The following is a 144,179-nucleotide window of genomic DNA, read 5'->3' as shown; positions in this document are numbered from 1 at the left end:
TTTTAAAGGAAGATAAAACTACTATCAAAAGGTAGTCATCAGAAATGTACTCAGAGATTGCCCAGATCTTGGGACTTCTCGGAGAATTAACATAACTACAATTAATATGCTAAATGATCCAGTGGAAAAGGTGGAAACCTACAAGAACAGATGGGGGGATTTCAGCAGAGATATGAAACTATAAAATAGTCAAATGGATGGAAATGCTAGAAATAAGAGACACCATGTCAGAAATGAAGAAGTGCTTTGACAGGCTCAGATCAAACGATGCATAGCTGATAAAAGCATTATTGTACTCAACAGGTCAGTAAGAATAGGCTGAAACACAAAGAAAAATGAGAATGGGGAAAAAAATAATACCCAGAAAAGAATAGTCAAAAGTTGTGGGACAATATCAGTCTAGCATAATTGAAGCTGCAAAACGAAAAGAACATTAGAATTATCTGAACTAATGGTCAACAGTTTTCTAAAATTAATGGCAGCAAACCATACACCCAAGAAATCCAGACAATTCAGAACACAACTGAGCAGTGTCTTTAGAGTAGAAAGGGGGAAAAAAAAAATCCTCTGTTAACACATCATTTAATGTACAGGCCTCTATCTCAAAAAACTTCTGTAACTGTGCCTTGACTTCTAACGCGCAGAACAGTTCTCAGAGTCAGAGCCTTTCTGAGATGCTCTTCCCATCTTATAATCCTCAATTTGGCTCAAATAAAATTTTGCATTTCTTTAAAAAAAAAATAAATGTGTGAGGTACATCAAAAAGTTAAACACAGAATTATCATCTGACCAGAAACTTCTCTCTTAGATATATACCCAACAGAATGGAAAGCAGGTATTCACACAAATATCTGTAAAAGAATGTTCATGGCAGGCACACTATTCATAATAGCCAAAAAGTGGAAACAACCCAAATGTCTATCAATGGATGAATGAAAAAATCAAATGCAGTATATCCACAAAATAGAATATTATCCAGCCATAGAAGGAATGAAGTATGATAGATGTTTCAGTGTGAATGAACCTCAGAAAAATTATGCTAAATGAAAGAAATCGGAAATGCCATGTGGGGACTTCTTGGGCAGTCCAATGGCTAGGCCTCCACGCTCCTAATGTTGGGGATCAGGGTTCAATCCCTGGTCACAAAGGTAGATGCAACGTGCCACGGTGAAGGCTGGAGACCCAGTGTGATGCAACTAAGATGCAATGCAGTCAAATAAATTATTACAAAAACACCATGTGTTGTTATGACTCCATTTACATGAAATATCCAGAATAGGTAAATTCATAGAGATAGAAAGCAGATTACTGGTTCCTAGGGGCTGGAGGGGAGAATAGGATGTGATTGCCTGGGAACGATGAAAATGTTTTGAAACTAGACAGATGGCTGTATACACTGTGAGCATAGTAAATGCCACCGAATTGTACTTTAAAACTGTAAATTTTATGTGAACGTCATCCCAATTTTTTAAAAGACACGGATAATCACAGACAAATTATAATCCCTTGCTTTAAAATAACTGTGTACAGGTAATTAAGCTTTATGGTATGGAATATTGTGAAAAGACATAGATCTGCCACACACAGATACATTATCCTCAGAGGTAGCTTCACAAACATGACAATAAAATTCACTTAATTTTTTTTTAGATGACTTTCTCATACAACCAAAAACTGAGAAGTCATTGTCATCAGCCCAAAAACTGAGAAGTCGTTGTCATCAGCCCTACAGGAATATTACAAGAAATTCTCCAGGCAGAAGGAGTATGACACCAGACGGAAATTTGGATCTACACAAAGACACAAGAAGTGTCAGAAATGGTGAAAAGAAATTCCTACAAGTCAATTTATTGAAGTCAGTTGCAAGCTTATTTACAATTTACTCATCAAGACTCACTTCAAGACTCTCTCCTCATTGCTTCTAATTCTAAACCATTGTCCCATGAAGCTGTGCCTGGGTCTCCAGTCTGCCTTAAACCGCTTGAACCTACAGCCAACACTTTACAACTACCCAGCTTCTGACTTTCCCTTTCTGAGATACTGCTAAGACTGTCAAAGTGATGATCTCTCTTACTGCAGTGAGTTCACATAAATTTAGTTTGCTTTATTTCTTTTTTTTTTTAAGAGAAAGCAACTAATACAGTAAAGTATGATTCCACATATGTGGAGTACCCACCAACCTCTTCCAGCAGTCACAGTGGGAGAGGACTATTCTGGAAGGTTCTGGGAAAAAAAGGAGGATTTGCTTCTTCACACTATATTCTTTTGTGTTATTTGAATGCTTCATAATGAGCATGTATTGTCTCTTTGATTTAAAAAAATCCAATTTCAAAAAGAATTAGGAACTGCAGCTTGCTCAGGCCATAGAGTTATGAGTTTAGATGGATATGTTTAACTCAAAATGTATCACGCGTCAGAAATAATTTTTGCTGGTCAGTACAATAACTTGGGCGGCGAAGTACTTTTATTTTTATAAAATTGTACCTAAGATGTTAAGAAGTATGGGAGTCATGATCAGACTCTCATTTGGCCCACTGGGTCCTAGGAGGTAAATAAAATTAGTCAGTGAAGTGGAAGGCTGGCCCCTACTGCAGTAAGTCCTTGGGGCAGGAGGCAGTGGAGCCAGCCCTGCTCTAAAACTTGGGAGAAAAGTACAAGGGGACATAGGAGGGAGGCTCAGCCCAAATCAGAGGGCAGCTGTTGCAGGCAGACCTTACTCTGAGATTCAGGTCAACCCCACGCAACTTCCCTATGACCGCCCCCCCCAACTCAATCCATCCCAGTCCAGGCCCAGAGTCCATACCACATCACACAGCCAGCCACCCTACCCAAAGGGTGAGCAGGCCCCTCACCTGGTGGGCAATTGGCATCAGTTTGGCCGTGAGGTCTTCCCCAGATTCCACATGGTCAAGGACTCCTTGCAAGGCCAACTGCTGACCTGGGGGGTGGCGGGTGCCTTCCATGTTCCCTTTGCCCCAAAGCCTATTTTTACAAATGGGAAAACCAAGACCCAAAGAGCTAGGGTGACTTTATCAGGGTCATAGTAATTCAGAAGCTGAAACCTTTATAACACCAACTCCCTTGACTTGAAAGAAAGAAAAAATTCTGGCATCTGGAAGGGGTTTTTGTATTCAGCAATATTTCCATGCTTCATACAAAAAAGAAAATTCAAATGGTTTATTCAATACACACATGCTAAGCTAGGTCAGAATTCCCACTAATTTCATACACATAGTTTAGTCAGGTTTATTAAGGAAGCCAGGACAGCAGGTATCAGTCATTCTGAGTCTCTCTCTAGAAGGAAGCCTCAGATGGAAACACACCAATGATTTTTTTGCTGCTGTTTCTCCTCTTTTTGTGTAGTGTCGTGAAGGCTTTATTAAGAAGTCATTTGTAAGAAGTAGGCACTAACTGGTCATCCCAGGCTGTGTTCTCAGCCTGCTCCCAACAGGGCTCATCCTCAGGGACCCAAATGTGCACTCTCGAGAGTCAGGGCAGGGGAGAAGCTGACATCTGCCTCGTCCTGGTTCCTTCTGATAGAAGATGCCCAGCTCTGGGGACTGGGAAGCCCAGAGAGCAGACAAAAGGGTCCCATGTCATCTCGGACATGGGATCCTTCCATCTGAAAGGAGCCTTGGAGGAATGGGGAATGCGATCTTGAGCTGTTGTGATTTCCCAGACGCGTTCTGTGCGTAGGTTGGGAGCAGCACCCTGAAAACAGAGCCAGGAACATGCCCAGGGTGAGTCAGACAGTACTGGGGACCCGCGGCCTAGCCAACTCTCGGGTCAGCCAGCACCCGGCCAGGGGTCTCAGCGTTGTGCTGCACTGCGAAACAGATACGGTGGTCAGGAAGCTCTTCCCCACACTGAGAAGGAGTCTCCTTTGGGGAACTTCTCTGTTGGGCCAGGTTCTGGTGGTCCTCATAAGCCCAGCATCATTCTCCCCTAAAAAGTCTCTGGATTCATCATCAGGATTTGCTGTAGGGCTGAACTGCGCAAAATCGTCAGACTCAGCAAACCTCCATCTATCTCCTTGTCTATCTCCTGCCTGTGTGGAGCATCTGGCCTGCTCTGTGAGGTCAGGGTGGCAGTGCATTCATTTTATTGTGGCATTTTTACGTAGACCTATTCTGCTTTCCAGATTAGTAGGCCGGCCCCGGATCTCTCCCAACTATCAGCCTAAAGTTGCCCAAGAATCTCCAGAGATTGCTCAGCCTGTTTTCTCCCACCTCCTGGGGTGAGAATCAGAAGTCGGCTGCAGTTTTTAGCTTCCGTAGCTTCCGTGATTTCTGCTGCTTCTATACAGTGTTGCTTCTGACCACTGACCCTATATAGTAAGATGCACTCTTGCTCACAAATAGGATGGTGTTCTTGATGGTTCAGATCCCCAACGAGGTCGCAAGTGGGAAACCCAAGAGCCCACATACCCTTGTTTGCTCTGTCCTGTCCTCAGCTTGCCCACAGGGCCGGCCAGAGCCCTCACCATGACACCATCTCTTTGGAGACCCTTTTTTCACAGTGGCTTTCTGCTGCAGAGGCTTAAGACTAAGGGCAAATCCAAGTACCTTGTCTCTCCAGAGGAATGCACATTGAAGCTCATGGTCTCTGAAGCTTGGGGGTTTGTTCGAGACCTTAAACACACACACAGGCAGAAGCCACTCATCTCACATGGATATAGCTAAGATGGGCTTCTTGGGAGGTTCCTCCCAAACAAAGATCCTGATCTGGGTCCCTACTGTGCATGGCAGTAACAGGACACCCGGAAGTAGCAGCTTTGTTGATGAAACATTTGAAAAACACATCTATTCCACTAGGCAACTGACGACATATTTCTAACAGTCACTTGTAGCTAAATTCTAAAAAAAAAAAAATTCTTGACTAATTTCTTAAAAGGATTTTGAGAGACCACCTCTCTCACAGTCAGTGGTATCCACTCTGGAAATGGACTGCCTCCACTTCCTAATTATCCACAAGTGGGTGAAGGAGCAAGGGCCAGAGGAGCGGGAGGGAAGAGTCTGCCTTCTAAATGCTGAGAGCCTCCTGTGAGATGGCATTGTAAGCACCGGTGTCACTGTTCTAACTGAACAGACACTTCTGCCTGCAGATTGGGCCACACTGACCAGGGCACAGGGTCACAGCTTTTCTGGCCCTTCCCTAATGATGGATGTCAATCCTGTCTCCCTGTTGGAAGTGGACATTGCCCAGGCTGGATATCTGGGGCCTCCAGCCATGGCACTGGCCAGTCAGCACAGAGCAGGCCTGAGGGCTCATGTGCCCCATGGCTAAGCGTGACTTCAGAGTCCGCAGTCCTCAGCAGGGCCGCTGAGTGTGAGCCCAGCTTGCGTGTGACCAGAGCTCCTGCTTGGTCCCGTCTCTGCCTCCCCCACATCTCTTGGCCAAGCTTTGTCCTCTGCTGAATTAGCACAACTGCCTTCTTCTCCAGACCTCCCCCCGGGCCTGGCCCAGTCACCCAGGCCTGGGTTAAGGATCACCTTCTCCACTGCCTGGCAGGTGTTCAAAGAGAGGATTTGAGAGCCCAGACTCTGGCATTGCCATTGATTAGCTGCATGTCCTTAACCAAGTTTCTTGGCTTCTCTGTGCCTCAGTTTCCTAATCTGTAAATGGGGATAATAGCACCTACCAAATAGGGTTGCAAGTGAACACATAGGAACTACTTAGGGAAGTACCTGGCACACGATGAGGCCCAATTAACTGCCACCATTACTATGATCACTGCTTGCTCAGGACGTCTCGGCCCTTCGTCCCTCTAGCTGCCCATGGCTGTCAGCTAGGAGAACCTCTGACTGGATACCTAGAGACCAGAGAGACTCAGTGGGCCTTACCAAGGACTTCACTTCGCTTACATTTCTCTCTGTCTTGGTGTGGGGCCTTAACCAAGGGGTAGGGAGCCCGCTCCTGGCCTCAAACAGAGCAGAGCCAACCCTCCGACCCCTGCAGTCACGCTGAACCCAGGGATGCCGGGAGGCCACAGCCCCCAGAGAGCAGCAGCGGCCCCTGGAGGGCAGTGAGGCCTCAGATGGGTCCACAAGGTTGCTTCCTTACTCCTAATTTGTGAGGTCGGGATCAGACAATCTCCAGTATCCTTTCCTTTAGTATGACCTGTTAGGATCTGGCTTATTCTAAAGGGTCCCTCAGTTACCTATGGATCTTCTTAATAATCCACAGAACCTAAACTCAGGGATCGTGGGATCTGCCTGAAAGAAGAAGAAATAAGGGTTTGAAATTAGTGTAAAACTCAGAATCAGAAAATGAAGTTCTCCAAACAAATGGTCTGGTTTTCCAGATGACAGATACTCACTTTTCTAAAAAGCGCCAAGATGTAGAGCTCAAAGCTACAGAATTGCAGCAAACTCCTCACTCTCTTTTAAGGCAAATTTTCAGAAAAGCCATATTACATGCTGAATTTTAAAAAGTAGTGTGTCGAGGAAAAGCTATGAAGGAAAGCAGAAAAAGCCCTGCTCCACCTCCCAGGGGCACATCCTTGTGCCCCACAGCAGGGGATCACCTGGACTCCGGGGACGGTTGGGGCTGGCAACGCTCTGCCCTCCACCGGACGCTGGCTACCCAGGGGTGCCAGGGGGTTGTTGTCGTCACACTTGTAATCTTTGTACACTGGGTACAGGCATGGTATTTCCCAGCAATAAGGGGTTCAAGAGAGTAGCTAAGGGGTTACTCAAGCAGTTTTCATAACCTTTGCTTGATGCTTCTCGTGTACAAAGCACAGCTCAAAAGTCATCCTCATTTTATCAATATGTCATGGTGGCCAGGGACGTGTGCCTCTCAGCCTCCTTCAAGAGAGCCTGCTATGGGCACAGAGCCCCCAGACTAACAGCTCCCAGCTCCAGCCCGTGACCCCGGGGCCCCACCTCCTCCAGGCTGCCCGCGGGCAGTGACCGAGCGCAGCAGACGTGGTAGTGCTGGCCCACTCCCGCCAAACGCGGGGCGCTCCCAGAGAGACACTTCTGCTCAGGGCCTTTGGCCTGGCTGAGATTTTCTCAGAACTGCTCTGCGGTTTGAGGCTCTTCCTACTCAGCCCTTGCCTCCCTCTTTCCTTTCACAGGAGGCAGACCTACCTCCGGTTTGAAGGCTTTTTTCTGCGCGTCTCTCTCCCCCTTGTTCTTCACAGCCATGCCCCACACAAACCTCCTTGTGTGTCTAATCCCACAGTGGCACCTGCTTCTCAGGGGGCCCAAATAGGCATCTGTGTTACAAGGCTTTTCCCCACACATTCTTTTAAAAATTGAGACCATCCTCAGTGTATGGTTTTGCATAGCTTTTCATAAGACACTTTGAGTGTTCTCCTATGCTGTTGAGTGTGCTTCAGAATCAGTGTATAAAAGGGCTGCATGACATTACATGTTAGGGATGCACCTTATCTATTTAAAGACATTTATGGATTCACGGTATCTATTTATTATGGTTGAAACTGCTAAAATTTTTGAATACCCTTCCTCCATTTGGGAAACTCTTGACATTAGTGGGACCTGTCTTCCCAGCTAGACACCCAAATTTGCTTTCTCAGGCTCCCTTGCAGCCAGGGTGCAGACAGACAGATGGCTCTGCCAGCCACAGCTACAGGAACCCTGAATCAGAATGAGAGCAGTACCTCGTGTGGGACAAGGTTTCTACCAGGGGCAGTGAGTGGTCTCTGCTTGTTCTTCGTTCTATAGAGACATTACCTTATGGGCTGCAAGGAAGTACCAGCTTCATTTACAGAAAAGGAAACTAAAAACCAGAGATAATTGTTCAAAGTAACTCATCCACCATTAGGCCCCTTACCCTGGCTTGAGGTATTTGGACTCTTCACTGCCCCCAAATTATACGCCAGGTGACAGATCAGTCTCTTGGAGCCCAAAGATAAATCATTTCCCAAAGGAGTGTGTGATAGAGGAAAGCCCTGGTTTTAGGAGCCCCGTTTCTAGGTCTTTGGAGACATGAACTTGGCTTCAGAGCCTTGTTCTTTCTTGCTTGGCTGTGTGTCTTTGCTCAAGTAACTGGCCTGTTTCCATTGACACTTCCTTGACAGTTTCTCTGCGAGTAGAACTAGATAATGTTCTTAACAGAAAAACTATGCAAAGAAATGAAAGTTAAGTCTGTTTAAAAAAAAAAAAAAAGTTTACTCATTCAAATAAATACAGTGTGTTGTCATACAGACAGATCCACATGCTCTGATACGGGAAACACCCCACGGCATTGGGTAGGGGAAAACCCACGTAGTTAGGTTCTGATTTTGTCTAGGTGAAAATTTGAAAGGAAACACAAGTCTATTTTTTGCTTGTGTAGGCATAAATTGTAATGGTGGTTACATGAAGTAAGTAGAACTGAGGTTAGTTCAAAACAGACTCCTTTCTAAGCATTATTACAAGTTTGAACTTGCTTTCCTGTGATGAAAACCCATGTACTCACCATCTAGATTTAAAACTACAACTTTTTGCCATGTCAAGCATCTACATTTCCCTGAACCATTTCAAGGGAAATTAGACACTGTTCCTCCAAAGGAGTTAAGCTTGCATTGCCACGCACAGCCCCTGCACAATACCACTGGCATTCCAATTTCAGAAATAATCCCCTCATGTCTTTTAATTCTGAACCCATATTCAAACCTCAGTTGTTTCCCAAATGTCTTACAATTTTTTCCCCTCATATTTGGTTACAAAAATCTCTTGATTCTTTTAATCCAAAACAGCCTCCACCCATCTATCCCAACACACACTTTTCTTTTCATACATAGCATTGAAGAGATGTGGTCATTGTCAAAGAATATTCCTCATTGTAGATTTGCCTGGTGTTTCTTTGTTCCTTAAACTCCCTCAGACCAGCAGCTGGACTGAATGGTTAGTTCAAGAAGCTAAACAGCCCCTCTAACACTTGGCCCCAAACGGCCAAGACTCGATCAACACCTGTCAGCTTCCCTAATTTTTGCCCCAGCTTTTCCAGCTTCGTAGGACCAACCAGAAAAAGCCAAATATGCACTCCTAATCAATCACATAGGAGGCCCGATTGCTAGTCAGCCTGCCTACAGCTTCCCCAGGCTAACAGACTCTGATCAGGGCATACCTGCATACTTCTCCTTTTCCACTACAAAGCCTTCTCACTCCACTGCTTACCTTTGAGTGTCTGACCAAGGCAAGTGATGGTAGCTGATTCCCTTGCTATAGCAAGCTGGAAATAGTCTTTGCTTATTCTCACTTGACAGCGGTCTCTATTTCCACGATTGTTACTGATGGCTAAGTGTGATCACACTTAAGATGGTAATAGCCACCTTATTTAACCACTTAACATTGTCAGAATGGAATCTGACTTTTCAATTCATGCCCTGCTACAAATTTGCCTATTTTGCCATGTGCCTTTATTCATATCTGCAAGGAAAAGATGGTTGAATTTCGCACACAGAATTTATTTTCACCTTAAGCAAATGCTTTCCAAGAATGTAATTTTTAGTCAAGCTTTACGTTTCTGGCCTAATGCATCAATATAATGTTTTGCTGTTTTGAAACGACAGGGTTTGGCCAGCAACTGAACAACAACAACTTAACAACTTAACTGTAGGCCCAGTATCTTAGCCTACAGGCCCCTCATTTATTTATTGCTTATTATTTATTTACATTAAACATGTAGTCAATTAAATTGATCTCATAAAAATGAGTTTAATCTTAATATAATTTGAATAAAAGAAGGCTATAATCAAATAGAAATCATTAAAGATAATAGAGTTTTCACCCTGGGAAAATGTATAGAGCATATGAAAGTCAGTTAGTATAATACATGGCATCAGGAGGGTGTTCTGCAAACATCAGGGCGCAAGACCACTAGGGGGCAGCACTTCCACTTTCAGGTTATGGTCAATCATGACCTGCAGCCCGTCCCAGCAACAGCCCTGCCACCTCTAGACACAGAGGCATCAGCAAAAGACCAAGGACTCCTCGCAGTGCTCAGAGAAAACTGCACCAGCATTTCCTGTGTGGGCGGCCACGACACACTCTTTCCCTTACTTTCCAAGGCTTTTGAAGAAGAACACCTGGTGTCCCTTTCTCCAAGCTCCTCCCTTCCTGCCTTACAGTTTTAGACAAAATACTAGGCTCAGGAAATTATATGGGGATCAACGGGGTGAGGCAAGATGGACACACACACTTTCTCCTTAAATCCCAGCAGAACTCTCCACCTCCAGCCACCTTGCTGCTGCTGCTAAGTCGCTTCAGTCGTGTCCGACTCTGTGCAACCCCCATAGACAGCAGCCCACCAGGCTCCCCTGTCCCTGGGACTCTCCAGGCAAGAACACTGGAGTGGGTTGCCATTTCCTTCTCCAATGCATGAAAGTGGAACGTGAAAGTGAGGTCGCTCAGTTGCTTACATTTCGGTGTTGGCCCATCGCGTGGTTCTCTGGATTTTTTTACCCTCTATTTGCAGCAGTGACTGCAATACAGGACAAAAGGCTACACTAAGCAGTTTGGGTTATATAAAGAAAAGTACCAAACAGCTCTGCGTACTCTCACTCCTGGGTGAGAAAGGAGAGAATCTATACTAGATTTAGCTGGTATTCTGCATCAAGAAGCAGTGGAGAAAAACTGATAAAAATGTGTTGTCTTTCCTGGATAAGGCATTGAATGAGACATCTCAGTGTCTACGTTTTTATCTCTCTTCTACTGCTGAAGCAGAAGGAGAGAAAGAAAACCTCCAGGAAGATCTGATCAGCAAACCCTTCCAGAGCGAGGTCTTCTAAGCCAAGGAGGCACTTTCAGTCCCACACTGGAATCCTGAAATCCTTTATTCATCCATACCCCCACCCCATCACTGGTGTGTTTCACGCCATGCCCTTTCATGCCATAAGGAAGTCAGGCCTCCACCTGGTCCTGTGGGGTCATCTGAGGCCTGCAGGGGGCAAACCACAACAAACAACCCAAGAACCCTGGGATGAAGGGTGCGTGGGACAAGGGGACACGCAACATCCCCCACTGGGACCCTCTGGCTTGTTTTCACCCTTTTCGTTTTATTTACCTAAAGATTGGTTTGGTTGTCATACCCTGCTATCTCAGCTGGCTTGAGGGCACAGACTGCCTCCTGGGGGCGTCTTGCCTTTGGGGCCCATGCACTCGACCCTGCCAGCAGAGGCAGTGACAAGCCTGGGTGTTTTGACCGTAGCTCGTGGTGTCCCTTCCGGGGCTCTGAACCCAGCACGTGACGGTGAGTGCTTCTTGTCTCACTAGTCGGCTGCTGTGGAGAGATCAGGAGACCTTTGCAGTGAGTTTAATCCCTACAGGGGACCTGATAGGTGCCTGCTTATGGGCCTTGACCCCATCTTCTGTGGCCAAGATTGGCTGAGTCTCTGCTATCACTTGGGGAGCTGCAACTGTCCCACCACTTTAGTGGTTTCAGTACCCCCTAACTGTGTCAACTGCTGCTGCTGGATGACGCACCCATATCTTGTCGGGCTAGTAACTTCCCAGGGGACTGGACTGATTCCATGATGGTGGCCACTACGAGGCTGACTCAGGGCTGCATACTGACCCAATCTGTATTTGGAGCAGACCTCTAAGTGATCAGACCGCTGACTCAATCATTCTGCTTGTGGATAGATACCGTAAAGGCCTTCAACCTCTCGGAGTGATCAGTACTGGAATGACCTTCTCTGCTGACCCCATGACAATGCTGAAGAGTGTAGCAGGGACACAAGTAACATATCAAAGCCGCTTCAACTGTGTTACCCTGAGCTCCCATCCTGGGCAGACTGGCTGTCACACTGGCTGCTGACTGGGTCACTAGATGAAGCAGTAATGCCTGACTTCTTGGGAATGCCATCAGCGTTGAGAGCATTTTAGAACCCGCCTGTGGCACAGCGTAGGATACTCATCAAGTCTGCTCTTACAAGACTGAAGGAAGCATTGAAGGCCAAGTCTTCAGCTCCCCAACACTGGGCTCTTGACCTTGGACTGTCGGGGAAATGAGTGTGCAGCCTGCAAAGGACCCACAGAAGTTCTTCTAATGGGCTTCCATCCAGTGTTCTTCTGCATCTGCAGACATTTTTGACTGGTCCTATCACTGCATTTTTAAGGACCAATTACCTTTGACCTGAAACAAGGAACTTACCTTCTAAGCTTTCATGATTTGTGCAGACATATACCTCTCAGACTCAACTCTGAGATTTTTGGTTTTAAACAATTGTACTTCCCCATAAATGAAGATGCTGTCGAGCAGCAGTATCCTTGAAGATCACCTGCTTAGTCTAGACCCTTAAGGTGTAACAAGAGACAAACCAGGATGTCACGAAAGCTAACTTTAAAAAACACACTGGTTTTTAAGAAGGAGGGAATTGTTTAGAAATTATAAATATTAACAGAAATATTTATTTCAAACACCAGAGTGTAAATACAAGTTTCTGTACTTCAAGGAAAATGTAAACTTGTAAAATGCAAAAATTAAACATGTATCTTTCCTCTAATTACTAGCAGAAAATCTTAATAAAAATAAGCTGTTAGTCAAAAAACAGCCACTGTCATTTTTAGCAAAATATCTTGCAGCTTTAGACTTATAATTTTATTTCCATGGAGAACCAACATCAGTACACACCATTGCTGGACTCAAGGCAGGTTTTGTTTGATTCTACTATCATTGCGTGTTCTGAGATGTGCACCAGGTGCCAGCCACACCCCACAATGTGCTCAGGCGCAGTGTGGCCCCACAGAAGCCTGTAGTGCAGTCTGCAAGAGGGCACCTGGGCCTGCCAGTCCCTCCTCTTAGCCCCCATAGTCACCCGGTCCTCAGGGCATCTCTGTCCATCTCTGAAGCAAGCAGGCATAAAGCAGCTTAGATGGTGACCTTTCTCAGAACAGGTAGCATCTGTGAGGAGCTAAGATCATCTCCAAACTAAGCACAAGTCTGCTCTTGTCCTCAGGGCAACATGGCAATAAGAAAGGTCTGAGACAAGTTCCTGTAACTGCCCCAAGCCAGAAACCCCACAGAGAAGCTTCTACCAAGTTGGATACATCTATATATAAACACAAATCACAATAAAATTAATTCAGACACCCATTTGGGGGGAACCAGTTAGGTAAGTTATTGGTAAACCCACCGTGACAAAGTTTTTCTGATGTGTCAATTTGACCAGGCCATGGTTCCATTATTAAGCACTGAGCTGGGTGTTACCGTGAAGGCATTCTGCAGATGTGATTAAAGCCCATCATCAGTCAATAGCAAAGAGTAAGGAAGCACCCTGGATAATCTGGGTAGGCCTGATTCATTTAAAAGCCCTGAAAATCTGAAACCTCCCTATAAAGAGCAGAAATCCCACTCACGGCAGCAGCTTCAGCTACATCTGTGGTGCTCACCCTGCATCCTTTGCTTCCTGCCTGAGCCCGTGAGTCCCACCTGCCCACCAGGTTCTTCCTGCTGCCCTGCCAGCCCAGCCCAGTGGATTTCAGACTGGCTTAGCCAGTATCCACAGTCACGAAAGCCAAATCCTTGTAACTAATGGACACATACATTTACATATACATCATACTCTTCCTAATGGTTCTGCCTCTCAGGGCTCCCCCTGTGGATCAGCTGGTGAAGAATCCGCCTGCAATGCAGGAGACCTGGGTTTGATCCCTGGGTTTCGGAAGATGCCCTGGAGAAGGGAAAGTCTACCCACTCCAGTATTCTGGCCTGGAGAATTCCGTGGACTGTATATAAGCCCATGGGGTCACAAAGAGTCAGACACAACTGGGCAACTTCCACCTGCTCAGGCTGAAGCCCAACTGACACAGGAGAACCGGAAGGGGATGCTGCTGTTAAAAGCAACCAAGTACCTAATTCAGGTCCTCTCAAGACCTCAGTGAAAGTAAGATAATAGTAAAGGAACACGAAAAGGTATAAACCTTAATCTCTGTGTTATAAGCAAGCACCTTAGCTTGATACATAAGTTAGATTTTTTCCATTATTAAAGCCTCATTAAAACAAAGGAAATACAGTAAAAAGATTCCTTTTTTTAAAAAAAATCCAAAAATATGGGGGAGAGCACAGAGGCATATAACCACAAAATCATTTTAGAAGCTGAGAAGCAAATGGACCAGTGGTAAACTATTTAGTAGACCTGAGCCAAATCCTAAAACAATGGAGGAAAAAGCAACTGTGGCATTACTTCAGAACTTGGGGTGGAGATGACGGCTTAAAGATGGAATTCAGGAAAGCCCAGGAGAAACAGATTCCTGGAGTCCAAGCTACGGGGTTAATGCATTTCCCTGAACTCAGCAGAAGCCAGGAGGCTTTCCTGCCTGGAGAATATTGAGAGAGGATTCCTGGATTAGGCTTCACCAGGCACAGATCAGAGAACTGGTGCCATACTGAAGAGAGACGGACTAAGGGACTGCATGCAGATATACTGATACTGAGTCACCTTCCTCTGCAGAAAGAATTCAGATCAGGGGTTAACCCTCTCTCCTCACAGGCAGCACAAGAAGCAGGAGATCCATCAAAAGAGAGAAGAGTCAGAGAAATCAAAAAAACTCCCACAAAACTCTCAGGAAAGCGGAGGAAGTCCCAGGATGAGGGCTCACACCAGACAGAGTAAAAAGTCTGGTCTGGAGTGGGGATTCAAGACAGAAATGTCAAGAGCTATCAGCACCAGGGCCTCTGGCTCTTTTCTTAATGAAGAGAACATTAAGGTGATCCTGGCCCCATTCTCATTTGCAATGAGATCAAACCAGTCAATCCTATAGGAAATCAATTCTGAATATTCATTAGGACTGATGCTGAAGCTCCAATATCTTGGCCACCAGATGCAGGGACTGACTCATTGGAAAAGACCCTGATGCTGGGTAAGATTGAAGGCAGGAGGAGAAGGGACGACCGAGGATGAGATGGTTGGATGGCATCACCGACTCAAGGGACATGAGTCTGAGCAAGCTTCGGGAGTTGGTGATGGACAGGGAAGCCTGGAGTGCTGCAGTCCACGGGGGTCACAAAGAGTCGGACATGACTGAGCAACTGAACTGAACTGGCCCCATTCTCACCTCTCCTAGGCTTGATCGACATGAGCTGACGTCCTTCTCACTCCTCAGATCAGCAGAAGAAGTCAGCATTTCCTCCCCCGGAGGGCTCAGCTTTGGCTCACTGCTGAAATCTAGAGGATGATTGCAGCGAGCATGGAACTGCAGTCAGCAGCTCCAGCCCTCTGACCGTATTCCTGCCAGACCACGAGGACTTGGTTTGCGCACAGTAGGGACACACATCCCGAGTGTGGTGGCCCCAGTGTCCCCAGGACCCTTTCAAGTCCCTGCTTACTGATTTCCCCAAGAGGAATGGCACTTCAAAATCCCAAGGGAAGCTGAGACTCCCCCGACCCAGAGGTCACACTGCTTTTCCAGCTAACGTCGTCCAAGAGCAGCAGCGCTGCCCTCTGCTCTCAGAGCTCAGTGAGTGCTTGAAGCCTGGTGTCTTCAAAACCACATACAATATTGTTTCAAAACACCTCCACTGGAGGGTGAAAACAGAAAAAGCCAGGGAATCATTAAACCACAAGTCAGCCCAGCACTCCCTAGGGGAAAGGGAGAATTCAATGCTGGGCATTAAGAGGGCTTTCACAGCAGTGGTGTGGCTCTGTTTCTTAACGACAGACACACTGTCTATTATTCTTTAGACCATATGTTTACATTGTAGATGCTGTTCTGTACGTACGACACATTTCATGGTTGAAAAAAAGACAAAAGATATAAACTCACAATAGCAAGGAGATCTGAAGGCGAAACCATCAAGAGCCTGGAGACTACATTCCAGAAGGCTTGAGCGCACAAGAGAGTCTGCATGATTGAAAATAAGGTCCAGGAAACCCACAGGGAGAAGCGCAGGTGAGGGGGCAGAGGATAAGGCCTGGCTGTGCAAGGCCAGACCTCGGAGTCCCGTCCCCAAAGAGAAGAGTGTCGTCCCATTCCAACTGGTTCCCCACTGTGAGTTCATGCTTGCTCCATGCCCCACCTGGCAACTCCTCGTATTTCTTTCCGTCTTTGGCATTTGTGACCCATGTGGCTCTCTGCACTGTCAGCCCCAGGGAGCAGGGTGCTGGGGTTGGCAGCAGCCTCAGGTTTCCCAGCCCTAAATTCCAGTTGTCCTGGCCCTTTGGTCAGCCTCAGAGCCTCGCTCCCGCTGAAGAGGCCCAGGACTCGGTCCAGATCCCTTCAGCTTCTTCTCCTGCATGTGAGGTATCAAGGACTCCTCCCGCCTCCAAAAGTCACGTGTCTCAAGGTTCCCAGAGTTGGGGTTTTGCTCAGCCTCCCCAGGGCCAGGAAAGAAGTCCTGCTCCCTGCTCGTAACTCAGATGTCAGCACGGGATGGGGCCTCAGAGATTCTCTTGTCTGCCCTGTCTTTGGAGGCCCATGTGAGATGTGTCCAAGGTCTCGAGGCTGCAGCCAAAGTTAGTTCTGCCTTTCCAGAAGGCTCTGAGCCTGTGTTATGCAGACACCACCTGGGGGCAGAGGCTGTGCATCTCCATCCCCTGCCTAGGCTCTGCATGGGTTACAGACAAGCACTGGTCCCTTCTCCTGCCACCGGGAACAGGCTTTTGGGCCCAAACAATCTGCCCAGGAGAGTCGTGGGTGGTTTCACACTGCAGCCCCTGGGCCAGGCTGGGTCTTCTTCACCCCTGGGGTGCAGTCTGGGCCTCGCCCCCTGGTGGACAGGGACCCACCTGAGATCACGAGGGGATCCTGGTGTCCTTCGAGCCCCTTTGCCCTTCACGGCCCAGCCAAAACCTGCAGATCTGAACATGAGCCCCCAGGGCAGGATTGGAATCTTAACATACATGAGCTGCCTGGTTACAGATGCGTTAGGACCAAACTGAAGCCAGGACAGGCTCTAAGGGGCGGGCTAGGCCTGAGAAAAGCTGAGGCTCTGGGAATTCCCGCAGGCAGTGTAGCTCGACCAATCAGAAAAAAATCCCTGTAGCCCCCGACCCATGCCAGACCTGAGCCAATCCGGATAGGGATGCGAGGTTTAAAAGTCCCACGCGCACGCATACGGTTTAACCAATCAGCTATGCTGTTACAGAAACAAAGAACCATCTGTATAAAAGTATATGTGATTCAGAGCTCGGGGCCTTTGTCTGATTCCACTGTGCTGGATGAAACATGGGTCCTGGCTCGAGCTGGTAATAAACCCCTTTATGCTTTTGCATTGCTGTGGACGTCTTATTCTCTCAGTTTTGGGGACTCGGACTCTGGGCATAACATTTGGGGGCTCGTCCGGGATCCTTTTAACTGGGAAGAATAACACTCTCCCGGTAGAAGGGGTTTCCTCACTTGGAGGAAAGCTATCTGAACACTGGTGTTAAGTTTGGTTAGCCGGCGTAAGACCAAGGCCCAGCTTACGCGCTGGAAGGCAGCTGGCTCTGGTGAGAAGAGAGCTCTTGTCAGGTTTAATCAGGGGCGAATTAGTCGTCTTAGCCGGCGTAAGGCCGAGGCCCGGCATCGTGCTGGGAAGGCGGCTGGCTCTGGAGGACCTAGTACTGTGTCCTCGGCCGAGGTCTGTCTCCTCTGTTCGTCGCATCTTTGTGTGTGCCAGCATTGTCACTGCTCTCTGTGTGTTCGTCTTGTCTCCTGTGTTCTATCCTGTAATCATGGGGCAAGAGACTTCCACTCTGTTGTCCCTTATGACTGACCATTTTTCTGATTTTAAGTCTAGAGCACAGAATCTATCGGTGCTGGTGAAGAAGAACAAATTAATAACTTTTTGCAGTGCAGAATGGCTGACCTTCCATGTAGGCTGGCCCTCAGAAGGCACCTTTGACTTGGGAACTGTACACCAAGTCCGAGATATCGTCTTCCGACCGCGGATCGGACACCCTGACCAAGCCCCCTCCTTGGGTAAAAGCTTTTTGCCTCAACAGGGATGTTCTACCCCTCAGGTGTTGGCGACACATATAAGAAAAAAAAAAAAATCTCAAGGAGCCTGAACCAACGGCGCCGCTATATGCCCCATCTTGCAGGGGGAATTGTTAGGGGAAGCACACTGATTGAAACCGTCCCACCCTGGCCAGGCACCATAGTAACCATTTGCATGAGCTGTTTTATGACAGGAGATCCTGATTAGGAATATGGAACTAATAAGCCTCCACCAACCGGAAGAGTTCGGGAAAGGTTTAAAGGAGACTCCGCCTGTACGTTGTGAGCCACGAGGCAGAGCAGTTCTCCTGGGTTTCCTTACCCTGCTGCTCTCCACCCGGGTCCCCTTTCCCAATAAAATCTCTTGCTTTGTCAGCACATATGTCTCCTCGGACAATTCATTTCCGAGTGTTAGGCAAGAGCCCAGTTTTGGGCCCTGGAAGGGGTCCCTCTTCCTGCAACAAATGGTGACCCTGGTGAGATTCTTCTTCGCCGAGACTGACATCCTGACCACTCGGGGTACTCAGGGGCCAGCTTGCCTGCCAATGGACCAGACCCAGCAGCCGCAACTTGGGACCCTTTTGTCCCTGGTCTCCTGACACAGACAACTGGCCAGAGTGCCCCGACCGGTAAGGAACAAGAGACTTTATTGATCTCTCTCCCCTTCCCTCTCTGTCTCCTCTCCTTAACCCTTCCTATCCTTCCCTGTTTTTCTAGTCCCCTGGTCCTAGACGCAGAAATCTGGTCAAAGGGCCCTCAGCCTGAGCTGAGGATTGGAGACTGATCACCTCCTCTTGGCAGAGAACTTGAATTCTGGTTCTGATTTCTGGTAGGGCCGAGTTCCAGTCCTCCCTTCTCTGGAGGCCCAGGGAAAAGTCCCGTAAGGCCTGGGTATCTGTAGGTGGCAGGAGACGTCTGTAAGGCCACCCCGTTTGCCTCCTCTCCCGCCTCCTCCCCCTTCTTCTTTCAACCTGGCTTCCTTTCCTCCCTTAAAATCTTTGATGTTACAGAAAGGCTTGGTGGGCTACAGTCCACAGGTCGCAAACAGTCTGATACGACTGAGGGACTTCACCTTCACTTTGATGAAGACTGCCGGGTTTATATGTGTGTTTTAACTCTGTGATCTGTGTAGTGATTTTTGATGGCCATTTTGCTTTGTCTGGCCACCATGTGGTTTAGACCTGCTGCCATTTGTTAGAACTTGATTTTCTTTCCCTGTGCCTTGAAACCAGGGCTCTTAAGAACACTTATCTAGACTATCTATAACTCCTGACACTGAAAAGAAAAAAAAAAGACTTAAAGCTAAATCTTGCACTGTGTCTGTCTAAATATGTCTTGGTATGTCTCTGTCTCTGGGTAATATTTTTAAAGTTAATTTGTATATGAGATCTATTTATTTGGTTTAAAAAAGATAAGCGCTTACAAATCAAGTAATTCTAAATTAAACAATAAATTCCAGGTTTATGTGAACTGGGAAATATTCAGTGTTAAATACCTGATATTAATGTTTGTTTGTTGACCTATTTAATATAGACATGTCTTTGAGTACTTAACATTAAAAAAAATATTTTCATTGTACCTAGGTTTAATGTTAAATATTATATCTGTTACAAGTTTGTCAACAAGAAAATTACCTCAAGTAAAAAACTTCAAAAAAAAAAGGAAATGAGATATGAGCTTTTAGATAAACTCTATATGCTTTAGGAATGTCTGTCTGAAATAGTCTGTCCAAATTGGGGTAACTTAAATTGGGTTGTGCTATACTAAGTGATAAAAGTTCACTGACTAGCTAGCTCACTTCCAAATAAAATAAAATTTTAAAACATTTATTACTGAACATTAGTTTCCTCTTACAAAGAAGCTAAAGAAATTTGGGACTGTTAGTGACTAAAAATAAGCCGGCGCAAAAACTTGAATTTGGCTTTTCTCTCTGTTAAAAGGACACACTTTCTTCAGATGTTGAACTGCATTTAACAATAGATTTAAGTTCATTTGCCTCTTAAATGGTCTGTTCTGTATTTGCCTCTGAAATCCCATATTGTTACTTTGGCTGAGTGAATAGCTATTGTTTCACAGTGACCTATAGTCCCATCTGACTGAGTGCTCGAAACCTTTCTGGTATTTGTTGACAAAACTTACTCTAAATCATTCTATGAAGCACTTTTGGCTTCTAGCTGACTTTGGGGTGCTTCAGAGGGCCCCTGAAGCATCCCAAAGAGAGATATTAAACTGTTTATTTGGTTGGTTAAATTACATAAAAAAAGATTATCAAATGAGTAATAAATCTGCTCATATTATAATGTAGGGTAAAATTACTAATACAGATATCCTAAAAATTATATGGAGTTTTTAACATCCTGATATGTCCTGGTATTTTAATGGAAAACCTGATGACTTCACAAAAGTTAGCAAAAAGACTAAATGAACCAGTGAATATGCTTATAACTTTTATGGTTTCTATCTGAAAAATTATGGGGTTAAATCTTATGTTTCCAGGGAGTAGGGAAAATCTTCCTCTCAATACTTTGGTAAAATTAAACGTTATAAACAAAACAATTATATTTTCTATCTGACTCCTCCAAAAATTGGAAATTCTTAGGTTCCCAGTAAGTTTATCAAATGAGTTAGGAAGTTTATCTCACAGATACAAAAATCTCAAAAAATTTTTGAGACCTTAAAAGGAAAAAATTCACCTAGATTTGTTAGGCAAAATCTGTGATAAGCCTTTGGTGTGAGTTTCCCAGCCCTGTTTTATTTTAAAAGTTCAGTCTGAGACTCTATAAATGTTTCAGCAAAATAAAAGGCCTATAATCACTTATGGTTATAAAAATCATCAGACCAAAATCAGTGAGAACAGACCTATTTTGCAAACAAACTAGCCTTAATTTGGTTATATTTAATAAAAATAAGGGTAACTTTAAGGAAAAAATGGCTATTTCAAAATGTTAAATACCAGTTTGTTAATGGAAGTCTGCATCTAGTAAGACTCATCTCTTAGATAGTTCTTTGCTGTTATGAAATGTTAATATACAATTTAATTGAATTCTTGAAAAATACCCTAAGTTTGTTTCTAAAGCTTATCTCAGTAATCTATCTTTGGATGAAGATCAGATGCCTCATGACCTGCAACCAGGACTGGAAAAAGACATAATTTAAGGGACTGTCTCCAACATGGATGGAAGGACTTTTTTATCAGGAGAAACTACACTACACCAGGAGGAGAAGACGATGACATCAGAGGTAGACAGCTTCCCCGAGATGTGGGAACTGATTCGTATGATCATTTATGTTTTCTTGGCTTCTTAGACCTTTGCATATAAGTCGAATGCTTTTCTATCATAGGCCTGATCCTATGCTAGTTTCAAAATCAATCCAATTGTTGGGTTTGTGGCCAATAACCTGTGTCTAGTTCTGCGTTATCTTGGTAAATTTCTCTATTACCAGACTTTAACTGGTTGGCCCTGAGAAAATTTACTTAAAAAATTAAATCGTACTAGAGATAATCAGTCTAGTGACACTAAAAAAAACTGGGCTATGTTCCTTATAGATGGCGCCAATATATAATTTCCCTGGAAGATAGAGACTCTACAGGGCAGACTAAGTCAGATGACCTGAAGATACACTGGGCTACATCTAATGGAAGTTCTTAACATAAGTCTTACTTGTGGCTTTACTAATACTGCTGGCCATGTTATCTGTATTTCACCTGTTTTACAAAATTGCTGTTTCTTACACTGTATGTGTGTGAGGCCTCTAATAGAATAATATATATTGATTCTCAATATATCAATATATATTGATCTCATCTCCTGTATGAGATCAATGATGGTAACAGTGTAACTCTAGATATGGCAAGAAGCAACAAGAGGGAATATTCTCCTGGACCAAAAAGCTAGTAAGACAGGTGGTCCAGAGAATTTTAGATACTGTTTCATGGCCTAGTCCAGTAACAGCACATTGAGTGGCCTGTTTACCTGAAAATGGACACTCTCAGCACCCTGGGATAAAATGGTCATGAAGTGCCCCCCTCATAATCATGGTCAAGTTTATGAGCAAAAAGGGGCTCTGCCAACTGAAGACTGACACTCACCATCTGCATCTACAAAGATTAAATCATGGCCGCTGCAACTGCTGACTTTCAACGCCCCTAAAAGGAGTTCAGGGTAAAAATCAGAAATGAGGCACTCTGTGCTCTGGAAAAAAACCTGGTAAAACAGGCCATCAGATAGTTAGATCTTTTCAGGAAAAGATTTTATGAGTCCCAATTCTTGCATCTTCTCATATCTAGAAAAACACTGTCATTAATGGTAAAATCTGCTTTGGCTATTAAAAAATAGTTTACAATTAAAAGTCAAAATAGAGTAGCTACGGTTCAGATATCCTGGAAAATAACTAGGTGATGCTATGGGTGTACTTTCAGATTAGAGCTTGTAGTGTTCCAAGCTGGGGCAGTCCTATGCCCCATTTTGACAGGAAGTTATCATAGTCATTGTTGCCTAGTTCCCTAAAATTAAAACTGAGCGGGACTCTGTGGGGCTCTGGAGTACAGATCTGCTCTGTGTTCTCCATTTCTTATCTGTAAGATATACACTTTGTTCAGCCTCCTTGGCCTTCCCTGAATTCCAAAGCATAGATTCAAACAATTGTTAATCAGGGAAGGGAGGGGATACAAAAACAAAAACTATCAAAGGTTGGTACAGCCTCCAGACAGAGTCCTGGTTCCTACTCAAAGAAATATGCATAGCAATGTCTTTGAGCCCCCACCCAGGTAAAAGATGGTAACTTCAGACTAAACACAAGATTCTTGGAGCACTGCTCTGTTGCCTCACCACCAACCAATCAGAAGGGGTCACAAACCCTGTAACCCTCACCCCAAATGTTGCCTTCTGTTTCCAGGGACCAGAGATGACCATCCTGTTAGGTCTCTGGTTTGGCCCTTGTCTATTTCATCTCTGAGAGGGGCCAACTAAATTGCTGCAACTACAAGGGTAAAAGCTGGTTTCAGATGTGAAAAACCCCAACTTAGATCAGGTAGAGAGACTTCTGCTCTGTTAGGCAGGCCTATGCCCATGCACAGCAGAAGAAATTACAGAGGAAAGAGACCTCCGCCCCAATTCCCAAAAAGTATCGAGTATGAAGTCTCTCAGGGGGCCTATAAAAACATTGTTTTTATGTAAATCACTCAGGGATAATCAGGGAGTCCCTGGCCAAGATAAGGAAAGGGCTAAAAAAAAAAAAGAAAAAGAAAATCTCAAAATTAATTTGAGTCCTGGTTCCAACAGTCCCTCTGGTTAACACCACTAATTTCTACCCTACTCAGACCGCTCATTATACTCCTACTCATTCTAACTTTTGGCCCATGTATTTTAAATAAATTGATAACCTTAGTAAAAAAAAAAAAATCAGTACCGTTCAGGTAATGGTACTGAGGCAACAATATCAGGCAGTGTCTCAGAATGGAGAGGAAGATTCCTCTCAAGGATAAAAAGACAGGGGGGAATGTTAGGACCAAACTGAAGCCAGGACAGGCTCTAAGGGGCGGGCTAGGCCTGAGAAAAGCTGAGGCTCTGGGAATTCCCGCAGGCAGTGTAGCTCGACCAATCAGAAAAAAATCCCTGTAGCCCCCGACCCATGCCAGACCTGAGCCAATCCGGATAGGGATGCGAGGTTTAGAAGTCCCACGCGCACGCATACGGTTTAACCAATCAGCTATGCTGTTACAGAAACAAAGAACCATCTGTATAAAAGTATATGTGAGCTCGGGGCCTTTGTCTGATTCCACTGTGCTGGATGAAACATGGGTCCTGGCTCGAGCTGGTAATAAACCCCTTTATGCTTTTGCATTGCTGTGGACGTCTTATTCTCTCAGTTTTGGGGACTCGGACTCTGGGCATAACAAGATGGACACATGGGAGGAAAGGAGGGAGTCAGAGGGGCTGAAACTGCAGATGAGAGGGGCGCCCAATCATCGCGAGAGTTGGAGGGAACCTCAGGGAGCGGCCAGCTCCAGCCAAAGCCGGGGAGAGGTGGAAAACGCATGAAACACAGGTGTCTTCACAACGAGTTACAGAAATTGACCTTTATTTATTGTACTAAAGTCTGTTTAACTTTTGATACAAAGGAAGGTTTTAGTACAGAAAACCCCAGTCTGTGAGAACAGTACCCGTGCACACTGTACCATCTCTGTGCCAACCCCAGCCACCCAGAGCAGCGGCCCCGCGGGCGCCAGCGAAACCCCGCGCCAGCCTGTGGCTGGTCCTAGCTGTCGCAGCCAGAACGCATGTACCTGTGAAACAAGGGCAGCACGGAGACGGAAATGTGTCTCCTTGCGAACGACTGTGCAAGAAAATATATCCCTTTTTAAAAAAATGTCAGTATGGCTAAACTATAATCTAGTGTCTAGAATTACAAAGAATAAAATGAAATCAGCGATTTCTTGCTAGTAAAATGAAATGTTAGGAACAGTATTAAAATAGAGGTCCTACCCCAGTGACACTTACCCGGAGCCCCGTACAGTACCTATTATTAACAGGACACACAGTTTAAAGAGGAACCACACCAAATCTTCAGCCAGAAACATCTGGCATCAGATGCGTTAAAAAACAAAACAGAACACAGCCATCCTCGTGGAGCTCTGCTCACGTTGTGAGAGCTGAAGCCAAGACTAGACAGATCCCAGCTTCTCTTGAATTTTAACAGTGACCACATTGATCCTTAAGCTTCCGTTAAGAGCTCTCTTTTCAGAGTCTGAAATACGAATTGTTTTTAGATCAAACAGAGCTGATGTCCCTGCCCCATTGTAAAGCATTTGGGAATTCCTCTGCAAAATCTGCACTGGTAAAGGCTGTCACTATTCACAGAACCTAAGGAGGACCCAGTGGCATGCCTCAGCCCCAGCCTGACATCCTGCCCAGAACTGGCTGTGTCACAGTGAACCCATGAAGCTCTGAGGACCAGAGAGAATGCTGGAATCATGAACACAGGTGGATGAGAAGTAAGAGGTGGCAGGAGACGAAGTCTGAGGGACGCGCCTACAAGACGGTGGAAGTCACCTTCCTAGGTGCAGGAGGAGAGCGCGCAGCCCCACGAAGGCACTAGTTCCGCACGCAACGACGGTCTAAACAGCCGCAGTCATAGGGCCTTCCAGGAGAGGGGCCGCTGAGGAGCGGGGCATTCGTCAGAGCTCTGGCCCCACCGCTAAGACCCTCCCAGAGCAAAGTGGCCCCCAGTGAGGTTCCAGAGTCGTTTCGTTGAAAGCAGGCACAAAACCAACACCAAAGCGACAGTGAGGAAAAGGGCAGGGGCTGGGCAGCAACAACATGGAGCCATTCAAGTAAACATAAGCCACTGAATACTTAGAAAAGGCTTGTAAACTTGTGATCTGAAAGGTTCTCTTTGCAGCATCTGTTGAGCTGGCTACAAGGAAGGTTGGTGTCGAGTCCCCCACTCCACAGTCTCTGTCTTAAAGCACACGTGTGGGAGAAGCGCAGTCAGCTGGCCGGGGTCTGGGTCCCGTCCGTCTGCGGCCTTCCGTGTACAGAGGAGGTGCTTCTGGAGCCCCGGTTCATGGATCCCTCCCCTTCGTGTTTACACACAGAGGCATCTATCCGTAGTCACTGCAAAGAGCTGCGCCAGGCGGTCGGGCTGGAGGCCAAGCTACAGTCATCTCCAGCACTGTGTTCTAGAGAGGGCAGGCTGGGATCCACAGGACTTTATTTTGCTCTTGATTGACCACTGCCAAGATCTGAGTACAAATGCTCGACAGGGCTCCTCCCTGGACGACCCCTGCAAGAGAGTCCCCAAACACACACGTCATTGGCTGGGAGGAAGACGCCCAGAAGGAGGCGAGTAAACAGATCTTTCGCTCTTCCTGGTGCTCTGCCTGTTTTCAGCTACTTGGCTCAACTGCTCTACCCCCGCCTCACTTCTCTTTCATCAGCAAGAAATTGGAAAAGAAAAAAAGAGTTGAGTGCAAATCACTTCGGCTTTTTATCTATCCCTCTCAGCAACTGTTCATACGATGTTAAAATCTGGGGCTCACATGAAGGCTGGGGTCTGATTTTGCCAGGTTGCCCTGACCCCTGTAATAGCGGTGACAGGATGTGACTATGCAAATTTGCCAGGCTCCACAGCAGGGATGACCCAGGCTGGTGTGCCTAGTCATGCAACGGGGAGTCCCAGTATATTGGAACGCAGTCTGGGGTATGTTGTAATGGTCCAATTGGCAGCAAGATTCTAGAGGGAACAAGGCTGGGTCTCAAGAGCTGGGCAACCCACGGCCCAGAGAAGATTCTCAACAAAGATGATGGGCCATCCCCAGCTCTGGCTCAGGCCTGTTGCTCGGCAAGGTTTCAGCACCAACGGCCCAGCAGACACTAGACGAGGGCTCTGTGCGTGCTCCATGGAACAGCGGCATGCCCTGGCTTGCCACAGATACTGACAGTGAATGTTTAGAAATTGCTATGACAATGCGACGGAGCAATTTCACATCTGCTAAATCTGATAAGAAGTCAAAGCCTGTATGTCGTAAGTTTTGAAGTTTTAAATTTTCCTTTCTCTAGTAAATTGCTAAAGTATTTAACTGAAATATAGGCCTGTAATGGATCTGAAATTAAAACACAAACACACTTACACGTACACAGAAGAGCCAGGGCTGGGTTCTGAGACCAAATAGTGCATGAAAAGCACCCATTATAACACTCTCTACAAGTTAATTAAAAGCACAGTCTCCACCTCTCTTGACCACAATGCTGTTATGCCCCCTACCAATGACTGATTTCATGGAAGAAGTTGGAAGCCACCAAGTACGATGGCAACTGCTAAATTAAGAGTTTCTTTTAGTTTGCCTTGTTTCAAAGCTAAGAGACAGTAATGGTGCAGTTTGTCTTCAGACACCACTGCAAAACTGGCCTACCCTGGAGGATGCCGGGGATAGACGGTCACAGCCACCACTGCTGTGCCACCTGCCTGGTGAATGCTGGAGCTGTGCCACACGGTGCCTGTGCAGCCATAACTCAAGACCAGATTGTGACCCAAGGCCAGAATCCGTGAACTTTACCTTTGGATCGACAAGTCCCCGATGCGGCCCTGTGCCTGCACTGAGATCATCTGTAATGAAAGTGCTCACTGCGGCGGCATCACCAGGCACCCCGGAAATGCGGGCTGCAACACCTCTAAGAAGGGCATCCTTGGGAAGGCTGTGTCCGTCCTCGCCACCCGCCCCTCTTTGGGCCTGACGCGTACCTACCTGTGAAGTACCTGCTGTACTCCTGTTCAATCTTCTGCGCCGTCTCAAACTGCTCTTTGGAATGCCTCTGGGTCACCTTGTCCTTCAGGTAGATGGGGTCTCTCTGCTCCCTATCGGGACACCCAGGAACCTGGCTGAGCCTTCTCACCTTCCCCATGCCCCCCTCTCAGCTTCTCTGTCCAGAATAACAGGGCTATCCCACACCGCCCATGCGCCCCTGGTGGAGCACAGGGCAGCCTGCTGGCCCCACAGGGAGCTCTGGGCGGAGAAGGGGAAGAGATCAGATGCCCCAGCTGGCCCCCAAGTGCAGGTACCAGAAGACTGGGAGCGCCGAAAGGCAAAGGTTGGCGGGGAGCATACGGGGGCTTGGCAAGTCATTAGCCTAACCACAAAAACTGAAGCTCAGTAAGAGCAAAGGCCCGTCCACATCACAAGTCAGCTCCTGGTAGAGCTGGGCTGCCCAGTTCCTGCGTCGCTGCGAGCACCAAGACGAAAGGCAGGAGAGGGAGAGAGGGCATGGGGGTCAGGAGGGAGGGAAGCAGACAAAATGGCACAGACTCGAGGCGCTGTGGCGGCCCCCAGACAGCACGGAGAGGACTGGGGGACACTGTGCCAGCTTACCATGACTGGCTTAACATGACTGGTGTGAGATGGGCACGTGGGGGAGGGTCACTCCCACACAGGACGCCTGCTCGACGCCAATGCCCCGCCACCTCCCGTGGCTTTGAGCCAGCAGCCCATGCCCAGCACGGCCTGGGCCGAGCCCGCAGGGCCTGGCACCTACTTGATGTGCTTGGCGCTCTTGTAGTGGATGAAGATGACGATCGGGTAGATGTGCATGTGGTGCAGCCGCTCGATGGCGTGGGGGGCGACGTCCAGGAGGCAGTGCCGGTTCTGCGGGGAGGGGGCGGGGGAGCACCAGGCAGGGGCCAGGCTGGGCCTCAGGGACCCAGCCTTCGTCTGCCACGGAGGGGCCCCACTCCTCACCTGACACTGCCCGGCCTCGCCCTACCCGTGAATAAGTCAGGTGCTACTGATGAGCAAGGCAGCTTGTTCATTCTGACACGAAGAGGGCATGTGACACCCAGTGGGGAAACCACATCCAGGGAAATCTCTCCCCACAAGGCTGTCGGCGTTGATGATGGCCAAGGCTGGAACGGGGGCCATGCGGGGTCTGGACAACCCAACTCCAAACCCCTTTCCTGCCTTTACCCAGATATGTTCTAAAGCGCCACCCCACTTGGCCTCAGAAACCTTACCCAGAAAGCCAGTGGGTACCTTTTCTGTGATCTCCTTTATGGAAGCCACAGTGGTCACGTCAAAGTGGCCACTCCTCCGCTTGTAATCGACAAACAGGCAGTCTTTGACGCCCCGCTCGATGGCCTGCTGGGAGGCCTTCATCACCTCTGCAAAGCACAGACACAGGAATCAGCAGGTCGGGGGCCGTGAGCCATCACTGCACGGGCTGGGGAAAGCACTGCACGGAAACCCAGCCCTGCCAGCCTCACTCCCAGAGAAAGAGCCAAAGAGGCTGAACACTGATGCGACCCAAGTCAGAAGGATGAAAAGACTGTGAGATCCATCCCCAGGAAGCAGGTGAACAAACACAGACACAGACACAGGCCTGAGGGCCGCCCTTACCAAGGGGGCATCTGCAGAACTTGCCGGGCGCCTCGTTCACCAGCATCTCCTTCACCACATCCAGGAAGGGCCCCAGGATCAGGACGGGCCTCAGGGAGGTGCAGTCCACCTTTTGGACCCGCTGATAGGCCAGGCTCACTGAATCTGCAGGGAAGTGGGCAGCAGAGGATGGGTATCCACCCGGAGCAGAGGGAGGGCCGCCGGGAGGGGCTGGGGACTCACTGCTCCCCTGACCTTGCTTACCCCAGGCAGACCTATCTCCTTCACTCCACAGATCCAGAGCCAGGGACCCAGCTCACCCTGGTCTGCCTGGGACTCGCCCAATTTTAGCACTGAGAGTCCCACACCCCGGGCACACCAGGGCACGGCCACTCCTGCACTATGTCCCCACTCCTTGGACACCCAAGGCATTGCAGCACTTTATTCTGCTCAAATTCTCTTATGTGTGTTCAGCACACGGTCCCCTCACTACTAGGCATTCTGTTCTCTACACGTGCCACCTCCCCTGAGTGGGGCGGGTCGTGTGACCCAGACCTGCCCCATGCAGTGAGCAAACTATCCCCCTTCCCATGAGCTGAAATGGACAGGGCCAGGGGCAGTGACCCAGCTCTGATCCTGCAGATGACAACCACCCTCAGGAAATGACAGAGCCACGAGACAGAAGGGACTTGGCTCCCTGACGGTCCCCAGAACAGAGCTGCCTCCAAGGGACGACCCACCAATCCAGACTCGTACGTGGCAGAGAAAGAAGCTTCTTATGCTTCACCCATTGTTAATTGGTCTCAGTTACAGCACTCAAACCAATATCCTAGTTGATACATGTAGTTAAGTCTCCTCTTCCACAAAAAGAATAAAAAAACGCTCACAGAAAGAGCCTAAAACCAGCATGCAAATATCTTCCTGACACCTCTCGGGTACCAATCACTGTGCTAGCAACTCAGAAACACTTTTAAAAACTTTTTAAAGAATAGAAAGCACAGACCCAGGGCCAAGAACTTCCTCCAAGAAGAGATAAAAACATCCCCTCTTTTAAAACTCTGAACACGACAGGTAAGCTGGGCATCCTCTCCAACCCCCTTTCTCCAGTCTTTGTCCCTGGCAGCTTCCTCTCAACTAGCATCATAGTTGGTTATGAGGATTCAAAGTATATCCCATGGACAGAGGAGAGTGGTGGGCTACAGTCATAGGGTCACAAAGAGTCGGACACGACTATAAAGTATATCCTTTTACATGCTCAGAAAACCTAGAAAATACGTATGTCCAACATAAATGACACAATAAATACTCTGTAACTCCCTCTTCCACTCAGTCTCAGGTTTCTGTTGACAGCATCCCTGTTGCTTCACACTGATCCCCCTTTATCCTCTGCAGCGTCCTCACACATGAAGGCACTGCACCTCTCCATCTCTCTGGGTATGGACGTTAAGACCATGTCTTCAACTCAACAGAATCGCCTTCTCCCCTAATGACTAGTAACATTCCACACCGAGGAGCACCAATTTAGAAGTCTTCTGATCCTCTCAGAATAATCTGCTTTGTCAGAAGTCCTCATAATAACAATCACAGGGCTCCAGAGCCACTCACAAGCACGATATCCAACCAGAGTCAGAGGCCCAGAGAAAATAAACTCCCTGGGAAGGGTAAATATACAAACATATAATCTGGAAGCAACCTAATGGAGGTATGTAGACTCCTTTTAAAACTGGTACAGATATTAAAATCAAAAGCATTAAAGTAATCATGTACCTAATATTCACATAATATAAAAGGAGGTAATTGGTGTCATCCAAAACATAAAGGAGTGGGGGGAACACAGAGATGTAGCTTTTATATAAGATTGAAATAAAGCTATCATCAGTTTAAAATGAATTGCTATAACCTAAAGATATTTTATGTAACAATAGTAACCAAAAAAAAAAAACTATAAAATATACACAAATGGAAATGAGAAGGAAATTAAAACATGTTACTTAAAAAAAAAAATCAATGAAATACAAAAGAAGGCAGCAAGGAAGGAAAAGATAAGATGAAAAAGCATCAAGACATATAGAAAACAACTAAAAAATAGTCTTTCATGTGAGCAATTAAGTATAAATGGTTTAAATGCCCCAATTAAACGATGCAGATTGGCTGGATGCATAAATAAAAAAGATCCAACTCTATGCTGTCTACAAGAGACTCACTTTAGATCTAAGGACATACATAGGCTAAAAATGAAAGGACAAGAAAAAATAGCTCATGCAAATGGGAATCTAAAGAGAGCAGGAGTGACCATAATTGTATCAGACAAAATAGACTTGAAGACAAAACTGTCACAAGAGACAAAGAACATTATAGTAGGATAAAAAGATCATTTCTCCAAACAGATATATCCAGCATAAATATATGCGCACCCAGCACTAGAATTCCCAAGTAAGTCAAGTGAACGCTGATGGAACTGAAGGGAGAAACAGAAGATACAGTGTCAGGACAGGGCTTCAACATCCCGATTTCAATTACGGACGGTACAACCGGTGCTGTGCTACACTAAGTTGCTTCAGTCGTGCCCGACTCTTTGCGACCCTACGGACTGTAGCCCGCCGGGGTCCTCTGTCTATGGGACTCTCTAGGTAAGAACACTGGGGCAGCTTGCCATGCCCTCCTCCAGGGGGTTCTTCCTGACCCAGAAACTGAAGCCACGCCTCTAATGTCTCTTGCACTGGCAGGAGGGTTCTTTACCACTAGCACCACCGGGGAAACCCAGCACAATCAGACAGAAAACCAATAAGGAAACCGCACTCGAACAACATTATAAACCAATGGACCTAGCAGACTCCCTGCTAGAGCCTCCAAGGAAGCACGGACCTGCCAACACTGTGATTTTAGCCCAACAGTACTAATTTTGGACTTCTGGCTTCCAGATCTGTGAGAGAATAAACCCATACTGTGCTGACCACAAAGCTTGTAACGTATGTTGCAAAAGCCCCAGGAAATGAATACACGGTGAAAGCTAGAGGACAATGAATAATATCTTTAAAATGCATGGATAAAATACCGACCCATCTACAATTCTATATCCAGTGAAAATCTGCAGAATCGTGGGAAAATTGGCAAACAGACACTGAGACTGTCACCAACAAACCTGCATCACAAGAAATGCTAAAGATCATAACAAGGGCACAGTCCATGGGGCCGCAAAGAGTCAGACCTGAGTGAGAAGCTGAGCACGCACACACACACACACACACACACACACATGCAAAGGGCATGTTAACTATAGCTAACCTTACTGTGGTTAATCTTTTGCACCTCATACACATATCAAATTATCGTTTTGTACACCTTAAACTTACACGATAATATATGTCAGTTATATCTCACGTTGGAAAAAAAAAAGAAATGCTGAAGGGAGTGTACATCAGAAAGAAAAAATCAGAGGGAAAGAGGATGACAGGCAGGAATGAATAATGGAAAGGATAAATATAAGTGAATAACTGATGCGTAAATCAATAACACTGCTGGCTTTAAAAATATGCATAAAATGAAAACGATAAGCAAAAGGTAGGAAGGAGGTAAGGAAGTCATGGTGTTCTGATGTTTTAAAATTATTGGGGAAGTGGTCAAAGTCACGATTCATGTTAGTAGTAAGTCAGATACACATTGTGAGGGCTGCTGTAATCACCACCCCCAAAAGAAGAAAAACTAAGAGATTGAGGAGGGGGCAGAATAATAAAAATGCTTGGTTAATCCAAAAAAAGTAAGAAAAGGGAACATCAAATGGGCAGGATAACAGAAAACAAACAGTAAGATGGTAAATGTATCAGTGATGGCATCAGTAATTCAGTACTCTGATTAAAGGATAAAAATTGTCACTGGTGCATTCAAACATGAAACTATCTCAGGCTGTACACTTTTCTATAGATGTATTTGCACTTTTCTATACACATGTCTCAATAAAATGAAAAAAGATGAAGTGTCACGGTGAGTTAAAAAAAAACCCCTACATGCTGCTTACAGAGCCACGTAAATATGAAGCTGTAAAAAAGTATGAAACGATGGAAAAAGATGAACTATGCAAACACTTAACCAATAGAAAACTGGTGTGATAATTATACTTTAACAAGATAGAAATAGTTTTCTGGCCTTTTTTAAGGCCAGAAACATTACTAGAGATAAAAACTGTTTATAATGATAAAAGGATCAATTTAACAGTAAGTATAACTATTTAAAGATAACTTCAAAACATGTGTGTGCACGCTAAGTCGCTTCAGTAATGTCTGACTTTTTGTGACCCTGTGGACTGTAGCCTGCCAGGGTCCTTGGTCCATGGCTTTCTCCAGGCAAGAATACTGGAGTGGGTTGCCATACCCTTCTCCAGGGGATCTTCCCGACCCGGGAACTGAACCACGTTTCTTATGTCCCCTGCAATGGCAGGCGGGTTCCTTACCACCAGAGCCACCTGGGAACACCCCATAACTTGAAAACATATAATGAAAAAAAACACACTGAAGAACTGCAGACTAGACAAGTGGCTATTTTCCAAAGACATCTCCTGGATATACACCACAGACCAGAGATGCTGTCTACAGAAGAAGAGAAAACGGAGGATCAAGCAACTATCATTGTTGAAAAGACAGTCTTTTTTTTTAACATTTTAAATTTAAAAATGTAAAAACCTATTTTCAGCTTGAAGGCCATATAAGAGCAGGCAGTGAAGCAGATCTGGCCCATAGACTCTGGTTTGCCAACTCCTGACCTGACTATCGTGACCGTGGGCCATGAGCAAGGGCAGGACTCACTCAACTCACTGTGCCGAAGACCTGAAATAACACGTGAGGAAGCAGGAGAGGAGGCGGCCAGCTGTCCTGCCTTCTGAGGCCCACTGCACCTCCACCCCCACAGCCTGCCTATCAGGGAGGGCACAGCTTCCAGGAAGGAGTCACACCCAGGGCTCCAGGGACCAGCATTCATCAGAGCCTCCTGCTTTACAGGACAAATATACCGCTCCACAGGGTGGCCTGCCAAAGGATGCCTGACACTCCCTGACATGCAGCCCCAGGACTGGGCAGGTGCCTGGCCCTGGGAGGATCTTGTAAGGATAGACACAGGAGTAAAGCCAGGAAGGTTACCACCAAGCAGCCTGGAATAACCCCACAACAAACTAGAGGCAATGCACCGGGCAAGAACTGCTTTTTGCCCACCCAATACCCATTCTTCCTTTCTTCCTTACTAAAAGAACCTGCTTTACTGAAGCCAGCAGGGCACCAGTGAAAACCTTGCCATTTCAGCCTCCCTTGCAGTTGTAAGCAGTCAATGAGGTGTAAGCGGAAAATGAAGAGTGGGGCTTCCAGGTAAGCTGTTTAAAGAGGCACACTGTTGCCATGCCCTTTTCTTCTCCTTGCTGCCTGAACGTGGATGTGATGGCGGGAGATGGGGAGACCGTAAGGACGGAGGACGCATCCTACAGGTGGTACACTCTGAAGGCTGCAGCACCACCAGCCCAGCCCAGACACGTTCCTTGACCAATTACATCTGAAAAAAGCAAACCTCTGTCTTTCAAGTCACTGCAGTGAGGCTTCTGTGGTGAACAGCAAACCTCAGCCTACAAGCCTGCTGGAGAAGCCAGCTCAGTCACTTGCCTTCGAAGAGTGGAATGGAGTCATTGGAAAAGGTGTCCAAGGCAAGGAGGTCTTTCCCATCTTTGGACCCGCTGCGTTTGTGCTTATGTTTCCTTCGAAAGAAGGATCTGCGTGCAGCCGCCGAGAGCGTCTTTGCGGCGCTGTTTTCATCTTTGACTTCAGACATGCTGAGCCTCCGGGAGAATTCTTGGTCCATTCTGAAGACGAGAGTACAGCAGTGCTGGGAAGGGCCAAGGGACCATCGCCTGTCGCCCTGCCCACCTGCGCCAAGGAGGGTCAACGCCGGGGCTCCAGGCTCCCCCACCACCCCCTGCAGGCTTCCCGGCCACTTCAGCACCCAAGCCCCCGAGGACCCCCTGATGCCAGTACTCTGGAGTGGCACACAGACCAATGCTGGGCAAGTTCTCAGAGCAGGTCAACTCCTATATTCAGGTGAGGGTCAGAGGGCACTGCTAAGACAGCCTTCACTTGTGACACTAAAAGTTATAATTCCAGCCACAAAAAGGAGGAAAGCATAGAAATGTACTGTAACATGGAAGAACCTTGAAAAAAATCATGCCAAGTATAGGAAGTTGGTCACAAAAGACCATGTGCTGTATGTGTGACTCCATTCATGGAAAGTCCAGACAGGGAACCTTGTAGAGACAGGTTCCAAGGAGACCAGGGGTGGCTCAGGGTTGGCAACAGGGGGCAGGCAGACAGAACAAGGCAGGTAGCTGAAGGGTACAGGGCTTCTCTCTGAGATGATGGAAATATTCTCAAATTGACTATGGTCATGGTTGCACATATCTGTGAAAACACTAAAAGCTAAGCAATTGCATACTTTGGATAAATCACCTGGCACATGAATTATATCTCAACAAACATAATTTTAAAAAAGCATGTCTCCTAAGTTGCCGCTACACTTGTGTATAGCACTGACTTGGATACATCACTGACCTAAACTTGGAACAGATTTTTGAACAAGCGACTCTGGCAAAACTTACAGACCAGAAGCTGAGACGACGTCAGAATAAGCCCCCAGCAGCCCAGGCCGTCATCACATGGGACGTCCCCACAGGTGCCGCCCGCCCCAGCCCCAGACTCTAGAACACTCACACGTATTTGCTGGGGATCTGCCCGCGCTGGATTTTCTGGGCATTCTCATCCAGCTGCCAGGCCATCCAGGACCCAAATGAGCCCTGGGGCAAGGTGTCATCCACGTACAGAATGTCATCTTTCTTAAAGCTCAGCTCGGGCTCCACCTCTGCCAGTCGCTCATACAGGGCCCTGGACAGGGAGATGGGGAGGGGAAGAGTCAGGCCACAGGCCACCCCTTACAGCCAAGCTCCCAGGCCCACTCTCCTGCTCTAAAGCTCTCCCCAGACCATGATCAGGACCCATCTCTCCCCATTCTAGCAGCAGTTCCCAAAGGAGGGAGCCCGGGCTCCTGGAGATCAGGGCTCCCTCACGCTCATCAGATAAAAGCCTTTTTGCCAAGAACCAAGGCCATATCTCCACTTCCAAAAGAGTCTTTCCCATTTGTACCCCTCCCACATCAAAGTTGATGCTTCCTACACAGCGGAAACATCTCAGAATGGAAACGTGCCATCCTTGACTGAGGAGGGTGTGCCTAGACATAGGGACCCCGAACCTCATGGAGCACAGTCAATCAGTATTTTCCATTCTTGTGTGGCCTCAGATCTCATGAAGAAAGCTGCATGCCTCCTAGAACATGCCTGATGCCTGTCCCCCACCCCCTACTCCACCCTTTTCCGGTATTACTTCAGGGCACTCTGGATGCTCTGACATACTCAAACACTGCAGAGGGATCTGCCGACCTGAGTCAGGAGAGACCCGGAGAGGGGCACGGGCCACAAGAAAACGAGGCTCAGTGGTCTCAAACTTCCCCAGGCCCAAAACCCTAAAGAGAGACCCTGTCTCACCCTAGGAGCTTCCAAGGGTTTTTCTAAGTCACAAGCATCTCATCATAAGCTTACAATTTGGGGCCCAAGTAATAATGCTCATAGTCCCATCCCTCAAGGGCAAGAAACACAGGGTCATTCACAGGGAACAGCCTCCACCAAAAGCCCCTCCCCAAGTGCCAAGCCCCTGGCAGCCCTGGCCATTGATACCTGATGTAGAAACTGTCGCCAGGCAGGCCCTTGACCTTGGAGAACTCCTCGGGGCGGTACTGCACCTTCAGGCGGACACTGTCCTTGGGCTTTAGCATCTCCACGTAGACCTCCTCCACCGTCTTGCTGCGTACGTCCAGACCGCCGTACTACCCAGAGACGGGAGGCGGGGGTCAGAGGGCAGAAGCAGGGAGGCCTGGGCACCCATGAGGGGCCAGCAGTGGGATAAGGAGGAGATTCAGCATCCCCATCACTGGGCATCCATCTGCCCCACGTCCACAGAGGCTGAGGCCTCCGCCAAGTGCCTGCTCTGCCCTCTACTGCTCCCAGCAAAGACCCTGTTCTAGCCTCCCAGCCAGTAAGGCCCACTGGAAACATGGCACTTCCCCTTGCTAACGCTCCTTGCAGCGTTCAGCACCTACAACCTGCCTCCCCTATCCAACAGGAGACCCAGTGAAAGGGAGATGGCCCTCGACATCAGACTAGAGTCCAGGTCCTACTGCTGCCAGGCGCGGAGCATCTGCCCCTCCGATGCCAGTGCCCAGGCTGGGTCCTAATATGCCTGATATGCCTGCTTCCCTAACACTTACCCAGAGTGGGTCCGGGGAGCATTCAACACCCAAGGGGGATGCCAGCAGAGGCTGTGCTCCCCCGCCTCCCATGTCACCTGAGACGGCAGGAAGCCCGACACGTGGGCAGAGGGCAGCCTGGCTGCGGCTCAGCAGCTCAGAACTTACCTCAAGGATGAGGTCCCCGGGCACAAGGCCGTCGGCGCCCTTGGCAGGACTGTCGTCCTCCACCTCGGCCACAAACACCCCGTGCAGGTTCCCTCCACATAAGTGCACGCCAAGCTCCAATTGCGACTTCTTGATGAAGACGACTCGTGGCTCTGGGGTCTTCTTGGTGGCATCTCCCACCGTCCTTTCAGGAAGGAAAACGAAGCTCTTCAATTGTGCACAGGAAGGGAGGCAGGCGCGAAGAAAGATGAAACAGCGGTGACACCCTAACCATTTTCTGCTCCCCTCTCGGGTCTCATAAGGCCCCAGAACCAGGAGCCAGGAGCGAGGCGGACACAGACTCTGCTGCTAGTGGCTCGGTTCATAGGCAGGGCACTCAGACGAGGCAGAGGTGAGCACAGAGCCATGGCCACACAGCCACTCAGGGACAGAGTGGACCTCACAGCCGCTATTTCCAGCCCAGCTGTCCAGCACACGTCGTGGGTTGCATCTCACCCACCTGGATTGCACTTGTTTTCCTAACTTTGTTCTCCCGAGAAAGTCAGAGCCAGGGTAACCTCCAGGCCGCAACTCATTCGGCAAATGTTTACTGAACAGTGTCTATGGCCCAGAGGGTGCTGAACCAGAAGCCACCAAGGAACTCACAACACAGGGACGCTGAAAGGCTAGCAAATAAACTGAGCAAAGGCAACGGGGCAGCAATGGAGCCTGATGAGCGGGACCTCAGGGGAGGAGCCAGAGAGCGACAAAACTTCTCCTGCAGGCAAGTATAGCCAAGATTGCCGGGAGAAATATCAGTAACCTCAGATATGCAGATGACACCACCCTTATGGCAGAAAGTGAAGAGGAGCTAAAGAGCCTCTTGATGAAAGTGAAAGAGGAGAGTGAAAAGCTGGCTTAAAACTTAACATTCAGAAAACGAAGGTCATGGCATCCGGTCCCATCACCTCATGGCAAATAGATGGGGAAACAATGGAAATGGTGACAGATTATTTTCTTGGGCTCCAAAATCACTGCAGATGGTGACTGCAGCCATGAAATTAAGAGACACTTGCTCCTTGGAAGAAAAGCTATAACAAACTTAGACAGCATATTAAAAAGCAGAGACATCACCCTGCCAGCAAAGGGCCATCTAGTCAAAGCTATGGTTTCTCCAGTGGTCATGTATGGATGTGAGATCTGGACCATAAAGAAAGCTGAGCGCCAAAGAATTGATGCTTTTGAACTGTGGTGTTGGAGAAGACTCGAGAGTCCTCTGGACTGCAAGGAGATCAAACCACTCAATCCTAAAGGAAATCAGTCCTGAATATTCATTGGAGGACTGAGGCTGAAGCGGAAACTCCAATACTTGGGCCACCTGATGTGAAGAACTAACTCATTATAAAAGACCCTGATGCTGGGAAGACTGAAGGTAGGAGAAGGGGACGACAAAGGATCAGATGGTTGAATAGCATCACTGACTTGATAGACATGAGTTTGAGCAAGCTCCAGGAGTTGGTGATGGACAGGGAGGCCTGGCAGGCTGCAGTCCATGGGGTCGCAAAGAGTCAGACATGACTGAGCGACTAAACTGAAGTGCACCCAGTGAAGGGTCACAAGAAGAGCCCTGAAGATGCCCCACTCTCCAGCCTATGACTTCTGTGAAGAGTCCATTAACGCCATGCCAGAGAAAGGGCTCCATCCAGGATTGCAGGGACAGCCTCCCAACCCAGCCTGCATAGCCCTCTCCCCACCTCCCCTCCAGTTCCTGGGAGAACAGGGCCTCCTCCTGCCCACACTACTACTGGTCCCTCCTCCTGACTTCTCTCCATGCCCACCCTTTGCATGGCTAACCCCTGCTCGTCCTGAACACTGTGACTCAGCTCCCAGCCACGCTCCATCATGGCCCCTGGTCCCCCTCCCAGCACTTCAGCTGTGCTGCACACGCCTGTTCACTGATCTGCCACCCTCAAACCAGGAGCTCCTTGGGGGCAACACTGCTGTGGATGGCCAGAGCCCCAGCTTGGAAGGGTGAGGACTGTGGGATTCAGTGTCTGAGAACAAGTGAAGTGAGAAGAGGAGGAGAAAAACAAAAGAAGTGGAGCTAAGAATGAGTCAGTGGGAAAGCTAGAGAAAAAAGAGAGAGCAGGAGAGAGAGGGAAAAAGGACTGGCAGGCTCCCCACGCCAAATCCTGACAAGCTGGTGAGCCATCTGCAGTGTGGGGCAGCGCTGGGACCCACATCCCTCAGAGGATGTACACGGGCTGCAAAAATGACCGTCCTGGCCGCCCCGCTCAACCCAGGTGCACTGATGGAAGGCTCTTGGCAAGCAGTTACGGACCTGGAGCTGGGGGTGCTCTGCTTGGCTGGGGGTGTGCCAGGGCCCTCGTCCTGCTCCATCAGCGGGTCGATGACAGAGGGATGCTCTGGGGTGGTGGCACCGCTGCCCTGGAGAGTGGAGTGAATACCAGCGGGGTCCAGGTGGGAGCTGGGGACAGAGGACAGGAAGAATAAGGAGCGGCAGGCAGCTGCCCAGAGCCATCCCTCTATGGTGGTGCTGGGCTCTGGGATGTGAACAAAGACCAGGTCACACAGCTCTGTGATCTGAGTCCTGAGAAGAGCAAGCGCCTTGGCAGCTTGGACTCAGCTGTCCACCTGCATGATCTGCCTGTCCTCAACTTGAGGACAGACGGTGAGCCCGAGGACACATGAATCAGCTGCCCCCCTTTCCTGTGTCTGAGCATCTCAGCCCCTCCCTCTGCAGGCGCTGCAGCGCGGGGGCACTGGTGAGCCTGAGGACACATGAATTGGCTGCCCCCCTTTCCTGTGTCTGAGCATCTCGGCCCCTCCCTCCGCAGGTGCTGCAGCACGGGGGCACTTCTCTCTCTCTGCTCACTTGTCCTGCAACCTGCAGCACAAAGGCAGGTGTCCGGCGTCTGCCCATGGACAGGGGTCGGACCATTCTACGTGAGAATCCACCAGAGGCCTCAATGCCTGGCTACCACACACATGTGCCGGGGCTTCCTGCTTCACAGGGTGCCTGTCCATCTGTTTCCACACCCTATTTCAGGAGGGGAAGCCCTCCCTTGATATGTCTCTTCTTCAAAGCCCGAGGCTGCTCAATTCTCCCCTCACAGCAGCAGAATCCCCAAAGCTTGCAGCTGCACGTGGTTTCCTCGGAGCAAGCCACACACCTGCGGCCTCCACTTCTCCCGCAGCCCAGATGCCCCTCGGAGGCCCAGGACCTCACCTGGACCGGGAGTGGCTGCTGAGCTGGTGCATGTGCGGGTTGTACTGGGCCAGAATGGTGATAGTGTCACACTGCTGCCCGATGATGAGCCGGGCTTGCTGCTCTGTGGCGCTCCGCAGGTTGATGCCATTGAACTAGGAAACACCAAGAACGGGCTCAGCAAGGAGAGAGGACACGGAGAAAGTCCTGGGACTCAGAAAGGGACGAGGGGAGGGAGAGAAGGGTGGCTTCCCGCTCACCTCAAGTAACTGGTCCCCATACTCAAGGCCAGCCTGGTGAGCAATGCTCCCCCCGGTCACCTTGGAGACGTAGACGCCGCCCTTCTCCCCACTCACGATGGAGATGCCCAGTGGCTCGGAGCCCTTCTGCAGCTTCACATGGCGTGGCTCCTCCACGTAGGGCCTTGGAAGAGAGCCAATGGTTTTGGGGACTCAGACTCAAAGGGAAGGTCTGGGGAGGGTCTGAGGTCAGGCATGCATTCGCTATGCAGAGAGGGCCAGGGAACGCGGATACTCCTATGACGACACAGCTGGATGGGCACACGATGAAGTCCACCTTCACACAGGGTGATGCACAACCTCATGCAATACAAGCACGACCCCCAAGACGGACGCAGAGGCACCAGTCCCAAAGTCACAGAGTGGTCTGTGTGAACTATAAACACTGATATACGCAGGGAAAGGGCACGTAGGTTTCCACGACAGGAGAGGAATGGCCTCACGATGTGCAATTTACAAACCTCCAGTGGGGTCTCAGACGCCCTCGGAGGAAAAGAAGTGCCTTCTGGGATGATGTTTACCCCCAAAGGGACAATATGAAATATCAGTTTTTATATTTACCAGTACACAGGGTGATGTAAATTGATCATGAGATTAAGCTGCTGCACACCCGAGGCATTTAAATGGGACCGGGGAGGCTGGGAGCAAGGTGACACCATGCACTCGCTGGCCCCAGGCTGCCACCCACCGCCCTGTGGGTATGAGGGGCATGGGGCCTGGGGTGGGGCCCTCCTGCCGGGCCAACCTCAGACTCCTCAGCGAGGAGGACCTGGGCCTGGCAGCCGCAGGCAATCTCAGGAGGGATCTGTAGTGGCGGAGGCATCTGGAAGGTGCAAAGGGTTAGAAAGAAGAGAGGGGTGACTGGAGGGGAAGACAAGCACAGACGCCTGGAGCGTGACAGACAGACAGACGGACAGACAGCTGCACGACGCTGAGCCACCAGGACCGCACTGCACGCAGCCTGAACTCCAAGCAGAGCCACCGCCCAGGCCCCCCTCCTCCAGAGCACACGGGTGGGTGTGAATCCAAGTGTAGAAGGCTGGGAGGGCAGCGGGGAGCCCTTTTGGAGGTAATCCTTCTTTTTAACCTCCTGAATGATTTAAACTTTTATAATACGCAGAATTTTGTCAAAACAATAAAGCTTCTTCATAAAAGAGGTTTGTAAAGTATACTTAATATTACAAATAGCTTGAAACATAACGTTAAGGAGGAAATGTTTACATATATAAAATAAGATAAAACGCACTTACACTGTAAATGTAATACTTGTGTGTGTGCGCATGTACACGCACACCCACACACACACCCACCTCAAAAGGTTAAATAACAGCAATTAAATCTCTGGTTGATGATCAGTGGTCCCCAACCTTTTCAGCACCAGGGATCAATTTCATGGAAGACAATTTATCTAGGAACCGGGGTTGGAGAAGATGGTTTTGGAATGATTCAAATGCATTGCATTTATTGTGCACACTATTTCTTATCAACTGCCACCACCGATCTGACAGGAGGTACTGGTCTGAGACCCAGATGTTGGAGACTCCTGAATTATGCAACTTTTTTCCTTTCTAAATCCTCCTGAAACCATCTCCCCCAACCCTGGTCCATGGAAAAACTGTCTTCCATGAAATATATCCCCGGTGCTGAAGAGGCTGGGGACCGCTGATCGTCGGAGATTCAATTGCCGTTACTTCTTTCTACTTTTCCAGTTTACCCAGTTTTCAATAATGACAGTGTATTTTAGACTGAGGAAAAGAGGGACTATTTTTAATGAGTAATCCGCCCGTCAGCCAGGTCGCACACATGTTAAACTTGATGTCGTTTAAGCACCATGAAGGCAGGCGTCACTGACACACACAGGCTCACACACATCGGTTCTCTGTGCCCTGCAGAGGAAGCTGAGGCGATGTCCAACTGCATGTGACAAGGCCCCTTCTGATTCTAAGGAACCCACCTTACTGGGGGGAAGATCTTGTTCCCTCAAAGGCCTGAGCTGGGGTTCAGTAAAACCACACACCCACCCCCTACCCCTTCAGGGCCAGTGTGTGCTCCTGTCAGGTGAGGCTATCACGGACACAGCCGTACCCTCTGTGCCTGACTCCCCTGGGGGCCTCCTGGCAGTTACAGGCACATGCGGCTCCGCAGTTCACACTTGCTAGGCGTGCTGTCTCACAAGTTCAGACTGTCCAGCCAGCAGCATCGTTCCTATGGCTCATAGCCACAGGGGCCCTCGGCTTTTTGGACTGAAGTGGAAGAGAGTAGCTCTAGTCCTTGTAAGTAAAAGTGGTGGTCGTTCAGTTGTGTCTGACTCTTTATGGCCCTATGGACTGTAGCCCACAAGGCTCCTCTGTCCACGGTATTTCCCAGGCAAGAATACTGCAGTGTGTTGCCATTGTCTTCTCCAGGGGATCTTCCCGACCCAGGGATTGAACCTGTGTCTCCTGCACTGAAGGCAGATTCTTTACTATCTGAGCCACCAGGGGAGCTGCAGTCCTTGCAAGGAATTAAATAAAGGTAAGTCTGAGCTTAATCCTATCTCCCACTAGCATCCAGAGAGAACCCTTTAAATGGAAATCTGATCTGGTGAATCCCACTCTGAAGAACAACAGAAGCGGATGAGGAGCCCACAGAGTTTGTGCAGGGAGGGATGGCCATGAGGAGAGGCACGTCTGGAGGGACAGCTGCTTTTCAAAATGAACCAATAAATAGCCAAGCTGTACGTGTATGCCTCATACCTTTTTTTTTTCCTATGTGTGTTTTATCTCATAATAAGCGTGGGGGGCAGAGGTCAAGCAATGCAGCTATGTTCTGGGGTCAAAAAGCAAAGGATAAGAAGGAGCCTGATTCTAATTAGGGTAGGTTGATCACTAACCAAGTGAGCACAAACAGACTACTCCAACTTCCCCAACTTCAGTTTCCTCCCCTTAAATGGGGTCAATGATGACACTGCTGATCACGGGCTTACACGGGGATTTCACAGCTTACTATGTGGACAGTGCTAAAACAAGGGCCTGGGAGGCAGTGAATGGCATCACTCCATCACCATGTCAGGTCGACGCCAGCATCACTTGCTGGAGCCCCCCACCTCTGCCTGCGGGCACTCAGTGGAAGAGCTCACACTGCCTCCCTGGCCAGCCAGGTGCTCCCCTCCTCCTGCATCAGGAGCACCCAGGACTTCCTCATGATGTCCTGCGGCAAGACACCAACGAACGCAAGGCGACCCAAGCTGCAGTGGCCTCGCTGGAGGTCAACTCTGCGGGCCCTCCCCAACCCCCGGCACCCCCGAGGACTCAGCGCTGGCTGACTGCGGGGGTGCCCGTCCCCCGGGGCCTGCTCACCTGTCCTTCCTGCGCTCCCCAGGGGCAGCAGGGTTGACAGCAATCCTGGGCAACGTGGCGGCTGAGGTCTGGGGCTGGCTACAGGAGGACAGGCCTTCGACGCTGAGGGGAGACTGCGGGGGCGTGCTGCACTCCGAGTGCGACAGCGAGCCTGCGGGGTGGGCGGGTGCGGCCCAGACGGCCCAGACACACAGCCGTGAGCGCAGGTGCCTGAGGCCTGCCCTGCCAGCACTCACTGATGGCGGAGGTGGTGGGGGAGCTGTGAGCGGTGCCCAGAGCCCCCAACCTGAGGACAGAGGGGCCAGCAGGGGAGGGAAGCGCTGAGGGAGGCCTCACCTCTGTCAGACCCCACGACAGACCGCGGGTATCTTGGCGTCGATGGGATTTTAATGCGTTCTGCCTTGAACTGCAAATTGCTCGAAGACCCTATGGCTCCACAAGAAGACGAAAGTTTAGGCCTGCGACTGAACAGCGCCCCTCACTCCCTCCCCACCACCCTAGGTGTCAGGAGAGACATGTGGTTACACAGAAGTAAGCGGGCCCGGCCATTTGTCCCTGGGGGCACCTCAGCGTGGGACAGTCAGGGAAAGCAGACGCTCAGTCCCCAGCACGGGAATAATCTGTGCAGGGGGAGGCTGCCGCAGAACAGCATCAAGTCTGGCTCCAGCCCTGAGCAGACGGTAACCCAGGTGACAGAGGTCACTGTGGCCTTGTCTCCACAAGGCTGGAAGCAGGCCCACAAGAGTGTCCTTCTGGGGTGACTGTCAAGCTCGACCCGAGGTGGCATTCTCTGAGTGAACAGCAACACAACATCCCCCAGAATGACCTCAGGGTAGTGAGCAAGGCTGCTGGGCTAGAGATTACCGGAACGACATGGCCACCATGCGGAGCTGCAGGAAGGCCACAGGAAAGGGCTCTGGGGGCAGCATGGAGTCAGCCTCGGCCCCCAGTCAGGAGAGGGGCCACCAAGAGGTCTGAGCATGAGGGTGTGGATGCAAAGGAAGGCTGGTGCCCACTCTGGCGAGAAGGCTCCAGTAGCGCAGTTACCGAGGCGGGCGCTGGAGGGCAGGGAGTTGGACCCATGGGAGGCTCTCATGTCAGAGCAGTCGCTGCAGGCCCTGGGGCTCAGGTCCAGGCTGAGGCGGCCCTGGTGCTGGACACTGCGTGAGAAGCAGACAGGTGAGCAGCTCGGGAGGAAGACCAGGATGGGACCGAGTGACTGGCTTTCTGGAGGCCCTCTGCCAGCTCAGAGGAACCCAGAAGCCGCTCCCGGGCAGTTGAGGACAGCGACCACCCACAGCCTCATGCAGAGGGCCCTGCAAGCCCCGGGCCAGGACCAGGCTCAGTGGGACAGAGGGCTTTCTACAGGGACTGCAGAAGCCCTGAATCCTGCAGAAGGTGGGCAGGGCGAAGCTGGACGGCACTGAGGACAGAGTCCTGCGCCTCCCTCAGGAACGCCCGCCCAGGAGACTGGAGAGCAGAGGGCGGGGAGACGACACAGCCCAGGTCAGGGCTGGCCTGCGGGCAGCCCCAACAGTGACCTCCTCTAGCTGTGAGGCTCCACCTCGTCAGTGCTTGCAGCCTTCCAGTGGTCTTCACTGCACTCAGGATAAAACCCAAACTCTGCATCATGGCCACAGACCCTACAGGGTTTGAGCCTTCCTCCTGACTCACCGTCTCTTTCCCGGGCTCCCCTACTCTGTCCCTCGAGCCCATCACCTCTCTCTCAGACACCTGGGCTGTAGCACCCACGGCCCTCCTTCCCAGAGGCTCCTCCCCAAGTCCTGTGCTACTGGCCTTCTCTTGCCCCTCTGGTCACGGCAGCATCTCCCTGCATGGGGTCCTCCCCATGGCCCAGCTGAACTTCTCACAGCCTAATCTGTTGACATTTTAGGGTCTTCAAGGTCACTCAGCACCATCTGATCTGAGTAGCTCTGTTCTCTCTTTTTTTTTTTTTTACACCCGCCCCCCACCCCGCCTACTTGAACACAAATGGCATAGGAGAGGAAGTTTATCTGCTTAATTCTCCACTAAAACCCTCCAGAACTATTGCAGTCTGTGGCATGTAGTAGATGGTCAATTAAAATCTTAAAATCTGTCAAGTAACTGAAGCAATGCGTGACCTTGCGTCAATCTATTCAGTTTTAAGGCTCCATTCTCATCTATCAACCAAAGACAGTTAAGAGTAAGGTTGCTATAGCAATCAGGTGAGAGGATGCTTATAAACGTCCGAGCATACTGCCTGGCACTCAGTTATCAGCTGCCATTACCACCATCTTCCTATAAATACCTTTTCAAGCTCCATGTTGGTAAATGAAGAGAGCGACCTTAAAGTTTACTTCCCCTGGAGTCCCAGTGCTTCTCTACCAAGTCCCTTCCCCATACAGAGCCCCTCTATGTACATGGCTTTACACCAGGGTAGGCTGGGATGGCTGGGATACAGGGAGGCATGAGCGGCCTCACATACCTGGGGTGCAACCCGTGGGGGCCAACCTCTCTGGGGATGGGTGGAGAGCTGCAAGGGCCGACCCTGTGGCTGCGCACGGTGTAGATGGGGTTCCTCAGGACGGAGCTCACAGTGCTCGGGGCCATACTCCGGGGAACCGTGCCTGGAAACAGGTAGGGTAAGACACCTGCCCCGCAACACCCAGCTAGCCCCGGACCTATGCAAGCATCTGGCCCTTCTCCATCATAAAGCAGGAGAACTCTCTTCAATGCTGCCTATTTCCCAGACTGCCATGGTCAGAAAAGGCTCTGAAAAGCTAAAAGATGTCACTGATACAAAATGAAACACTCCAGGTAGGTCAGCAACTGCTACATCTTTTGGACTGCTCTGTTGAGGACATGCAGCAGCTCCCTGAAACGATCGTCTCCGCTCTCCCTGAGGCTGGGAGGCCTCGTGAGCCCATATCGACCCTCCTCCCCAGCCCTGCCCTGCCAGCTCACCCACAGATGCCCTGCTGGGGTAGAACGGAGGGTTGCTGTGCCGGCTGGAATGTCCAGGAGAGTAAGGGGACCACTCCTGGAGATCTGGGGAGAGCTCTCCACTGGCCGGGGTGCACTTCTGCTCCTGCAGAACCAAAGGCAAGAGGCAGTGGCTGGAAACAGGGAAACCCACGGGCATTGGCAAGCCATTTCTGTCCTCTACGACCTAGCTTCTCCCACTTGGACACATGCAGTGACACCTGGGAGAGTTCACAGTTCGTTACTCATTCATGTTGTCTTAACACATCTGGAAGAGCAGAACTTCCTTCAGAAATACTTGGGAAGAAAACCAGACAAAGAATCTGTTCTTCCAAAGAAACAGATTTTCTGTGTAGAAGGTGGAACACGTGTGTGCCTGGGGCACACGTCTGCAGCAGCTCCACGTGACTTGCCCAGCCACGTGAGGCTGTGTCTGCCGACAGAAGCACATGTTCGTTCTCCTGCTCACAGCCATGTCTCCCTCCAAAAATGGCCACAGCACCTGCAGAGCCTCACCCATCCTCCTGCCAGCTAACAGAGTCACGTGGGCTATACGGTCTCCCTAAGCTCTTCAAGGTAAGTCCCTACCACTGGGTTCCACTGTAAAAGTCAAAAGTTTCTTGCTAGATAAGCAAACCACAGCCCACACCCAATACGGTGCTCCTCTCCTGGCTTCATGTTACCACCACCATGCACGCCTCCGGGGACATTCCAGTCTCCTAAGGGAGTCTGTTTCCTGTTGGCATCTACCCGCTACCCCCACCCCCACCCCCAGGCAGGTGCTGAGAGCTAAAACAGAGGAGCCAGGGCTAAGCCTGAGCTGGGGGACGCCGGTACAAGCAAGCATGGGCCCCTTCATGGAGTGCTCACAGCCCACTGCCCCACCCTCCTCCAGCGGGCCCTAATCCCCCCTGGGTCAAGCACCACCTCCAGGAATTGAGCAGGGATCACGACTGGAGCGAGCTTGGGCCGAAAGATGGGCGCGGACTTGGGCCGGCGGCGCTTCTGCCCCAGCTCGTCCGCCTTCTGGGAGGTGAGGTCCTCGTCACAGGACTTCTTGGCTGGCAGGCAGGAGGGGTCCCTGTCCCCTTCGGGGCAGTAACTGGAAGCGATGCGGACCCTGGCTTTGCGAGGGGGCGAGGCGTGCATGGGGTCCCCAGGGTCCATGTCAGGGGGCAGGGCGCTAGGGGGGCTGGTGGACGGGGAGCTGCCCACCAGCGTGGCCTCTGACTCAGAACTGGTTTCCAGCTTGTGCTGGAACTTAATGGAGTCACCTCTCCTGGGAGGTTTTGGGGGCGTCAGAGGTCCCACCCTCTTGGAGGGCAGAGGGGAATGGGCAGGCCCAGAGCCTGGGAGCAAGTAGTCTATTTTGGGGGGCGTCTGGGGGCGTTTGAAAGTGTTTGGGTCAAAGATAGATTTTCTTTGCTTTGGCTTCCTGTAAACAGAGAGCTTCTCGGGCCCCGCCATGGAGCTGAGCACAGCCTTGGGCCAGGTCCCACCGCTGTGGGTGTTGTCAGGCTCTGCCTTGTCCAGGGGAGCCTCTGCCGCCCCACAGGGGCCCACCTCGGTCTCGAAGGGCAGCAGCGGCCGCCGGCTGCGCACGTCTGCCGGCCCGTAGCCACGCTCCCCCGAGGCATCTGAGCGGAAGGAGCTCAGGCTGCGCTCGGACGCGCTGGGACAAGCCTGGGGGGAGACGGAGAAGGGTCCCCCGGAGAACGGCTTGTGCAGGAAGGAGCTGCTGCCTCCGGGGGGACCCAGCTCCTTCCTGTCCTCCAGCCTGTCTGCGTAGAAGATGTCTGTCTGCGTGGAATTGTTGTGCTGCATCAAATTCCGTTTATTCTGAGCCTGGACCTCTGGGCCGTGGGCTCGGTAGCTCAGCATCTTATCAGAGTCCTTGATGTTTTCAAAGATATTCTGGCCGCTCCACGAGGCGCTCTGAGGGAACACCTAAGTAGGGGTTGCAAAGGAGTGAGGGAGAGAGCGGGTGAGACGGCAGGACCTGGAGCTGTCACCGAAAAACCCCCCTGGAGGTAAAGCCGTGGTAGGGAATGGGCCACACAGCCCAAAGTCGGACAGATGGATAGACGTGCAGGCGCACACCTCGCCCGTGGGTGAGGCCTGTTTACAGCCTGGCCGCTAGGAACCCACAAGAGAGACACAAAGTTCCCCGGCTTTGAGCGTTTTCTGAAATCATGTGCACTGTGTTCTGCCTAATTTTTTAAGCGATTAAACAAAATGTAAAAGCTTCATTATTAAAAGATATTTCTTATAGTATGCCAAGGCAATGGCATATTATTCAGCAATAAAAAGAAACAACCTATCAGGCCACGAGAAGACACTCAGGAGCCTTAAATGCATATTACAAAGTGAAAGAAGCCGATCTGAAAATGCTACAGAGTCCAGCTATATGACGTTTTGGAAAGCACAAAACTACAAAGATAGTAAAAAGATCAGAGGCTGCCAAGAGTTACGGGGAGGAGGGGATGGATAGGTGAAGCCCAGAGGATCTTTAGAGCAGTAAAATTATTCTCTACGGTAGTGTGCTGGTGGATACATGTCCTTATACGCTTGTCCCAACCCACAGAATGTACTCCAAAAGTGAATCCTCATGTCAACTTCAGTCAATACTAATGTATGAATACTGGCTCATCAGTGGCAACAAATGGACCCCCACTGACACAAAATGAACAGGAGAGATAGTGGATAATACGAGAACTCTCTGTACTAACATAACTTTTCTATAAACCCAAAACTGCTCCCCTAAAGGTCTCTTAATTTTTATCTAATACTTTAAAATATCTCCTAATGAAGTAGATGAGCCTATTTCCAACCTTCTTAAGAAAAGTTGACAGGAAAGCACAACGAATGCCCTTAAATCCACTCAGATTCAACAATATTCTGCCAAATTGTCTATACCTATTTACCCTGCAGAACATTTGCCAATAAGTTACAAATATTATGACATTTCACCCCAGCAGCTTCAACATGCCTTTCCCTCAAATAAAGCCATTCTCCCGTATAATCTCAACACCATTATCATACCCAGGAAAAGTAAAAATTTCCTAAGATCATCTAATTATCTAGTCCAGATCCAAACATCCTTCATAGCTGGGTTGTTTGTCCGTTTTGGGTTTTTAAACCAAGATCCAGTCAGGGTTAGTGCACACCCTAGACTAAGAAATCAAGACTGTTACCCCAAGGATCCCAGTGATGTGGAGAAGCAGCTCGGGAACATGGAGCTGAGGCTCTGCCCACCACACAGACGGCGAGAGCAGAGTCAGGGCAGGGTGGGGCACTTACCTTCAGGAGGGACAGGGTCAGGGAGTCCTGGCAGCTCCGCAGCAGAGACTCACACTCATTCAGAGACTTGTTGTCCAGTGCAATGCCATTGATCTAGGGCCAACAAACAGCCCGTCAGGCTCACGCCAGGCCAGGGGTTCTGCCCAGCTGCTGACCCATGCTGGACAGTGGGCCTGGTTATGTAAGGTGCCCATGTCTGGAGCTGGCAAAGGAGAGAAAGCCCCTCGCCAGTAAGGCCTCGAAGTCCAGTCATGGGGCTTCTGAAGCAAATGAGATACACAGCCTTAAGAGCACTCTGGGGACGGGACTTGTCTGGCTGGGACCAGAATACCAGGGATCCCAGGGAGCATCCCACCCCTGCTGCTTCCTGCTGCGTGATGCTGGACCACGGCTCAGAACTCCTTCACACGCAAAGAGGAAGAAAAACGTGTTTGAGCCCCCGGAGTGGGAGGAGACTGAAAATGAGGTCCCGGTGTGGGAGGCCACAGAGGAGCCACGCGACACCAAGCAGCATCACAGAGACTCCCACAGCCCCACGTGCCCGAGTCTCTGCCCACGCCCCCCTCAGACTCGCTCCAGTCCTTTCCAAAGCGTACACGCAGTAGACGACCGGTGATACTGGAGTGGTGCTCTTGATGGAGCACCACTCGGCATCACGGACCACGCCATCAGCACAGCCGACCACGTGACAGAGCTCACAGCATAAAGCCAAGTGAGAAGGGCCATCTCAGATGGGCACACACTCTAAATCTACTTACGCAATATCCTCCAAATGACAGAATGATGGAGCTGGAGAACAAATTAGTTGCCAGAGTTATGACAGGGGGTGGGGGGCGGAACATGCTGAGGACTGTGGAGGTTAATATAAAGGGTAATTCATTGTGAAGTATGACGGAAATCAAACCAATATTGTAAAGCAATCACCAATCAATTAAAAGTAAATAGAATTATTTAAAAAAAAAATAAATGTTAACATGAGGGAGATCTTTGCAGTATTGGACAGTTCTGTATCTTGATTTTTTTTCTTAATCTAAAATGTGATAAAACAACAGAAATCTATACATAGACACTGTGCCCGCACCGACTGTCTGGTTTTGATGCCACAGTTACATAAGATGTAGCCAACTGACATAACCAGACGATGGGTATACAGGACCTTCCTGTATTATCTTTGCAACTTTTTAAATACTACTTAACATCATAACTGAGCTATCTCGGCAATTGTTTGAAAATCAAAACTTAAAAATATATATTCAGAGTGATTATCTTGGAGTGGTAGATTAATTTTTTGGTTTTTATCTTGGAAGGGTAGATTAATTTGGTTGGTTTTGTTTTTCTTTATAACTTTCCTACATCTTAAAATTTTTCACAACGGCCATATTGCTTTTAAACTCTAGCTTGCCCCCATATCTGAAAAACCGCTGGCAAAGACGTGACATAACAAGCCACCCCAAACACTGCAGATGAGACTGGAAAGGCCACAGCTTCCTTGGAGCACACGGAGAAAGGTCGCCACGTCACAGGATAAATGCTTACAGCCTCTGATCCACCAATTCCACACCCCACCCCCGGAACTATACCCCATGGGAATACACAGCAGTGGCCACACAGCACTGCTATAGAAGCAAAAATGTCCTGACCGTGCATCAGGGGACTGGCTCAACAGCCACTACGGAGCATGCAGTTTATTGAAACGACCAGATTTAAAGACGTAAATCTGGAAGAACCTCAAGGCATGCTGTTAAAAATAAAAAGCAAGGTTAGCAGTAGCACAGTATATTAGGACCCCATCTGAAGTTTAAAAAAAAAAAAGTGGGAGCTTAAACTGTAAGATAATAAACATTTGTTGCTTCAAAAAAAATAAAGTGGGAGATACAAGTTTTGGAGAGAAAAACACAAGGAGTTGTTAAAAGTGGTTGCCACCAGGGTGGGAACTGGGAGACAGGGAGTCTAGAACTGGGAAAAAGAGTTCCCAAGACTTACGGCCACGATCCTGTCTCCCACGGCAAGGGACCCCTCCTTGGCAGCTGGGCTTCCAGGCACCACGGCGGCAGCATACACTCCATTCTCGAGACTGATGCCACTGTCTGCAAACCACAGAGGCCCAGAGTCAACCCCCACCAGGGTCAAACAGCCCTCTGGCTATCTCCCCTCATCTTTGCGAGATCAACTTATAAAAGGGATGTTGGCAGACTATGAACTATCCATCTCAGCACCCCACCCAGGTCAGACCATCCAGGGGCCTGATCATGTCTGGTCTAGTGAATCAGTCAGTCACAGCAAGACGCAAGACCCAGATGGTCCCCCGGCGGGAAGCACACACACTGCAATACCTTGTTCTGGGAGTAAGGTACGCTTGAAAACACTCGCACCCTCTCTACACAAGAAAGGGTACCCTATCCATCTCCACGGCCCCTACCTTTATGCCCGCTCAGGTTGATGTGCAGTGGTGTGACCACCTTCCCACCCAGGGACTTCCTCCGACGCACAACCATGTTGATGGCCCCCTCCCCATTGAGAAGTGCCTTGATGGCCTGCTTCTTGTCCTTGTTGATGAGGTCCACGTCGTTGATTCTCAGCAGCCAGTCATTGACCCTGAGGAGGGGCACAGCCAGGTCACTGCCTGAGAAAGCCTTGGGACCAGGGGAATGCCTGTTGCTCCTACTCGGGAGCAGAACACCAGAAAGCAGGTACCCCACAAACACATTCAAAAAGATTTCCTCTTCCGAGAGGGTAGAGTAGTTAACCTTGTAGATGTTGCAGCCTGGGTTCAAATCCACGTGCTGAAACTTACTGGCAGTGTGACATAGCCCCTTTGGGCCTCAGGGTTCTCATTCGTAAAATGGAGGCAACAAGCACCTACCTCATGGAATTGCAAAGGTTAATGAAAAGTGACTGAACTTATAAAAAGTAATTGAACTTGGCAGTTAACAAGCACTATGTAGGTGCTAATTATTATTATTGCTATGTCATGGGATGAGCAAGCAATGCATATTCTAGACTCACACACACACCACTTGAGACCCCTTTAACACACAGAAGTAAAAGGAGAAAGATCAGATTCAGAGGCAATTTGGAGTCGGTGTGTCCTTTAAGAACAGGGTTAACAGTTGAACCTGCAAGCTTCAGGTTGCTTCTAAGAGCCCCTCAGATCCTAGGATGCGTTCATTTAAATGCCAGCTGGTGGTCTCCCTGGTGGCTCAATGGCAAAGAACCCACTTGTCAATGCAGGAGACAAAATGTTTGATCCCTGATCCATGAAGGTCCCACAGGCCGTGCAATTACCAAGCCTGCGAGCCACAGCTATGGAGCCTGTGCTCTAGAGCCTGGAACTACCACTACGGAGCCCGTGTGCCCTACAGCCTGTGCCCTGCAACAAGAGAAGCCGCTGCAGTGAGATGCCTCCACACCACAAGCAGAGAGCACCCCCTGCTCGCTGCAACTAGAAAAAGTCTGTGCGGCGAGGAAGACCCAGCACAGTCAAAATTAATTTTCTTAAAAAAAGAAATATCTTACCAATGTCACCTGGCTCTCCTCCAGGTCCTCTGCATTAGGTCAAAGGGAAACGTCCCCCTCCCCTCCAGAGCCGGGGTCCTGATGCTTACCGTAAGCGGCCATCAGCGATGCTTCCTTTGTCCACCTTAGTGACAAATATGCCACAGTCCCCCGGCAAACAAGGCTCGTTCACACCTTCTGCCATATCGAACCCAAGTGCTTTCAAGTCGATATCCTCCTGCCAAGAACAGCAGCAACAGCTCACTTTAAGCAGGGATGAGAAACACTTGGCACTTACACCTCTGGCCACTCACTCCAATGTGGGGGTTGTCCCTTCACTCTGACAGGGCACTTGGTCCCCAGGATGAAAGCTCTGAGCGGCTGTGATCCACCCCTCTCTGCCACTGCAGACACACAGCCCCCTCATGCTCTGCTCTCCATGCACTGCCAACATCTGCCAGGGGACACAGGAGGCCAAGCTGCGGATGCCACCTGGCTCGGACAAGTGCTGGCAAAGGATGCATCTGCGCCCCGGGAGGGAAAGCTGACCTCCCAACTAGCAGCCATGAAGCTGGAGGGCACTGCGAGAGGGCTGGCCCGCCTCTCACTTCCGTCCCAAGCCTGCGTGTTGAGGAGAGCTGGGGAGAAAAAGACCTGCGGGCAGTTTACCGTCTCCCTTTCAAACTCCACAACTTCTGTTTCCCACTCCATAGAGTCTGTGTCGATGGCCGAGTCGTGCGAGCTGTGGGCCATCAGCTGCCGGAACCGGGCCTCCTTTTCCAACTGGGATTCCATCTGCTCCCTGCAGACGAAGAGAGAGTCATGGCAACGGCCCTCTGGGAGGCAGAGTATCCCAGCCGAGTCCACTGGGAAACGAGGTGGACCATGCCCATCTCCCTCACACTACGCACCAGCTTCCTAATAAATCCGAGGGTCAGGTCAAGGCTTCCTGAATCAGTGGGTTTTCATAGTTTTTAAGTCTCAGAAATTTGCCCCAAATTTATCTAGGTAGGGGTTTAATGCAATTCTGATAGAAATACCATAAGACTTTCTGTAGCCATGAGTATTCTAAAATGTATATGGAAAGGCAAGGAATTAGAATGACTAAACCGATTTTTAAAATGAAGAATAAAATGGGAGGGGTCATTCTACTTGATTTTAAGACTTATACAACTTCAGAAATCAAGGCTGCATGGAATTGCCAGGAAGACAGAGACATGGATCAATGGAACAGAATAGAAGACCCAGAATCAGCTCCACAAAGTACAAAAGATACAGAAGTCGTTCCATAAAGAAAGCACCGTCTTCAACGAATGATGCTGGAGCAAGTGGACATCATGGCAACAGACTCGCAACCTAAAGCCCATACCTTATGTAAAGATTAACTCACGATCTATCATAGATTTAAATGTAAAACTATGAAACTTCTAGAAGGAAAAGTATAGGAGAAAATCTTTGAGATCTAAAATAGATTAAGTGTTTTCCAGACATAACATAACCCATTAAAGTCTTTAAAAAATCAATACATTGGATTTTATCAAAATAAAAAGCTTTAGCTCTCAGAAAGACTCAGAGACCTTGTAATCTTCCCCAGCAACACCCTTCTTCCTAACGCCTGGGCCCAGATGACCTTTCGACTTCATCATCACTGCCCTGACACACTCGTGCTGCACGTTCACCGCACGTGGCTCAGCTCTCGCCCACTGTGCAAGTGTGCTGCTTCTGCAGACGGGGGGCTTCCTGGGCAGCAGCACCAAGTCCCTTGCCTGCACCCCACCAGTTAAGAGAACTTAGCACCGAGAAGGCGCAAATACGAATGTGCTGAACAAACAAACAGATGGAACCTGACATTTCTCAAAAGTTCCAGGCAACTCTGGCTCAATTACTGTACAAAACCTCTTCCCATGCTCAAGCACCCCAGGGCTCCAGGCTTTGCTCTAATTTGATTCTACCGCTTGCTAGATCCAAACTGGGTCCCTGGAGAGCCTGCCTTTTTGCCTCTTAACCTCTGGGATTTTCTTAGAGTGCTTAAGTCCCAGGGCTTCTGGGTTTTCATTGAGCAAATGAAGTTGTTTGTCTCATGTTAAGAGATGCTGTTGAACAGGGAGGAAGGGGAAGCAGTCACCCCCACTTCTGGAAGGCTTCGCTTGAGTGTGCGAGGCTTGCACACTCACTAGCTTCTCACCACCCTATCAGGTTGGGAGGTCTCACGAACAGACAGAGAGCCACTGCTTCTCAACTACAGAGTCTGGTTCCTGTTCTGAACTGCAGTGATGGCTATTGGGATCTGCCAGTTTCTCTTTTTCAGCTTGGATCTTTAATTTTCTATTCACTGGGAGGGGCTACCAAGTCTGAAGTGACGTCCCCGGAGCAGCGCTGCAATCAAGTGTCTGAGGCCCCACACAGCACAGTCAGAGTAGACTGGAGTGGTAGTAACAACCACCTTCAAACGCTGCTTCACAACCTGTCATCTTTCTGGCCCATCGCATACTGGTCTCTCAGATGGCCCTGCCTTGGGTCCACCTCCATGTACTGCGAGCCCCACAGGGACCGATGGCTTGTGCCTCCCCCAGGGCCTGGTCCACAAAGAACAGGTACCTTGCAAATCCTTGCTGAGTTGGCGAATGAACGAGGGAGACGGGGAATGAATGGACAACACGCGCTTGCCTGACCCCCAGCGGACTGCCTGGGGCAGGGGCCTTCCTTCTGATGCCCCTGTGCACACGGTACCTGTCCACCTCCACAGGCTCACCAAAGGGCCGCTGCCACTTCTGTGCTGGTCTGAGGATTTCTAATTAACTCTCAACGTAGAGGCAACACTGGGACACATTTTATGGATTGTCCAAGTAAGGGGACCGGCGGCCAGACCTGCCCATGGGGCTGCTGTGCTCTGGTGGGAGGGGGCCCTGTGCTCCCCGGGTGCCAGCTCATCCCAGGAGCGCCCACCCCGGCATACTTGAGCTCCTTCAGCTCCCGGCTGACATCGTTCTTCTGTTTGCGAGTGTCGTCCAGGCTGCGCAGGGCCTCAGCCAGCTCACTCACTGCCCGGTCCCGCTCCCGCCTCAGGTTGTCACAGAGCGTCCTGACAGAGGGGGCAAAGGGCAAGGTCACTGTGAGGGGCAGGGGTGGAGGACTCATGGCCTGCAGTGACGCTTGCAGCCCATGCTCCTAAACACCCCGGATGCCTGCCTCGGCCCCAAATGCATGAGAGGAGTGCTTGAGAGTCTGGAGACAAGACCTCCCAGGCCAATCCCACACAGGGACAGAGGGGACACCTTGGACCTGGCAGAGGGGACACCCCCATGGTTACCAGGCAACAAGCATCTCATTCTGCAGTCCAGAGTTCATCCCACAATTTCACCCTCAGTATACCTGGGGTCAAACACCATGCTCCCGCGCTCCCAGCCTATCTGGCAAGCCCCAGTGCTCCAGCACCGACCACATGCTTCATGCAGGTTTTTCTAGAGTTGCCCTCCACCCCTCAACTAGATGGAGCCCCCCATTTGGACAGAAATCATGTCTTACGCATCTCTGCAGCCCTGAGCCCTGTGCAGATAGGCTTAAAAAGTCTCTACTAACAAATGTGTGGCCTCTGGGATCCCAGGATCAGCTTGGTCAGTCAGACAGGAGGTGGGGACAGGTGACCCAGCAGCAGGGGAGTCTGCGCTCTGTGCCACCTGCAGAACTGCATCCTGCCACCGGACGGACCCTGAACGGGCAGGTCCCTTCCTCTCAATGGCCCCAAGTCCCCTCCAACCCTGAACCTTCATCTCCCGATCAGCCCAGAGTACATCTGTCTCTCCAAATGGCCACAAGTTACAAAAAGTCTCAGTGACCAGGTTCTCAGCCATCACCAGCAACACCACGCCACTAGGGCCTCTCCTGGCTTTACTCCAGGCCAAGCTCCAAGTCTACACTCAAGGGCTCCCCTCCAGCGGTCCTCACCACCTGCCCTCAGGAGCCCTGTCAGCCGTTTCTCCTACTGACTCTGGAAGTGTACACCCCACTCAGCCCTGAGTTCACCAACCACCTTTATTCATGATGGTCCCTCGGGCTGCAGGACCCATCACCTTCCTCCATTTAGAAAAAATGCCACTCAAGCTTAAGTTCTGGCTCGAATGCCACGCTTCCTGGGGAGACCTCCCTACCTGCCCCCCAGTTCCCTGCACACCCCCACGGGTTTACTGTTCATGCATCTCCCTCCCAGCATTGCCCTGTCCCATGACGTTGCTCGGCCCCCTCACAGGCATCACACATGCCCAGGAGCCTCAAAGGCTATTTCTCTCCCAGGGTCTCCTTAAAGCTCAAGGGACATTGGTTGTCAGCAACCAATGAATACTAGCTGTAAGAATGCAGTTCTGTGATACAAATGAATTTACTTACCAAATAGAAAGAGAGAGAAACTTAGAGTTACAGAATGAACCTCTGGTTGCCGGGTGGGGAGGGGAAGGATGAGCGGAAGGGAAAGCTAGGGAGTTTGGGATGGACACGTACACAGTGCCATATTTAAAGCGGATAACCATCAAGGACCTACTGCATAGCACAGGGAACTGTGCTCAATGAGATGAGCCAGCCTGGATGGGAGGGGAGTTTGGGGGAGAGTGGATACATGTGTATGTGCGGCTGAGTTCCTTTGCTGTTCATCTGAAACTATCACAACATTGTTTGTTAAGCAGCTATACCCAATACAAAATACAAAGTTTTTTTTTTAAAAAAAGAATGCATTTCTGAAATGTCAGTTGCACCAGAAGCCCCCTAAGCCTGGCCTTGTGCCACTTCACGAGGGTCTATGCTCTGGACACAGCATGCACTTGGACATCTAGGGTGAAGGCAAACAGGAAGTTGAGATGCAATGGAAAATTCCAAATTTTCACTATGAGGCGAGACTGGGGCATCACCTAGAGTGAGAAGGACTCGGGTCACTCCCACCAGACCTGGAAGTAAGTGGTAAAGACTCTGACCCTCCCACAGACCCACTGCGTCGTGGGGAGACCCGAGCCCTGTGGGGGCCCCAGCGCCCATACCGGATGCTGTCCCGCTCAGCCACGATCTTGTCCCGCTCCTGGAATGCCCAGTCCCGCCGGCACTTGGCCACATCCGCCTCTTGGAGGGCTTCCTTCAGCTCCTGGCACAGAGCCTTGCACTGCTTTCGAAGGATTTCAGCCTCCTTGTTGGCTCTCCCGGCGTCCATCGTCACTGTGTCTTTGATCTGCAGGGGGACAACGAGCGAGCAGAGGGGGAGGTTACTGGGCCTTCTGGTCCAGAAGTGCCCTCCGACTGGTGCAGGAGCTGGGGCTGCACTCTCAGGAGCTGGATGGAGGGAAGTGCTGGGATCCCAGCCAGAGCCCATTCCGACACACCCCAAACCGTGACGACACGCTCCACAGCCATGCTCAGACCCCTAGCGATGCTGTACTAGTGTTCACTCAAACACTCTCAGCCCCTCAAAGAGCCAGGACTGGAAGCCCGGCCCCTCCTCTGTCCTGGTCTCAGAGGCCCAGGTGAAATGACCCCCAGAGGGCTCCTCCTAAACCCCACCTGTCACTTCCGGGATGTGTGTCTTGCAGAGAGCCCTCTGCATCTCTCTAGACAGTGCTTGTGGCAAATCGTGACACGAGGCCCCACTGCAGTGAAGGGCGCAGCACGGCGCTTCCCCACCCGCTGCGTCTACAGCACAGCTGTAACGCTCTGGCACACAGAGTCATTGCTAAGTCTGGAAATCCACTGACTGCTATGTTTGCTGGGGAAGTCCTAGGTGTCTCAGTTCCTTTAAAAAGCTGAAATCTAAAGGATCTGCTTCTAGACCTGTTTCCAAAGCACGACATGTTCCGTTAAAATTTCAAATCAAACTCTTTGAAGCATTCATACAGAAAGCTCCCTCTGTGCTTCTACAATCCTCAGAAAACAAGAAGAACATAAGAGACGACGAAGTGAGTGCCTACTGCTAGAGTAACTCCTACTCCAGCTCAAACGCTTTCTGAAGAAGTGAAATACACACAAGGCGAGAATGCTCCTCTGGGTCATCGTCCACCTCCCCCAGTGCCTCCCCTCCTATCCCTCTGCTCCTTCCTCACTTCACGCAGTACCTCCCCCCTCATACCATGCTCCCCAACTTTCTACCAAATTCAATCCCCCAAGCAGGACTGGACATCAGAGATGCAGCTGCGTTCAAGGAGCAGGAGAAAGCACCGCCAGTCCAAGTGGCCAAGCCTGCCTCTCAAGGGGACAGTGGCTCTGTCAGAGGGGCCTGTCTTAGGAAGAGACCCAGTCTCCGGAAGGACCTCTGTGAAAGGCAGCAGCGCCCCACGGCTTCCCTGGGGAAGCAACCAGTTTCCACGTCCTCCTGAAGCCGGCAAGCGTTCACGAAACCTGGCAGCCCATGGCCGGAGGTTGGACGCCAGCCCGAGTGAAGGAAGTCCCTGGATGTGCCCTCTCTCGGAGGTGGGAAGCAAGGGAGAGAGGTGGCAGAGCTGACCGGGTGTCCAGAGAGAGGCAAAAACCCTGACAGGCCCCCCACCTGCCCTTTCTTTGCACAACCCACTCTGGAGAAGACAGTAGGGTGGGTGGGAGGCAATGAAAGAGAAAAGAGGGTAAATAAACTGGAGGTACAGAGAGGAGGTGGGGAGCATAGGAAGGCACACGTGTCAGAAGGAAAAAGAACCACCAGCCCTGTTGAGCAGAACAAAAACAGTTCTGAGACCTGGGCCCTGGCCTGGCTCAAGGTCCATCTCAGGTGACCCCGCAAGAAGTGGCTGCTGGAGAGGGGTGGGAGCAATCCTTAGGGGCCTCGTAGGCCATGGGAAGATAAGACCCTCCACGTCCATACCTCAGAGCCAAGACAGCCCAGGCCACAGACTTAGCCTCTTCTGTCCAGACGGGGAGCGGTCTTGTCCCGGAAGCCAGACAGATTCCAGAGGGAGCCGATGGGTTCAGCTGTGGAAGCTACAGGGGTGGGGCCTGGGCTGTCCTCACCTACTGACTGGGATGGGTGCCCAGAAAAGATTCCTGTCTCAGCGGACAGGCAGACCTCATGTGTGGCCAGTGCCCCCTGTGGAGGTTCAGGGCTCCAACTGGAGGCGCACGTGAGCCCTGGCAGAGTGGGCGACACGGGCCACCAGACCGAGCATTGCGGGGCAGCCAGGGGTCTTCCTCCGCCCCTGTGCTTCTGCATTCCTGCCAAGAGCACAACTGACCTCTATCATCTCAGCCAGGTGGCTGCTCGCCTATCACAGCCTCACCTTCAACGGCTTTAACACACTGTCCTTGACGTTGTAGTTCAGGGACTGACTCAGGCATTTCTGATGTTTTCACTCTTCATCATTTTGTTTTCCTTATTTGGTATTAACATTTTCCCCAACAATTAAGCTCTCATACCAGAATATGAAAATGAGGTTGATGTTTTCTCCAGGGCAGTCACCAAGCCCCAACATATTATATTTGCTTAGTAAGAATCTCTTCAATTACCTAGAATAATAGTCCAATTCAGAGTCACACAGTACATTGGTAGATAGATGTCAGGAGCCGTGGGTGGGGGTGGCGGAGGGATGGGGAGTTAGTGTCTAATTGGGACAAAGTTTCAGCTTAGAAAGGTGAAAATTCGAGAGATGGATGATGGTAAGAGCTACATGACAATGTGAATCAACTTAGTACCACTGAACTGTGCAGTCCAATACCATTAAAATAGTTTGTTTTATATTATGTGACTTCTACAGCAATTAAAAAAAAAAGAATCTCTTCATTATGGTCTTTTAAAAATTTCATCAAAGAAAAAATATTCCTTTTCACGACGGCTTTCACCTTGATGATGTGGAGAAGTCTCACTCCCTCTGCATGAAACTATCGTTATTTGGCCCATTTTTGCCTATAAAAACAATTTCATAGGATGCACCCTAATCCTAACAGGGTGGTAAAGTTCAGATGGGCATAAAAATAACCCTGATAATAAAGACTTAAATCATTCCTACTTTACGCAGATACTATTCGAAGTGTGTTTTCAATGTTAATTCAGCTGATGGTTGCAATCACCCTGTGAAGCGGATGCTGTCATCGTTTCCAGTTTGTAGATGAAGCAACTGAGAGGCCCAGAGCTCTGAGAGAGGTAAGAGGTCACGTGGTTGAGGAGGTCTGCCCTCCAAGCACTGCCCCCAGCACTGCCAGGGCCTGAGGCAGCATCACTGTCCAGAGAGAGGCTCCCCACGCCCTGGCCACCCCTCGGGTATCAGCCCTGGCCACCCCTCGGGTATCAGCCCTGCCTCAGGCTCAGTCCAGGGGGCTCTGGCTGCAACAATCCATGCACACACTCTCTCTGCCCAAACTGCCCGACCTTTAACACCTTCTTTTCACTTTTCACAGGCCAGTTTTCAAGCCTTTATTCTAATGGACCTGCAGAGCACAGTAGAATTGAGAAGAATGAATGGAGAACTACTCCAGTGGAAAGACAATCTGCTCTGATCAAGTTCAGCAGCAACAGAACGCAAAGGCAATCTCAAATAGGGAGAGTCCACGGGCCTATGTCCACGGCCCTGTGCTCCGACTCGGCAGAACACACCTGGTCATAGGAGTAAGCAGTGTCAGCAATGAGGCCTGGGTGGCGAGGCAGGAAAGATGCAGAGATGCCACACTGGTCACTCAGCAGTCAAGCTCAGCAGCTCAATTTGGATGCTCCTGAGCCCCACTCCCTGCAGATATGTCCCCCAGGAAGCAAGGCTTGAAAGGGCCCTTGGACTCAGCCTAGTAGACCATCTTCCCATCAGGAGCCCAACCACCCCTCCACAGAGCCGATTCCTCAGATGTCGGGGGAAAGGAACACTGAGTGTGCTCTTCCTGACTCGCAAGGCCAGATGTATCTATGGCTCTGGGACCCTAGCCTTGGGATATCTTCTTAATGAGCAAGTCCTTGAGCTGACTTCCAGCTGGAGACTCATCAACCATCACATCCCCAAGGGCATGGGGGAGCGTCTGCACGTGTCATCCAACCTTCTTCCTACACTGTCAGCTCCAGATACCCGGGACCACAGCTGGACCTCACCTGTGTCCCATGCAGCCTGACCAGAGCCTGGCACCGAGTGTGAGCTCAGCAGCCGCCCAGGCGACATCCGACAGCCCAGCCAGCAGCAGGCCTAAGGCGAGAAGCCATCAGCTCCCCGCTGCTACAAGCAGCCATGCACCACAGCCCTTGCTCCCTCACCACCTTCCTACCTGCCGCAGTGCCTCCATCTCCTCGCTGGCCGCCTTCTTCTCAGACGTGCTGCTCTTGAGCTTGGACTCGGCCAGCTCTACCTCGGTCTGCAGCTTGTCCAGCTCGGAGATGACCTGGTCGCGCTCGCTCATGATGAGCTTGTACTCGCTGTACACTGCGTCCCGCTCCTCCTTGTACTTCTCCGACTCCTTGGCGGTTTTCGCCTGTGTGGTCCTCAGCTCCGTCAGCTCTGACTGCAGTAACTCCATCTCCCACTGCAGGTCCTTGTTCTGGGCCGTGGCTTTGTTCAGCTCATGGTGAATGGCCTCGAACCTGGGGCAGAGGGGCAGCCAGGACGTTGGGGATGGGGACCTGCCCAGCCAGCTCTGCTGTGCTGGACAGTGAAGCATGAAGATTTGAGAGAGGTCATTCTCCACACCCCCAAGAGAGAAAAGTCATGAAGGACCAGTGCCCCTGGACCCAGACTTTTTCTCAACCTTTTACACATATTGGAAGTTCCACGGAAGACTTCACTGCCTCTGCTCTACCAGAAAAAAAAAAAAAAAAAACCACAGAATTCTTTCTTTCTTCCATGGTCAAGCTACATTATTTTTATAAATTAAAAAAAATAATACTAGAATCGCAGCCTATGAAAGATAAAAGTGGCCTGAATGATCACTGAGTCTGGCCACCTCATTTCACAGATATAGATGATAAGGCTTTGAGATACAGGTGACTGGTCCAAGGTCACCAAGTTGGCATCAGGGCACAGCTCAGTCCTTCCAGGCAAGGAAGATCCTTCCATGAAGGTAGCCCTGCAAATTGAAGCCTGCAGCTCCAGAGCAGCATGTCTCAATGTGGGTTCCTTGGCGCACCAACCCTGCATGGTGCTCCACTGAAGAAGGTGTGCCCTTTACGGACCGATGTTTAGGAGACATTGCATCTGCCCCCTCCTGGGAGAATCTAGTGCCCAGTACCAGAGTAAAGGCTCTGAGAAGTCCTGCAGGGCAGACACCTGTTTATGTGCCACCTGGCAATTTCCAAATCCCCTTACAGCCGGAGACTACCTTTCATATAAAGCTAATAGGCAACTCAGAGGACAGCTATGCTGCAGAAATGTACTTAAGAAAAACACTGTTTGAGGGCTGTGGTCAGAGCCCTACAGATTATCTACCTTAATAAAAAGTAGAACTTTTGGAAGAAATACTGCCTAGGACAATTAACTTCCCTGTCTGTTAGGTGAGTGAGAGACAGGGAGGGAGAGGCTTGTGGGGCAACCTCAGAACCAGGAGGGTCAGAACACCCGAGCCACTCAGACGGGAGACGAGCACAGTGCCCACGGCATGCTGAGAGTCAGGAAGATGATTTCTGGAGATGTGGCAGGGAGCCTTGCAGATAACCAAGAGCCCACAGAGGAAAGAGCGGTCCCTGGCAGGGAAGGTAGCACTTGGCCCTTGGGCCGTTCTCTGAGAACGAAAGACAGGCCAGCCGCTGCCTCCCGTAGCGGCCCAGGCTCCTACCTCCTCAGGGAGAGGGCACACTGGTGCTGCAGCTGGATGGCCGTGTCCCTCTGCTGGGTCAGCATCTCTGTCTGCTTCAGCAGGCGCTGGTTCTCCTCCTCCAGCTGCTCCAGGCGGCTCAGGTCCGAGCTGTGGATGGCGACTTTCTCGCTGTACCGCTTCCGCAGGGCGTCATAGTCCTTCTTCACCACCTCCAGCTTGTCCATGGCCGTGTCGTACAGCTTGTTGAGAATTTCTGATGACCCGTTGTGCTTCAGCACCTGGGGGCCAGAGAATCATGCTAACCAAAGGTCGGAGGGCAGGAAGCAGGACAAACTGGCCTCCATCTGTCTGGGGGAAGGACTGTTGACAAGGGAGGAGAGGTTATACCCTGTGGCCTTCAGGAGTCTCACGGTCTGATTCCACAGGCCCTGCAGTCACACTGAGCTGATTCACTCATTCACAAATATTCCTTCAGTAATGTTCAGGAAAGAGTTAGTATAGCAGGCCTGAGACGTCTAGCCTTAGGGAGGCCTGCTTCCAAGCCAACCCTTGGCTGGTGTCTGGCAACATGAAAGGTAAGTAGTCCACTGCACTGATATAAAACTTTTCCCGAGTGACAGGAAGGGTTTTCCATGACTGGAGTGGATGGACAGTGAGTCTTGGGCTTTCTTCTGGGAGTCTTGAATTTCATAACATGCTAAGCAAGGGGCTATGTATATGGCCACTCCCAGTAAAAACTCCCTGGGCAGGGAGAATCTCATGGGCTTCGCTGGTTACGAGTCTCACGTGTTGTCGTGATTCCGTGCTGGGGGAACTAAGCCTGTCCTGTGTGACTCCACAGCAGGATTCTCGGAACCCATCAACCAGTTTCCTCTGGACTTTGCCCCATGCAACCCTTTCCAGGAGAAAGGAGCAGTGACCCCACAAGAGACTGACCCAGACTTGCCCAGGAGTGTCCAGGAGTCTCCAGCAGAGGCGTGGGTCGGTGGTGACCTGCTCCAGGGTTGGGGACAGTGAGTGCAGGAGTGCATGCATGGGACCTTCTGAAGGAGGTCACCATTATCTTCATTACCTCCACCATAGTTTTGGCCCCAGGTAAATAGCAGGGAGGGAACACAGCCCCACCCATCAACAGAAAACTGGATTAAAGATTTACTGAGCATGGCCCCGAAATAAGACCCAGTTTCCTTCTCAGTCAGTCTCTCCCATCAGGAAGCTTCCATGAGCCTCTTATCTTTCTCCAACAGAGGGCAGACAGACTGAAAACCACCATCACAGAAAACTAACCAATCTGATCACATGGACCACAGCCTTGTCTAACTCAGTGAAACTATGAGCCATGCCATGTAAGGCCACCCAAGACGGAGAGATTATGGTGGAGAGTTCTGACAAAATGTGGTCCACTGGAGAAGGGAATGGAAAACCACTTCTGTATTCTTGCCTTGAGAACCCCATGAACAGTATGAAAAGGCAAAAAGATAGGACACTGAAAGATGAACTCCTCAGGTCGGTAGGTGCCTAATATGCTACTGGAGATCAGTGGAGAAATAACTCCAGAAAGAATGAAGAGACGGAGCCAAAGCAAAAACAACACCCAGTTGTGGATGTGACAGGTGACAGAAGCAAAGTCTGACGCTATAAAGAGCAATATTACATAGGAACCTGGAATGTTAAGTCCATGAATCAAGGTAAACTGGAAGAGGTCAAACAGATGGCAAGAGTGAATGTCGACATTTTAGGAATCAGTGAACTAAAATGGACTGGAATGGGTGAATTTAACTCAGATGACCATTATATCTACTACTGTGAGCAAGAATCCCTTAGAAAAAATGGAGTAGCCATTATAGTCAACAAAAGAGTCCAAAATGCAGTTCTTGCATTCAATCTTAAAAACAACAGAATGATCTCTGTTTGTTTCCAAGGCAAACCATTCAATATCACGGTAATCCAAGTCTATGCCCTGACCAGTAATTAACGCTGAAGAAGCTGAAGTTGAACGGTTCTATGAAAACCTATAAGACCTTCTAGAACTAACACCCAAAAAAGAAGTCCTTTTCATTACAGGGGACTGGAATGCAAAAGTAGGAAGTCAAGAAACACCTGAAGTAACAGGCAAATTTGGCCTTGGAATGCGGAATGAAGCAGGGCAGAGACTAATAGAGCTTTTCCAAGAGAACGCACTGGTCATAGCAAACACCCTCTTCCAATGACACAAGAGAAGACTCTACACATGGACATCACCAGATGGTCAACACCGAAATCAGATTAATCACATTCTTTGCAACCAAAAATGGAGAAGCTCTATACAGTCAGCAAAAACAAGACCAGGAGCTGACTGTGGCTAAGATCATGAACTCCTTATTGCCAAATTCAGACTTAAATTGAAGAAAGTAAGGAAAACCACTAGACCATTCAGGTATGACCTAAGTCAAATCCCTTAGGATTATACAGTGGAAGTTACAAACAGATTCAAGGGATTAGATCTGCTAGACAGAGTACCTGATGAACTATGGAAGGAAGTCTGTGACATTATACAGGAGACAGGGATCAAGACCATCCCCAAGAAAAAGAAATGCAAAAAAGCAAAATGGTTGTCTATGGAGGCTTTACAAATAGCTGTGAAAAGAAGAGAAGCAAAAAGCAAAGGAGAAAAGGAAAGATATAGCCATTTGAATGCAGAGTTCCAAAGAATAGCAAGAGATAAGAAAGCCTTCCTCGGTGATCAGTGCAAAGAAATAGAGGAAAACAATAGAATGGGAAAGACTAGAGATAGCTTCAAGAAAATTAGAGATACCAAGGGAATATTTCATGCAAATATGAGCACAATAAAGGACAGAAATGGTATGGATCTAACCGAAAGCAGAAGGTATCAGGAAGAGGTGGCAAGAACACACAAAAGAACTATACAAAAAAAAATCTTCACAATCCAGATAATCACGATCACTCACCTAGAGCCAGACTCCTGGAATGTGAAGTCAAGTGGGCCTTAGGAAGCATTACTACAAACAAAGCTAGTGGAGGTAATGGAATTCCAGTTGAGCTATTTCAAATCCTAAAAGATGATGCCAGCAAATTTGGAAAACTCAGTTGTGGCCACAGGACTGGAAAAGGTCAGTTTTCATTCTAATCCCAAAGAAAAGCAATGCCAAAGAATGTTCAAACTACTGCACAATTACACTCATCTCACATGCTTGCAAAGTAACGCTCAAAATTCTTCAAGACAGGCTTCAACAGTACATGAACCAAGAACTTCCAGATGTTCAAGCTGGATTTAGAAAAGGCAGAGGAACCAGAAATCAATTTGCCAACATCTGTTGGATTATCAAAAAAGCAAGAGAGCTGCAGAAAAACATTTATTGCTGTTTTATTGACTATGCCAAAGCCTTTGACTGTGTGGATCACCACAAACTGTGGAAAATTCAAGAGATGGGAATACCAGACCACCTGACCTGCCTCCTGAGAAACTTGTAAGCAGGTCAGGAAGCAACAGTTAGAACTGGACATGGAGCAACAGACTGATTCCACATAGGAAGAGGAGTACGTCAAGGCTGTATATTGTCACCCTGCTTATTTAACGTTTATGCAGAGTATACCATGAGAAACGCTGGGCTGAAGGAAGCACAAGATTGGAATCAAGATTGGAATCAAGATTGCCGGAGCAACATCAATAACTTCAGATATGCAGATGACATCACCCTTATGGCAGAAAGTGAAGAACTAAAGAGCCTGTGATGAAAGTGAAAGAGGAGAGTGAAATAGTTGGCTTAAAGTTCAACATTCAAAAAACTGAGATCATGGCTTCCGGTTCCATCACTTCATGGCAAATAGATGGGGAAATAGTGGAAATGGTGACAGACTTTTTTTTTGGGGCTCCAAAATCACTGTAGATGGTGACTGCAGCCATGAAATTAAAAGATGCTTACTCCTTGGCAGGAAAGTTATGATCAACCTAGACAGCATATTAAAAAGCAGAGACATTACTTTGCCAAAAAAGGTCCATCTGGTCAAGGCTATGGTTTTTCCAGTAGTCATGTATGGATGTGAGAGTTGGACTATAAAGAAAGCTGAGTTCCAAATTGATGCTTTTGAACTGTGGTGTTGGAGAAGACTCTTGAGAGTCCCTTGGACTGCAAGGAGATCCAACCAGTCCATCCTAAAGGAGGTCAGTCCTGAGTGTTCATTGGAAGAACTGATGCTGAAGCTGAAACTCCAATACTTTCGCCACCTGATGCAAAGAGCTGACTCATTTAAAAGACCCTGATGCTGGGAAAGATTGAAGGCAGGAGAAGGGGATGACCAAGGATGAGATGGTTGGATGGCATCGTCAACTCAATGGACATGGGTTTGGGTAAACTCCAGGAGCTGGAGATGAGCAGGGAGGCCTGGCATGGTGCAGTCTATGGGGTTGCAAAGAGTCAGACATGACTGAGCAACTGAACTGAACTGACCCCTTTCCATGGCTGATTTTGTGTCCTTTAACTGAAATAAATTTTATCTGTGAGTACAATTATATGCTAAGTTGTACAAATCCTTTTAGCAAATCACCAAACCTGGGGGTGATACTGAGTACCCCAACACAAGTACCTAAGATGTTCTAGTCCTCTCTAGATGCTGGTGATGCTGGTCAGACACAGTGACTGTGGTCTCAGGCCCTCTTAACCTGATGGGATGATACAGACACACACACACACAGGGACAGAGATAGGTAGATAGTTAGAAAAACAGACCAAATAAAATAACCTGAGAGTGTAAGAAGAGCTGTCAAGGAAATAAAAAATAAAATAGAATAATAAGCTGGAGAGAGATTTTTGAGCCACAGAGTAGGTCAGGAGAGAAGCTAAAGCCTGAAGAGGAGTCTCTCAAAAGGTGAATTCTGAGCTCGGGTGCAAATGAAGAGCGGCAGCCAGGAGCACACCCGGCAGAGGAGCGAGCAGGTTCACAGGCCCTGAGGCAGGAGCCACCAGCCACACTCCACCCACAAACAGAAGGGCAGGGCGGAGGGACTGGGGCCCAGTGAACCAGCAGGAGTGGACACACACAAAAAAGGCCAGGGAGGCGGACACGGCTGCCAGGCGTACAGCAAGGACTGTATCCCGCGTGACATGGGAACCACAGGAGGGTTTTAAGCAAGAGTGCTCTACTCTGACTTACAAACTACAAGATGAGCTAAGAGATGGTCAGGGCCTGCTGACCTCCGCTAAGCACCTCAGGGGATCTGAGCCCTTGCGTGGGTTTATTTCCTTATTCCTCAAATGATAGCACTGAACCAGAAAAGCCTGTTTAACTGTTCCAGCTCCAGTCCAGGAATCACCTGGCTCCATCCAACATGGATTCTGGGTTATCAGAAGATCTTTGCAGTCAAGAAAAGCAAAACCTGGAAATACTGAATATTCCCTTTGGAGGGAATAATAAATATGATTAACAAGAAAGAGCTCATTCAAATGTCAGAATTTTTCAGAGACAGGGAAAGTTAGTTCACCCCTCTGAGACATTATCTCCTAGGGTTGTGGACTATGGGAAGAAAGGGAATCACAGAAATCAGCTCACTCAGGGCTTTCAGTCTTCTTCCTTTTCTTTTCTCCTTTTTTCTTTTTTTTTAAGGCAAAACCCTTTCCTTCAAAGGAAATTTTACAACACCAAACTAGAAAACTCATTTTAAAAAACAGTACACAGGCTCCTCAGGTGATTAAAATCATCAATAGTTTCATAAAAACGCTTCGCTACTGCAGATCAGGACTGCATGCTGAGAAATGGTCAGAAAACCACTGATGGAGCCTCACTTCATCATTTAAAGTCTTCTTAAAAAACAATGCAGTATCTTCCAAACATACAGTAAAGCACAGCAAATAATGCAATAAAATGATAAGAACCCACTACTGTGCTCTCATCTTAAGGCAGTCAATGAGGGATTGATTCCAAGACCCCTTTCAGATACCAAAATCCATGAATGCTCCGATCTTTTATATCACGTGGTATACGCGTGTCTGACTCTGCGGCCCCGTGGACTGCAGCCTGCCAGGCTCCTCTGTCTATGCGCATGCTCCCTATCCTTTACATCATCTCTAGATTATGCATAATGCCTAACACAATATAAATGCTTCGGAAATAGTCGCCAGCAAGGCAAATACAAGCTTTGCTTTTCCAAGCTTTCTGGTATTTTCTCCCCCAATTTCTGGTTGATTGAATCTTCAGATGTGAAACTCAAGGATATAGAGGGACAACTCTACTTTGTCACATATCTCAAACTGCTTTCCGAAGATATAAATTATTACAGATGCTTAGCCAAAGCCCTCAATATACCCTTCTCTTACTCAGTACCCCTCACATCTCCCTCCAGAATTGCTCCCCTATGTTTGCTATCAACCATCAGAATGCATATTTTACTTCCACTACTTAGTACTCTTGCCTGGAAAATCCCATGGATGGAGGAGCCTGGAAGGCTGCAGTCCATGGGGTCGCTGAGGGTCAGACACAACTGAGCGACTTCACTTTCACTTTTCACTTTCATGCATTGGAGAAGGCAATGGCAACCCACTCCAGTGTTCTTGCCTGGAGAATCCCAGGGACGGGGGAGCCTGGTGGGCTGCCGTCTATGGGGTCGCACAGAGTCGGACACGACTGAAGCAACTTGGCAGCAACTTATGTACTCATGAAAATTCCTAATGGTGTTACATGTGCTTCCTTTTATGCAATTCTGCTTTTGAGGCTTAGGCAGTGGTGCAGGCAGTATTTCACTGTAGAAGTACATCACACATTTTTAGATTTTTAAAAATTCTATTAAATATAACTGATTTGCAATGTTGTATTAATTTCAGGTGTATAGCAAAGTGATTTGGTTATATATATATATATATATGTAGTCTTTTTTAAGATTCTTTCCCGTTACAGGTTATTATAAGATATTAAGTATAGCTCCCTGCGCTGTACAGTAGATCTTTGTTGGCTATCTATTTAAAATATAGTAGTGTATGTTGTGGACAGATTTTTTTAGGTTGAAGTATGGTGGCTCAGACAGTAATCCTCCTGCAATGCGGGAGACCCGGGTTCCATCCCTGGGTTGGAAAGACGCCCTGGAGGGGGGCATGGCAACCCACTCCAGTCTTCCTGCCTGGAGAATCCCCATGGACAGAGGAGCCTGGCGGGCTCGATGGGGAGCGACTCAGCACATACACACAGGTGAGTTACAGTCTGCTATTTTCTGCTATACAACAGAGTGAGTCCGTTATACACAAATACAGAGGTTCTTTTTTACATTCTTTTCCACTGTTTTATCACAGGATGTTGGATGTATTTCCCTGTGCTACTCAGTATGACCTCACTGTTTATCCGTTCTACAAATAACAGTTTGCATCTGCTAATCCCAAACTCCCAGTCATCCATTTCCCACCCCTTTTTCCTCCCTCAACGACCACAAGACTGCTCTGCATCACGCCCTGTCACTGTGATAGACGTTTGCTGCTGCTGCTGCTAAGTCGCTTCAGTCGTGTCTGACTCTGTGCGACCCCATAGACGGCAGCCCACCAGGCTCCTCCGTCCCTGGCCCTTTTCCAGTTATATTCATTACAAGCATCTTTTCCCAACATATAGCGTTTAAATTTTCTTAGTGTCCCTTGTTTCTAAAATTTCACATTTTAATGTGATAAAACTGATCGATCATTTCCTTTACAGTTTGCGCTTTGGCTGCTTTATTTAAGAAATTCTTTTCTTCCAAGGATAAAGAAGATGTGGGACACATATATGATAGAATATTATTCAGATATTATAAATAATGAAATATTGCCATCTGCAGCAACATGGATGGACATGGAGATTGTCACACTGAGTGAAGTAAGTCGGAGAAGGAGAAACATCACATGACATCCCTTATATGTGGAATATAAAAAGTAATGATGCAGATGAACTTATTTATGAAATAAAACGAGACTCACAGACTTAGAGAATGAACTTATGGTTGCCGGGGGGAAGGGATAGTTAGGGAACTTGAGATAGACAGGTACACACTGCTATAATTAAAATACATAACCAACAAGGACCTACTGTGTAGCACAGAGAACTCGGCTCAATGTTATGTGGCAGCCTGGACTGGAGGTGAGTTTGGGGGAGAATGGATACATGTGTATGTATGGCTGAGTCTCTTTGCTGTTCACCACAACCTGGGAAGCCCTGAGACTATCACAACATTATTAATTAGCTATACCCTAATACAAAATGAGAAGTTTAAATTTTAAAATGAGAATACATTTGAATCAGTTCTAATGAGGTGGATGAAACTAGAACCTATTATACAAAGTGAAGTAAGCCAGAAAGAAAAACACCAATACAGTATACTAACACATATATATGGAATTTAGAAAGATGGTAACGATAACCCTGTATGCGAGACAGCAAAAGAGACACAGATGTATAGAACAGTCTTTTGGACTCTGTGGGAGAGGGAGAGGGTGGGATGATTTGGGAGAATGGCACTGAAACATGTATAATGTCATATATGAAACGAGTCGCCAGTCCAGGTTCAATGTAGGATACAGGATGCTCAGGGCTGGTGCACCGGGAAGACCCAGAGGGATGGTACGGGGAGGGAGGTGGGAGGGGGGTTCAGGATGGGGAACACGTGTATACCTGTGGCAGATTCATGCTGATGTATGACAAAACCAATACAATATTGTAAAGTGATTAACCTCCAATGAAAATAAATAAATTTATATTAAAAAAGGAGAAATTCTTTCCTTCCTACCTTGAGATCATGAACATATTCTCTCATTAGTTTTTCTAAAAGGAGTTTTATATTTCACATGTAAACCTCTAAACTATTTATTTAAAATATTAGAATATATTTTTATGTATGTTGCAAGATGGAGATAATAACATTATTTCTTTCCATAAATCACTAGACAAAGGAGAAATGGCCCCCCAAGTGCAGAACGGACCAAGGACCCCTGAATTTGTCCAGGCGCAGACGAGATCTGGAGGACCCCAAGGGTATCAGCTGACACAGAGCCCACCAGTGAGGGGTGAGAAAGGCATCCCACAAGGATGTGCCCACACATGCCCAGAATACACAGAGCCAGTGGAGAGCTCTCCTGACTTCAGGCTCACATCTGGAAACGATCCAGCTTCTGGACCAGATTTCCCTGTCTTCTGGGCAGTACCTCAAACAGTCCAGTTAAAAATCACTCCAAACATTTTATACTCTAAACATCCCCAAGCCAGGTAAGAACCACAGAACAAAGGCATTGCTGCCATTCCCAGAGTTTTCCACGAGGTGGCAGCCCTGCGTAGAACAGCCAAATGCACCCCCATAGCTGTCCAGCCTTCCAAGCTTCATTAAGAAACAAAGCTCATTTAGCTCTCATCACAAGAAAAACTTTTACCTATGTAAGTTGATGAGTGTTAACTAGACTTACAGAGGTGAGCTTGTCACAATGAATACAAGTATCAAATCATTATGTTGTAGACCTGAAACTAATACAACGTTACATGTCAATCATACCTCCATTAAAAAAATAAGGAAACAAAAATGATGTTATCCCAATATTAAAATAAAACCTAATTTTAAAGGCGGCTTTGAAATGATGCAAAGAAAAACCTTGTTGTGAGCATTAGCCCAGCAGAGCCCACCAGCACCAGTCCACACAAAAGCTGGACTACACACTGAGGCTTGGCCTCTCTTCACTGGGAAATAGTCCCCAGATGCCCACCATAAGGAGCTTGGATGGGGTCTGCATGATGGCCCAGGCACAGCTTAGCACCAGTGAATCCGCTGCCAGGATGGGTCACAATTTCCCATTGAGACAGGGTCAATCAGAGAAAACCACAGAACAGACCCAGGGATCTTTTCTGATGCCCAATCCAGCCGGCTAACGCAATAGGCTCTGGGATCAGAAGGAACCCCTGGGGAGATCAGGCTGATAGCTCACACTGTCCCGGCCGAGGCTCTGCCCATTCCACAGCTGAAAGCTCTGCACACGAGGGTTCTGCTTACTGTGTGCTGAAATCTACCTTTCTCGACTCCTAATGTCTTGTCCGAGCCCTTAAGGCACAGAAACAGTCCCTTTCCCACAGGACGGCAGCGAGATACTCAGAGGCTCACGGGGCCCCTAACACTTCTCAGCTTTTCTCTACAAACAGGGCTGAGAATCCTGCCTGTGCTAATGTGCTCAAAAGCCTCTGGAGAAATTTTGGAAAAACCACAGTCACAGTTAACACCAGAGGATTTAAAAGACTATCCTATCAGTCTAGAATTTTTCCTTTTTATGGTTAGAAGATTATGTTCTTAGTAGACAGTTCAGCACAAACACACTAACCATCAAACTAAACGTTTAGCTTCCCAGCTAAGGCTAACAGCAGTCTGAGAGAGAATATTTACATTTGGCCCAGAGTTCTGAAGTGAAAAGGCTGATACACTTCTCAGCTCAGGCAGGCGGCAGTCTTTAGAGATGACTCCCGTCCGGCCTGTGAGGAGGGGGTGGAAGTGGCCCAGGGGAGGCAGAAAGCCAGGGCCTGGTCCCATTCACACAGCAAGACAGCCACAGCCTGAGTTGTTCCCCACAAGGAGGCCAGGAACAGCTGTACTCACATCCTGCTCCACGCTGGTCAAAAACACGCTGGGCTTCTCTGAGAGCCAGGCCCTTTGGAGACTAAGAAACCCAATTCCTGGGTTATCGGGGAAAAGAAGTCAACTTCCATGAATCATCAGGGGAAAAGTATATTTAAAGAACGGTAACAGGGCCAAAAGGAAGAGAGGGAAGTTTCCTGGAGACTCAAGCTTCCCAAATAAATTGGTAGAACCAACTTTTTTTTTTTTTTTTTAAGAAAAGCATTACTTTGAACCTTCCAGGGATACCTCTAAGCACTAAACTTTAGAAAAACATGCACAAAGGAACGCAATGATATATGTAAGAGTGCCCACTAAAAAATTATTTCTAACAGGAAAAAGTGTAGACTACTATGATGCTCAACAAACAGAATGCTGTTCATAAAATACTGACAGCTAGCCTATAAAATATCTTGTTGGATGTTTCAAATTTACAGAAAATATAAGGAGACCTATGATATACTGCAAGTTAAAAAAAAAAGGCAGGTGGCAGAAAATAAAGACAAAACTTTGTGTGTCAAGTATGACACAGAAAATGTCCACATGGAAATATCCCATGGGGTTCAGAGAGGTTGGTCACCTCCAGGGAGTGACACCAGGGCTGAGTGACTTCACTATCACTGAAGGTTTTTTTTCTTCTTTAACCAGAGATCAGGTAGGTACTACTGTCGTCAAGATAGAAGATGCAAAAATATCCCCTACGTTGCCCCTCCCCGCCACCAAGGCTTGGCCATCTCTGCCCCAAATCACTTGGGCATCCAGAGAGCGCATTCTGACTGCAGTCCCTTGGAGACAGAACTGCTACATTATGCCCACCCCCCAAAACACACGTGCAAGCAAACACACGCAGCCACACACAAAAAGCCACCTGTCTGCCACTTCTAGAGAGGGAGAGGTCCTAGGACCCAAGCCCACAGCACCATCCCCACCAGCTGCCTCATTTCCTCTGAGATAAATCACACTGAGGGCTGGGGAGCCCACAAATCCCTCGAGCAAACACGCAAGTCAAATAGCACCATTTACCCCGCAAGGGCCTCTTCAAGTTAACAAGGCGTGGGAGGATCTGGGCAACAAAACCAGCCTTGTCCAGCGAGGTCGGCCTTTGCCCCAGGGAGGAGACCTATGGCCGCCCCCGTGTCCCCGCTTCCTCAGCTGCTGGCCTACCCGAGACCTGAGCTTTTCACAGCCCAGACGCCCACCTCAGACCTGGTAAAGAGGCTAAGGCCCTGGCCTGGAGAGCAGGCGGCCTGGTGGCTCAGATACACCCCTGACACCCCCAACTGGTGCTGGGTTTCCTCTCCTGGCGGGGTCCCGAGGTGGCTCCCAGGCCACTTGCTAAGGGGCACTGGTGTAGCTAAAGAGAACTGGGGACACTCACTGACCACTGTAATCAGCTGCCTCACCCCAAGGGGCAGAGCTATAGGAAAAGAAAGAAGAGGAGTGGGCTGGAAGAGCACCAACTGGACTCCTGCTACCCTGGTCTTTGTTCTTACCTCCCTGCTTCCAGGAACCTTCCTGTTACCATCGCTGGGCCAGGCCCACCCACTCCCACTGCCAGACTTGCCGCTACATAACCAACCCCTCTAATCAGAGGCTCTCTGTCGGTGACTGCAGCCAAGAAATTAAAACACGTTTGCTCCTTCCACTTGGAGGAAAACGTATGACAAACCTGGACAGCATATTAAAAAGCAGAGACATCACTTTGCCAGCAAAGGTCCATCTAATCAAAGCTACGGTTTTTCCAGTAGTCATGTACGGATGCGAGAGCAGGACCATGAGGAAGGCTGAGCACCAAAGAACTGATGCTTTTGAACTGTGGTGTTGGAGAAGGCTTCTGAGAGTCCCTGGGACAGCAAGATCAAACCAGTCAATCCTAAAGGAAATCAACTCTGAATATTCACTGGGAGGAATGATGCTGAAGCTGAAACTCCAATCCTTTGGCCACCTGATAGGAAGAGCCACTGGAAAAGACCCTGAGGCTAGGGAAGATTGAAGGCAAAAGGAGAAGAGGGTAGCAGAGGATGAGATGATTAGATAGCATCACTGACTCAATGGACATGAATCTGAGCAAACTCAGGGAGTTTGTGAAGGACAAGGAAGCCTGGTATGCTCTAGTCTATGGGGTCACAAAGAGTTAGACAGAACTTAGCAGCTGAACAACAACAACAAATCAGAGGGCTCGCAGAAAAGGCTCTAGGTATCTCCAAGTATCACCAGCTTAGGGGCCTGCCCTGAGCCTGCACTGGGTTAATTCCACATAAGGTGTCAACAAATATCAGAGAAAGAAAATAAACCACAGAAACAAATTTTTCAATAGAACATAGCTTGTGACAGGAAAAGACTGAAAATAGTCCAAGGGTCAGTCAATAGGAGACTAGTTAAATCAATTATGCTGCTTTTATGTAACTCAATAATCTGCAGCAGTTAAAAACAAGGAAGTAGAATTTGTACTGAAAAAGAAAGATGCACATGACATATTCAGCCAAAAAAAAGCATGCTAGCAATAAAAGCACTGTGCGATTCCATTTTGTCGAATATGTTAATAAGATATAAAGTATTCCATGTGTACAGATAAAAGTCTCAAACTTTTCATGGTGATATACTCATGGTTAGTTATTTCTGTGGAGTGAGACTACAGGAAGAATTCTTTTATTTTTTAAATGTCTGTGTTGATTTTTTTAATTATTTACAAAATGTATATTAATGTTAACAAATTTTAAAAAGTATAAAAACATGAAGAAAGCACTGCCCCTCCACTTTTTGAACTATTCAATCGAACAGTCATTCGGTAAGGCAGAGCGGGCCAGGAGGCTGCAGCGGGTGAGGGGCACCCTGGAGTGGCCATCAGGGCCTGTACAGACAAGCAGAGGCCCTGCAGAGGCGCATGGGCACCCAGCAAAGGGTGACAAGAGGAATGGTGTGGGGAGGGAGGCAGCAGAGGGAAAAGCAAGCAGGTACACATAGAGCCACTAAGTAAACAGATTAAGAGGAATCAAAACCAGACTTCTCACTGCTGGAAAAGGGAGATGCGAAAATGGAAAGGAAGAAGGCAAGAGTGAACCCTTCATATTGTGGTTCTGCGCCGGAACGAGGAGTGTGAGTGTGAGCTCATGGTTTCCAATATACATATTACATATTGAAGATACAGGTATGTTAGGAAGAGAGACAGAGACGCATGGCAATAGATATGAGCGCAAGTGTGTGTGGCTGGGATGTGCTCAGATATTCTCACTCTGTTCCCTGAAAGGTCCTGGAAACCATTACACCCCAGGAGCTCTGAATACACCAAGTACACCCAGCATTCAGACCTTGCTTCTGTTCTCCACTAAAAAGAACGTGAACTCCTAGGATACACATCTGATTTCCAGGACTATAGCAAGATAATTATAAAACAAGCCTGAAACATCTTGTGCCAGAGAACAAGAACGTGCTCAAAGAATGAGGGGATGTGGAGAAAAGACAGAGAAGGGACTTCCGTGGTGGACCAGTGGCTAAGAATCTGCCTTCCAATGCAGGGGACTTGTCCCGGGTGAGGGAACTACGATCCCACGTGTCACAAGCAGCCAAGCCTGTGAGCCACAATAAGGGAAAAGCCGAACACTGCAACTAAGACTGGACACAGTCTTAGTGGAATGAATGAATAAACAAACAGAGAAGCAAGCCTGAAGTGGTTTCCACTGGCCATAGGGGTAACCCACTAAGCAGAACAGGAAGCCGTGGGAGAGACAGACAGACAGACAGACAGACAGAGAGAGAGAGAGAGAGAGAGAGAGAGAGAGAGTGTGTGTGTGTAAAGGAAAAACAAGTATCACTACAGTGGTGAAGCCTAGAGACACCACCTTAGTCAAATGATCTAAGTGAACATCCTTAGTAATAAGTCATATCAAGCCAAGTCCCAGTCAACAGGATGCAACAAGAAAAGGCAGCTTCAGCCTGTGAAAGTCCTGCCTAAGATGAAAAACTCATCCACCCATGAAAGAACGAAAGAAAGTGAAGTCGCTCAGTCGCGTCTGACTCTTAGCGACCCCATGGACTGCAGCCTACCAGACTCCTCCGTCCATGGGATTTTCCAGGCAAGAGTACTGGAGTGGGTGCCATTTCCTTCTCCAGGGGATCTTCCCAACCCAGGGATGGAACCCGGGTCTCTCACACTGAGGGCAGACGCTTTACTGTCCAAGCCACCTGGGAAGCCCCAACCATGAGAACCAGACAAATCCAGACCGAGAGACTACCTAGAAAATAACTAACCTGTAATCTTCCAAAGCATCAAGGTCACACAGGTTACAGCCTGGGGAACTGTTCCAGGTTGAAGGAGATCAAAGAGAAACAACAAGTAAACACAGCGCTTTGTTCCAAACAAGCTCCTTTTCCTGTTAAAGACACTATTAAGGCAACAACTGGCAGACCTTGACCAGGGTCTGACGGTTGGATGGTGGTACATAGCAACATTAATGCCTGATGGGTTACTGTGATACGGGAGAAGATCCTTGCTGGCAACAAGTACACATTTACGTGCTATGGGGTGATGGGATATCAGGCTGGCAACTTAAGAAAAAAGAGAAAAATTCTTTATACTGTACTCGCAGCTATTCTGTAAGCCCGCAGCAGTTTCACAATTTAAAAAATTTAATTACAAATGGAAGAAACCTAGTGCTAACAAGTGAGTTCAGATAGTTATATATCAGGTTTGTGTCAATCCAACTGTAACAGTCCTCCTTTAACCGGGAATCATAAATGCTTCTGATGGGGAAGGGGCTCTGCTTAAATCAGACCTCTGCTGCAGTGCTAGGAGGACACTCTGCCTCCTCCTGGGACTTTCTTCCAACCCAAAAGGTCCAACCATCTACGGACACAGAGCGTATCAGTCCTTGCCATGGCCTTGCAGCCCAGGCAGCTTCAGACCATAAACTACAAGAGAAGGGGCACTGGCCACACCACCCATAGCAACCGGTGTTCTGAGTGGCCTGCTCCTCACACCTCTGTCAATGTGAAACAAGAGCTGAGCAAAGGGAAGAAACTGACTCCTAATGCAGAGAGCAGCAAGAGAAACAGGACACACTCCCACCCCCAAACCACGATGGAAACGGTGCCACCTCGTACTTGCAAAGAGATTTAATGTTTCCAAGCTTCTCTCCATCTATAATTTCACACAAAATCCATACAAAGAAGCTACAGACCCTCAGGCTCTCAGACTAAGTCAAATTCCTGTTACCCAGCACACATACCACAGAGCACCTCCTTGTTAGCCCTAGCAACACTCATAATGATACAGAGTGTGTGTGATTATTTGATTAACATTTGTATCCTCCATCACACTGCAGAGTCCGGGACCACAAGGGTTCAGTGTTTGCTCACAGATAGCCCAATTCCTCACAAAAAGCAGACACCAGAAATACTTGCTAAGTAATCACACGGATGCGTGGGTGGTGGATAAGCAGGTGGTAAGTGGACAGACACATAGATAGATGGTGGGTGATAGGTGGGCGGGTAGGTAGATGGATGGATGGATGGATGGTGAGTGGGTGGGTGGGTGAGATAGTAGGTGGGTAGATGAGTAGGTGGAGGGGGGCTGGTAATTGGACTGTGAGTGGGTGGATGCCTGACCTTGGTCTGCTCCCGCTGCCCAGCCCGGTGGTACCTGCTGCTGCTGGGCCCGGAGGTCGCCAATTTCCTTCTGGTCCTCCTCGTGGAGCCGCTTCATGTCCTCCCACGACTGCTGGAGCAGGTTGCGTTCCCGTAGCAGCTGTCCATTCTCCCGCCTCAGCATATCCACGTCGTCCTTCAGCTGGGTCTGGTCACTCAGGAGCCGGCTGTGGAGTGTGCTGAAATGCCCCCAACACAGTGAGCCCAGCCAGCCTCCAACTCCCACCAAGGTACCACCTCCTCCTCCACCAGGTCCAACACCCCCAATACACCAGACAGGCCACTCAAACCCTGGTGTCAGCCACATGCCGTTAAGACCCAAACCATTTTTTGGCAACCTGACACTAAAATGGTATATGTGTGGCCAAGGAAAGCAGATGAGTCCCTAGCTGGTAGGGACCCAGCACCTTCAATACTGAGGGCTGGGCCAATGTCAGCAGGTGGGCAGGCAGATGCCCTCGGAGGGGCCCCAGGAGAACAAAGGGGAAGATGCCCCATTGGCCTCTGTGGACCAGAAGCCCAGCAATCTGCCTGGCTCACGCATTCAACCACTTTCCTACCGACCATGCTTCGGAAGCTGACCGTGGATGCGGTATGAAAACTGAGGTCCAAAACCACACACCTACTAGGTGAAGGCCCACTGCTTGCTAGACAGCAAAGACAGAACCAGAAGCCCAGGCTCTGGGTCCAGAAATAAAGACTGGCAAGAGGCAGCAGCTGGGAGCCCCAGGCACTCACTGGTAGAAGTCCGTCTCCTTGGCCACCTCCTCGCACCTCCTCAGGGCGTTGGTGTGCTGGCTCTGCAGACTCTGCAGGTCCGACATGGCCCGCACGCACTGGATCTTCAGCCTCTCGTAGTCTGGGTTCAGCCTGTGGTAGGGCCTGGCCCAGACAGCAAACAGCCCAGTGAACACGGCGCTCGGGATCACCACGACAAGGACGTCTCTCCCTGAAGAGCCATGTCCTAGGTCACTCCAGCCTAGTGGTTCCCAAACACCGGCCACCTCCACACCACCACATCTACCTGGTGCCCTGCTGAGCCCAGAAGTCCTGGCCACACCCAGACAGACGGAATCAGAACCCCCAGGACGGAGGGCCCCTATTGCTTATCTCCCTGGGTGGGCCTGGAGAGCTGGGAGGTGCTCTGGATCTCTGGGAGCCTCCAGGAGGCCACGCGACCAGCCTGCACACTGGTCTACCAAGTCCCTGTGACGAAGCTCCTCCTCTCCTAAGAGCAGGGATTCTCAATCCTGGGTGCATAATGAAAGACCAAGGCCCAGACCAATTACATCAGCATCCCTGAGGGCAGGACTCAGACATGGGGATTTTTTTTTTTTTTTAACCCCCTCAAGGGATTCCAATGTGCAGCCAAGATTGAGAAAAACAGCCAGGAGCAGGAGTTCTCCAAGTGAGGTTCCCAGACCTGCAGCATTGTAATCACTTGGGAATTTGTCAGAAGTGCAAATTCTCAGGCCAGCCCCAGACCTCTGAAATCAGACACTCAGGAGGGAGGAAGGAATGGCCAGCAATCTGTGCTTTACAAGCCCTTGTGGGTGGTCCTGGTGTGAGCTCCAGTCTGGTACCCCCTGCTCTAGGGGGAATCAGCAGCCTCATATAGAAGGGCTAGTCTCTGTGTAGCCACTCCTCTGCCTTGGTGACACACAAGCAGCTAAGGACAGTTCACACTCACACCCAGCCCTCAAGCTGTCTGACCAAGAGACACATCTTCATAAAAGCCACCCAGGAAAACCTTCCTTGGGGTGAGGCACATACCCCTGATGCTTTCAAAGGAAACAGATTAAACCGAGCCTGCTCCCGCCTCCCTCAGAACCCTGCCAGAATCTCCCCAACCCTTCCTTGCTATCTACCTCTTAATCCCAACAAAAGAAGCAGCCAAAGGTGTTCTTCAAAATAACAAAAAGTCAGGTGGGACCAACCCTTTTTAAAGTATGTATGTGGCGGGAAACAACTAACAGGTCGAAAAACCACATAAAGATCTACTCAACAACGAAGCAGGCTAGGGTTCCCAGCAGACAGCAGTGCCCCTGCACAGAGAAACACGGATGCGTGCGGACGCACAGGTCAGTCAAAGGCTCAGCGACGGGGCGACTGGGGCGGGGGATGCCGCGGCATCAAGGCGGTGCCCTCGTCCAGCAGGGGAGGTGCATGGTCCCCACCTCTTGTCAAAGGTGGTCCCGTGGGTGGCAAAGGCCAGGCGCTTCCGCAGCTCGTTCCTCTCCCGGGTCATCAGCCGCAGCTGAATGGAGAGGTTCTCCACCTTCTCATTCACCTGCCGGTCGCTGAGCACAGGCGGTGGGGATGGCGCCTTCCCGGTGGTGCCTGCAGGAGGAAGGTGACAAAGTGAACTTGCTTTTGCCCAGCCCCCACCAGCAGCCAGGTGCCATGCTGGGCTCTCAGCTGGCCTTCACTCCTCACATCCACCTTCCCAGGTGGGTCCGGTTACAACCCTCTTTCCCAGATGACACCCCCAAGTCAGAGAGCAAGAGGCAAGGCAGGGACCAGAGCCCAGGCAGACTGGCTCCAGCATCCGCTCCCGGGGCCCTGGCTGAGGATGCCCGGGTCCCCCTCTCTCTCCCCAGCCTGGCTTTGGCACCTCCAGGATGGCCCAGCCTCATCTCTGCGTCTTTGCCTGCTCTGCTACCACCAGCTGTCATCTTCCTCTGGGCAAAGAGGCTGGCCTAAGCCCTGAACAGAGTGGAAGACACAGCCTGAAGAGGAAGGCACAGTTGCAATCCAGAGAGGGTGGCAGAGAACAGAGGCTGCCCGTTCCTAAGCTGGGCCCACGGGCCGTGTTCTGTTCTTCCCTGATCAGGGCCGGACAGGTCTGCATGGCTCCCCCTTCCAAGCTGCCTGACTGCTTGAGGACCTGCTCCACCAGCCCAGATATGCAGCTTGGAGGAGGTGCAGGGACAGCTGCCCATGGCCAAAGGGTGCAGGGAAGTCCCAGGGCCTCTGGCGGCCCAGCCCACAGCAGGGCCTCCTCACGTATCCCCGGGACTAGACATGTTCTGAGAAGGAAACCCCACGCCGTATGCCGTTACTTAGGAAAAGTGGCCACCACCAATACCTCTGGTGAGACCCCAATCTGTTTCTAGGAAGAATGCACCTCACTCAAATGTCCCAGAAAAAGAGACAAATCCATGGTACTGGTATACTTGTATATTTAAGTATATACTTGCATATTTAAGTATCTCTACCTCTCATGGATCCTCAGTGGGGTAAGCAAAACCCACAGCAGTCACCCCAGCTCATGGATGGGATCCAGAAGCTGACTCACCCCAGGAACACAGTATCTGGGTCCCCAGGAGCCCTGTAATATGCAAAGGGCAAGACACATGTCCTCTGACTCAGTGTCTCCTGACCACTGCCCCTCAGCTGACCCTTGTTGGCGGATCTGTTCATGTAAACCAAGTGTCCCCCAAAACGGGGACTCAGGTGTGACCTTGCATCTTCTGGGAGTGCCGGGGAGGATGGAAAGCTTGACACTGTGGGCAACAAGGCAGGCCACGGTCCGAGGCAGGAGACTTCGCCGTTACCCAGTATCAGCACCCCAACCACTGAATCTACTACCCCTTGAAATGCATGTTATTTTAAACCCAGCACCACCATAACATCAGGATTTCTGTGCTCAGACCAGAACTCTGGGGCCAGAATATCTCTAAGGTGGGGTCCAGGACCACCACCAATGAGCATTGTCCTCCCTGCAGGGGTTCTACTCTGCAGTGGGAGGAGCCTTCCCTCACCCTTCTCCAAAGACCCTGGATCCTCACCCTTGCCCCCAGGGCTTCTGGAAGACAGGCTGGGTACAGCTCTGTGCAGCTATGTGACTTGATGTCTTCCTCTATGCAAATGAAGGCACTTCTACCAGCTCTAGTCCTGACTGTTTTCTGATTTGCACTAACTTACCTGGCTCTCTGACACATGGGGCTGCCTCTGGATATGTGCCTGATACTCCTTCCAGAGAAGCCCACAACTCACGCAGCCTCTAACCAACCCAGGGGGACGTGATCTGTGTAAGACTGACGAACCCAAGACAGGGGATGAACAGACTAAACAGACTCCGACTCGGCTCGGAAGAGAAGGATTTCAATGTAAACCGTCACAACCAACCCACACAACAGCCACCAACACAGATGTCCCGGGCATTCATTTAATCTTCCCGGCAACCTTGGAGGTGATAAGAATATTATCATCTCCATTTTACAGGTGGGAAGCAGGCCAAGCAAGGTCAAGGAATTGACACAAACAGCAAGTGATGCCCCGGATGAGAGCCCAGCCATCTGTCTTCAGAGCACATGCTCTTTGCTGCAGTCCGAGCCTTGCAGCCCCACAAAGAACCGTAAGTAGCATTCATGTATGCCTGGCAGTTTCTAAGACGCTTTTCATACATTATCCCATCCCATCCCCTTAAGGAAGATACTGCTGTTATTCCCGTTTTACAGAACAGGAAACAAAACCTTATCAAGCTTAAATAATGGGTCCAGGTCACCAAGCCAGTAAATGACAGCATGGCATATAGAGTGCCCTTTGCCTGACCCCAGTGCCCAGGGCCTCAACATAAAAGTTCTTAAATGTTTTGATCCTAGGACCTTCTTTATACTTAAAAATGACTGAGGACTCCAAAGAGCTTTTATTTATATGGTTATGCCTAATAACATCTACCAGATTAGAAATTTCAAAAGTATTTTTAAATATTTACTAATTTTAAAATAACCAGACTTGTTACATATTCACATAAGATGTCTCTTGTAAAAAATTAACTACCCTCTCCATCACCAAACACAAAACACAGCGAGAAGAATGGCACTGCTCTGCGTCTCTGTGACGCTGTTTGATGTCTGGCTTAACGGAGTCAGCTACTGTCTCACACGTGTGCAGCATCGCGGATGGAACCTTTAGAAAACTCCACTTCACAGTGGAGTTTGTGTGAGGACGAGCGTGCAAAAGGCAAGAGACACCTTAGTAGCATCACAAAAACAGTTCTGACCGCACTGGCTCCCTGCAAGGACCTCAGGGACACCAGACCATGCTTTGAGAATGACCTGACCTATGGTCATGTTCAAAAAGAAAAAGTCAGAGAAACATCATATCTCAATTTCAAAACTGAAAAGCACGACCAGGCCGAAAAACCTGCCTCCAGAGAGATAAAGAATTCGCACCCCATTTTAAAAGTGAACCAACAGAAAGACGCAGTCCTCAGCTTTTGCGGAGGCTAGAGAGAGAAGCTGCAGCACCACAGAAGTAGGGGTCAGACCTGTCACCACACACAGCCGCCGCCTCCTGTCTGTCTCCAGCAGGAGGAGGCCACTGGCCCTGCAGCTGGAAAGGACCCGGGGCAGCTGATCATGGAGACAATGACGTGAGCGCTGTCATTTGCTGGGGGCAGCCTAGGTACTGGGTTCCATGCTAAATGCACCTGGGTCCTCACCTCATTGTCCCCAGGGTACCCTCCCAAGTACACGCTGTGATCACCGCATGAGAAACTGACATCTAGCAAGACTGCACAGCTAGGAAACGTGCAGACACCCACAGACTCGGCTCCGGCTCCAGACCCAGGGCCTCACTCGCCGTGCTGCAGTCTCCCAGCAGGACTGGCTTCCTGGTTCCCTTCCCCTGCCCCGAAGGCTTGCGCATACATGAAACCCACAGAAAGGAAGGTCACCCAGGCCTGTGAATCCATGAGATGGCAGGCTGACGTAGGGAAACTGCTGCCTGGATGCTCCGGTCCTTTCACAATAAGGAGGCAAGAGGGCAGAGGAGGACCACAGGGGACCTCAAGAAAAATCCCAAGATGGACTAAGCCAGGAAGTCCCAAAATAAACAGCAAGTGTTGCCGAAAACCTTTTCCATACCCATCCAATTCAAAATAAAGTTTTCCCCTTCTACTTGCATCTCCGGGCTGAAAAACATTTTGAGGATGATGCAGTCCTTTCAAGAAAATGGTTGCTGGAATCCAGTAAGTAGCTAGAGGACTGTTTGAGTTCTAGCACAGTGAGGGAGCTCCCTACTTCACAGCAAAGCCCATCTAATCTCTCCCCAGACAATTACTCTGTGAACCAAGTCAAGATCTTTATTTCTCCCACCGACCCTAGATCTACCCCTAAGGCCACAAGGTACAACTGTAATTTCTCTTCTATACCACAAACAGGCAAGCATTTGAAGACAACTGCCAAGTCCCTTTATCATTACCAGGATGGCTAAATTTTTAAAAAAGTGACACCACCAAACGCTGGCAAGGATGCAGAGAAACTAGGATTTTCAAACACTGCTGGTGGGGCTATGAAATCATACAGCCACTTCTGTCAAAGAAAACACTTTGACAGTCTTTTATAAAGTTAAACATGCACTTACCATACCACCCAGTAATCCCCCTCCTAGATATTTACACAAAAGAAATGAAAATTTATGTTCACACAAAAGCTAGCACATAACTGTTTATAGCAGCTGTTGAATGGATAAATGACTGTGTTATTATATTCATATAATGGAATACATCTCAGCAATAAAAAGGCTCTGACTATCACACAAACTGCTGGTACATGCAGGGCAGAGGGAATGGGGAACCTTGAACGCACTAAGCTGAGTGGAAGAAGCCAGACTCAAAAGGCCACACACCGTATAATTCCATTTACATGACATCTGGAAAAAGGCAAAACTACCGAGGCAGGAGAGAGATCAGTGGTTGAAGAGCGCTAGAGGGAGTGGAGGCAAGAAAGGCTGACCACAAAGTCACAGAAGGGAATTCTTCAGGGTAGGGCGATCGCTTTGTGTCTTAATTGTGGCACTGGCTAAATGACTAATGTGTTTGTCAAAACTCATCAAACTATACACTAAAAAGGATAAATTTTACTGTGCATACCTCAATGAACATGACTTAAAAAAAAAAAAAAGTTTTGATATTAAAAAAAAAAAAAACTCATGGTGCCCTAAAACTGAAGCAACCATTCCAGGAGAGGTGTGGCTTGTCACCCCCCGCCCCCATCAGTCACTGTGCTTTTAGGAAACAGTTTAAAAAAGCAAAATTAAAACTAATGTCAAACGAGTCATCCACAGACGCCTCAAACTCTCTTTGCGCAGTTGTTCTTTTGGATTCAAATGCAAAACTGTCCACTCTCCCCACCGCTTCACTGCTTCCTCTTCCCAGATCTGGAACCCACTTGAAAAGAAACCAGGGGACCTCTCTGCGGGTCAACATATGGCGCTTTCACTGCTGAGGCCAGGGTTCAATCGCAATAGGGAAACTGAGTCAAGGCAATGGTTTTTCCAGTGGTCACGTACGGATGTGAGAGTTGGACTAAAGGAAGCTGAGCACCAAAGAACTGATGCTTTTGAACTGTGGTGTTAGAGAAGATTCTTGAGAGTCCCTTGGACTGTGAGGAGACCCAACCAGTCCATCCTAAAGGAGATTAGTCCTGGTGTTCACTGGAAGGACTGATGCTGAAGCTGAAACTCCAATACTTTGGCCACCTCACGTGAACAGCTGACTCATTGGAAAAGACCCTGATGCTGGGAAAGATTGAAGGCGGGAGGAGAAGGGGACGACAGAGGATGAGATGGTTGGATGGCATCACCGACTCCATGGACATGAGTTTGGGTAAACTCCGAAAGTTGGTGATGGGAGGCCTGGTGTGCTGCAGTCCATGGGGTCACAAAGTCGGACACGACTGAGCGACTGAACTGAGCTGAGGGAAACTGAGCCTGCAACTGAGCGGCACGGCTAAAATAAATAAATAAATATTAAAAAATAAAAATTTAAGGCAGATTTTCTTTTTCCTTTTTACGTCCAGGGTAAGATTCTGGGGTTAAGCAATTTGGACTGGACTAAAATGGCCCCAAAAGGAGTGCTAAAAGATGCCAGGAAAGCTGGCATGGGCCCTGGAGCTTAGAGAAAGTCATCACTCTTCCGGGCCTTGGTGTGAGAGGGGGCACCGGTGAGGGAAGCACAGCCTGCTGGCCATCACGAGGCCGGGCCCCTCCTCCTGGTCACTCTGACTCATGTTGCCTCCCCTGTGGACCACTGAGGCTCAGTGAGAGCCTGGCAGCTGATAGTCTTCTTGGTTATAAGCTCCTATGTCACACCACAGCCGACCCTGAAGGCCATCCCTCAAGTCTTATTTACAGCTAGACAGGTCACAGCTCTGCTTCTGAGCCCTGCTGACCCGCGGTACCAGAAGCCAAGGAGAATATAGGCACTGGCCAAAGGTGGGCGGGTGGAATGGGGATGTCCAGGTGAACTGCTCAGCCTCCTTCAGACCCTGACCATCAGGAGCAAAGCAAAGCAAGAGAACATGGTCACCACCAGCCTCAGCGAGCAAAACCAAGCCATCCTCATCTCCAGCCCAGAAGAGCCAGCGCCACCGGGGAAGACACAATTCCACACACAAAAGCAGCTCAGCTTCACAGAGCTTGTTAGAAACACTCATTTCCAGCCCCACCCAGACCTACCAAGTCAGGAACCCTGGTGGGGAAGCCAACAGCCACCTCCAGGTAAATCTGATTCCCCATAAAGTGCGAGAACCTCTGGTGTGAACCGAAGTTGCACCGGCTGCCCAGAGTGGTTTTCCAATCCCTTGACCTTTTGGCCGTCCAGGATCCACTACATTGAAAAGCATCGCCCACTGACGTCCAGGGGATGCCCTGCTTGGTCAGCACAGGACTGCAGCTGGGCTCCCCGTGGACTTGGAGAGGAAGGAGGTGAGATTCCAGGGCAGCAGCAGCTGCCTCGCCCAGCTGCCAGATCTCCCAGATCAGCTACTTGCTCTTGAATCCTTGACTCGGGGTCAGTCTGCAGAAACCCAAATCAAGACAGACAGCAAGGGCCTGTTGCTTCCAGGCTGCTCCTGCATCCAGAACGCCATTCCTGGAAGACCCCACTCAAGGGCCACCTCCTCCCTAGAGCTTCCTGACACCCCTCATTAGACACAGCTACTCCTTCCCCTTGGTTTCCTTGCTCGGTCAGTCACTTCCCCCTTTAGGGCTATGGCCCACATGGTGGTGTGCCCCACAAAGTTCCCATGTTGAAGTCCTTACCTCCCCAGGTGTGGTGTTAGGAGGTGGGGCCTTTGGGAGGTGATCAGGTCATGAGGGTGGAGCCACATGAATGGGATTAGTGGCCTTATTAAGGAGACCCTAGAAAGCTCTTCCCTTTCCTGCCATGTGAGGTTACAAGGGGAAGGCACCATCTGTGAACCAGGAAGTGCCTCCCCAACCCAGGACACTGACTCTGCCTTAATCTTGACTCACAAGCTTCCCGGGATGGCAAGAAATGCATGCATGCTGTTCCTGAACTGCCCAGTCTAGGCTCTGTGACAGCCTGGGCAGACTAAGACAGCTGGCTAGCCTGCAAAACCTGGAGCCAGGAGCTCTGTGATCCCCGTGAGTGTGGAGCACAGGCTGCATGGGGACAAGGCGCTCCCATCACTTCATCAGAAGTGAAGTGAAGTCACTCAATCGTGTCTGACTCTGTGTGACGCTACGGACTCCAGCCCACCAGGCTTCTCTGTCCGTGGGATTATTCTGGCAAGAATACTGGAGTGGGTTGCCACTTCCTTCTCCAGGGAATCTTTCCAACCCAGGGATCAAAACCAGGTCCCCTACACTCAGACAGATTCTTTACCATCTGAGCCACTAGGGAAGCCTGTCCATCTGATACACTGAGAAAAAAACAGGCACTGGGTCCAAAAGGACCAGAGAAAGAAGGGTCAGAGGGCACAGGGTCAAGGTGCAACCCTGCCTCAATGCTCATTCACCCCATCATCCTTTCAACCGGAAGCTGGACTTTAAAGGAATCTTTGCTGGGATAGTAAGGAAGCCCTCCAGCTCTTTTTCCTGCCAATAAACCAGGACATCTCTCTCTTTAAGAAGAAAGCTCCCCTGTTACTTTAATTTGTATGAAATTTAAGGCTCATTTTATAAATGTCACCCCAAAATCTCTCTTCTTCTTAAAACTTCTCGTTACCCAAGATGGGGGGGGGGGGGGAAAGGGCACCTGAGAAATGAGGTCAGGATGAATGGGGAGGAAAAAATATGATTGCCTGAAAAGAGTGTGCCTCCCCTGGGCAGATCCATGGGGCCTACTTAAATAACAGTCCAGCTACTTAAATGACAGGCCACATGGGACGGGGGAAAGCCTCAAAGAAGCCACATGTGCTCAGCTGATGAAAACTGCCTAGAAAGATATGGCAACATTTGAGTCTGTTGGTATGTTGTTAGCAGGGTGAGGCTGGAAAGCTAAAATGGACAGACTACCTGAGGACCTAATGGAAGCTGGGAAGAGGTGAGGGACAGCCAGGTACCAGCTGTTACAGGGAAAATGCTATACCCAAGATTCCACCTACCAATTTTCTCTTAGCTGTGTATAACTTGCTCTTTTCCCAAACATTCTTGGTTAGGGAGATATAAGCGGGAAAGTGAAAATGATATTTTTATTATAAGACCTTGCCTTTCCTTAGGTTCATGGAGAAAGACCGTAACAAACCAAAGCAGCCAGTCTCCATCTGACTCATCAGCCCCTCAGCCAGGGCCATGGTGCGCCTAAGACGGCCAGGAAAGGAGGTGCTCTGCCCATCGTCAGGTGCGGCTGCGCCAGGAGAACTCCTCCTGAAGGTGCTGCAGTGGGCCATGGTTGACCCTCTGTTCATTCCATTCCAAGGGCCTGGTCCAAGCTGGCCACAGGCATTCCAGTGCCCTTGCCGGGACCAGGTTAGGTCAGCTCATCTCCAACCAAGAGGGCTGTTAGAAGTGGATGCTGAGACCCGTCCTCAGAGCTTTTGAAGCCCAAGAACCTGCGTTTCTATCATCTGTCTGGGTGTTGCTGGTCCAAGGACCACACTGCATGAGCGGTGGTTTGGGTACAAACATGAGACAGGGGCTGGGGACTGTGCTGAAGACCTTCTGGGAAAGTCTTCTTTGCCCATCAGGAGACACAAGAGGCGATGACCTCCTTCATCCTCTGGGCCACTAGTGATGATAGAAACGTTCTTTTATCTGCTCTGTCTACCACAGTAGCCACTAGCCATAGGTGCTATAGAACACTTGCAATGTGGCTAGTGTGTCTACTGAAACTAGCGATTTAAATTTCATTTCACATTAATTCACTGGAATTTAAATAGCCACATGTGGCCAGCGGTTCCCACAGTGAGCACTGTAGCCCTGGACGCTGTCAGGTCCAGATGTGACGGCTGCCCCTGCCATCAGCGTGAGGGAAGACACCACACAGAGGCCCGCAAAGTCACCCTTGACGTACTTAGCCCACCCTCAGCACCTTCACCACGCAAGATCACACATTCCTCTCATCTAGGGCGGTAGGAATAGGTATTCCATACTGCTGCAGCCAAAAGCCTCTGGCCAATACAGCCATTGGGACACTGAGGTCAGCCTGCAGAGAAAGGGGCTCCTCACCCCAAGGTCAATGCTGACTCTATGCAGAAAAGCAAGAGGAGGAGAGCTTGGCTGCTGGGGAACTGGAGAGGTTTCGACCTGAAGGGATGCACGCAGATCTTGAGCATCCAAGATCTGGGCACAGACAGTGAAGTGCAACACAACACTGCTCTCTGCCGGCCTGCCGACACGCATCCAGGGACACGAGTGACCCCTCCATCAAGGGCCAACTGGCGGGTCACTGACATGATGCTTTTTCCAAAGTACACAAAGGTCTGGCCGCACAAAAAATAACTTCCTACTCATGCCTGAAATTCCACCATTAACAATAACTGCTGTGGTTTAAGCTCTCTCTCCCTCCCTCCCTCCCTCCCTCCCTCCCTCCCTCCCTCCCTCCCTCCCTCCCTCCCTCTCCCCCTCCCTCCCTCCCTCTCCCCCTCCCTCCCTCCCTCCCTCCCTCCCTCCCTCCCTCCCTCCCTCTCCCCCTCCCTCCCTCCCTCTCCCCCTCCCTCCCTCCCTCCCTCCCTCCCTCTCTCTCTCTCTCTCTCTCTCTCTCTCTCTCTCTCTCTCTCTCTCTCTCTCTCTCTCTCTCTCTCTCTCTCTCTCTCTCTCTCTCTCTCGCTAGAATCTCCTTTTAAAATGCAAATGCTCCTAGGAAAGGCAACACTTTAATGTGAATGGGTTGGTCACTGGCCACCGTACCTTGTTCCCAAGGGAAAGACAGAGCTGGAAAAGGGTGGGACAAGAGAGGTGCGCCCAGAGCTCAACCAGCTCAGTTTTACAAAAACCCATCTTAGCGCTGCATTCAACCTGACTGCCCCACCATGCACTTCCTGAAAGCCAGTCCCATGTTCAAAATCCCCACAACTCCACCACTCAATCCCTGTATCTCACCGACCCAAAGCGGGCAGGGCAAAGTGAACTGTGGTCTCAGCAGAGTCCTCCCTGAACCCTAAGGAGGATGTGGGGACCTCTGAGGGGCTGAAATTTGCCCCACAGATGGATGCTAAAGTCCTCATTCCCAGTAAACGTGAATGTGATCTTACTAGGAAATATGGTCCTTACAGATGATCAAGTTAAGATCATACTAGAATAGGGCAGGTCCCAAAACTAATGTGAACAGTGTCCTGTTTTTAAAAGAAAATTTGGAGACACATACAGAGAGAGAGCACCATGTGAAGATGAGAGTGGTGCCCCTACAAGCGAAGGATGATCTGAGATCGCCAGCACGCCGCCAGAAGGAGAGACCCGCTCCTGGGGTCCTCGCCGAAGGATGATCTGAGATTGCCAGCACGCCGCCAGAAGGAGAGCGGCCCGGGAAAGACCCGCCCGCTCCTGGGGTCCTCACCGAAGGATGATCTGAGATCGCCACCACGCCGCCAGAAGGAAAGCGGCCCGGGAAAGACCTGCTCCTGGTGTCCTCGAGGGCACATGGCCTTGCCGACACCTTGATCTCAAGACTCTGGCCTCCAGAGTTTGGACAGAATAAAGTTCTCTAGTGTAAGCCACTCAGTTTATGGTGCTTTGCTAGGACAGCCCTAGAAAATGGATACAATCTTCCCTCTGGTACCCCTCTAATCACTCTGACCTTACTGTGTCTACTCACCTATCGCCCCAGTAGACCCTAAGATCCATGAGCACAAGGACTACATCTGCCTACTCACCACTATATCGTAAGCCCACTTCTGCCACCCTGGAGGTCCTCTGGACCAGTAAGATTAACTCACAAGAGGCCTTTCCCTGGCTAGTTCCAGAATCTCAGACATGAGACATTCCCTCTCTGAGTATGCATTTCCCCATCTGTCTATTGCAGGAAAAGGAAAGAATTGGACCAGATCACATCTGTGAGCCCTTCTGACTCAAAACCTCTAGCATTCACCACCAAAGGTGTCAAGGTCAGACCAGGACACAGAGCCACACTAGGGTGTTACACACAGCACAGGTGGGACACAGAGGACAGGCCACGGAGACGCGGGAAGACTGGAAGACTATGACAACTTTCCTCCCCTGAGACATCTCCAGTGACAGCAGGGACAGCCTCCCTCTATGGCTTCTGGAGCCCAGGTGCAGAGACACACACCTGATTCAGCATGAACTGGCGACTCCTGCCCTCAAGGCAACACTCACTCCCTGTGGGCTGTTCCTGCTCACAAAGGACAGTTCCCAAAGGGGTCGGTCTCCTGGACAGCAGGCACTAGGCGCTACGAGGCCGGGGGCTGAGGGCAGGGGACAACAGGCTCTCTGAGAAGTCCTGTGCCCTGACAAAGTGGAGGAATGGTGACACGGGTACCTCCCCAGCACGTACGCCCCTGCTAACAGCAGAGTTCTGCCCTCCTCCAGTAAGAGGACGTGCCGACGAGGAACAGGCGAATAGAGATGACTGCACGAGGGAGGTGACAGCCAACTTCCCACCCACGTACCCAGCGCTGCCCTGGCTCGCCCCTAGCCCCCCGCCTCCCTGAGGTCCTCCAGAAAGGAGGGGTCCCCAGGAAGGAGGTACTCACCCACACTGCTGAGTGAGCTGCTGCTCTCCGAGTCTGAGGGCATGATGGACAAGACGCTGTAGGTGGAGCCTGCAGGCAGAAAGAGGGGCCATTTGTTACTGATCCCAAAGGGCTCTCTTGTCTACACCCCAAACCACTGTCAGACCAACTGACTTCAGTGAGCGCCAGGCTGAGAACCAGCATGGCACCAGGTACTAGACATCAGAACCACGGGCCGGGCAGGGGAGACGTGGTCGACAGGCTCTCCTCTGTGGTGCTTCTGTGCCAGCTTCCGCCTCACCTTTGGCCACCTTCTGAGTGATCTCTGCACGCGCAGAGGACAGCTTAGAGTCAGTCAGCTGGCTTCTTGTCAGGACATCTGGGGAAAGGCTTACCTAGCAAGGGAGCCACACACCCAGGTGACAAGGGGCCTGGGGATTTCCTACAGGTTTGTATCAGGGTGATTCTGGCTTCCATATAGAGAGTAACAGAGCCTAAGTAAGCGTCTGTCAACCTTTTGTTCTTCATGCCAGACTGTTCTGCTCTTAGGTTCTAACTGTATTCAAGCTCAGTCCTCAATAATTTAGTCAGTGGCCGCCCCCTGATTAAAAGTTACTCATAAAATTATGAGCAATTACACAGTCACCAAAGCTGGGGGATAACAAGTTTTTCAGGGGCAGAGGGGTTGACACTTGTTGATTCCTAGTGGCAGACACATAACCACCACGGTTTGCTTTGAATTCAAATATCTTCAAAGCCAGGATGTTACCTGCCTGGCATCAGGAAACACCTCTGGGTCAAGAAATCCAGATCTAAGCCCAGCTCTTATCCACATGTGAGCAGCTGGCCAGTGGCCTCGGTTTTCTGGCTCGCTACTTCTCAAGTCTGTAACGTGAAGGTCGGCTCAGGAGGTCCTTTCGCCTGACGCATTTCAGAGATAATGTTTCCCATGATGAACGGAAACAAAGGTGTGCTTTGCTTACCAAGACTACAGATGACACAAAAGCAAGAGGGTGGGCGAATCGACCCAGAGACTGAATGGGAGATGAAAAAAGCACAACATGCAGAGATGGTGGGTCAAATAAAACAAGACAATGGGAAGAATGCAACGTTTTGTTCTTAGAACCAAAAGAACTACACAATGAAGGCGTGTGTGTACCGGGCAAAGTGGGTGAGCCAGAGATGAGATTTTTGCAATAAAGCCTTTGAATGAGCCTTAGGGCTTTGGTGTCAGAAAACAACCAAGAATTAATGAGACCTTGGACTCCAGGATCAAAAATGCAGGGTCACATCTAAGAGGTTCCTTCCCATCTCAACTGTCGACTAGCTACTCTATACCTGTATACCCTCAGAGGGGAAAGAAAAGGGATAAAGACATGGAGTGAGCAGGGGAGAAGGAGAAGAGCAAGGAAACTCGCGGAGGAGGGGAGGAAGAGGTGCACCAGGGGACAGGGAAGACCCTGAAAGGCCGGGGAAGCCGTGGAGGGGAGAGATGAAGACCACACACAGAGGGCAGGGCAACGAACAGCCCTGGCATAACAGACAGCGTGCTGGGGAGCTAGTGACAGCAGGTGTGCCCACCAGACAGGGACGAAAGGAAGAGAGGGGAAAGAAGAGAAAATTAGAAAACAGGGACTTCGGTAAAGGCAAGCAGTGCAACAGTGGCCTGGAATGGCCAGTGGCCTCATTACCACATTTTCTGAGAATCTCTGATGAACCTCTGGCTGTGTAGCATGGATGGAAGAGGCTCGCTCAGGAAGTGGAAAGGACCCCCCAAAGGGATTCAACTTGTTCAACTGGTCTCCAACAGCACCCCTGAAACAGCTGCTGGGTGCAGGGCAGCGTGGCCTGGCGGTCAGTACTGCCTCGGTCCGAGAAGACCCGGGTGCTGGGGGCTCTCATGACACATGCATTCACCCCGTGCCCACCTGGCAGGGATACCATAGGTGGGCTCTGCGCATCCTCTGAAGGGAGATGGAACCCGAAAACCCCCGGCAACCCAGCAAGTCCTCTATCGATCCTACTAAAAGATATGTAAGCGATGTTCAGTGAGCTATATCCTGCATTTCAAATTCAACCCACACGATTCATTTCTGTCTCAACAATGAGCATCACAGACTTCTCACAGCATTCCTCTTCCCCTATCATAAACATCAAGCATGACATAAAGATCTATGAAATAAAGTCAGGTGCAATGCAGCCAATCCATGGGTATCTTCAAAAACCAAGAATACCACAGCATGCCTATCTGCTAAACTCAACTGCTACTTTCTTAATTATTTTTTGCTGCTGTTATGGGGAGAGGGGGTGGTTAAAGGGGTTAGGGAGTAAGATACCAAACCAGCCGGTGTGTTGGTGGACTGTTTTCAAAAGACAGCTACTCAGATAAAGCAGGCTCCGCCTCCCGCTCACACCTCCGAGATCTGAGCTCAGCCCAGCCCCGCTTATGACACCACAGGCTGCGCTCTGGTGATACTCCCTGCAGAACGCTGTGCCTCTTTCTCACTATTGGCATCAGCAGCGGCCCATCTTCCAGTAAACCGCCCCTCCCCTGCAGATTGTCTCTCTCCTCCCCCGTGGTGAGTTTCCACTGTTAATTAAACTTGGCAGACACCCTTCTCTCTCTCCTCCCACCTTCCCCCCTGGCTGGGAGGAGTCAACTGGCCAACCAACACATTCTGTTCCTCTTCCCTGCCCCCTATGTCCTGACCTGATGGGGCTGTGGGGCCTGACCCGGGGGCGGTATGACATCTTTATCTGCATCTCCGGGCATTACCTCCCCCGAGCTGGCTGGCAGGGCTCCTGGGAGCCAGTGCTGGGGCTGCCAGGGGACGATGAAAATTGGACAAGGCCCAGTTTCTACAATGTTCCCAGGGCCTTAGACGTCATTCGGGGGGGAAGAAAAGGTCCGAAGACGACACTGTCTTGGTCATGCTTTGTCTCTGTGGCTATTGTTGTCTTTAAAAGCCTGTGTGGTCAGGACTGTCGGGAAAAGGCAAAAGGAGTCACTTTCCTCCAAAGTCACGCGGTGTCTTTGCTAAGCGGTGGCTTCCGAGGGGTGAGACAGACGTCACCTACCCCTGGGATTTCACAATCCAATCTGGAGGCCGACAGGGGTCCCATCTCACCGTGCCCGCTCCCCTGCCCCGCAGAGCCCCTCACCCTTGGCCATGTGAGCAGGAAGGAGTCCCCTTGAAGGCACCTGTACCCCCTGCCCACCCACCCCGAACCCGAAGGCACACCCTCCACCTCTTACAGAGGTCTGGATGAATGAGGGCCAGCTTTCCACACCACTGCTGCCTCCACCGCCTCCCCCTCCACCCCCACAGAACAGCAAGGCACTAACCCTCAGGACGGTCCCACAAACTCAGACAAGCCAGTGCAGAGGTCCCGAGAGGACCCGGAGAACGTCGTATGATTGTGAGAGTTCCAAAGGAGAGCAGAGTGGGGGCCAGGTTCTCATGGTCATGTGGAGCAGAGTGATGATACAAGGGGTTCCCTGCACAGCAATTACCTGGGAAACCGGTCAAGGTGCAGGCTCTGGCTGGGAGACCTGGGGTGGGGCCTGAGACTCTGCATTTCTAACATGCCTGCAGGGAGTGAGGTCCACAGGGGGACTGAACGCAAGGCTGACCCGAGTCAGCAGGCAGGCAGGGATGCGTGTGGGAGCCAGGCAGAAGCCCTGGGAGAGAGCTGGCAGACGGGACTGGCCTGGGCCACAAGCATTGTCTGCGTCCTTCCCTAGAGGCCGCAATGCTAATTGTATTTACTCTGTGACTCAGCCCCACTGGGTCACAGAGACCACTTCAAAAGAACTTCCAGTAAAATCACCCAAGCGGTAACAGAATGCCCAGCCCTCCGAGGCCCCCTCCTGGGGCCTGGGCACCTCCCCCCCTCACCCGCCCAGCCCCCCCAGAACACACCCCTCCATTCACCTGGGGCTTGTAAAGGCCCTGGTGACTCAAGCTTCCTCCCCATGAAACCAAGACACTGAAGGGGCTTGCTCCAGCCTCCAGCGGCAGGCAGAGTCCGCTCAGTGCTCCAGCCTGAGGCGACCCAGCTCTGGGCACTCGGAGGACACGCACCTCCCCCAGCACCTGGGAAGGGGAGAGAGGCAAGCCACTCTTCCCTGGGGGCTCTGTGACAGGGCGGGGAGGGTCACCACCAGGCCACCTGTCCCAGCCCAGAACCCTCCCTCCGGCTCAGAGCTGACCACCCACGGATGGCCGAGGGCAACCAGTCACTCTCATGCCCACGTGCGTCCAACAGAGTCCCAGCACATGACTGAGCAATGCGAGCCCGACACTGGGCTGGGTTCAAGAGGCAGAAGAGAAGCCAGGGGCTCGGGAGGCGATGGGCCTGCTGAGAGTCTAGGGAAGGCCCTTCCCCTCGCTGATCCTGGGGCCCATCTGCAAACCCGAGGGAGCAGTGACCAGAATACTGACGGTACCAGTCGGCCTGGGTTCAACTCCCAACTCTGCCCCTCAGCAGCTGTGTACCCTCAGCCTCTGCCTGCCTCCACGTGCGCGTCTGTAAAATGGGACAAGAGGAGTACTACCCTCACAGCGTATCAACTGAGCTAATATGAAAAGGCCGTGACACAGCACGCGGCCCCGCCAGCGTCCCGAGTGTCAGCTGCTGTTCCTGCAGTCACACCAGACCTTCCAACCCCGCCGTCCTCAATCCTTGGGCCACCCATAAGGAAAGCAGTCTGCCAGGGTGACAAGGCTGAACAGTCCACAGTGACAAGCTGCTGGCCTACGGAGCACTGATAACAACACCACCAGTCATAATAATAGCAGCAGCTGACACTGAGCCCTGTAAGTGCTGGGGTGTACTAAACTCTGCACGTATTCTCTCAGTGAATTCCCACACTAACCCTGAGGTTGTCATTACACCTGCAATGACAGAGGAGAAAACAAAGGGTTAGAACAATGAAGTAACTTGCTTAAGGTCATGGGGTGAACAGGATACAAACCCAGATAGTCCAGCTCAACGCCTGTGCTACTGATCCCTAGTCACAACACTGCTGCCCAGCTCTAAAGGTCTGGCAGTCCGGGGAGACTTCATGGAGGAAGGGGCCTGGAGGCTGGTGGACTTGGACAAGCACCAAGAAGCCAGATCAGCCTGGAGATGTAGGCCCCACCCCTCTGTGTAAGTGAGAAGTCTCAGAGCAGGGCCGCCCCTGTCCAGAGCCTCACAGTTTGGAATCCTCCAGAGTGGGCTTGTCCCCTCCATGACAGACAGTGTGAGCTGAGCAGGGCCTGGGGACTAAAAGTGAGAAGAAAGAAAGAGGGATGAACTGCGGCTTTGTGGCCCTGCACATGCTGCTCCTTCCTGCCCATCCCAATGTCCAGACCGTGCTGGGTGCTGAGACACTGGACTCCATGAGCTGCAGGCATGAGAAGGAGGCAGGCAGGTGAAAGTGCTGTGTGCTGAGCCTGCCTCCCCTGCTTCTAAGGACCTCGGGAGCCGCTGGGAGGGTGGGCGCCTCTGGCTGCTGAGCAGCCCCGTTGCAGAACCACAGTTCAGTGCAGCTATGCCCCTCCCTAGGGCCTCAGCTTCCTCCTCCTTTAACAACATGGCCCCAGATCATGAATGCGGAGACCCACGGTTGGAGGCTGACAAGTCCAGACATTTCAGGAGACAGGGCGTGACCGGGGCGGGGGAAAGCACCTTCTCCCTGCCTTGCACGAGAAGGCTGATGCCTCTTGGCCAGGCTGGGTGACAGTTGTCACCTGACCTAGAAAGCCCAGGAAGTGGCCCAAAGCAGGATCTGGATGGCTCAAGGAAGGGAGGCTGGGCTGGTTATCATTTCCACCCTAGAGGGTAGGGAGGAGACTGATACAGACTTCAGGAGTCTCCTACTAAAACGCAGTGATGTAATGGGGCGTGTTCATCATCACTGAGCGCAGCCACACCTGATGGGCACCCCAGAACAAAGGATACAGATGAGAGAGAGGAGACGGGGCCGGCTGCAGCGTCTCTGCTCTGCTGCCCTCCCCAGAGCTCATGCCCCTAAGTCAGCAGCCAAGAGGACACACTGAGGTGGGACAGGAAATAGTGCAGCACAGGCAGCCAGGCTTCCACTGCGCTGCAGCCAGACACGGCACAGTGAGCGCGTGCGCCCTGGAATAAACTTCCAATCCGCACCAAGAGTCCGACAGACCTGCACCCTCCTCTCTGTCTGGCCTGTGCCTGCGTGGCCTGTGCTGCCCTCTACCACAGCCTTGCACCGCAGGCTGTTGCTACAAGAACAGGCCCTGGGCCCACACCCCCTAAGCTCAGCCTTGCCACCTACCAGCAGTGTGACCTAAGCAAGCTGCTTCCACTTTCTGCCCTTCATTTCCTGGTTTATGAAACAGTTAGAATTATGGGCTATAAGAACTGAATGAGGAAAGGTAAAGCCCTGGGGACTGAGCCAGGCACACAGACAAGCGCTCCACCAACGCTAGTTCCCATTCTTGTTACCTGACTCTCAACCTTGAGTGTCCGCTCCCAATACCTGAATCCGGCCCTGCTATGCCTTTGTTTTCTTCCCCTCAGGATAAGGAAGCCTCCCATCCCCTTCCATCATTCTGCCCAGCTATGGCCAATTCCAAGCCTTTCCAGCCTCACTTGCTGATCTCTTGTCCTCTGAATCAAACAGAACAAGACAGAGTGCTCACTGCATGCTGAGCATCACACCAGGCCATGCTCCAACCTTCTCATGACCCTCACCTGCACATATACAGGCATCAGTCAGCCCTTCGAGATGGAATAACGGTGCTCTGCACAGACACCATCCCTTAGTAGGCATGCCTGCCCTGGGAACACAAAGCCCACTGCTTCACCAAATGCTTAGTGAGCAAACTGGGGATGCAGCAGAGAATAAGACAGAGAGCCCCTGCCCTCATGGCATTCAAAGGAGTGCAGATAGCAGAGAAATAACTCAACAAGCCAATGCAAACTGCATTAGGTAGTAAGTGCTATGAAGAAAACTAGAGCAGAGTGAAATGTAGGTGAGTGGGGTAGGGCAGAGAGGTGGCTATGGCGGGACAAGGGTCAGGGGAGGGCTCTCTCGTATGTCACATCTGAACAGAGACCTGAAGGAGTCTGGAGGAAGCTGAGTGCTGGAGGAAGACTGTTCCAGGGAGAGGAACAGCAAGGGTAAAGGCCCTGGGGTCAGACCAGGAAGTGGGCAAGGACATGACACCCCAGGCTGGACAGGTCAGGGACATTCATCCACAGAGGCCAAAGACGGTCATTACAAAGGAAAGGCCTTGTCTTCATCAGCAACGAGTTGCCATTCGCCCCCCTCTTCCTTCAACAGCATTGACACCTCCCCCTTGCATGCTTTGTGTGGTGCCTTGGCTATTACTGACCACCAAGGCAGCTCCGTCTGGGTCCCCAGGACTCTGAGACCAAAGAGGAAAGCCACTTACCCTCCCACCAGCCAAACAGCCCTGCTGAGTCTGAACCTGCTGAGACACCTGCCACAGGGATGCGAGGGACAAAGTGACCGTACGCTGCAAAGAGCACAGGAGCAGAAGCTGGATGGACCTGGGCTCTCCCACTCTGGCCACACACGCAGGAACTTCGAACAGCCAAAACAATCTTGGAAAAGAAGAGTAAAGCTGGAGGACTCACACTTCCTGACTGGGGACAAAGCTGCAGGAATCAAGACAGTGTGGTACTGGCTCAGAGGCAGACACACGGACCAATCGAACAGAACACAGAGCCCAGAAACTAACCTTTGCATAATGGTCGAGTAATTTTGACAGATTGCTGAAAGACCATCCAATGAGGGAAGAAGAGTGTCTTCAAGAAATGATGCTGGGAAAACTTGATAACCACGTGGAAAAGGGGGAATTTGGACCCTTTCCTAACAGCATATGCAAAAATTAACTCAAAAGGAAATCAAAGTCTTAAAGACAAGAGCTAAAACTAGAAAACTCTTAGCAAATGTCAAGATACTGAATTTGGCAGTGATTTCTTAGATATGACACCAGAGACACGGCAACAAAAGAAAAAGCAGACATGCTGGACTTCATGAAAATGTTTAAAACGGTAAATGGGAAAACGCTATCAACAGAGTAAAAAGGCAACACACAGAGTCAGAGAAAATATCTGCCAATCACATATCTGATAGCAAATTAGTATCAGTATGTGAATGCTAAATCGCTTCAGTTGTGTCCAACTCTTTGCAACCCCTATGGACTGTACCCTGCCAGGCTTCTCTGTCCATGGGATTCTCTAGGCAAGAATACTGGAGTGGGGTGCCATGCCCTTCTCCAGGGATCTTTCCAACCTAAGGATTGAACCGGTGTCTCTTCTATCTCACGCACTGGCAGGCGGGTTCTTTTCCACTAGCACCACCTGGAAAGCCCCAGAACAGAGAACTCCTAAAACTCAACAACAGAAAATGTTCAAAATTAGGCGTGACTTGATAGACTTTTCCCCAAAAAAGACAATAAGCAATACAAGTGTCTACTGATGGATGAAATGATAAGCAAAATGCGGTATAAACATACAATAAAATATTACTCAACCTTAAAAAGGCAAAAGATTTGGGTGTCTTCTACAACATGGATGAATTCTAAGGACATTATGCTAAGTGAAATGAGCCAGTCACAGAGACACAACCAACCAGTGTTTGGTTCCATTTCTATAAAGTACTTAGAGCAGTCAAAACTGTAGAGAAAGCAGAATAGTGGCTGCCAGGGTGAGAGGGGGAAACGGGGGGTCACTATTTAATGGGTGTAGTTTTAGTTTTGCAGGATATAAACAGTTTTGGAGATGGATGGCAGGGATGGCAGCACACTGTGAATGTTTGTATTAATAACATTGATGGTTAAGATGGTAAATTCTAGGCCTACTTTACCACATCAGAAAAACTGGTAGCAAAAAGCAAAACAAATGAAAAACAGTGGGGGCAGGGGGCGGGGACAGAGGCACGCAGAAGGCACCTTTCTCTCCCTCCCTCTCCATTAAAGTAATACAAAATCTCTGGGACTTCAGTGTGATCCAAACCCCACCAAGCATCACAAAATCCTACAACTTTGATCCAGCAAAGCCCCAGCCCCTCAGTCCTGGAAGTCAAGAACGCTGCAAGCTTCTGAGCACAGGAGTAAGACAGCAGAGATGAGCGTCAGGAAAATGTCTCCAGCACCTGTGAACAGAGCGGGTGGAAAGAGGGAAGGCCTGGAAGTAAAGAGAACAGTTAGGATGCTCCTGTAAGAGCTCCCCTGAACCACTGGTCAGGGGTGTGAGCTGAGCAGGGACACAGAGACTGCAGAGGGGAGGACAGGCTAGGATGAAGGAACTGTGGGTGGGGAGAAGCGGAGGGTGATACTGGGTCGGGGTGAAGGTACTGGAAGGTACTTCAGTTAACAGAGGCAGAGGACTGAAGAAGGCTGGTGAAGAGAGATGAGGAGACCCTGCTGAGGCTCAGGCTGAATGAATGTGCTAAAGGAAATCTCTGCGGGGGTGGCCTGCTGCCACCTGGAGCTGGGGAGCCAGGTTCAAGCTAACACAGTCACCCCGTAGAGCGTGGGGGATATGAGTGCCAAGCCTAGAGTGGCTCACTGGCAATGTGAAGCGCTTGGGTAAGAAAAAAGCGAGGGGAAGGGGAAGTCAGATCTAGGACTTCCTAAATAGCACCCACACAGGAAGTACTGTTCTAAGCACTGTGTTGTTGGTGAAGTCACTAAGTCATTTCTGACTCTATTGCAACCCCATGGACTGTAGCCCACCAGGCTCCCCTGTCCATGAGATGTCCCAGGCAAGAATACTGGAGTGAGTTGCCATTTCCTACTCCAAGGGATCTTCCTGATCCAGGGATGGAACCCAAGTCTCCTATTTGGCAGGTAGATTCTTTACCACTGAGTCACCTGAGAAGCTTACCGTTCTAAGCATATACAGGACAAAATCCTAGGACATGTAACCTGTGGGGACAGGAGAAGGAATACAAATTTCAGAGAGAGACACAGAAAGACTACTTGGGGAAACAGGAGGAATAAGAGAATTAAGTCTTCCAGAAGGCAGTGAGGTAGAGTGGTCGGAGGGGCTGGTCTGCCATGCCAAATGCTAGGCTAGGAAACAGAGTACAGACATTTGATTCGGTCATCTGGAGGTCAGTGATGTCCTGCTAATTAAGTATGGCTATTGATTGGCTTTGGTTTCTCCACCAAAACTGCAGGGCTTGGATTAGACCAGAAAAGGCAAGAGGTTCATCATGAAAGAACGGCCATGGCTTGTGACAGCTGCCTGCTGTGCTTAAGGAGCGTGAGGCTACACCTGTGCTTAGGAAAGGAGCCCAGGATGGATCAGCGATGTCTGCCAAGGGCAAGACCAGGGGGTATGCATTGCTCCTGATCTGTGTTGTTCCTAAGGGCCAGTCCACCAACAGAAACACTATTTCAAGGTTCCCAGCTCTTAGCAAGCTTACTACACTCAATCACTGACCAGAATTAACTCTAAAATCCAATCTGTTTCTCCAGCATTCTTTAAATGCCCAGGACTGAAAGGGCCCTCAGGGAGAATAAAAGGACAAGATCTCATCTATTCTTTCCTTGAGGCTCTGAGAAACAGAGCATAGAAGAGTGTGGCCCTCCGGGGAGCCTCTCAGAGGCCCTGCCCCAAGCAGGCAGCTGTCCCACCCAAGAGCCCTGGGACACTTTGCCGGCCTTTTCTTCTTGGATAAGGTGACATCACCCAGAAAGATTCACACTTATTTGCACAATGCTTTTATGGATTTTGAAAGGACCTTCAGAAGAAGATGAAAGGAGTCCATTTTCAAAACCACAGGGACATTTTACAAAGTTTTACAAAAAGGACAGCTACATGCACTGGCCTGCAGGAATCTGCTCAGGTACTAAATGCTAAAGCTGAAGCCCCAATACTTAGGCCACCTGATGTGAAGAGCCGACTCATTAGAAAAGACCCTGATGCTGGGAAAGACTGAAGGCAGGAGGAGAAGGGGAGGACAGAAGTCAAGATGGTTGGATGGCATCACTGACTCAATGGACGTGAGTTTGAACCAGTTCCGGGAGATGGTGAAGGACAGGGAAGCCTGGCGTGCTGCAGTCCATGGGGTCGCAAAGAGTCGGACACGACTAAGAGACTAAGCAACAACCAGATGTTGTCAAACCCCAAACAGGGGAGATGACTTGGGCTGCAACCCACTCAGTCAAGCAGTGTTCTCCTTTTGCCAGCCATCTCCCGACCCCGCCACAAATAAAGGTGAAACATCGAGAGCATCCTTCTCCCTAGGATCTCGCAACAAAGCCTTCCATCATGCTCCAGTTTCTAACCTATAATCTCATCAAATCCGGCGCTCACATTTACCTTCAGCCTGAGTGCATAACCAATCACCTACTCTAAAGCCCAGAAGATGGGCCCATGGCCACTCTTTCCTCAAATGAAGAAATAATCGTTCCCCCCACACCCTACCCCCAGCAAAATCTGGCCACACACTGTCTACGAATTGTCCCAAATCAGCCCCAGGAAATGGGGGAGGTATGATCACAGAAGGATTTTAGGTTTGGAGATGGATGGCAGGGATGGCAGCACACTGAATGTTTTTATTAATAACATTGACGGTTAAGTTGGTAAATTCTAGGCTTACTTTACGCCACATCAGAAAAACTGGTAGCAAAAAGCAAAACAAATGAAAAACAGTTGGGGGGTTGGGGTGGGGAAGGCACTTTATCTCTCTCCCTCTCCTTTAAAGTAATACAAAATCTTTGGGACTTCAGTGTGATCCAAACCCCACCAAGCATCACATAATCCTTCAAAGACTTTGATCCCGGAAAGCCCCAGCCCCTCAGTCCTGGAAGTCAAGAACGCCCCAGGCTTCTGAGAAGGGGGAGGAGATCACAGAAGTATTTCAAATGCACAAATGTGGGTTACCTTTCACACACACAGGCAATCCTCACGAGACAAAGTAGATCGTGATAACAAAAGAAGGTATTTCACTTTCTTGTGCAAGGAGGAAAAAAAAAAATCCACATTCACAACCACAGAGTAAAGCAAATGAAACCAAACCACACCAGTCCCCAAAGACCTCAGGGTCCACCCAGCTCCGGGCACACTGGCCACCTGCAGGAAACCCTGAGAGCACAGCACACGCACCCAGGGTCCCTCAGTCAATGGGAATCCCCGCGGCAGTGTCACTGTGCCATGCCTGCCACGACCGGCCCCAGCACAAGGCCAATGCTCAGCTAAAGCCTGAAGAGTAACTGCTGGATCCTCATTCTCAGTTGCACTTCAGCCTCCTTAGAGCCTATGCTACCCAGCCTTGACCTTCTACAGATGTCCAGAGGAGACACACGGAGCCAGGTCACGTGGCGAGCTGGAGACAGTGCCAAGGCCAACTTCAGGGTCCCTCATCACTACGGAGCCACACAAAACAGAAATAATCTGTGAAGTGCTGAATTGTGTTCCCTCTGAAATTCCAATGTCAAAGTCCTAACTCCCCAGAATCTCAGCATTTGGAGATGGGGTCTTCAAAGAGGAAATCCAATCAATACCAGGTCAGTAGGGTGGGCCCTAATCTTTCTGAGAAGAGGGATTCTGGACATAGACAAGTGCACACACACAGAGGAAAGACCCTTGAAGATGCAGAGAGAAGACAGCCCTCTATAAGCCAATGCAAGAGACAGGTCTCACAAGAAACCAGCCCTGCTGACACCTTGATCAGGGACTTGTAGTCGCCAGGACTGTGAGACAATAGATGCCCATCGACTGAGCCCCCAGGTCTGCCGTCCTTTGTTACGGAAGCCCTTCCACACTAATCCAGTTGCTACTGCGCCAGGCTTTGCACAGCCCTACCCAATACGGACATCGTCCACAGTGAAAGCCACGGAAAACTGTCAGATGAATCCTTTATCCTGGGTTTCCCTGGTGGTCGAGCAGTTAAGAATCCACCTGTCAGTGCACAGGACGTGGGATCAGTCCTTGGTTGGGGAAAGTCCCAGATGCCGAGGAGCAACCAAGCCCAGGAACCACAGCCACTGAAGCTCGAGAGACTGGAGTCTCTCCAGCCATCACAAGAGGCCATCACAAGAAGTCCACGCAGCAGAACGAAGAGTAGTTCCCCTTGCCGCAACTAGAGAAAGCCCACACGCAGCAATGAAGACGCAGCGCAGCCAAAAATAAATCAATCAATCTTCTTTATAAAAATGCTATCCTACTTAAAACTCACAGCACTCCAGAAAAGGGATACTGCTATCAGCCTCAATTTACAGACAAGGTTCCTGTAGCTCAGAAAGATGAAGGAGCCAGACACAGATTATTCAGCTAGACTTGGAACAAATGTTCCCAGTTCTGGGGCCTGCACCTTTGCCCCTGAGCTGCCTCTAAGCAAACCCTGCTCCCTCAGCCTGTCCCCCACCCACTCAGAAGCTCCAGTATGATCCCAGAATGGCCCTGCCCACCCAGACCACCGATGACCACCATCTGAGACCACTGCCTTCCTCGTCACCCTCAGGCCTCCCAAAAGCTACTTAAGGAAACTCTGTTGTCCACTATGAATAGCTCTGGTGTCTTTTCTTCTTCTTTTTTTAATGAATACTGCTTTCATCATCAGGAAAAAAAAATTATTCTTAAAAAGTTAACACTGTTAATGAATTCTATAGACTCTTCAGCCTGTGTGCAAATAAGTAAATGATCAAAAGGAATATCTTTGGAAACACAATTAAGAATAAAAAGGGGGAAAAAAAATACAAGCACCCTTTGCCAGTGTCCCATCAGCCAAGATGAGATAAGGGACTCACGCGGCAAAAATAAGACCGTCACGGCCAATAACCCCAGTCAGGCCATCTCCCGAAAATATCTATTTTTAAAAGCATGTTCCATTTCATCACATTTCAGAAAAACAAAGAAGAGACCTTGAGGGGCAGACAGGCAGGCTCCAAAGCGAAACGCAGCACGCTTACAGCTTACAGCAGCGGTGTGGTCGCCCGTGGCCAGACAGTGATTTTCATCTGAAAAACGCGAATCTCCAGTGACAGATGGAGCTCAGATACAGAGCTACCATCAGCATGCAGCCCAACAAAGCGCCAATTTTCATATCTCCTAGGGCCTGCTGGGCCCCCAACTTCTTAGTTTAAATGGAAACTGTCAGACCAGATTTTGTGCAAACATGCGCTTTCCTTGGGGGCAAACATTCTGAGTCTACAACCTGTTGTTTCATTTTCTCAGCTTTCTGTCCATGGCAACAACATCAAAGATGAGAGAGGCGGGTGGGGGAGGGCTGTCAGGAGCACCCGAGAACAGAGCAAACACAAAGTGCAGCAAGAGCCGGCTGAATAACTAGGAGGCATCGTGCAGCAGGCGCCTCTTTACTCTGCCCCTCGCTGTCAATCACAGGCAAATGACAGGGTGGGGCCACGTGGGAAGAGAGCTCCCCTTCTCCTGCAGCTCCTGCGTGGATGTACCAGTCTGTGTTAGCACAGCTTCCCTCCCGATAAGCTCCAAGGTCCCGGAGAGGGAAACGACACAACAAAATACGCGCACACACAAACACACACACACACACAGACCCACACATACAGAACTGCTGGGGTGGGGAGTGGCGGCCACGCAGACAGTGAGAGCAGAATTCCCATATGAACAGGATTAGATGATGGGGTTAAAAGTATGACTAATATTCACAGGAAAAGCTGTTGGACACAGTTTCAGCTGCTGATACTGATTCTTCTGAACCACTTTAAAACGCCAGTCACTTTTTCATTCTTTTTTTTCTTTTTTTCCACTTTTTCATTCTAAGCGTATTCATTGGAGCCTGTTTAAACCATCTCAAAAGACAGATAGGCCTCTGCCCAAACTCACCTTCACGCCATCGGCATGCTTCAGGCAGATGGAAGGAATTCTGAGGCAGGGACATCTGTAAGGACCATTCCAGCCCCTGTTACTAAATACATCTTCCTCTAAAGTCTCATGCACTAAAAACCTCCTTAAGCCAAGTCACCTACTACAGACCGCATTCCTCTGAGGTGTGTGGTCTTCAGTAGCCTTCACGGTGTGTCTGGGGTTTGTGTTTGGTGGGGAGTGATGGAGAGGCTCCCTCAAGATAACTGAGGAAGAATTGCCAAAACTGAAACACTTCAATCTTTCAGAGTCTCACTTCCCAGTGTGTCCGTATCTCAAGCAGACAAGTCAAATCCCGGCCGTGAGGAAGGCTCACAGCCCACAGGCAACCTCCCAGACCTGGGCCTGTGCCAGGAGAGTAACCAGTGAGGTTTCTCAATATGGGCATGATAAAAACACTAGGAAACATCATTTTTAATAGCAACCAAAAAGGGAGAGCAGCAGTCCCCAAAACTCTGTGTACCTCAGAAAAACAAAGAGACCTTGAGAGGCAGACAACAAAAATGGAGGTTGGGGTGGGTCTCCCAGCTCAGAGCCTGCTACCCGGGACCCCACCCAACCTGGAAGCCTGCGTGTGCAGGCACCTCTCCCATGCTGACGGCCACTCTGTCCACCGGCTCACCACAAAGGCCACTTGTTTCCCATGAGTGCCCAGAACAGTGGCTCAACCAGTTGGCCCAGTCGGGGACTGTGGTCCTGGTGGATGGGTGGTGACAAGGGCTGCTGTGACCTCAGCAGACAATTAGCAAGGTAGTGTTGAGTTTCCAAGCTCTGGCAGGTCACCCACCAGGCTGGGAGAGCATGTAGGAGTCAGCTTGCAGACCCAGGAAGGGGTCAGGCAGGGTCAGCTGCAGGCTATTTCAACTCCATGCCTGTCCCTCCACACTGAGCATTGCTTCCTCTGACCCTGGCTGAGGGTAGGGGGGTGTGCAGGAGAAGAGAGGTGATCACAAGGAATTTAGAACCTGTCACACGAGACCTTGTCACATGAGGTCTTGGAGCACAGGATACAGGAGGACAGTGCTCCCAGGAGGTTGGAAATGTGTGGGGACACGGTTCAGTGAACGTATGATGAGGAGGGCCACTGTGGACCCCCGGGGGTGGGGGCCAACGGTAATGACCATCTTAAACCTGCAGGGAAATGCGAAGCCCGACAGCATCTGCTGGACACTCTGAAAGTCAGATCAATCTATCTTGGCTGTTCTAACCATACCTGAATATGGTGGTTCAGTATGGTTAGAACAGCCAAGATAGATCATGTCCAACTCTTTGCAACCCCATGGACTACACAGTCCATAGAATTCTCCAGGCCAGAATCCTGGAGTGGGTAGCCTTTCCCTTCTCCAGAGGATCTTCCCAACCCAGGGATCGAACCCAGGTCTCCCTCATTGCAGGCGGATTCTTTACCAGCTAAGCCACAAGGGAAGCCCGTATTTGACATAAAGCCACAATAATTGTGGGAGGTGGAAAAGAACCAAAAGCTGCAAAAAGGAAAAGATACTAGGTCTGAAGGAACAGACTACTCTCTGTCTTTACAGGGCCAAATGGAGATGATGAGAAAAAGGGAAAATGTGGAGACAGTTTAGGGCCAAAAGATCAAGAAGTAAAACTGGCCAGACTTACCCCAAGAAAGGCGAGCACCTTCTCAAAGTGGGGTGCCCCCACTGCTGTCACAGAGCTGCAAGAGACGGCCACTTACCAGGGCTGCAGGGTGTCTTCAGCTGGTGGGCACTCTTGACTATGAGGCCCACTCAGGCGCCTACATCCACCCGACCTACCTCCACACCCCTCACCAGTCCCTTCTTGCTGTTGCCACCATCCAGGGGATACCTCCCAGCTGAACTGTTTCTTCTACCTCCCGACCCGCCTCGAGTCTCCAGGGTCCCAGCTCTGCCACCTGCCCCTGCAGACAAGGCCCCCAATACCTTCCCATACCCGGTTTCCTCATGCACAATGGCTCCAGAGGGTTCAGGGAATGACCAGGGTCAAGAGTCATTCTGAGCTTCTGGAAACCCAGCAAGCACCACCTCCCAAAAGCGCTTCCCAAGGCTCAGCTCTGTGCCATCTCCAAGCTTCCGGGAAGTCCTGGCTACAGAATAAAGTCTGCCTTGAGGCTGGCATCCAAGGGTCTTCTTCAAGGGCTGGGCCCAGCCTGCCTGCCTGCACCCTCTCCCGTTGCTCTCCTCCCCATCCAGGCCTCCACCCTGGCTAACGGGCTATGCCCCCATCACTCCCTGCCCACGCCCACATATCCTGCCTCCACCATGACCACCACCTCTACCAAGGTCTACACCATCCCTCCAGTGTGCACGCATGCACACTCAGTCATGTCTGACTCTTTGCAACCCCGTGGACTGTGGCCTGTCAGGCTCCTCTGTCCATGGGATTTCCCAGGCAAGAATACTGGAGTGGGTGCTCTTTTCCTCCTCCAAGGATCTTCCCAGTTTTAAACGGGCCCTCTCCAAGGAGCCTTCCCAGACCTCGCCATCTGGAAATTATCTGTTCTGCTATCAGCCTGCTTATACCTCCCTATGGTTCTAACCGACCTCTAGCAGGTCTGGCTGCACCTGTGAGAATGGGTCCCGAGGCCACCATTACGGCTGCACGGCCTGCACAGTCTCACGAGGCCCTCCACTTGGCTTCATGCTCTGCTGTTGCTGTCTTAAAATTACTAATGATTTACAAGTCAAGGGTCCTGCAATTTCACTTTGCACTGGGCTGCAAATTAAGTACCCAGTCCTGCTGAGGACTTCACAAGGAAGAGGCTTTTGTTTATGTCTGCATCGCTGCAGTAGTGGGCAGTGGGGCCTGTTATCTAGCAGGAATTCACAGGAAGAGGAAAGGGGTAAGCGTCTAGTGTCTCTGCCACCTCGCGCAGCTCATCCATACGTGTGCAGCTCACCTTTCTCCCTTCCTTCCTGCTCCCCACATACACACACATACGCAGCAGAGTGCAGAGCAGTAATTGGCCTCAGATCACGCCCAACACCCATCTTCCCTCCCATCCCCACTATGAAGCACTCCACAGGACACCACAAAAAGAGTCCTTTGACTCTCCTGAAACACAGCATCTTAAGGACACACTGGTCTGCTGAACAGCTCACCCCTGGAGAGCTTTAGGACCCTGATTCAGGAGTCAACCCTGCTCTGCTGCTTACCGACTGTACCACCTTGACCATGAGGCCCAGAAAGGGGACGTGTGGACAGGCCCTCTCCAGCCTTCCCACCTGCCTCCCTGCCCTCCTTCAGACCTGGCTGCAGCCCTGTCCCTTCCTGCCAACTGGCTGGGTGGCAAGGGCCCACTGTGACCACCTTAACCTGCTCTCACAGTCTTTATCTGTGGTGCCCACAAGCCCCAGAGTCAGAAGAACAGGACAGACACACCCACAGGCCAGACACGGCCTTAGGAACCAAGGAAGGTGGCCACTTGCCCTCACCAATGGATCACCCTCCGTGCTGGCTCAGACCTGCAGGAGGTCTGGCACATGCCCTCAATCCCCCCTACCCCGTGACCCATAAGCAGCCTGCTGGCACTGGCACTCAGCCCTAAGCCAAGCCAACTCGTGAGAAAAACTCCCTGGCCGTAAAAAACAAATGCGTTTAGCCCATTATGGAAAGATAAAGATAGAGAACATAATAGAGTCCTCCGTCTTCATCTGATCTGGGGCCACTAAACAAAAAGTTTCAGCTTAAACACACACTAGGTGTGTTTCAGCCCCCAAGATAACACTGTTTTCATGAAGAATCACAAAACGTGTAAGACAGAGGGTAGATAAACAAGGTCCTGTTGTATAACATAGGGAACTATATTCGATACCTTGTAATAACCTATAAAGAAAAAGAATATGAAGAATATATGTGTGCATAACTGAATCACTGCTGTACACCGGAAACTAACAACACTACAAATCAACTATACTTCAGGCAACCCCAAAGAACAAGTAATCCAATGTACCCATTTGTCAGATGAGGAAACAGGGGCTCTAGCGGGGTCAGAACTGCCTACCTCTGAGCCCCTAGAGCCCCACCATGCTTCACTTGGACACTACATCTGTGCACTGTATTGGCACTAGCTGTTCACAAGCCACCTCCCACACGCCTCTGTGAGTTGCTGGAGACTAGGGTGTTAACTGTTTCACCTCTGCCAATCCAGTATCACTGCCCAGGCCTGGCAACCACAGGCAACTCAATAAAGAAACAAACGACCCACAGAGACATAGAGAAGGCCAACAAAGCTGGGCCTGGAGCCCTAGCTCCCGTGTGGCCACCTTCCCGTTCTTCTCTCAGACTGAACACAGTGGGTGCTGCTGCGTAACCTGGTGAAGGAACAGGAGCATGGCAGGACCCGTATGCTGTGCGCGGCCCCGTTAGGATGCTAGCCTGGGGTCAGACTTGTTTCCAGCCCTGCCTGTGACCACACGAACTGCCCTCTCTGAACCTTGGTTTTTTCCAGTGTCAATTGAGTATGGACTGATGACAACACGCAGGTGGAGCTGAGCGCACCCAAAACCCACGTCTCCCTCACCATCAGCGCACGAGTTCTCCCCTAACCCTGGTGGTCGGTGAGAACAGGCACCATCAGCGCCACTGTACAGACGGGAAAACACGGTCTTGAGAGGCCATGCTGCCCCTGCAGTGCCCCGCTCCCGTGCTCACCAGGGTGCCGACAAGAGCCCCAGGCCAGGGTGGGGGCAAGAGAGGGCTCCAGGAGCGCCTGCCTCTCAGAGAGCCACACCTGCCAGCCCCACATTGAGCTGGGCAGCAGCCCCTGAGCGTGACCTGCTAAGTCCACAGCCGTCTCTGGGTGCCATGGGGAAGCATCAGCTGTAGACCCTTCCATGCTGTGGACAGGAGTCCAAGGAAGCTCAGATGGCCAAGCAGAAAATACGGCCTAGAAGTCACAGCAGACACCGTTACCTGGTTTCCTGGTTCTCCCCAGAGGAGACGTTGTCAATGGCAGATGGAGGGAATGAGAGGGCAGTTTCAGCACGTACCTGCCGCTGGACTTGAGCTGGGACATCCCCTCTTCCACTCCCCACTGTGTCTCCTTCCCAACAGAGCGATCCTGGGTCCCTCCCACGGTGGGGCTGACTTCTCTATCCTCAGGTACCAGAGCAGGTAGACAAAGCCTGTTTCTAAACCCACGGACACCAACCAAGACTTTAGTACAAGGAGCTACAGGGAAGAATATGGTCCCCGTAGACAGCCATGTGTATCTGTATCCACTGCATGGCGACTGGGGTCTCCATTGCCCACTGAGAGGCTGAATCCTGGCCTACGTGTGTATGCGGACGCGTCAGGTATCTGCTGGGATGATCAGTATCCCCGAGGCGATACCTGCGTGCCCTGGAGCCCATCTGCCTGCCAGGAATTCCAGCTCACGCACATTCTGTATGACTCCAGGCACCCTCTTTAACCTCTCTGTGCCTTGCTGGTGTCTCCCGTAAACAGGGATGATAACAGTATCCACCTGCCAGGGTTTTGGAGACGATGAGACGAGGTAACATTTGGCGCAATATTTAGCATATAATAAAAGCCCCATTTTCCCACAACACGATGTTAACAGAGTGGCTTCCAGGACTTATGTGTGCTTTTGTCTTCTTCATTAACTGAATTTCCTACATGAATGTACATGTTTTACTGTCAGCAAAGAATAAAGCCTTTTTTTTTTTTTAAGCTAGGGTAGGAAGAATCCCAAGTAACCCTTTCCTCCAAACACACGGTGCCGAAGTAGTCCTGCCCCTGCTGGTCTGTTTTGAGAGAGTTTCGAGAGGCCCTCTTTGGGGCAGGGCACTCTACTGCTCAGGGAGGCCCCAGGCCTTTCTCCTCCCTGACCCATGCTATGCTTCTTTTCCACCCTGCCATCCAGCAGGACTCAAGCCTGACCTCATTCAAGAAGCCCTCCCTGTAGGCCCACCCTGCAACCTTCCTCCCAGGGAACATTAGCCTTCCCTTCACCCGTTCCCCCTGTCTGAAGCTTGCCCACCCCACAGCAAGCCTCTTTTGTGCCAATCTGAGAGTCTAGCGGTGAGACGCCCGCCAACCCCCTGGACGGATAATCTTGAGGGCAGGGCCATCTGCTTCCTCTGCGATTTCAAAGCACTCACCAGACTCCTCTCCTTGGATCCTCACTCCACAGCCCACGAGTGGGGGAGGGGTTCAGGGACGGAAGTCATAAGTGGGCCCTGCCACTGGATGAAGGCCACTCTGACCAACTCCAATCAAGGGCTCATTCCCAGTACAGTACTGCTTCCCAGGGGAGGCACAGCCAGGCCCCTCAGCCAACAGACCCCAGGGCTAACGGAACAGCCCAGCTCCACAGGGCAGAACAGCACTGGCCACCACACCACCTCCCTGTCCTCCCCCTCCCACTGCTCACATTCCTCCTTCCTCTCCCCTGGCTGGGCTTTGATGCTCAGCCACCCCACTGCAGGGCCTGGTCCTTCTGAGGGTGCCCAGACCTAAGGACACAGTGAGCCACGCTAAACGGGGGGAGGGGGGGAAGAGGCTTTGAGCTCTGTACAAAATGCCTCTGGTTTTTCTCTGTTTTATGTCAAATGACCTATAACGCCCCAGGCAACGGTACATTTGAGCCCTGGGTGCTTAGAAGAATTTAGCAGGACGGTTTAAAATGTCCAGACTTGAAGGTGTCAGATTTCATAAAGCGAGGAAATTTGGAACACATATGCAGACCTCAACGCTGGGACGCTCGAAAGGTCTCTCAACTGTCCAGACCAGACTGTGTAAAGACAAAAGAGCAGCTCTCCCGAGCTCCTCCCAAGTTTCAAGAATTCTAAGATTGCCCAAGGGATAGCAATCAGCAGTGTGCGTGTGTGTACACACATCTATAACAATGTCTTCTAACAAAAACATGTCAGTCACGGACAATCAAGCTTATAATACATGTCTTTTTTTAATGACATGAGCATAACAACCAAATACAACATGTTTGTTAGAATTTTTAAAAATCTATAAAAAGCATATGTAGGACAAATGTTGTGGGTTAATCGCTAAGTCCTGTATGACTTTTTGACCCCATGGACAGGCTCCTTTGTCCATAGGATTTCCTAGACAAGAATGCTGGAGTGGGCTGTCATTTTCTTCTCCAGGGGATCTTCCCAACCCAGGGATCAAACCCATGTCTCCTGCATTGGCAGGCGGATTCTTTACCACTGAGCCACCAGGGAAGTCCATGTAGGACAATTCAGGAGAGTGAAATACACTGCCTACTAGATAATGTGACTCTAACAGTGCTGAATTCTTGGATGTGATAATAGTGGAGAGTTACGTAGGTGCACGTCCTGGCTCACAGGTGACACACGCTTCAGTGTTTAGGGGTGAAGTATTCCAATACCCACCGCTTTTTCCAAAAGAATCAGGAAAAAATTATATGTGAATAAAAATGGAATGACAAAAAAAAAAAAAAAATCAAGTATGCCAAGCTGCTACCCAGCGACGATTCTAGGTGAAAACTATATACATGTTTACTGTACTATTCTTTCAACTTCTTTGTATATCTGAACATTTACAAATGGAGTATCAGAAAAAAAGGTATCATTGGAAATTTGTTTACAACAGAAAATTTTGAAGAAAAATAAAATGGCTCATAATTCTACTGTCTAGGCGATTTTTAAAAAATCTTGCTATTTAGCTACTAATTTAAAAACATGCGAGCAGGACTTCCCTGGTGGTACAGCGGCACCTGCTAATGTAGGGGACACCGGTTCAACCCCTGGTCTGGGGAGACTCCACGTACCTTGGAGCCACTAAGCCAGTGTGCCACAACTTCGGAGCCTGTGCTCGAGTCTGCAGGCCGCCGCTACTGAAACCTATGTACCTAGGGCCCATGGTCAGCAACGAGAGAAGCCACAGTGAGAAGGCCGAGCGCCGCAATGCAGAGAAGCCCCCACTCGCCGCTACCAGCAAGAGCCCGTGCAGCAACGAAGACCCAGTGCAACCCCCCAAAAACAGGTAATAATGCCGTATGTGTGCACTTACAATGCTGTAACATCTACCCAAGAAGGAAAACATTCAAAGAGGATTTTTTTCTCTTAATAAACTAATAGTTTAGACAAAGAACAATCGAGAAAAAAGTTTACTGTACCATTTCTTAACAGCAGAATGGACCTTTTATTCAAGTATGTGATTCCCAAAATGAGGGCCTATCCAAAGATAAGAAGACATGGGGAAGAAGTATCAAAATGTTCTACCAAAATATTCTGGACCCCTTTGCCTCTGGTTCAGGTGATGATGGTGGAATTTCCAGGCAGGACTCTCCCCACATCTCCACCACCCACAGATAGGACTGCCCTCTGGGGCTTCCCTGGTGGCTCAGACAGTAGAGAATCGTCCTGCAATGCAGGAGACCCAGGTTCAGTTCCTGGGTTGGGAAGATCCACTGAAGAAGGGAATGGCAACCGATTCCAGTATTCTTGCCTGGAGAATTCCAGGGGCAGAGGAGCCTGGTGGGCTACAGTCCATGGAGTTGCAAAGAGTCGGACACAACTGAGTGATTAAAACACACTGGGGCTCCCCAGAAATCCCTGAGAGTCCTGTGATTGCCTACGCAGGTCCAGGAGTGTGGGGGACCGTCCCCCAACAAAACACCCATGATCCCACCAGCTTCAGGAAGCACCTTCCTCCCACCTTCCTTGAGTACTTGAATTTCCTCAAGGCACCAGAACGGCCCTTCCATCAGGTCTAAGAGACAAGGGCTCACAGTCGCCCCCTCACACTTAGGCCGAGTTGACCCTATCTTCCCCACCTCCATAAAGGCTTGGACACAGTCTGCTGATGTCCACCCTGCCCCACCACACCTCCCTCCCAGCGACAGACTTATTGTCAGAGACGGGGAGTAAAGGAAAAGAAAGCAAATCCTGCTGAATTGCTCATTAAGATTTTGAAAACGAGGGACTTCCCTGGCGGTCCAGTGGTTAACACTCCATGCTGACAATGCAGGGGTCCAGGTTTGATCCTCGGTCAGGGAACTAGAACCTGCATGCCACAACTAAAGAGCCCGCCCACATGTTGCAACTGAGACCTGCCACAGCCAAATTTTTTAAAAAAACAGGATTTTGAAACCTGTCCACAGAGAGGAGGCTGGTAACAACGAGGAGGAGGCAGAGGTGCAGGAGCATCTGAGAAGAGTTGTCCCGGCAGGAGGAGAGCGAAAGGAGAGGCAGAGGCGTCCAGGAGCGGGGCCAGGAAAGCTTGCACAGAGCCCACCACTGGCCTGGCTCCTAACACCAGGAGAGGGCTGCTCTTCCTGCCAACAGAGTTATCTTTTAATCCAACCCCCGGATGACACCATCTGGCAGGAGCAGCTCCTCAGGGCACACGAGTCACGCGGCTGGGCCCTGTCTGTCCCTTCAGGCCGGGGCTTGCCCTGCGATCCCAGGAAGAACAGCCGCTGCCCCTCCGAGGCCTGGCTTCCGACAGGCCTGTGCATGCCTGGGCGGGTGAGGCAGTAGGTGAGGAAGTGGAGAAAGCTGCCGTGCCGGGCAGGGTCACCAAACACAAAGACCCAAGAAGGGAAGGCAGTGGCTCCAAGTCACCGGGCAGGCTGGCATCATGCCAGGAAGAGGCAGCCACCCTAGCATCTTCCTTTTCCCCAGATGTAGTGAAGAGCTTTGCAGCTTAAGAACAGCTGATATCAAGTGGCCATGGCGGGCTGCCCGGAATCCTGCGCAGGAGGAATTCTGTGGCCCTGGGCAAGCAGAGCAGGCAAGAGAATGCTGACAGATGCTGAGACCAGTGAGCAGCGCTGCCCAGCCTGCCTCCACTCTACGCACTCTTGACAACTCAAGGACCAGCCTGGAGCTACGTGCCTACCTACTGGGAGGATTTCTGAGGCCTCTATCATCACCCAGGATACAAAAGCCACATTCTCTTAGAAGCAGCAGGCTTGTCCCCACCTCCACACCAGAGTCTGTCTGGGCGCCTGCCTCTGAACATCCAAGTCCCACCCACGCCTCCAGCCCCAGTTCAAAATCCCAGCTCCCAGGGGGTGTGGGTAAGACATGGGGGAGGTGGAAGTCTCGAGGCTGGCAGGGAAGGGGGACATGTAATGTGTGCCCTCCAGTTCCAGCAGCACCTGGCAGGCAGCCCTGCAGGTCCTCCCGGCCTCGGGCTCGCCGTCTCCACAGGCAGCCATCCCCTTGCTGACCAGCTCTCCATGCGTAGTGTCCTTCCTTGTGGGCACCTGAAATCTGCCAGAAGAAACCAGGACCCAAAAGTCCAGATCTAGCGGCCCCAGAGGCTGCGCTGATTTCCCACCATAGCTCAGTGGGTGTGCCCTCTGGATCCCAACCACCAGATGTGAAATCCTAACTCACCAGCTTAGACTCTGGGCAAGTAGCTTGCCCTCTCTGTCCCTCAAGTCCTCGCATCTGTAAAATGGGGGAAATAAAAGCCCTTCATCTTCGGGTTGCTGGGACAACCCCTGAGACATCCGTGTCAGCCCCCTGGCACGTGCTGTAGGTGGTCAGTAACTGTCTACAACACTTTTCATCTACTGCACTACTCCATCAGGCCTGTTCCCACGAGCTCTGTCGTGGCCCAGCCTCTGCCCGCTCCTGACACTCATCCCACTTTCTCAAGACCAGACTCACACTTGGCAAGCATCCAGTTCTACAGCCTCCCCTTAGGAGGAGCCAGCTCTCTGGGGACACATTTCAAACCCTAGCCTCTCCTGCAAAACCTTCTGCGCAGAGCTCAGTTAGGCCATCCGAGTAGCCCTGTGGAGCCAGCAGACAAGAAATGTAGCACAAGACAGACCATGATGGGGAAGGGTTCTCTTCACCCCTCCCAGTCTAGGCCCGAGTCTCTAGCCTCTCCACCCTAGACCCCAAAAGGCATCCACCATCAGACCATCAAAGTTCTCTTAAAAACACACACGCACCCAAGCAAACAGATGCAATCTTGGCAGTTCCCTGCTCTCCAGCCTTCCATGTCTCCCTCTAGCCTATTAGGGTAAAGTCACAAAGCCTCACCCCAGCATTGAGAAGAAGGAAATACGCACTTGTTAAGCATCTAATTCTCTGCCCAGTTCTCAGCTACATACTTTATATGTATTGCACCACTTAATAACTTCCTCCAAGGCTGGTCTTGTTACCACATCTCACAGGGGGAGGAAGGCACGGCTCCAAAACATTAAGCCTCGCCTAAGCCACATGGCTCAGCAGCATCAGAAGCAGACCTGGAGGCCAGGTTCACAGGCTGAATCCCAGCTCCTGCTTCCTTCTCCAGCTCTTCTGCCCTAGTCCCCACTGACCAGACAGACCACTGTCCAGCCAGCACAGTGCCCACAGTCACCCAGCACACCTGGCTCCTGCCAAGCTCCTCTCCCCTTGCCTGCAATATCCCTACCCATCACCTGACAACTGCTACTCAACCGTCAAAGCCTGGCCCTCAAGTCACCTCCCCCATGAGACCAGCCCTCAACCCGCTCTCCCTTCTAAGAGACTAAGCCAGTCCCTTCCTTGAACGTGCTCCCCCGGCACCTTGTCTCTACCTACTTTAGAGCACGACTCACCAGTGCCCAAGCCAGCCACGCTGCTATCTGCTCCCTCATGTGCATCTCTCATCTGGACGCCACCATAGCTCAGTATGTTTGCTTCAATAAGAGAATGATCTTCCTTCTAGACTTACAGACCAGCAAACAGAGGATAGGCAGAGACTCAGCTTCTGCAGGGACAACTGGTAAACAACCCATCTAGAGTGGCTCCCTTGACATTACACCTGGCCAAGAGTCCATCCCTCGGTGTGTACACCTGAACAAGCTTGTCGGCACCAGCAGCTCCAGTGTTAGGAAGCAGCCCATCCAAATGGGAAGCTGTGATAAAAGGCAACATGGGTGACTTCTGGGAGCCGCGGGGCTGGAGAGAGACCTCTGGGCCTTCTCCAGGGCCCGGCACTGGCAGGGAGCCCCACGCAGGACTCACTCCTACACACAGGGAATGAACAACAAGCTAGGGGCAGAAGCAGCTCCCCTGGTTGGCCTGAACAGAAAGATGCCAGGGCCTGAAGGGGGCCACAGCACCCTGTTCCAGCAGTATATCAGCCCCACGTCCCTGTGGGGAAGAGGAGGAAAGATGAGCTCCATCCTGACCCACTTTTCCCAGAGCTCCCTTCCCAGGTCTGGCCTGGCTCAGGGAGTTCCTTCTCACCTGGTGACGTCAGTAAGTGAAACACTCATGCGTGTATTCATACACGGAGGACACCCAGCTCATCAAAACAGTAGAGACTCCCACTTAACAGATAAGAAAAACAGCAGCCAGAGGTAGGTCCCTAAACAGTACACTTCCCACTCCAGAGCCTCCCAGACTCGCAAGCACATCCCAGTTCTCCCTCAGATGGGAGAACAGACGCTTCCCTGCTTCCCTTCCCTGGGCAGGCTCAGACGCTGGGAAAGCACCATGCGCTAGGGGAAGGCTCTCCTGGGTGCTGGTGAAACGAAGGCGAGAGGCAAGCCCACTCTTGGGTTCTGTTTCAGGACACCTAGGGAGGGACTAGGGAGTCTTCACTTTTCAGATGCTTCCCAGGGGATTCTGAAGATGAGGATCCAAAAACCTGCTTGGAGAGGAACCTAGGAGGAACTCAGAATCAATGCCATGAGCCTGGCGATTTTTATCACCAGACTGAAAGATGTCCACACCCTTTGACCCAATAGCCCCACTTCCAGATAGGTACCCCAAGGAAATGAAAAAGTACACAGATCCTCATGGCCACATGATATATGCTGAAAAGTAAAAGTGAAAGTGTTAGTCGCTCAGTCACGTTGGGCTCTCTGTGACCCCACTGACTGTAGCCCACCAGGCTCCTCTGTCCATGGGGATTTTCTAGGCAAGAATACTGGAGTGGGATGCCATGCCCTCCTCCAGGGGATCTTCCTGACCCAGGGATTGAACCCAGGTCTCCTGCATTGCAGGCAGATTCTCTACCATCTGAGCCACCAGGGAAGCCCAACTGAAAAATAAGACATTCCTAAATTTCCAATCAAGGGGGACCGGTGACATATTCTGATAGGGCAATACTGTGCATCCATAGAAAACGATTCCTTTGTTCACTCTTTTAAAAAAGCTGTATAGTATTTAGCTCCAGTTAGTAAAAGTATCTGCAAAATAAAAGAAGGTAAAAGTACCTTCTTTTGATTACCTGAATTTTCCAAATTCTCTACCATGAACATGGCTAATTATATTTTTTAACTGATTATTTTAATGACCAGCGTCAGACTTAAAACGTGAAGCCCAGTTCAGTTAGGGGAGGAAGGACGGCAGACGGCATCTAGTTCAACCATAAACATGAGACAAGAAAAACACCTTCCCTGCCACCCCTGAGGTTCTGCTTGAATACTTAAAGCAGCTGGGAGCTCACTCCCTTTCCTAAAGCAGTGACTGCTGGCAATTAAAGTTGCTCCTTACCCTGACTATTGCTTCTGGATCCACATAAAGGTTTCTCAGGAGACAGGTAAGATGGTCTGGTATTCCCATCTCTTTAAGAGTTTTCCACAGTTTGTTATGATCCACACAGTCAAAGGCTTTAGCGTAGTCAATGAAAGAAAGGTAGATGTTTTTCTGAAATTTCCTTGCTTTCTCTATGATCCAGCAAATGTTGGCAACTTCAGCTCTGGTCCCTCTGCCTCTTCTAAGCAGCTTGAACATCTGGAAGTTCTCAGTTCATGTACTGCTGGACTCTACCTTCCTATAGCTAAAACCTCCATCTCCCTTGCAGCACGCGGCATCAAAAACTCAACAAATACAACAGAGCTGTCTTTCTAAAGAACTGACTTCAAGGGTGACTACCCACACTTTCCCACTATGGCCAAGAGGCGAACGCGGGCTACTGCAAGCACTGCTGACACAGATTCCCAACGCCACGTTTAAACCAAGTGTTGATCAGGGTCGGGGCGGGATGACCTGGGGGATTGGGATTGCCATATATACACTGTTGATCCTATGTACAAAATGACCAACGAAAGCCTACTGTATAGCACAGGGAATTCTGCTCAATGCTCTGTGGAGACCTAAATGATAAGGAAATCTAAAAAAGAGGAGATATACGTATATGTAGGGCTTACCAGGGGGCCAAGTGGTGAAGAATCCACCTGCCAATGCAAGAGACGCGAGTTCAACCCCTGGATTGGGAAGATCCCCTGGACGAGGAAATGGCAAACCCTTATTCTCGCCTGGAGGATCCCATGGACAGAGGAGCCTGGTGGGCTACAGTCCATGGGTCGCAAAGAGCCCAACACAACTGAGCGACTGAACAAGCACGCATCCATGCATATGTATATGTACAGATGATTTACTTTGCTGTATAGCAGAAACTATTAAAACACAACTATAATCCAATAAAAAAAATTTTTTAATGAAAAATAAGAGTTGGTCACCTCCCCACAATCACCTAGATGAATATCATAAACACCCACGTCCCTTTGGAGTCACTGAATCAATTGTTCCACAAACTACAGCTGCCCCTCCCCTACTAGTGACTACGGCAGCCCTGCACTGGCTTGGGAAGCTCTTCACTGAGGCCATTTTTGGGTGAGCAATCTGCCTGAGGTTGCCAGATCAGCCAAAACACACAGATGCTACACCATCAGAAGCCGGGCCGTCTGGAGCAGCCCAGTCGGGAGCAAGCAAAAGACCTTTCCCTGGAGGACAGCAGCCCCTAGAAAAGTGGTGTTTCCTTTTCACCTCTCGTCTTATTTATTTCCTTTTACTCCCATTTCTCTTCCACTCTTCTCCCCCAGGCACAGAGGCGACCATTGCTCTTTTCCTTTGTGTTCTTGCAAAATGGGCATTGTTTCATCTTATTAATTTACATAGCACTGCAGTGTCCACCTCGCTCTGCTCCCTACTTTTTCGCCAAGCACTATGCTTTAAGCTCCATCCCATCGCCATGGGTGTATCTCAGTCATTCGGATGCACTGCACTGTCACCTCTCCCAGGGACGGATGCCACCCACAGAGCTCTGCAGCACCCCTGCAGGGACTGGAAGGGAGCCTGGGGCGCTGGCATCCAGGAGACGGTCTGCAGGGTCAGGGCTCAGCAGCAGCCCTGCCAGAGGCTACAGGACAGCTGTCCCAGCAGGGGTGAGTCCCCACCACCCCACACCCTGCCGTCCACTGACATCATCTAGCTTTCTAGTTTCTGTGAAGTCTAAGAGGTGGAAAAGGAGCGTTCATCGTCAATTCTTACCAAACCTGCCAGAACCATGCCTACTAGGAGAGCAACAAGAAAAGCATTTGCCACGGTAAGCGTCAGCGGCACTGATGGAAACAATTGCTCCTTAATGAAAACCTCCACTGGGAAAGCTCACTACAGACTGACAAAGCACAAACATCAAGCACCGCCTTGCAAAACGTCCTGGGTCCCACCCGCTCCGGTGGGCGGAGGATCCTCGCAAGGACACGACTGTTCAAGAATAAGCGACAAGGGGTTCTCGGGCTCCTTCACTTCTTCGTCATCACACAGTTGCACCACCGAGCACTGCTATGCACAGTTCCTACCACATGTGACTCCCCGTGTGATCTGACAGCACCTGAAGCAGTCTACCTGTTCAATGTGTCCCAGCAAGGTCAAACTGCTTTCAAGATTGCTAAATGCCGATTCCAATCTCTGTGCTAACTTCATCGTGGATCAGGAGCCAAGAGTTTACAGGCCAGTACTGGTTTGTGGACCATACCCTGAGCTTGAGACAGAAGGGGGAACAAACCAACCAAGCTGCCCCAGAAGTCAGTGTAGGGTGGTGCTTAAGAGCCCTGGGATTGGGGCATCAACAACAAAACAAGTTACAGCTTACATAGTGTCTGCTGGGTGCGAGGAACTGCTCTCAACACTTCACAAATAGCAGCTCCTTTAATTCTTACAAGACCAGGTCCTATTATGCTTCTTATTTCACAGATGAGGAAACCAAGGCACAGAGAGGGAAAGTGACTTGCCCATGGTCAGAGTAAGCAGAGATCCAAGATTTGAACCCACTTCCTGACTCAGACACAGGTGCTTGGCAATTTGACTAACCTGATTCCTGAGTGACCTAACCTCTCCCATCTGTCCCCTCACCGTAAGGTGAAGTAAGGACCCCCAAAGTGTGGCTGAGGTCAAATGAAAAAATACAAAACTAGAATAAGTATCCTATGCAACAGAAACACCTATCACCTGCACAGCACACCTGCAGGGCACACAACCATCCACGTGCATGGGACCATTTGCCCACATCACGCACCTGCTTTCACACCAGCTCAGGAGGTGACATCGCAGTCTCCACCAGAGACAAGGCTTGCCAAGCCTATATGAGCTAGCCATGGGGACACAGCTAGAGGGCAGTGGTCACTTGTTCCCCCTCGGCCACTTCACTCTTCAACCACTCCCTTCTCCTCCCCAAAGAGAAGGCCAGCAAATGGGAATGGTCTCAAGCCTCCTGGAGAACTTGGAAAGTATGAAAGTGTTAGTCGCTCAGTCGCGTCCGACTCTTTGGGACTCCATGGACTGCAGCCCACCAGGCTCCTCTGTCCATGGGGATTCTCTAGGCTGGAATACTGGAGTAGGGTGCCATTCCCTTCTCCAAGGGCTCTTCTCAACCCAGGGATCGAACCTGGGTCTCCTGCATTGCAGGCAGATTCTTGACCATCTAAGCCACCAGGGAAGCCCTTGTAACCCATTTCTAAACATCCCAGCTGTAATTCTCAGACTTCAAACTTAGGAGGAAAAAGAAGGCCTTCTAATCCATCTAACAGCTCACAGAAAGCCAACGATTTCAGGGATTCCAAGGAGGCTGACCAGTCAGTCTGAACTTCCTCCCCCCACCATCTTCTGGCTACAGTGCCCTCTCCCACACTCCACAGACCACCCTCCTGCCCATGCCAACTCCACCTATTCCCCTAGGATGCCCGGGCTCAGGCGGCCTCACAGAGGTGCAGGTGCAGGAAGAATGACTGGATGTGACAGCCAGGCCTCCCCTATGCCTTCCAGTTATCCTGACCCCACTTTCCCAGGGCCTGCTGAGTACATGGTCTAAACAGGAGCTCGGAATTCCCATGAAGACCCACTCTTCACAGAATGAATTTTCTCCCAAGCCTGCTGCCCCTACTGTGCATGCTGCCTCATTAGGCCAGCCTTCCTCCTTGCCCCTCTCCAGCGCCCACCCAGCCTCCTAGCCACCCACCCGCACCAGCTCATCGTACACCGACCTTCAGGCGGCCTTCTCTATGCTGCATGACCTGCCCAGCTGGATACCGGCTCCCTCGGGCTTGGGCTTTCCAATGAGATAATAAACTCCTGGTGGGCAGCAGCCATCTTCTCAGTCACCCTTTCGAGAATTTTATAGATTTTTGTAACCAAACACACTCGCATCTGCTTTACAAACCACAAAATGGAAGGTGAGGAGTAGAAGTCGATAAGCTAAGCTGATTACTTTTCAGGATTTCTAAAAGCTCCAGTCTAGACAGTGCAAGCAGAAATGAAAACCTTTGAGGAAGAATAGGACATAATTTCCATCTGAAAGGGCAGATCCAGGTGGGGGTGTCCAGTATGGGACTGTGGTTGTCGTTCACGAGCGAGGCTAACGTGCTCCTCTCTGCAAGCTCAACATTTAGCGCCTGGGTGGAGCACTGACCAGATGCACACTGGATGGATGATGGGTGGGCAGAGGAGTAGGTAGCCGGTCCCTGCAGATGGACGGATAAAACCTGGCTCCACTTCTGTCTGGGCTCTACCCCAAAGGCTGAATGATCTCATGCAAGGCACTGACTGCCTCCGCTGAGTCTGCATATGAGAAGCCTTAATGTACAGGAGACTCAGGGCAGAAACAGGAGCCTATGTGAAATTCCACAACTCCCCGTGGAAAGCAAAGACAAACGGTCTCTGTTTTGTGTCCTCTCCCTGAGTTCATAAAATGGGTGAGAATATACGACAAGATTCATAAAAGCGGTCTGCCATTTTCTATCAGAAATGAGTTAGGAGAGGGGCTTCCCTGGTGGTCTAGCGGTTAAGAATCTGCCTTGCAATGCAGGGAACACCCTGGTCCAGGGAGATCCCACATGCCACAGGACAGCTAAGCCCGCATGCCCACATGCCCCAGCTGCTGAAGTTTGCCTGCTCTAGGGCCCACGCGCCATAAGAGCAGCCACCACAATGAGACGCCGGTGCGCCACAGCTAGAGAAAGCCTGCACGCAGCAACAGAGACCCCTAAATAAATAAATAAATAAAAACAACCAAAAAGAAATAAAAAGTTTAAACAAAAATTAAAAAAAAGAAATGAGTTAGCAGCATAGACAGTCCCTGCGTAAACCCGCACTCAGGCCATAAATTCTAAGCTGTTTCAGGCTCAGCTATATTTTTTCCAAGAGAAGGACCCACAGCCAGCACATTTTAGTTTTGTTTATTTTCTTGCCGTTTCCTGGATCCAGTTTCCACTGAGGTTGGCCATGGGGGTGGGCCAGCTCAGTGTTCACAAGGCCTTTACCCTCTTATCTTTATTAAAGGCTGCTCTTCTGAGGCAAGAGGCTTGGTGGCGTCATTCTGCTGCTTGAACTCTGTCCTGTGACTAAGCACTAAGAAGCCACAGCAGTCAGCGCTGGAAGTTTTTGCTGTGTCATATAAAGAATGAGACAAGGAGGTACCTCCTGCCAACATCAGACCCATTCTCTGACTCAGCACTAAATGTAGTTGTCACGTCCTACGTTTGCATCCAAACAGTACCCTCTATGTGACAGGTGCTCAGAACATGTCTGCTGGATGAATGAACACTGTCATGAAGAAGAGAAAGGGTGCCCAAGGCGTGGGACACAGAAATCTCAATGGGAACCTTCCCAGGATGGGCCAGGGTGAGGACAAATGCAGACTCTCTAAAGAAACGGACATGGACTCCAAAGCCTACCCAGTCTCCTCTCAGCAGCTGGAGGCCCCGAGAAGCTGAAGAACTTCTTTTGGCCTAGTCCACCCATTAGTGGAACATAAATATTAATACCACCTGCATCATCTGATTTTTCTCAGTGGTCAGGAAGGAGAGCTGCAGTACAACTCATGAACTGCTGCGATGCCCTGTCACATGCTGGAAAGGCTGCTGCCTGCAAAGCCAGGCCCAGATCAGGAAAAACTAGCCAAGGCTCTGAGACTCCCCGCCCAGCCTGTGGCTGGCAGAGAAGACTGGGAAGGAGTTCTGGCCTGCGGAGAAACCTGGACCCTGCGTCCGGCTCCGCCAGGGCACGCTGTGAGCGCCTGGGGGAGCCCCTTTGTGTCTCTGGACTGCTAGCTCTCATTTCTAAAATCAGCAGTCTGGGCAAAGTCATCTCTAAGATCCCTTCCAGCCGTGATACTCAACAATCTTAAGCTGCTTAAGAAATATAAACAGGAAATGAAAGTTCTGGCCAGATAAGACAAAAAAGAGGTCACCCTGAGCAAGAAGAATGGAAGTTATCGTGACTATTAAAAAGGTCATTATATTTATTTAAAAGTATGCCTTCTTACATCAAAATTTAAAAATATAATTAAGTTTCTTTTTTTTTTTTAATATAATTAAGTTTCTTCCCATGTGGTTTGTTATCCTCTCACTCAGTCTTGGCTGGATAGATTTTCACCACATTTGAACAGCAGATTTACAATGGTCAAAGTGATAGACAAGAATATTTGTCTGGGGATCCCAGGCCATGTTAAGGAGTTAGTTACCATCCAGACAAGTAACCTGAAATTGACCCAGAAAGAAGCCTGAGAGCCACCCGGGAAAGAGGCCACACCTAGAAAGCACTGTGGGCAGAGAAAACACACCCTGGCTTGAGACAGCCACCAAGGCCACAGCTCAGAGTCACAAGCGATTATCTCTGCTGGCTTTCCACACAGGCAGCTCCAGGAACCCCACCTGCAGGCTGCAGGTCAGAAGCAGCTTATTTATGCATCAGCAACTAACCGTTCTCTTAGGCAATGTAGGGGTAGGGCCAGTCAGTGATGTTATTTTTTAAAAAATAATTTTTCATAAAGGTAACCACTTTCTACCTGACCCCATCTGATGAGGTTTCACTCTGCTCCTTCCCATCACTGCCTTGGGTAACAGAGAATAGTTTTGTTAAGTAGTTGGTCATTTGTCATTTTTGAGAGCATGGTTCATCCCCAAAGAAAACCTACAAAGGTAAACAGAGGAAACAGGCAAAGACAAGAGTATCTGGTGCAAAAACAGCCTCTGCATCTGGTTGTCACTCACTAACCCAGCTCAGTTCAGGTAAAAGAAGGTGAGACTTTGGGTGGCTCTTCACTTCTCTCATCACAGAGAGCATCTTACAATACAAGCATCCAAGCACAGTGGTTTCCAAACTCAGTTCCAAGGAATCCTGAGAACCCAAAGAACCCTATGGTGGCACCTCAGGGAGTCCACAAGGAAAAGGGGCAAACATCAAGCCTCCATAACCCCTGTCTAGCTTATATATCTGGCTTACTCACCTAAGAGTCCAGTTAGTGAAAAAAACCCCACAGCTAAAAAAATAAAATAATCTAACTCATAAACAGTTACATTTCACATATGTTGTTTCTATTTAATTGTCTGTTACACTCCCGTGAGGAACCTGGAGCTGCATGGGTTTGTGATCAGACTCCACAATCCGCTCCTTAACATAACGACCCTATGCTCATCCAGCATCTACGTGGACTCTCAGGGAAGGAATGTCACCACCTTCCACAGTCCACTCCATAGCTGGATGGCACAGACCATGAAAACAAGCTCTTCCCTAAACAAAAAGCCCAGGAAAAGGTCCCAGGCAACCTTATTAATGTGTGGACCTTATTAAAATCCTGATTTAAACGAACCATCAATAAAAAGGCATTCCTGCAATAAGCAAAGTGTGAAAGTCACTCAGTCGTGCCCGACTCTTTGCAACCCCAGGGACTGTAGCCCACCAGAGCCTCTGTCTACGGAATTCTCCAGACCAGAATACCAGAGTAGATAACTGTTCCCTTCTCCAGGAGATCTTCCCAACTCAGGGATCAAACCCAGGTCTCCTACATTGCAGGCGGATTCTTTACCATCTGAGCCACCAGGGAAGCCCATTAAGGAAAACTGAATATCAGTTGGATATGAGATGACATAAATTGTTAATACAGTCAGCTGTAAAAAAAAACATTTTTTTTTAAGATTTTATCTCTTAGAGACACTTCCTTAAGTATTTATGGAGAAAGTAATATGATGGCTGGGATTTGCCTGAAAATATTATAGAAAACGAAAGTTTGGGAGCTGGGAGTTTGTAATCTCTACACATGTTTGAGTATTTTTATAATATATAGTTTCAAATGAAGATAGGAGGGAGAGAGAAAGGTTCTTCCTTACATTGTACTCAATTCTATCTCCCAGTATCTTCTACCAGTTAGCTCTCTGGGGTCAGAAAAAATCAGGTCTCATCACCCGTCCATGTCCACCTGAAAACAGGCATCCAAGCCCCTCTAAGTCACCTTTCCTTTAAAATAACTCGTCCCTGGGTCCTTTTGGAGCTGAACTCCTCACAGCCCATGGCAATGCCCTCCTTAACTGCAGACCCCAGGACCTAAGCACTGTGAAGGTGTGTTCTGAGCAGCCCCAGGAATGTGAACTTCCAGGTCCACGGCACACTCTCCACGCTCCCTTGAGCATCTCTCTGTACCTTATGACACTTCCTGATTCCAAGGACAGTTAGGGGATTGGCTCTCCACTCAAGGGCAGGTACCTCCTAGAGCAGAAGCAGCAGCAATAGCTTGCCCTCACTTCACATAAATCTCCTAGATCCTCACCAAAGCCCTAGAGGAGAATATTAGTCCTTTGACAGATAAGGAAAAAGAAAACCCACAGAGGTTAAGCGATTTGTTAAAATCACATAGCCTAAGACGGAAGACCCAAGATTTAAACTTGTGGGGGTTCCCCAAGTTTGGGCTCATGACACTCAGCTCTTTGTGGCCTTACTCCTGGGCTCCAAACCCATCAGTGATGCTCAGGCTACCTGGGTCGTTCAGCTGTATCACCCATCTTTTCAGAAGTAACATCATTCTCCGGGCCATATTCCAAATCTCCAGCCCAACAATTCCCCAGGGCTCAGAAAGATTCGCACAACAGTTAACCAATCCTGAACCTACAGTCACCAAACCACCAGGACAGGTCTCTACAAATCCTTCCAAGGTTCCCCTCAGAAACCCCAACTATGGACCAAAGTTCAGTCTTAGAGAAGACGACAAGAGGTTTAACCATCTCAAACAATAATCATCATGAACGAGACCATTCTTATTGAGCTACATTAGGGAAATGAAGGCCCAGAGAGGTCATACTTCTTACTTAGGCAGGATCACACACTCTTCCCTAAAAATCTACTGGTTCCAGAATCCACTACACGTCAGAATCAGCAACGTAGCAAAAAAAAAAAAAAAATCCAATAGCCCCAGAATCATATGCCCATTTCAGCTGGTATCAGAATTTAAGGTTTTTGGTTCCTTGAATGAAAGAGTCGTGAGAAAATTCAAAAAATGATGGTATACATTGATGTTCCAACTCCCTGCACTAATGCTAAAGTTTCCCGAGAGAGCACTTCTCAGAACACTTATGTTGCAAGATGCTCAATGAAAAAGGACTTTGTGGTCAAATCAGTTTGGGAAACACTGCAGTGAACCCACTCCAGTGAAATCCCAAGACGGGCTTACTGGTGACTTGAGAGGCTCCCACTAAAGGAGCCTGCATGACCTTCTCAAAACAACACTGCTCAAATGTACTTAACCACAGGACCCTTTTACAAATACCACCCCTGACATCCCACCAAACTACTGTTTAGAAGACGTTTTTGTGGGAAATGCTGATCTAGGTTTTTCTAAAGAAAAATCTTAACAGCCAGTTACCCTGGATTCAAGTCTGTATAACCAAACTAACCCTGAATGGGATAAAGAGCAAGTGTCTACAAAGCAGAAATAACTAACATACTTCTAGGCCTCTGGGGATGGAGATATGAGCATTGCAAACATGAAGGAAATGTGTGAACATCTCCTGGCCAGATATGAGCGCTGCTGGGATGCTATGGTCTACAACTCCTGTCCTCAAAAGAGCCACAGATGACTACTAAAACATTTAAAGTCCAAAAGGAATGTCTCGACACTTTCCAAAATGAGTCTGGGGGGAAAAAATTACACAATTTTTAGAAAATAATAAAACATACACTGGGACTCCAGGCAGGACACTCACCCCCGAGTCAAGGTGCTGTAGACAGTAGGAATTCCTCTAATTAAAACTTAAAGCAAACAGTATGGAAATTCCTTAAAGAATTAACACAGAATTATCACATCAACCATAATTCCACTCCGGGTTATATAACCAAAAGAACTGAAAGTAGGGCCTCAAAGAGGTATTTGTGCACGAATGGTTCACAGCAGTTTTAGTCACAAGAGGTGAAAGGAACCCAAGAGTCCACTGGCAGATGAATAGATACACAGAATGTGGTATATACATGGAATAGTATTCAGTCTTTAAAAAGGAAGGAAATTCTGTCACATGTCACAACATGGGTGAACGTTGAGGATATTTCCCTCAGTGAAATAAGCCAGTCACAAAAAAGACAAATACTGTATGATTCCACTTACACAAGCTAGCTAAAGGACTCAAATTCACAGAAACCAAGTAGAAGGGTGATTCCCAGAGGTGGAGGAGGGAGGAAGGAGGAGTTATTGTTTAATGGATACAGTTTTAGTTTCGCAAGATGTCAAAGTTCCAGAAATCTCTTACTCAACAATGAGAATACACTTAGCACTTCTGAACTGCACATTTAAAACGGTTAAGATGGTAAACTTTATATTATGTGTTCTTTAAATATTTAAAGATTAAGTGGAAATTCTGACATGGATGACCCATGAAGACATGATGCTAAGTGAAAACAAGCCAGTCACGAAACGATGAAGACTCTATGAGTCCATTTCTATGAGATACCTAGAACAGTTAAATTCAGAGACAGAAAGGATAATAGAATGGTGGTTGCTAGAGGCTGGGAGGAGGGGAGAATGGAGAGTTATTGTTTAATTGGTAGAGTTTCAGTTTCGTAAGATGAGAAAAGTTCTAGAGATGGATGGTGGGGATGGTTGCACAATGAGAATGTACTTAATAGCACTGAAATGGACACTTAATACTGAACAAGATAATTATTTTAATGTTACAAATATTTTGCCATAATGCAAAAAACAGCAAAAAAAATGTTTCAAATGGTAAATGTTATGCTATGTATATTTTACCACAATATTAAACAAAAGTACAAAGCAAATGGATTATGACCCTTAGTGTGAAATGAAACATCAAGGTCAACAGTCACCCCACAATTACCCACCAAGGGTTCAGAATTGGATGGCAAACATGGAACACTCAAAGTATCTGTTTAATTTAAAATATTCCTGTAGCACTTTCATGGAACTCTGTCTCAAACAGATCAATAGACACACACAATTCAGAGATATGCAATCTGCCCCAGGGAAAAAGGTGGGAAAAAACAACAACAAAAAAAAGTATCTTCCCAACTCAATCCCATTTCTTTTTTTCCCTTTTTTTTTTTTCTCAATCCCATTTAAAATTATTTTCTGAACACGTTCAGCCTCCCTACTGCACAGGACGACAGGCAGTTCAGCACTCTTGCTCTATGCCCACTATTTGTGTGGCTCACATCTTCCTAAGATATAGGAAATAAAGAGCCCCCTCATGATGGTGGTTGGAATGCTGCCTCTGCTGCTAAGTCACTTCAGTTGTGTCCGACCCTGTGCAACCCCACAGACGGCAGCCCACCAGGCTCTTCTGTCCCTGGGATCCTCCAGGCAAGAACACTGGAGTGGGTTGCCATTTCCTTCTCTAATGCATGAAAGCAAAAAGTGAAAGTGAAGTCACTCAGTCGTGTCCGACTTAGCCACCCTGTGGACTGCAGCCTACCAGGCTCCTCTGTCCATGGGATTTTCCAGGCAAGAGTACTGGAGTGGGTTGCCATTGCCTTCTCTGGTGGTTGGAATGAGGTGGACCAAACAAACGAAGACAAAATACTTCTCCTACACTGCTTAGTTTTTCAGGAAATAGAAAGCCAGAGTACAAAAATCACTCAACACTAATGCTAAATCAAAAAATAGTGAGCGTGGTACAGAGCTAGAAGAAGTCTCAGAAGTCTAATCCAACCCCATCACCAAGTTTCCTTGGACCTAATGCCACCTTGCAAGTTCTGAGAACCCTGCACCAGCACCTCCTGTCAGATCAACAGTGGCATTAGATTAGAAATTAAGTGCACAACGAATGTAATCTGCTTAAATCATCCCAAAACCATCCCCTCCCCATCCCGTGGAAAAGTTGTCTTCCACGAAATCGGTCCCTGGTGCCAGAAAGGTTGGGGACTGCTGCCCTAGAGGACCGAGGCAGTCCTGAACTTCTTCCAACTTTACCTCATCTAGCTTTTCACTGGAAAAAAAACAAGCCCTGGATAGTTAAGAGGCTCATCAAAGGTCAAGACATTGCACAGTTAGGAGCAGATTCCCATCCAAAACTCTTGGTAATGGGGTTGCCCCACAGGCCTCCTGGCAGCCAGTCCCACAGTGCTGGTACCTGAGGCGTGACTTGGGGACTTCCGACACCAAAGTCACACCATCTGCTTCCATCACAGACAGACAGTGGGAGGGGATGTCCGTGTGTGCATCTGGAACTCACCCTGGTCTTCCCGCACTTTCACAGCCCTCTATCACTGTGAAGTCACCACCTAGGAATCTGCACCTATTTCTGAAGAGGATCTGGACTTCACAGGGACACATCACTCATTCGCCACACCAGCTGAATAGTTATCCATGCAATAGAAATTTACTGAATGCCCATCCTGGGCCAGGCTCTATTCTAGGCACTGGGAATACAACAGCAAATTTGGCTCATGGAGGCTACATTCTACTCTTGGTGATCCACAGCCACAGTAAAAGCAACCCTGGCATCCGTTTATAAGGAGTTTATAAGGAGTTCTCACATAACCCTCAGATACATCAGGAGAATCCCAAGCTTCTGGTTCTAAGGCTGGTTCCAGGCTTCATTGCCCACCACAGTAATAGATGCTCCTTTTTTCCTACCATGGATTGTCAAATAGCACAGTGAAGTAGTTATTGTTTTAAATATTCTGTAGAGAGAGAGGAGATCAAATCAGTCAATACTAAAGGAAATCAATCCTGAATATTCATTGGAAGGACTGATGCTAAAGCTGAAACTCCAATACTTGGCCACCTGATGCGAAGAACTGACTCCTTGGAAAAGACCCTGATGCTGGAAAAGATTGAAGGCAGGAGGAGAAGGGGATGACAAAGGACAAGATGGTTCCATGGCATCACCAACTCAGTGGACATGAATTTCAGCAAATTCTGGGAGATGGCAAAGCACAGTAAAGCCTGGAGTGCTGCAGCCTATGGGGTCACAGAATCAGACACAACTGAATAACTGAACAACAGAGAGGGAGATGCGTTCAGTAAGGCTGTCTTGCTTAAAATCTTAAAGTCCAGTTGACCTATTTCAAATCCTAAAAGATGATGCTGTGAAAGTGCTGCATTCAATATGCCAGCAAATTTGGAAAACTCAGCAGTGGCCATAGGACTGGAAAAGGTCAATTTTCATTCCAATCCCAAAGAAAGGCAATACCAAAGAATATTCAAACTACTACACAATTGCACTTATCTCACAAGCTAGCAAAGTAATGCTCAAAATTCTCCAAGTGAGGCTTCAACAGTACGTGAACCGAGAACTTCCAGATGTTCAAGCTGGATTTAGAAAAGGCAGAGGAACCAGAGATCAAATTGCCAACATCCATTGGATCATCAAAATAAAGCAAGAGAATTCCAGAAAAAAATCTACTTCTGCTTCATTGACTATGCCAAAGTCTTTGTGTGAATCACAACAAACTGTGGAAAATTCTTCAAGAGATGGGAATACCAGACCATCTTACCTGGCTCTGGAGAAATCTGCCTGCAACTCAAGTAGCAACAGTTAGAACTGGACATGAACACAACAAACCAGTTTCAAATTGGAAAAGGAGTAAGTCAAGGCTGTATATTGTCACCATGCTTTATTTAACTTATATGCAGAGTATATCATGCGAAATGCCAGGCTGGATGAAGCACACGCTGGAATCAACATTGCTGGGAGAAATATCAATAACCTCAGACATGCAGATGACACCACCCTTATGGCAGAAAGTGAAGAGGAACTGAAAAGCCTCTTGATGAAAGTGAGAGAGGAGAATGAAAAAGCTTCAAGTCAAAAGCTGTGGTACATATACACAATGGAATATTACTCAGCCATTAAAAAGAATGCATTTGAATCAGTTCTAATGAGGTGGATGAAACTGGAGCCAATTATATAGAGTGAAGTAAGCCAGAAAGAAAAACACCAATACAGTATACTAACACATATATATGGAATTTAGAAAGACGGTAACGATAACCCTGTATGTGAGATAGCAAAAGAGACACAGATGTATAGAACAGTCTTTGGACTCTGTGGGAGAGGGCGAGGGTGGGATGATTTGGGAGAATGGCATTGAAACATGTATATTATCATGTGAAAAAATCGTCAGTCCAGGTTCGATGCATGAGACAGGGTGCTTGGGGCTGGTGCACTGGGATGACCCAGAGGGATGGGATGGGGAGGGAGGTGGGAGGGGGGGTTCAGGATGGGGAACACATGTACACCCGTGGCAGATTCATGTCAATGTATGGCAAAACCACTAAAATACTGTAAAGTAAATAGCCTCCAATTAAAATAAATAAATTTATATTTTTTAAAAAAGCTTCAAGTCTAAAACCTAGTAAAATCTGACAACCTCTCCCACCAGCCCACACCAAACTACATCATCATATGAAGATGAGACCACATGTAGCAGACATACTGGTACAAGCTGCCAATCAATCACAGCATCCCATCACGCTACCCTATTGGTTGGGCCAATCCTCTAGCCCTAGCCACAGAGGCTGGATCTCACATGGACACGTGACCATAGTTAAGCCAATCAGAATCCTTCCATGAGATTTTTCTGCCTGGTTTAGTGGATTCAGCTCCCTTTATTCTCTGGTCAGAGGCTGTGAAGATGAAGCCAAGAGGGGCCTGAGGTCATGTTCCAGGATGACATTAATAGAAAACGCCCACGGCATTCAGGATCAATCACCCAAAGGCCATTTACCCCAATCCATTCCAAGGTTTTGGAATATTATACAATCAATCCCTCTTTCCTGTCTAATACAGTTTGAGCTAAGTTTCTGTTGCCTGCGATCATAGGTGCCTGATCTAATACAGAGGGATAAATAATAACTGCCTTTCTGTTAGAAATCTCATTTCAATCATTACTTTCAAGTTCTTCTATCACTTCCTCTTAACACAATTAAAATAACCAAAGGAGGGCTTCCCTGGTAGCTCAAGGGTGAGGAATCTGCCTGCCAATAAAAGGTCCAGATAACCTCTAATGAATAATAGATAATCCACACCTACAATCAGCAGCCAAGTGCACTGCTCCTACTAGAAACCTGGCAGGGTTATTCCTTTTTAGAAAACTCCTTCAGCTTCAATTCCTGACAAGTGTACAAAGCCTAAACTCCAAGTGGTGTATAAACCCCTCGCTCCGCCTAGCCCTCATGGTCCTTCTGATTACCTCTGCACCCCAACCCATCTAGAGCCAATGCCAAAGCCCTGCTCACTCAGGCTGGTCTAATTTCTACAACCTGAAAACATACTGCTCCTCTCATGGCCTCTGCTCTTGTTTCTCCCACCCAAAACTTCCTCCTTCCCCTCTGCATGCTCAGAGAACCCCTTCAACACCGTGCTCAAGCCACAACCCCTCCTCGGAGCCTTCCTCGGCTCCTTCAGCAAACACTACTGTCTCCATCCTCTTAATTCGAGCGAAGCCACGTCAGTCAGCTCACCCGGAAACTCAAGAGGAGGCACAGAGGGCGCGAGAGGAGACACTCGGCTCAGGACGCACAGGAGGGAGGGCAGCCAGCAGTCCCCATGCTGTGCCTCTTTTGCACTGCTTGAGAGGCCTGCTGGGAAAAGCGTCTGGGGAGCCCTCCACGTGTAGGTGTAACTAGAGCCACCGGAGGTGGATGAGTGGGGACAGCGAGTGGTAGACAGAGTTAGGATGATGATGGCGTGCGTGCTCAATTGTGTCTGACTCTTTGCGACCCCACAGACTGGAGCCCACGAGGATCCTCTGTCCATGGAATCTTCCAGGAAAGAATCCTGGAGCAGGTTGCCACTTCCTACTCCAAGGGATCTTTCTGGCCCAGGGATCAAACCTGCATCTCTCGCACTGGCAGGCAGATTCGTTACCATCGAGCCCCGTGGTATTTGTATCGCTCGGTTGATCTGTCTCACAACGTCCCTCTTCTCAGTGTCCCATTCGCCCACCCAGGCAGCAAGCGGCAGGCTGGAATTACATCCTACACACCCTGGCCCTGTCTGCACCAAGCGCAGGACCAGACACTTCGATCCTCCTCAATCACATTTTGCCTCCCAGTAGCTGAGGCAGGTCATGAAGCCCCAACTCACAGACGAGGACCCTGAGGCCCAGGGCCAGGCGGTTGAGGAGCTTCAAGAGAGAAAACCCAGGTGCTGGCAAATGAATCAAAGAGAAAAAACAAAGGACCTCATGGGTTCCAAGTGAACAAACCTGATCCTGATACCTGCGGGAAAAGCTAGAGACCTGAGCCAGTCAGAAGAGAACAGTTCTCTCCTCTCTCTACCACCAGCAGGGACAAAGGTACCTACTCCTTTCTTAAATATTCACGTACTGGGATAAGGGAAAGCTACAAAATTCCACAGAGCTCCCAACGCAGGAAATGGCTTGAAGCTGTAATGGGAGGGCCTACCCAGGTAATAGGAAAAACCACCAAGGACATGGAATCTGGAGCGCTGCACTTAGCCTGACTCCAGCTCCCTCCTGCCCTGCGACTTCCAGTCTGTCCTCAGATCTCACAGACAGGCCTGGAACCCTGCGTCCATAGGAAAAGCGGCACTCATGCCACGGGGTGCCACAGGATTCAGTGAGATATTAAAGTATGCTGTAAGACTGAAAATGCTCAATAGCAATGTGCTGTCAATTCTGTTACAGAAGTCCCCCTTGCCCCCAGAATAAAACCACACTGTGGTTTCTTAGTCACCTTCAAACTCCAGGCCTAAGCATGGTAGATTATAAATGTCCGGGCTCTTTCTCATTGAGCATGAGCAGAATAGACAAGTTCGATTTGCTTACCTGCCCAGTGCCACCTAGGCCAGTTTCCCCCAGTTCCAGACCCCACATGGGGAGCTGTCAGACATCATTTCCCTGCACCACAACAAAGTACCGCTTCCCTGGTGGCTCAAAGGTTAAAGCGTCTGTCTGCCTGCAATGCAGGAGACCGGGGTTCGATCCCCTGGAGAAGAAAATGGCAACCCACTCCAGTATTCTTGCCTGGAGAATCCCATGGATGGAGGAGCCTGGAGGGCTACAGTCCACGGGGTCGCAAAGAGTCGGACACGACTGAGCGACTTCACTTTCCCTTTCACAACAAAGTCCCACAGCACACAAGTGCTAGCCAGGGGATGGGCATTCCAGGCCAGGGGTCCACATGGGATGTGGAATCCAGCAAGGGAGCCCTTAACTGGGTGATGGCAGGACCTTGGATGGAGAAACAGTGACAAGGGCGCCTCCGCTTGAGGCTGTGGGTCCTTGGGAAGCCAACAGGCTCCTCCCTGGAGCTCCCACAAGAGCCCTGCACTAAGGCTGATGGACAGGCAGCGCTATGCACCTGTGTGCCAAGTGGGACCTGCTGGGAGAGCAAAGACCAGGACACAGGGCTGAGCCTCCCTGGCTTTGGCTCCTCGGGGATGAAACCGGTGCTTCTATCCCTTCAACCTGAGCAGTCCTTTTAGGCACTGAGCTTTGCAACATACGGGGGGCTCCCTGGCTGCAAGAAAATATGCTGGAAAATCACTGCACAGCAATTCATCCTTTACAAAGATCCCAAGGCTCTGCGGTTTATGTTACACCATGTCATCCCTCACGCCCAAAAGCTCTACATGGCATCTTACCAGGTCAAATGCCATCCTATTTTTTTCTAAACTATTAACTAAAATTGGGCTTCCCTCGTGGCTCAGTCAGTAAAGAGACCGCCTGCAATGCAGGAGTCCCAGGTCGATCCCTGAGTCGGGAAGATCACCTGGAGGAAGAAATGGCAACCCACTCCAATATTCTTGCTCGGGAAATCCCATGGACAGGGAAGCCTGGTGGGTTACAGTCCATGGGGTCGCAAGAGTCGGACACGACTTAGCGAACAACAACCAAACCAAAATAAACAACTTTCTTTTGAAAAGCTACACAGCTCTACACTGTGTTAAAACTAGGGTCTGAAAAGCTGCCCTTGAGAATAAAATCCAAACCTTATTTCATTCTTTCCTTAGAAGTCAGACCAGCTTCCAGAACTTCAGCTCGGAGAAGCCCCACCTTATCCACCAGGCATGGAAGAGAGAGGGACCTAATTAATGACAATTCATCTATTCCAGAGATTAAAGCTAGCACTGATTCAACACATCCCACCCAGAACTTGAGTCTGCATTCTAACTTGCACCAGCTTCCAGCTTCCTTGATCAATTTCTTCCTTCAAACACAGACAGCTAGACAGACAGCAAGGCAATTAAAAAGATACTATGTATAAAATAGGTAAATAACTGAAGAACCTACTGTGTAACACAGGGAATTCTACACAATGCTTTGTGGTGACCTAAATGGGAAGGAAATGTACAAAAGAGGGGCTATAGGATATACCCTTAGCTGACTCACTCAGTAAAGTGAGAAACTAACAGCAGAAACTACTACAGCATTGCACTCCAATGAAAAAATTAATTTTAAAAAAAGAAAAGAATAAAAAGTTAGTCCAAAGAGATTTCCCTCTGACCTTATTATCCTCATAGCCACATCCAACAGCTCTTCTTAACATCTTCCAAACCATCATCCCAGGAGAGGACTAGGTTGACCAGCACAAATGATCGTAATTGGGGGACAATGCAGATTTGAGAGACGAAAATGCTAGAGTCAGAAACCCACAGTGGAGACAGAAGGGCCACCAATGAAACGATCTGCTGTGTAGCCAGCAGTTCAGTCTCTGTATGTCAGCTGCCTTCACTACAAAAAGTCGGTTGAGATGGCCAATATCCAACGGAGCTGTTACCAGGAACAGTTTATAAAATCATCTCCTTAATAAGTCAGGCTTTTAACAGCCAAATAAACGGGTCTCATCAGCCTGTGGCCTACAAGCTGTTACAGGCAGTTTGTCAGCCCTCTCCATTCACTTTTAAAACAAAGACAAGACACAGAAAAGGTGGCACTTGCTGCTTCCTGGCTTCGAAGGGGTTAAATAAAACAATGGGTCATAATTGGAAACTCCTGGTGCCCAATACTTTGAGCGACTTAACCAGTCCAAGCTGGAGTTTTGTCTCTGGCAAAGTAGGAATCACAGCTCACAGAGTGGTAACAATTAAACGTGACAAAGCAGAGTGCCTGTCACAACAGTAGGTGCCCAACAATTGCTGGCTCTTCCTTCCTCAGAGCTATGCTTTCCTCAGCTTCCCTGTCTAAAAGCCTGGCTTTCCACAATCCCCAAACAGGCCACGCCAAGCCTACCAGTTGTCACCAACTCTCAGTAATACCCACCTCCACACACACACACACACACACATACACAGGAATACTCAAGGATTCATCACCCACCATCCAAGGGTACCAGCCACCAGCCTTCCCTCCTCAAACAGCTAGCACACCCTCAGGGAAAGACCTGAGCCCCAGCAGCTACTACTAAGATTTTCCCATGGTGCAATGCAACTCCCCCCAACTTTTCCCGGCCCAGTTTCCAAAGAAACCTAGCAGGCATTGTGCATAGTCAACCACAAGTCTCGCCGAGCAAAACAGACTTGAGCTCAGAGCAGAGGGAGCTAAGAAAATCAGAAAGTGAAAAGGCACGAGCGGTCCTGAAACCGGGCACCAGGGACCAAAATTCAGGAGTACCAGCCCTGGCCCGGGCTCTATTCTTTTAGACCTTAACATTGACTGAAGGCTAGCAGAGGTTCTCAAAGGACTGGTGGATGAAGAGTCTCAGAAAAGGGACTGACTAGACATACCTCCGAGGCCGCCCCGCAGGCTGGACCCGGTGGTCTCTAGTGGACCCCGCTGCGTGCCGCGGCACCTGGAGAATGAAGGCCTACAGTGCCGGGCATTGTTCACAGCAAGGGCGGGATTGCAGGAGGTGGGAAGCGGGGGGCGGTCGGGGGGGGGAGGGGGTCCACGCATCAGCCCCTCCCCCGGCGGGCTGAAGGAAAGCAAATTTTCCGCGCGGCCAGCGCCATGTAGATGAATGGCCCTCGCGACCTCCCCTCTCGGAGAACCGGAGAGAGGAGTTGCGGAAGGCGGATGCGAGGGGCCGGGCAGAGGGGTCTGACACTCACCGGCGCCCTCGGCGGGCTGCGGCGGCCCGACGACGCCGTTCAGGTAGAGGATGGGCAGCAGGTGAGGCTGCGTCTTCTCCAGCGCCGCCCGCAGGTCGTGGAAGTGGTCCCGCTCCTTGGCCAGCAGCAGCTTGAGCAGCAGCTCCGCCTTGGCGCCTCCCGCCTCCTCGTCCAGCTGCCGCCGCTCGCCGGGGCTCAGCGCTCCCGCGGCCTCGAGCAGCCCGAGCACGGCCTCCACCTCCGTCATGGCCTGGGCCAGGCTCTGCTGACACTGGGCGAGCAGCTCCCGGCGCTGGGGCTCCATGGTGGCGGCCGCCCCGCCCCGCCCGGCCGGACGGCTCCCGGGCTCCCCGAGGCCGGCGGGCGCGCGCGCGCAGGCGGGCAAGCGGGCGGGCGGCGTCGGGACCCGGGTGCCTCGGGGCGGCGAGCGCTGGCGGTCGCCCTAGCGCGCCGGGAGCCGCGAGGCCGCGGGGGCCATGGGCCGGGGCCTGGGAGGGCTGGGGGCCCGGGCGGCGAGCGGCGCTCAGCAGCGGCCGCCTCCCGGGCTCAGGAGCGCAGCCATGTTGGCGGCGGCGGCGGCGGGACTGGAAGAGGAGGAGGAGGAGGAGGAGACGGAGGAGGAGAAGGAGGAGGCGGAGGTGGGGACGGCGGCCGGGGCGCGCCCCGAGGCCCGGCTCCAGCCGGGCATGCTCCCCCTCCCTCCCCCTCGGTGCGCGCCGCTCTCTCGCCGGCCCCGCGAGAAAAAACTCGCCCCGAAACGCCGCCCCCCGAACGCAATCACAGCTGCGAGAGGAAAAGTGGCGCGGTCGTGCTCGCCAGGCCCCCTCGACGGCTCAGGGCCCGCCTCGGCGCGGCCCGCTCCGTGCGCCCCGGCCCGGGCTCACCGGGGCCCCGCGGCCGCCGCCCGCTCCGCCATGCCCGCGCCCCGCCGCCGCCGGTCTGTCCCTCCGCCCTCCTCTTCTCTCCCCTCCCTTCCCGCGGCCGGCCTTTCAGGAGCCCGGGCGGCCGGCCCCGAGGGGATGGGCGAAGGGGAGGGGTCCCCACCTCCCCGCCCCGAGCCCGCCTGGGAGGCGGGGACACCGCGCGCGCTGGCCCTCCGGGTCTCCGAGGCCCAGGCTCCACCCGCGGTAGAGTTCGCGGAGTTAGGGGCCGGGTGGGAAGCAGCCCGCCCCCTCAGCTAGGCACATGGCCAGCCCCCAAGCTATTGGAGACCCCCTTCAAACAAAGCCCTGCCCCCCGGTCTAGCGTTT

General features: G+C 49.8%; 1 protein-coding gene across 5 annotated transcripts; it reads right to left on the bottom strand.

Moving 5' to 3' along the window:
- Positions 23,935–143,298, bottom strand: DLG5 (discs large MAGUK scaffold protein 5). 5 transcript variants are annotated; one of them, XM_018042256.1, is made up of 32 exons: positions 142,930–143,298; positions 94,653–94,721; positions 82,926–83,088; positions 81,487–81,630; positions 80,744–80,927; positions 64,530–64,789; positions 63,030–63,342; positions 58,856–59,040; positions 56,788–56,913; positions 54,501–54,633; positions 53,942–54,069; positions 52,756–52,931; positions 52,320–52,423; positions 50,337–50,429; positions 47,964–48,983; positions 47,019–47,142; positions 46,540–46,681; positions 45,120–45,232; positions 44,409–44,504; positions 44,073–44,223; positions 40,696–40,858; positions 40,457–40,590; positions 39,548–39,694; positions 37,228–37,411; positions 36,491–36,639; positions 35,475–35,645; positions 34,377–34,573; positions 28,759–28,902; positions 28,396–28,523; positions 27,902–28,011; positions 27,118–27,227; positions 23,935–25,655 (listed from the first exon to the last, which is right to left on the bottom strand). In XM_018042256.1, exons 1-32 carry the CDS (start codon positions 143,231–143,233, stop codon positions 25,552–25,554), a joined length of 5,769 nt encoding a protein of 1,922 aa, XP_017897745.1. In that variant the 5' UTR covers positions 143,234–143,298; the 3' UTR covers positions 23,935–25,551. The 5 variants fall into 5 exon arrangements, with proteins under 5 accessions (XP_017897745.1, XP_017897746.1, XP_017897749.1 ...); XM_018042257.1 differs by having other exon boundaries at positions 44,409–44,498; XM_018042260.1 differs by having other exon boundaries at positions 48,600–48,983.

Source organism: Capra hircus, chromosome 28 (genome assembly GCF_001704415.2).
Source record: "Capra hircus breed San Clemente chromosome 28, ASM170441v1, whole genome shotgun sequence".
NCBI lineage: Eukaryota > Metazoa > Chordata > Mammalia > Artiodactyla > Bovidae > Capra > Capra hircus.
The sequence above is the reverse complement of the archived record's forward strand: the minus strand, read 5'-3'. Positions and strand labels throughout refer to the sequence as shown.

What these genes read in the sequence shown, in the direction of transcription:
- DLG5 (XM_018042256.1), bottom strand. Translation starts at nt 143,233, where the DNA reads ATGGAGCCCCAGCGCCGGGAGCTGCTCGCCCAGTGTCAGCAGAGCCTG. An exon ending in TGGAGTTTGAAAGGGAGACG is followed by an intron (nt 54,070 to 54,500) that starts GTAAACTGCCCG and finishes TGTTCTTGGCAG; the next exon opens with GAGGATATCGACTTGAAAGC. An exon ending in CTCCATTCCACTCTTCGAAG is followed by an intron (nt 28,903 to 34,376) that starts GCAAGTGACTGA and finishes ACTTCCCTGCAG; the next exon opens with ATTCAGTGAGCCTGGCCTAT.